General features: G+C 45.3%; 1 protein-coding gene and 1 pseudogene across 10 annotated transcripts; both read left to right on the forward strand.

Annotated features, from left to right (window-relative positions):
- Positions 1–11,535: 11,535 nt before the first annotated feature.
- Positions 11,536–12,537, forward strand: LOC118983212 (60S ribosomal protein L7-like; annotated as a pseudogene).
- Positions 12,538–29,578: 17,041 nt separating this feature from the next.
- CD44 (CD44 molecule (IN blood group)) lies at positions 29,579–115,247 on the forward strand. 10 transcript variants are annotated; one of them, XM_037040496.1, is made up of 16 exons: positions 29,579–29,824; positions 65,704–65,869; positions 69,417–69,550; positions 75,535–75,603; positions 77,871–78,098; positions 85,726–85,881; positions 88,320–88,433; positions 88,880–88,996; positions 93,540–93,665; positions 96,472–96,567; positions 98,367–98,465; positions 99,254–99,460; positions 102,665–102,730; positions 106,287–106,358; positions 108,452–108,530; positions 114,334–115,247. In XM_037040496.1, exons 1-16 carry the CDS (start codon positions 29,758–29,760, stop codon positions 114,536–114,538), a joined length of 2,001 nt encoding a protein of 666 aa, XP_036896391.1. In that variant the 5' UTR covers positions 29,579–29,757; the 3' UTR covers positions 114,539–115,247. The 10 variants fall into 10 exon arrangements, with proteins under 10 accessions (XP_036896391.1, XP_036896392.1, XP_036896395.1 ...); XM_037040497.1 differs by having other exon boundaries at positions 29,580–29,824; positions 85,756–85,881; XM_037040500.1 differs by lacking the exon at positions 99,254–99,460 and having other exon boundaries at positions 29,580–29,824.
- Positions 115,248–126,502: the final 11,255 nt, after the last annotated feature.

A 126,502-nucleotide genomic window follows, 5' to 3' on the forward strand; every position in this document is an offset into this window, starting at 1 on the left:
CACAGGAGAGAGAGGGGAGGTGTGCTGCTGACTGGGTGGGAGGGAGCTGGGAATGACTTCTGTGGGGAAGCTGCATCCTTGTCAGCCAGAGGACACAGAGCAGCAGGTTCTGGGCTGTTCCTCAGCGATTCTGCCAGGATGGGACCAAGAGCAGGGGCTGGGCCAAGACCCAGTGCCAAGGAGGGAGACAAGTCCCACCGCCCAAGCAGAAAGGTGACCTCTCTTTACCCATCAAGGGTTGACAGAGCACAGGTTTTCCTTAAACACTGCGCCCGTGTTTGGAGCAGGCCTGGCTGCTTCCCACCGACCCTGAGAGGGTGGGAGACAGAGACCAGCCAGGTGAATGCAGGTAAGGCTTGTTGTCACCCACAAAAGTCTCCCGTCCTTTCAGATGCTGCCACGTTCTCTGAAGTGCCACCATTGGTGAGAGATTTGAGACCATTATCCCTTCCTCTTCCTTTCACAATAGAAAGAGTTTATGCAGCTATGGAACTTGATGGGTCGCTAAAAGCATTCCGACTCCATAACTCCGCTGAATCCTCCGGGACAAAGCACGCAGGGCCCTGTATTGTACTTGTGTACGCACCCTAGTGGTGAGGCTGTTGGGACACGCTTCTGATCAACTAAGAAACCCTGGGCAACTCCTTGACCCTTCCACTGCCTCAGCTCCTTTGCCCATAAATGGGGAGATGACAGGACCTGCCTCATAGAACTGTCGTGATTAAATAAGTGACTGATGTGACCGGGACAATACCTGGCACACGACAGACAAGTGGTATGCAAACATTAGCAGCTACCATGCTCCCATTTTATAGGCGAGGGAAACTGAGGCCTGGAGAGGTGAGGTGACCTTCCCCAGGTCACAGCCCAGCTGGCGGTGTAATTGACTTGGAGCCAGGCGGTCTGCAGTGAGGAAGGATCGCCCTCATGTGCCCTCCTCCCAGAGCTTGCTGTTCCTTGTCTTTCAGACGAGACAGAAAGGCCCCTGGTGGAAGGGATTCAAAAAAAGATGATGAGATGGGAGAGTGACGCTTGTTAACTTTGTGCCATGTACCAGACCTGCAGGTCAGGGCTCAGCAGCCTTTTCTCTGTGAAGGGCCAGACGGTGAGCGTTTTGGGCTTTGTGGGCCATCTGGGCTCTGTGGCCCAAGGACAGCACAAGGGATATGTAAACAACACACGTATAAATATGCATTGCTGTGCCCCAACACAACTGCACTTACAGACACTGACGTTTGCACGTCACACTGTTTTCATGATTTGCGAATGGTTACTCTTCTTTTTGTTTTCTCAGACATTTAAAAATGTAAGAACCCTTCTTGGCTTGAGAGCCATAGGAAACCAACCAGCGAGCCAGGGACCCTGGGGGCGGTAGTTTGCTGACCCCAGGCGGAGAGGGCTCAGGTTCCTTAACCCTGCCAGCACCTGACACTCGGGAGGAAGCCGGAGCTCATGGGGACCCACAAACGGCCCAAGAGACAGGCGGGTGGTGAGCAGAGGTGGGGTTTAGTGCCTCTGCTCCACCCAGTCCCTCTGTGGTGCCCTCGGACTTGGGTGCTCGGCTCCCTCTGCATCTGTCACCCTGTGTGCGGACGTGAGATCCGCCCTTATGGGGCAGGAGAAGCTGTCATGGTGGAGGCGAGACAGTGCCCTGGGGAAAGAGGGGCGGGGAAAGGCTAGGGTGTGCTCCTTAGAGGAAGCTTCCTGTGACGGCATTTCTGGAACTCAGACCCTGTGGGAAGCAGCCTCAGTCAGCCAACGTTCAGACACGTGGCTCCAGGAAGCAGCGGGCCTCAGCAGGGACACGGGGCAGGTGCCACAGTCCCGGCTCCAAATGGGACAGGGGGTGATGGTTCTGTCTGAACAAACCTTCTCTGAGCTCCATGGCAGTGGCGATAAGACCCACCACCCCCGGGTTTGTACTAGGCAAGAAGAAGGCTGGGAAGCCCATACGGCAGGCAGCCCTTGTCGGATGGCCCAGAAAGGTGGCTTGGTCTCAAGGAGGTTGGCATCAAAGGACATTGGGCAAGTGGCAACAGACGTGCATGCTTGAAAGATACAACTGAGGCCTTCCTGGAGGGTGTGGCCTGGAACTGGAAGAGTTCCCAGAAGGGCCATCTGGCCTGCATGTCACTCTTCCCCACATCAGACCTCAGGCTGGCCTCTGCCTCAGACCTCCAGACACAGGGTCAGCTGAGCCAGCTATGGGGCTGGGGCCTGGCATCTGGCCCTTCCTCTCCGATGCACACTAGAGACTCGGGGTGCCCAGAGCCCAAGATGCTGCTCCCAGACTTGCAGCAAAACTGCAGCTGTGGCTGCCAGTGCTCAGGTCCAAGCTTGTTTCGGCTTCACCGGAAAGGAGAACACCCCCGCCTTGTGCAATGGGTGCAGTCTGTCTTGGGGGCTGTGGTGGAGCCAAGCCTGAGGGAGGGTGACTGGGACCCTGGCTCTTGTCTGTTTATTTTGTACCCTTTTAACATGGTGGTTACAAAAGCAAATACTCTCCAAGTACAAAGTTTAGAAAATACAGAGTAGACAAAAGAAGAGACAAAGGAAAACCTGTCTCCTAGGGTAAGTTGTTTTACTCTTCCTTCCAGTCTTTTTTCTGTGTGTGCACATGTGTGTGTGCATGTGTTCCTTACCCAAATGGGCCCACAGGATAAATTCTGCTCGGGGAATCTGTTTCTTCTTCATTTCACACAGCAGGGTGAGCTCGTCCCCATGTCAAAATGCATGTTTCTTTGCCATCATTTTTGCCCATAATCTGTTTCTGACAAGTTCTCTTTCAAAGGTATGTGGTCCTTGCATTGTGGCTGCAGCTTCCGCCTGGATCACGGGACCCAGCTCTTCTCAGGTAAGAGGCTGGGGTGGGCTCTGTGATTCTGAGTAATGGAAAAGCCCCCGGCTGGCTATCTGCAGCCAGGGTTCCTGCCCCAGCCCCTCCCTGACTCACGGGGCATCTGAAATTAATCACGTTGCCCCTCTGGGCCTCCGTATCTTTACCTACACAACAGGATGGTTGGGTTGAAGTCTTTGTCATCTCTGATGTTCTATGACTAAACAGTTGTAGACTCATGGAATTCCAGGAGCTTCCTGGAAACATTTGCTGCTGAGGGGAAGTGAGGGGAAGTTGCTCCCCCCCCACCCCTCCCTCCCTCCCTCCCCCCCCAGCTCTAGACTAACCAAGCTGGGGGTCTCAGTCTAGAAGGCTTGGAAATCCCTCTGGGGGTGGGGCAGTGCCCTGTGCTATGATTCCCAGAATTCCCCACCAGCATGGAGAGGGGATCTGCTTCATTGCCAGAACTGACCTCACAGCTCCACCACTGCTCAGTCCGAGTATTAATAGCTGGAACCCCCTGCTAACAGCTGCTGGTTACATTTTGAAAGGCAAACCACGTGGCTGGGCAGAGAGTGCAGGCTGGGCCAGGCCTGGGGCCACACAGCAGGATCTGGCGGGGCGTAGGGAAGCCTGCTTGGGTGGGCAGACTCTCTCCACCTCCTTTCTCCTATCACCACCCTCAACACCCTCCTCCTCTTCCTCCTTAGCTCCTGGAACAACAGCTGGCCTTCGTCGATATGGTTTGAAGAGATCCTGCCGTGAGGTTTGGAAGCCGAAGAGCTGCTGTATGAAGGCTTCGAAGGGGCAGGCACGTTATGCAATATGAACAGCAGAATCCCTCTCCCAGAGGCTAGACCGTTTGCCTTCCACATCTTGTAGAAATAGTTACAGCAACAGCAACTGTGGCAACATCACTATCATGTTATGTGTTCGCTACATGCCAGGCAATGGGCCAAATGTTTCCCTTGCTTCATCGTATTCAGTCTTGGTTAGACAGTTCTTCACAGTGAAGTCCAGCTATTGTTATCCTGGTTTTACAGATGAAGATGCTGAAGCTCAGAGGTTAAGCAGTTCACTCAAGGCCCCCCAGCGAATGACCTGCAGGGCTACCATTGGACGCAGGACTGTGAGACCCGAGTTTGTTCTCCTAAGCACCCGCCCCCTCGAATGCCTTGGTTGGACAAGATCCCCCCACCATAGTTTCAGCTTTGTCCTATATGCAAAGGTTCCCCGAGACTTCACAATTCTATTGGTTTCAGCATCTACATGCTAGGTCCTATCCTTGCCAAGTGTGCACCTCAGAGGTGCACGTCTTGGTCCATAAGCTAGACGTTTAGAATTTCTTCGTTGAGACAAGGGATCCAGCTCCTGTGGTCCTCGGGTGCACTCATCCTCCTCATGGCATTACGGGAGCCTATTTCATTGCTACACCTCCTGCAGGACGATCCCCCCTCTGCCTCTTAAAATGTGTGACTTTGGGCAAGTCTCTGATCCTGTCCTCATCTATAAAACAGGGGTAGTACCCTCCACTTTATCAGGTGACCTTCAAGGATTAAAGAGAAAGTACAGTCACATAGTAGATACTTAATAAGTATTAGCTATTATTGTAATGACTGAAAGAGTAGGGTCCCAAGTCAGACAGCCTGGGTTTGATTGTACCTTGTCTACCTAACCGGTAACTTGACCTTGGCTTGTTTACTTTTATCACTCTTTGCCTCAGTTTCTTCCTCTGCAAAATAAAGATAATAATAAGATTGTTGCAAGGAGTAAATGAATGCATCTTATGTATCAGAGCAACAACAAGTATCTTAGTAAATATTGACACAAAGGCTTGGTGTATGCTACTTTTATTACTAATTATAATCACTTCATTATTAGCATCACTTTAGTATTATTGTCATTGCTATTCATCATGCATCTGATTTATGGATTCAAAATCACTCACCGACTCCCTTAGATGACTATACTTCTATTTGTGGCACTGCTTACATGCTTAATCATCCAAATTTACAACGTCAGAGTTATTTTTCATGTTTTCCCCCATCTCCAGTCATCCTCTAAGTCCCGCCTAGAACATTTCTCCCATTAAAGCTCTGCTCCCCCTCCCCCTGGTGTCACCCCTCCTCATTCCCTCACTCCCAATGTGGCGAGAGTCACAGCCCTGTCCTTGGAAGCCACTTTTGATGTGAGAGGAAGAAGGTATGGTGACAGTGGGCACGTGGCCATTCCACATTCAGCCCCCTCTGCTTGGTTGTTCCTCACCAAAACATCCAAATAATTACACCCTTGACTCAGTTTTGTCTACTCTGCTGCTGAAAAGCAATCAGTGGCAGGCACCCCATGCCTTTTATTCCATGTATGGATTCTCAAAGCTGAGATTCAGAACAGTCCATAGCCTGGCCCAAGCCTACTACAGGAACCTCTGTGGCTGGCTCGACACCTTGCGTTTTGCTTAGGCAATCCCTTTGCACAGTTCATGGTAGTTCCACTGTCATTGACTGGTTCACAGCTGGGCTCTTCAAAGCCATTTAGTTTGCTCAGGGCTGCTGGGAAAGCAAAGCCATTTCCTTCCAGGCCCCGATACGGCCAGCAGCCATTCTGTAATCATGAGGCTGGCCACCACAAGGGCCGTGTGAATGCAGAGCAGAGGAAAACCGGGAGAAGACCAGGGAGACAGACAGGGAGCCTGGACCAAACTGCTCCTGGACTGCCAGTAGATGATGCATTTTTTTTATTGCCTAAGCTCGTGGTAAAGTTATTTTTATTATTTGCTGCTCAAAGAGTCCTAATGAGTACACCCACCTTTCCAGCTTTATCTCCAACTGTACAGAAACACTTGCCTGTTCTGAAATCTCCCCACGGATTTCTACCTTGGTGCTTTTGCACCTTCTCCTCTTCACCCAGACTGCTCTCCCTCAGACTCTACTTGTTTGCATCTTTTGCATGCTTCAGAGTTAGTCAGAAGGACTCCTTCCTGAATCTCCAAGATGCTCTGTGTCTATCTACCTGATAGCCTTAGAGCATTCAGCTTCCTGGGGTGCTCATTTGCACCCCCCTGGATTGCATATTCCATGGAGGCTGTTCTCCTTTGACCATCTTTGAACCCCTTCATCTTGGACCATGCATCTTGTCAGATATTTGCTGCATGAAAATATGAAATTCAATGCAAAAGGTAAGTAAATCTCAAGTAACAGTAACAAAAGTAGTCATTGTTCTGTAAGAAAGGGGCATGATCTTTGTGGGCTGAGAAGTGAGGAAAAGGTTCCTATGCCTTGTGATGCACTCCCCCCCAGCCCGTGATTGGCTAGGATTTGGGTGGGCGTGGCTGGGGATTCCTCCAAGGAGATGGCCGAGCAGGGGCAGAGGGTCCTTTCCCAGTTCCTTTGGTCTCTAAAGTACGTTCAAGAGGCTCCCTGTAACCGTGGGGAAATGCGGTCTCAGTAAGTAAATTCTGGCAGGTGGAAGAAGAGGAAAGTAGGCTTGGATGTCTTTGTTTTTCCTGTGATTAGAAAATGAATAAAACAGAAGTGGAGACCGAGCAGGAGTATCTTGGGACAGTTCTCCGTAAATCCAACTAAGTACGGCTGTGGGGGGTGGGGCCAAGGGAGAACTCTATACCACGTTCTTGGTATGGAGACACTCACTCTGCTTCAGCAGGTTTCAGGGTTCTAGGTTGCCATATGGGGGTCCATATAGGCACTGTCACAGACACATTGGTATGTATCCCCCAACTATCTCATTTTCTCCAGACACACAAGGAGACTACATTTCTTGGACCCCTTGCATCCAAGGGCTGCTGTGGGGCCAGCTCTTGTCTGTTGTAGCATGTGAGTGGCAATGACACATGGCGCTTCCAAGCCTGGTCCTTAGAATGGCCCGTGCGATTTTCCCTGATCTCTCTCTTGACTTGCTGTCTGGCTGAATGGCTGAATAAAGAGGCACAAGGGAAGAATTCGAGGGGAGCTTAGGGCATGGCAAAGCCCTGGATTCCTGAGTCCCTGGTTGGAGCAGGATTGCCCAGGAATGTTACCTGACCAAGAGCACCTGCGTTGAAACTCGCATAAGAAAGAAATAAAGGTCTACTTTGTTAGGCCACTAAAGTATGAGGTTGTTTGCTAATTAGCCAGCCCAGCCTAACATGGGTAGCAAACGGAGGGCTTGGCAGAATCTCCACACATCGGTGCAGAGGGGTTCTACCAAGCTGATCGTCAAGTGACAGGTGAGAAGCCTGTACCTGGTGGCCAGGTGAAGGACCGAGGAGAAGCCCTCAGCAGTGGAAAGCCGGTGTTCACTCAACTGGCAAGGGGCGGTTCGCTCACTCCCCTAATGTGGGCTGCAAAGGGCACTTGCTGGGCCGAGGCTGGGCAGCCCCTGCACACTGACTCCACACCTGTTCTCGGGTCCCACCTGGTCCTATTACACAATGGTTCTCCTTTCTTACGATCTGTAAACCTCCTAACTGATAATGCACACCTGCATCTCCTCCTTTCTCTGCCTTTAATTCGGATGGATGTTACCAAACCACCAACCGCAAAAAATAAGCCCATTTAAAGTCCCATTAACTGTTGATAAAAGTGGAGGTGAGTGCCGATTTTACTCTATACTGTTCAGCATTGCATATTATCAAGCTATAATTTTTAAAGATGCATGACAAAAATTTTGCCATCTTAACCTTTTCTAAGTGTATGGTTCATAGGCATTAAGGACACTCACACTGTTGAGCAACCAATCTCCAAACTGTTCCATCTTGTCAAGATTAAGTTCTTTACCCACTATACAACAGCTCCCCATTTTCTCCTCCCTCCAGCCCCTGGAGACCACCATTCTCTTTTTTGTCTCTGTGAATCTGACTATTCTGGAGACCTTACATAAATAGAATCACACAATATTTGTCTTCTTGTGACTTGTTTAGTTCATACTGCACAACGTTCTCCAGTTTCATTCATTCGTCAGCATTTCTTTTTCAGGCTGAATGACGTCCCATTGTACATATATGCCACGTTTCACGTACCCACCCATCCACCAATGGACACGGGGCTCCTTCCACCTTTTTAGCTATTGCGAACGATCCTGCCATGAACCTGGCTGTGCAAATATCTCTCCAAGATCCTGCTTTCACTCCTTTTGTTTACCTGCCTGGAAGCAGGGTTCGTAGATCGCATGGCAATTCCATGTAGAATATTTTGAGGAACCCCCATGCCCACATCGTTCACCTCCCCACCAAGAGTGGTTGCAGGTTGTGTCTCTGGCACGTTGTGTACCATCCTTGAAAACCCGTGTGATGGCAGCTGTCCTGACGGATGTGAGGTGATAGAGATCTCCCTGTGGTTTCGATTTGCATTTCCCCAACGCTTACCGACATTGAGCATCTTTTCCTAAGTTCGTTGTTCGAATCTGCTTGAATTTTTTCTTTACATTTTTTTCCCTTATACCCAGAGGCCAAAGAGGAACTCCAATGCTGACAATGAGGTGCTTCCACTGCGCAGTCTCACATGGACCGCCCCAACTGTGCATACATTTGCTCGGGCCTGGAACGAGTTTCCCCTCAGCGGCAGTGGGTGGGGAAAGTTCACGTGCTGGTACCATGCTCGTTAGATGCAAGGTTTACACGGCCCTTCCTAGTTCATGTTATTTCACTTGATCATGGCAATAGCCTTGCAAGGTACAGAAGGCGGATGAGGAAACTGAAGTTCAGAGATGAAAACACAGAACAGAAGGACAGGTTCTTTAAAATCATAACCACCAAAAAAATTGCCTAGTGATGCAGAGCAGACATGGCTGGCTGCCTACCCAACACCCACGCTCCCCCGTTTCTTCAGTCGAGCCCCAATTTTGTGAGGGTGACACCCAATCTAGCCACAAATCCGTGAAGAGGTCTAAGACAATAATGGCGCCTATGTGCGCCCCCTCCCACCCGCCGCTTAGTTATTGATTCAGGCCAATGCAGCGTGAGGTGGATTTCAGGAGCTATCTCTTCATTTTCAAAGAGGTAAAACTGGGACATCATGGCCTCCTTCTTTTTCTGAAGGAGGTGGTTCCTAGGTGGGACCCTTGGAACAGCAACATCTGTTTTAGGACCACAAGTGAGACCAGTCTTAGGGTGAAGCCAAGAGCAGTCGACAGAGCAGAAAGACAGAAGGAACCTGGGTTCAGCACCACTGAGTCTCTGATAATAACACAGTAGGGTTTTTCCTTCTTGTGATGTGAAATAATACATGTTCTTATTGCTTGGGCCATTTCAATTGGGATTTTTGTTCGTTTGGGACTTTTTTGGATTAATTTTTATTTTGCTGCTGGCATAATTTTTATATGATGGATGGGATTATAAATGGACAAGAAAGCAATTCGAAAACGTGATTCAAAAGCCATAAATGTCAGACCCCTTCCCAGGGGGGCTAGCTTTAGGCTAACACCGTCTTGGAAGAAGGACTGGCTGGGGCTACAGGGAAGGCCAAGAGAAATGGAAGGAGAGAGTGGGTCTCACCAGGGCTGGGCGATGGCACCAGGTCCAAACGGTGAGACTGGACCTGCTGCCGTCTGTCCAGCAGGTCAGTGTGGCATCGAATACTGGTCCAGAATGACACCTGTCATTCCCTGGCCTAAAAGTGTGCCTCATCTCTCTGATCGTCCTTTACCTCTTCTTTTTGGACAGTGGATTTGGAGAAAAACTGAACCCTCTTCCCCTCCCTTCCTCCCTCTCCCTCTGTTTCGGATATGCACACCTTTAGCAAGGGTCCCTTCTGGGCTGTCACCCACTCTGTGGCAAGCGGGGAAGGCCTGCGGGTTTTTTGGGAGTGGGGTGTGTACTTCAGGTTCATTTCAGGGGGTAGCATCAGAGACTTCCCTGTGGCTACGTATTTAAGCCATAGTCTTTTCTTTAGCTCTTCCTCGTCATGAAGCTGGTGTCTTAATCACCTTCTCTCTGACTTCTGAATATGTCTCTTCTTTGCCTTTGAACTCAGGAAGGAAGGTGGAAAGCATTATTCAAGGAACCCCTCAACGTTAACCCAAACCACAAATCAGAATCAGCAAGTACTTAACTGAGCACAAAACGCCACATCACACCTACGCTTCCACGGCTCCCGCGTGGCCTGCTGCTCCCGCACAATTATGTTTCCCTGCAGGAAGCGGGGCGAGTGGTTTAAATACGTCTGATGTGATCTCGAGGGTGGCTTCCACAGTTAGGAGGTCCAGGGTCCCACAAAGGCCTTTAAAGAACCTTAGAGGAGATGAAGTGAGAACGTGTCTAACGTCGGACTCAGGATGGGCAGCAGATTGGTGAAGGGAGCCAGTGAGCTGCGTGAGAGTTATGAGTGGAGTGAGAAGCTCTGAAATAATTTGACCTGTTGGATGATGGCTAACCAGCCTGTGTTTGCTTCTAGAAAATATTTGGGTTTCAGCCACATGGTGCTGACTCAGTTTAAGGAACAGAAACACTGTCACTGGTGGCGACAGTCACAGCAGCAGTGGTGCTGGTACCAGCTATGGCTAAGGTATGTGGGATATCAAATATTTCACTTTATTCAACTATTTTATTCACTTCTCACTACAACCCCATGGGTAAATAGTACCTATTAGCCTTCTTTTTCATTTGAGAAAGTGGAGACAGAGAGATTAAGTCGTTTGTCCCAGGTCACTAAGTGGGCCTCTGCCACACCTGGGTTTTCACCCTGGTCCCCAGGACTCCACCCTTAATACTAACTGTGTATTGCAATCAAATGCTTCATAGCTATTCCTGTTCCTGATAAGTTTTCTGAGGAAATACTTTAACAGATGGGAAAAGCTCCTTGACTAACATTTCTATTACAATGTGTTATATAATTATGACCAGAGATCTCAACTGAAATGTACATGAGCAGGGAAATGCTTTGATACATCTGCTACCTCCAATCAATGGGCTACTAGGTGTAATTTAAAAACAGTAACTTTTGGAGGAGCTTACATGGGAAAACGGGCACTGTAGACTACGGCACTCAGGGAACAACGCCAGAAAGAGAACGGCGTGCGCACCATAAAGGCCACTGTGTGAAAAGGAAAACTATGGCCACACGGGATCAAAACTAAAAGCAAATATGCAAAAGCAAACATAATTTTTAACAACAAGTGGGATCCAGGTAACTATTTTTTTTAGTCCAAGAGCATTTTCAACATTGCAGAGGCACTACCTTGTCAATCAAAGCACAGGGCGCAGTAGGCAGGATCACATGTTCCTGCACCAGCTAATTCATTGGTGGGCAGAGGGGACCCCACGCATAACAGGGGGAGCTCCACCCCACTCAGCCTCCACCTGGCCAGCAGCTGTTAGGCTGACCTTGAGAAACTGCAATTCTCCTCCTTGCCTGCTCCGTGGTCTCACGTAACTTAGAGGTCTTGAGTGCAAGTTCCTCAGAGCACCTCACAGGGCAGAGAAACTTTGGCTCTGACTTCAGAACACCTGAAGCCTGAACCTCCTCCACACGAGGGAGTTTTCTGGAACTTGCCCCAGGCACTGGTGACATCACTATGCTGTGGATGGAGCAGTGCCTGGTGCAGATGAAGATGACTACACAGTAACCTTTTCTAGAGGAAATGACAGACGAAAGAGTAAAGGGATGGAGAGAGAGAAACAAGTGGTGAGGTGTTGGTTGGTCTTGGATGGTTAAGACAGAAAAAGGCAGTCTAGGCCTGAGCCAGCTTTCTCTTTTCTGGCTGGAACCATGGAGGGTGCGAAAGAGAAGACGAAGTTTCCTCATGTGCCAGAAATCCTTAAGAAAAAGCTAAGGAATTTTGCAGAGCTGGAGATCAAGAGCCTGAGAAAGAAGATGTCCAAAAGATGCTTTGAAAGGCAAGGAAGAAGCTTATCTATGAAAAAGCTAAGTGCTATCACAAAGAACACAGGCGGATGTGTAGAACCAAGATCCAAATGGCTAGGATGGCATGAAAAGTTGGCAAAGTCTACGTACCTGCAGAACCCAAACTGGCGTTTGTCGTCAGGCTTAGACATGTTGATGGTGGGAGCCTGGACGTCCGAAAGGTGCTGCAGCTTCCTCGCCTTCACCGGATCTTCAATGGCACTTTTATTAAGCTTGACAAGGCTTCAGTTAACACTGGGGATTGTGGAGCCATATATTGCAAGGGGGTACTCAAACCCGAAGCCAGTAAATGGATTGATCTACAAGCGTGGTTATGGCAAAAATCAACCAAAAGCGAATTGCTCTGAGAGATAACACACTGATTGCTTGATCTTTTAGTAAATATGGTATCGGCTGCAAGAAGGATCTGATTCATTAAATCTACCCTGTTAGAAAATGCTTCAAAGAAGCAAACAGCTTGTTGTGGCAATTCAAGTGATCTTCTCCACAAGGTGGAATGAAGAAGATCACCTCTTCTGCAGAAGGTAGAGAGGCTGGTCACAGGGAAGACGAGACCAACAGGCGTGAGACCGGGTTCCAACTCTGGCTCTTCTGGTTGCAGGCTGTGTGGCTGTAGGTAAGCCACTGAACCTCTCTGATCCTCAGACACTTTATCTTGAAGTGGCCATATAACACTAAATTCAGCTACGCCCAGAGGAAGCCTTTCTCCCACGGCCCCCCAATAGCATAAATGGTTCCTTCACTATCATCCTCCCTTTCCCTCTCCATGGAGACGGGCTCCCCATAACCACCGAGACAGCAAAACATGCCCTGTGTCTTCCGCATCCACGCCATGCGCGGGATAGCTTCCTGTTAGTCTATCTTTCCAACAGGAAGCCAGAGAAGTCTGTCACTGCCTCCTGAGGGAAGCAGCTGTGACACAGGCCCAGCCCGAGGCTGCGCCCACAGCCATCCTACTGCTCAGAGATTTCCAGATTGCGCGTGAGGGCAGTGGAAACACACGAGAAGCCTGCATCTGGCTGTTAGGGGCTGATACTCTGTGGGTGGGGAAAGAGAGAGGGACAAACCCAGGCTGAGGAGGTGGCAGAGGGCAGACCCAGGTGGCGGAAGAGAGAGTAAAGTTTTTAAAAGGGGGGGCAGAGGGTGGAGGGGTTGAGCAAAAAGGAAAAAGGACTCGCGGTCATGGACAACTGTTCTAGTGTGGTGATTGCAGGGGTGGGGAGAGTGGGGTACAAGGAGACTAAATGGTAATGGAAAAAATACAGTAAAAATGAAAATAAATAAAAACCTTTTAAAGTGGGGACTAATAAAACAAGCCTGATTGTGGTGGTGGCTGCACAATCCGGTAGTTGTGCAAGTGGGTGAATATTATGAAATGTACATTACACCTCAGTAGAGCTGTTTTTAAATAATTGGAGAAAAAAGGGCATAAATGTGGCTGGTGGGACAAGAAGCCAGGCAAGAGGTAAGATTGATGGCGAGTGGGGAGAAGTTGACCAATGAGAGGGGAGGAGGGCGGGGAAAGAGGGAAACTAGTGAGGAGGAAAACAGGGGTTACAAGAAGGGAGAGAGAATGGGGGAGAGAAAGATGAGACGTTCAGAGAAACTGATGGAATTCCCATCATCCTCTGCATCCTGCAGCCCTCATCCATCTACGCCCAGCTTAGGTACACTGGGGGGGGAGGGGGGAGCCAGCACCGGTCACTGGACATGGGGCTGTTCATCCCTGAGATGAGGCGATGGAAATGTCAATGTCCGTTGTCCGTGGAGATACACAACCCACAGTCTAGAGGAGGGGTTCCCCTACCCCACAAGGTGCAGCCACGAGACAGAAGGTTTTCCACCCTTGAGCAAAGGCAAGCCTTGACTTCAACAGCGCTGATCATTATTGGCATAGCCCCACCTGGACTGCATGTTGGGGGTGGAGGGCTTGCCCCTGAGGAGGCCAGATTAGGTACACCTGGTACAAAAATGTCTTTGGTGCATCCTTGCTCTCTGGGTATTTTTCCTGGGTATTCCAAGTTCTCCTGCCCTTGCTAACCCTGGTGGTGAGACACATTCTGCTGAATTCACTGACCCAGAGGCTAAAGTCAACGATGAGGCTTGAAAAGTTCAGGTGGCAGACATTGGGGCATCACACCTGGCTGGCAGAAGAGGGACAACAGGACCTTCTCTGAAGGATGTCACATGGTGTCCCTGCCTCTTGCTCCCCAGGTTTGTCACCCTCCCCTCCCCGCCCCGCACCACTTTTTAGAGGCCACCTGAATGGGCCACTCACAGCTCTTAAGACACTTTAAGACCATCAGACCTATCTCTGTATCTATGAGATTGTTTCAATTGTGTTTGTTCATCTAAGACTGGGCCAGATCCCCGTGGGCCCCATGTCCCATAGAAGTGGGGTGAGGATGGTGGGATTTCCTCCCCATTTCTGCTGCAGGTTCCCCGGCAGGTGGTGGAGACTGCCCTCAGGACCAGGGTGTTTCCCCAGGGGTGACGTCAGAGCCGCTGAGCAGGCGTGTGTCTGTCTGCCCCTGAATATGCCAGTCACGTTCACTGTGCCTGAGTATGTTTTCAAAATAAGATTGTTGTTTGATTCAAAACAATACATATATTCATAGCACATATACAAACATCTAGTGCAGAAAACTTAAAGTTACCAATAGTGTAATAATACCATCATGTTATTTTAAAGAGCTCTCATGTTTTAAAGAGCTCTCATGTTTTAAAGGTAACATTGAAATATTTACAGATAAAAAGATATGGCATCTGGGACCTGTTTCAAAATCACCTAAGTGGCGAGGAAGGAAGTAGGAGGGGCAGGCAGGTGAGATGAGTCATGAGTCGCTCACTGCTGAAGCTGGGTGATGGGCGCACGAGAACTCACTATGCTTTTATTACTACTCGTGTGCCTGTATTTATGATTAAAACTTGTCATAACTGCAAAATCTTTTAAAAGATTTTACCTTCCTTTTTTGTGCCCTATGTCTCCTTCCATTCCCTTATTTGGAAAATGAATCACCAATAATCCCACCTCATATTCTTCCAGTACCTTGTTTTAAATTTTATTTTTCAATATCAGTTGACATATAATACCATTTTGTTTCAGTTTCAGGGGGTACAGCCTAGTGGCTAGACAATCGTATGCTTTACCGAGTGCTTCCTCCCTCTATTACAAGTACCCACCTGGTACCGTGCACAGTTATTACAACATTATTGGCTGTGTTTCCTGCGCTGTACTTTACATCCCTGTAACTGTTCTGTAGCTACCAATTTGTCCTTCTTAATCCTTTTACCTCTTATATCTAGTCCCTCCTCTGGGGGAACCATCAGACTTACGTCTGAATCCAAGAGACTGTTTCGATTTTGTTTGTTCATTTAGTTTGTTCTTTAGATTCCACATATAAGTGAAATCACATGGTGTTTGTCTTTCTCTGTCTGACATTTCACTTAACATTGTATCCTCTAAGTCTGTCCTTAGTATCACAAATGGTAAGATTTTATTCTTTTCTATGGCAGAGTTATGTTCCATTGTAAATATGTGAGGAGGGGCCAATGAACTGGAACTTACTTATAAAAAGTTGTGTATTTAATCTTACATTTCAACTTCAGTCACCTTCAAAGTACTCTCCATTTGATGCAACACACCTATCGAGACTTCTTTTTTCCACTGCTCAGAATAGATTTTGAACTCGTCAGTTTTGATGCTTTCTATGCTTCTGCTGTTTTTTGTTTCATCTTTTCCATATTGGCAAAACTTTTCCCTTTGAGGACTTTTTTGGTCCGGGGAAATGAAAACGGTCACTTGGGGTGAGATGGGGTGAATAAGGAAGGTGGGGCACCTGGGGTCATGCCATTTTTGGTCAAAAACTGCTGAACACTCAGTGCGGTATGGGCAGGTGCACTCACAAACCACCCATCATGGAATGGACAAATGCACAGAAAGAGTCTTCAAAGAAATTCCCTGAAGCCAAATGCAGCCTCTCACAACAATGCCAGCTGGGTCACTGATACAGATGGGTTCCCAGGACACTCACCTAGCTGTGGAAGCCTATACTACGAGGGGCCTGCCTTCTAGAAGATAATTCTGGTTTGGGGGGCTCCCCCCTTATATGTACCATAGCTTTCTTTTTTATCACTTTGTCTATTGATGGGCACTTGGGTTGCTTCCATATTTTGGCTTTGTAAATAATGCTGCAATAAATGTAGGGGTACATATATTCTTTCAAAGTACTGTTTTCGTTCTCTTCAGACATATACCCAGAAGTAGAATTGCTGAGTTATAAGGCAGTTTTCAGGGAAACTTCATACTGTTTCCACAGTGGCTGCACCAGTCTGCATTCCCACCAACAGTGCACTAGGGTTCCTTTTTCTCCACACCCTCACCAGCGCTTGTTGTTGGTTGATTTATTGATGATAGTCATTCTGGCAGGTGTGAGGTGACATCATAGCTTTAATTTACATCTCTCTGATGATTAGTGACATTGAGCATCTTTCCATATGTCCATTGGCCATCTGTACATCCTCTTTCTTCCAGTCCTTCTATACGTACATATGCATAGAGAGAAATTGTACTCTATTGGGATTTGTTACCATATGTAAAAAACAAAACCTTATTTATTTGGTTAATATTAAAATTTTGTCAGGAATTTTAAAATTATACTTTGCACCAATTTTTTGAAAAATTTCTTTAAGCCCTGGCTGGTGTAGCTCAGTGGATTGAGCATGAACCAGAGCCTTTAAGCCTGCGAACCAGAGGATCGTGGTTCGATTCCCAGTCAGGGCACATGCCTGGGTTGCAGGCCAGTTCCCCGCAGGCAACGCACGAGAGGCAACCATACATTGACATTTCTCTCCCTCTCTCCTTCTCTTCCCCTCTAAAGATAAATCAATAAAATCTTTTTTTTAAAGAAAAATTTCTTTAAAAAGGAGGCGGTTTCTGTAAATCAAATAACTTTGGCGAGAATGGCATGCTGTGGCCCCCTCTCTCACAACGAAGGTCAGCATCAGATCACGTGCTGTTGGAGACTAGGGTGTGTTCGTCACTGAGCCGCGGTGGCTAGGCACAGTGCCTGGCAGTAGCGAACACTCAACGAATGGCTAATGGGTAAAAAAAAAAAAAATGAAAACAAAGGAAAGCTGTACAGTAAGGAACCTTGTTAACTTGTATTTAATCCAATGTTTCCCCCAAACATTTTGCCTTGTATTGAGGAGCACTCTTATATGAACAACCTTGGACATTAGCATTTTTGATGAAAGGGTCTCAGAGCATTTTATAAGTAGTATTAAAAGTAGCCTCCCGAAGTCCCAGAAAGTTGGCAGACAAAAGCACAGGGGCATTTCTTTACACGGACCATTTTCTTGCCTATAAACTGTGTGCAAGATCCCATATGGCTGATCTCAGGACTGAACCTGTGCTGGCATCCCACTCTCTTTCTTCCCCCCAAACCTTCTTCCATTGTCTGCAGTTGGATTTACCCAGAGTCCAGATGGAGGATGAGGAAGGAAAGTGAACAGAACCCTCAGAAGGGGGCTCTCAGTGGGTGGGAGCAGAGCAGCCTCCTTTGCCATTTTCGCAGCAGGTAGGTGGAGTGAGCCTGGGAAAAAGTGAAGAAGCAGAGACGGATACCTGGGGTATCTGCTTGAGGAGCTCTGCAGCAGGAGACGCAGTTGTGGAAAGGACTTGCAGGCGGAGCCGGCGATGGGGAGAGAAGTGTGGCAAAGGCAACAGCTTAGACTTCATCTCTACTCTGAACTCCCAGCTGGACTCCATTACCCAGCTTCCTTGTAGCTCCATGTGGCTAGAGCTAGGTTCTAGTCAATGAAATGTGAGTGGAAGTGATAGTCCAATCCCAACCTTGGTTCATAAAAAAACTCAAAAAAAGTACCTCCGTGTGCTCTTTTTCCTCCCACCACCTGAATGGAAACAACCCCAGCAAATTCAGAAGTCGTGTGTTGAGAACTGCAAAGCCTCCATTGGCCTGGATTCTCCATCCCTTCCCACCATCCTATTTACCCAGAAATGCCTGTAAGTGTTAGATGACCCCCAAATAACTGTCTCTGTGTTTGCACCATTATATGTTGTTGAGTTAATTTATGAAGAGGTAAAACTGGACCACAAAATACAGAAAGAAAAATGTGTCTGAAAGACAGGATGGGCTAGGGCAGAATCTGTAAAGGCAAGAGAGGATGGAATTTAGAGGAAGAATGTATCAACAATAGTAGTAGTGACATCTGGATATAAACTAGAAGTTGAGACATGAGGAGGTTGGCTGGAGATGCTGAAAAATTTTTGAGAAAATTTTTTCTCGTTGACTAAAGAAGAAAACCATATGAGGAAAGACCCTCCTTCTTTCTGCCTACCTCCTTTCTTCAGCTTTTGACATTATCATGTATGGATTTAATGCCTGGATCTCTGGCAACTATTTTGTGACATGAGGCAAGCAGCATGAGAATGGAAGCTGGCAGGCTAAGAGTGGTCCAGAAAGATGAACAGATTTTGTGTCTGCGACATTATGATCAAGCTGCTTAACCAACTACCTTTCTCTATACTTTTTGTTAATGAAACAGTAAAGTCTTCACTTAAAAATAATAACTTTAATTTTAGGCCCTACTATATTCCAAATTCTGTTAAGCTAAATAGATATGTTGTTCCATTATCTACTTTAATTTTCACAATAGTCATATAAAGCATTAAATAAGGAACTTAAGCACCAGGAATTGAGAGTAAGTTGCCCAAGTTCTACAGCAAATAAATGCTCTTCAGCATCAGACAAAATTACATCCAAAATTATAAATAAAAAGAGCCAGATAAGTGCAGAGAGCCTATTTCAGGACGGTGAATGGGGGTGGATCTTAGAAAGAGAAGAGTTTAATGGGCTTCAGGAGAGGAGGACTGAGCAAGGGGGTGACCATCTAACAAAACTGCCCACCAAGATCTCCCTCGGGTACTCATTCTTTCTAGAGCCTTTCTGAACTACGCCAGCCCCCTCCCTACTGCTGGAACTTCATTATTTACTACTCCTCATCCAGCTGATTACAGACTGCCTCGCATGGTCACTGGACTTTCTCTAAAGTTCATTTACATCCTTCATGTTTTTGCTTGCTTGTATTAGGTTCTTCTCAACATTTAGGCACGTTCAGGTATTGGAGAATCACCCTTCCCCAGGCTCCTTGAAATTAGGTGAGATCGCATGACTAGTTCTAGCCAGTGAGTTGTGAGCAGAAATGGCATATATTCTTTCTGAGCCAAAGCATTCAGTGACTGGTGTGAAGTCTTCTACCATTCTCTTTCCCTTACATCAGTAATTGCACTAAAATGGAGATGCCGTAAAACCAAAACACACAGAATCGTTGAGCTGCTGCGTGGAAGACAGCTCCCTTGAAGAACTGTCTGGCCCTGACTGGTGTGGTTCAGTTGTTTGGGCATCAGCCCACAAAGGGAAAGGTTTGGTTCTTGGTCAGGTCACATGCCTGGGTTGTGGGTATGGTCCTGGTCAGGGCACATACAAGAGGCAACTGATTGATGTTTTTGCTCTCTCTTTCTTCCTCCCTTCTCCTCTCTTAAAAAAAAAAACCCACAAACCAAACAAATAAATAAATAAAATCTTTTTTAAAAAAGAACTGTCTGAACTCACAGCAGCCTTTGCATGGCAAGAAGTCATTTGGGTGGTTGTGTCAAGCCATTGAGATGTTGGTGATGTTGTTACTGCAGCATAACCTGGGCTATTCTGACTAATACAACTGAATATTCCATCCTGATCAGAGATGGTAAATATTGATTATTCATGTTGTGATTGCCCTTTCCTACAGTTAGGATGTATACTATTTTGATGTATACTATTATAGTATTTTTAAAATATTTTATTTCTTTTTTTTTTAATTTTTAGAGAGAGGAGAAGGGAAGGAGAAAGAGAGGGAGAGAAACATCAGTGTGTGGTTGCCTCTCACATGGCCCCACTGGGGACCTGGCCTGCAACCCAAGCATGTGCCCTGACTGGGAATAGAACCAGTGACCCTTTGCTTCACAGGCCGGTGCTCAATCCACTGAGCCACACCAGCCAGGGTCCATTATACTATTTTTCATGTATACTATTAATTAACCCATCACTGAACCCTTACCAATTGAGCTGAAAGGCCTCAGAATCTTTCTCATCACAGCGATCTAAGCAGCCACAACTAATTAACAGGAGCTAAAAAACAAACGGAAATTCACCCAGATCAGTTTACAGCAACCAGCATGAAACCCAAACATCTTACCATGGCCTGCAAGGTCACGCAAGAGCTGGACCTTACCCTCCTCTACCATTTCATTTCCTACCATTTACTTTCTTTTTCACTCTGCTCTAGCCACGCTGGCCTTTTCTGTTCCTCAAACAAACCAAGAACATTCCACCTCAAGCCTTTACATTTGCTGTGCCCTCCTTTTTGCAAGATTTTCTTTCATATTGTTTTGCAAGTTTGGCTCAAATGTCTCCCCTTCAGACGGACTTTTCTGCCCACCCTATTAAAGTTACCCTGCACCCTCCACTTGCCTCCTCAATGAAAATAAAATAAGACTCTATCATTTTCTTTTGGCTGTTGTATTCTTAGTGCTTAGAGTAGTGGCTGGTTCAGAGAGATGCTCACTAAACATTTCTGGAGCTAATGACAGCAACTGATCTGCCAACTCTGATCGGGACCATAATCTTTTGAGGAGAGAAGGCAGGCCCAGTTCATCTCTGGCTTTTCCTTGGTGTTAGTTCGTGTAGTACACAGAACAGGTGTCCATTGTCTTTTTGATTGATGGTTAGAAGACTTTTATTTCCCTTCACGTCGTAGTGGTTTCAAGCCTCTTGTGCATCTTCCTTATTCACTCTCTCAAAACGTGTCTTCTCCTTTTTCTCTCCTAACCCCCAACCACGTCCTCTCCTACTTAAGTTCAGTTCAGGTCTTTTTCTTGCTCACACAATGCCTTCTAAAGCAATGGTCTAACTGTGATTGAGGTACAGTATCCAGCACTAAAATGGGTTCTGGCCTGGCCTCACATCCAAGGTCAGCACCTAGTCCCTTTCCTGCAGGAGTTGATTCTAGGCCCTGTCAAAACTTGGCTGGAGCCTCCCACCTGTACTTTGGAGCCTAGAAGTTTTACCCTTTGGGTGTTTGGAAGGGAAACAGCAGTTGTAATTTGCCAGCTGAAATATACTAGAAGGCATGTTCAGACAAAAGGGGGCTTTCTGGAGAAGTCCTGGGAAGACAAGACTCAGAAGACCTGCCACTCGTTTGGATTTCCACGCAACTGGGGGCAAATCATCAGAGATGTCTAGATTCTATAACACGGAAGGAGAAATAATTGGATGGTATGGGGGAAGGGTTGTAGGAGAGCGAAGGGTTGGGGGAAGGTAGTGTTAAGATCCTGGAACTTGGCAACCAAAGGTCTGAGATTTAGAATCAGAATTCTGAATTCAAGACTGAAATATAGGCACATGCCCCATTCATTTGAACCTCTTGTTCACTGTCAAATAGAGTGATGCCCCCTATGCTGCAATAGAAAGCAGTTTAAGCTACCCCAAAGAGAATGAAAAGGGTTTGTTGAAAGCCACCAAGGTGCACCATAAAAATCAGGCGCAAGAATGGAGTCAGGTGTCAAGAATGGACTAGAATAAGGAAGCTGAAAAGTGTCAGAACTCAAATTTTTCTCTTTTTCTCTGAGTTTCTGCCTTATTCTTCTTCCTTCTGTTTCTCCATTCACATGAAGATATATGGTTACCCCCACAGTTTCCAAATTTGTGTCTTGCATTTGTGTCTTGCATCAGCCACATTCTAATCCCAAATTTCTAGGGTAAAGACTCTGATCGGCCCAACTTGCATCAGCTATTCATTAAGTCATGGGCACAGGAGATGGGGTCACACAGTAAAATTATGGCTGACCAGGGACTGCCTGTAAGCCTCTGGATGTGATATTTACAGAAGGATCTAATATTGTATGTGGGCTGGGCCAGCAATCCAGAAATTGTTGAGGAATGGACACTATTCTCTGTTTATAGCACCTGAAAGTTTCTAGGCAGGACATACTATCTCACAATGATACCATACAGAATGAAGGCACACTCCTATGCAAATCTAAAGTTTTCTAGTAAGTAATTAAGGTCTGAGTCTGTGCATTTAAAGTTGCCCTATTTTAGAAGTCTAATTTTTCAGTGACAAAAAACATTCTCCACCCTCTACCTTAACGGCCTTCTCTGACAAAGCTTCCAAAGGACGTCTTTTGTCTTACAATAACCGACTGGAATAAAATCCAGTAAAAACTAATTAGGACACCATTGAGTTAGCATTTCTGTTAGATCAAGAATCAGAACAGACTCAGATGCTTCTATTTCTATATCTGTCTTTTCTCCTTTTTTAAAGAATATTTTATTGATTATGCTGTTACAGTTGTTCCATTCTTTTTCTCCATTATCTTCCTCCTCCCTGAACTCCCAACTCTCCAGCATCCCATCCCCACTTAGTTCATGTCCATGGGTTGCACATATAAGTTCTGTGGCTTCTCTGTTTCCTATACTATTCTAACCTCCCCCTGTTTATTTTGTGCATACTTATTATGCTTCTTCTTCCCTGTACCTTTTCCCCCCATTCTCCCCTCCACCTCCCACTGATAACCCTCCTTGTAATCTCCATTTCTGTGTGTCCGTGTTCTAGTTGTTTGCTTAGTTTTGTTTTGTTTTTTTTTTTCAGGTTCACTTTTTGGTAGTTGTGAGTTTGTTGTCATTCTACTATTCATAGTTTTGATCTTCTATTTCTTAGTTAAGTCCCTTTAACATTTCATATAATAAGGGCTTGGTGATGATGAACTCCTTTAACTTGACCTTATCTGGCAAGCACTTTATCTGCCCTTCCATTCTAAGTGATAGCTTTGCTGGATAGAGTAATCTTGGATGTAGGTCCTTGTCTTTCATGACTTGGAATACTTCTTTCCAGCCCCTTCTTGCCTGTAAGGTCTCTTTTGAGAAATCAGCTGACAGTCTGATGGGAACTCCTTTGTAAGTGACTGTCCCCTTATCTCTTGTTGCTTTTAAGATTCTTTCCTTATCTTTAATCTTGGGTGAGTAATTATGATGTACCTGGTATGTTCCTCCTTGGGTCCAAATTCTTTGGGATTCTCTGAGCTGCCTGGACTTCCTGGACATCTATTTCCTTCACCAGATTGGGGAAGTTTCTCCTTCATTCTTTTTGCAAATAACTTTTCAATTTCTTGCTCTTCCCCCTTTCCGTGGGCACCCCTATGATTAGGATGTTGGAATGTTTAAAGTTTTCTTAGAGGTTCCTGAGCCTCTCCTCATTTTTTCGAATTCTTGTTTCTTCATACTATTCTAGTTGAATGTTTATTTCTTCCTTTTGATCCAAATTATTGATCTGCGTCCTGGTTTCCTGCCCTTCACTGTTGGTTTCCTGTATATTTTCCTTTATTTCACTTTGTATAGCTTCATTTCTTCCTTCATTTTCTGACCGAGCTCAATCATTTCTGTGAGCATCCTGATTACCAGTGTTTTGAACTCTGCATCTGATGGATTGGCTATCTCTTCATTGCTTAGTTCTTTTTGTGGGGCTTTAATCTGTTCTTTCATTTGGGCCATATTTCTTTGTCTTGGTGTACCTGTCAGGTTGTAAGGGGTGGAGCCTTAGGTACTTGCCAGGGTGGGGCAACCCCCTTCACTGCATTGTGGTGCTGTAGGTGGGGGAGGGGTCAGAGAGGGAACAATGCTGCTCGCTCAGCTCCCAGCTGGCTTTTCAGCACTTCCCTCGCTTCCCACAGCTTCCCACAAGCGGACTGTGGCCTTTCAGGTGCTCATTCCCAGGTGGGTGTGTTTGTGTATGTTCTAGGACTCTGTAGGTCTCTCCAACAGACTCTGTTATGAGACTGGGAGTTTCTCCCACCACTACAACCCCCAAAGACTTTTATAGCCAGAGATTTTGAGTCTTTAGTTTCCTGAGCTGAAACCCTGGGTTAAACAGCCTGTCTCGCTCCCCAGTTGTTCTTCCTGGCTTACCTGCGCATGAATGTGGGACCATCTGGTCAGCCAGCCCCCACCTCCCCCGTGCAGTCCACCACCTTGCTGTGCCTCCTCTCTGCCCCTGTCTCTACCCCTTCTACCAGTCTGGAGGATGAATATTTCTTTAACTCCTTGGTCGTTGGACTTCCATGCAGTTTGATTTTGCGGCAGTTCTGGTTGTTTTTCCTTTTGAAATTTGGTGTTATCCTTCTTTTGGTTGCGTAAGGAAGCAAAGCACTTCTACCTATGCACCCGTCTTGGCCAGAACTCTCTATTTCTACATCTCTTAATAGCAAGAAAGATTTCCTTTAAGTAAAATGAGGATGTGAGTCTGGATAAGTCACCTAATTCCCTGAGACTCAATTTCCTTATCTGTAAAATGGGGATAAACTTTTCATAGCGTTGTTGTGACAATTAAATGCATTTAGGTTTGACCTGTACTGAGTCCATTTGTTTGGAGAGGAGAGATGAGCAAATAAGAATTTTAGTTACTACATGTACCTAAAAGGAATCCAATTACATTTAAATAATGGTGCATACAGTTATACTCTTTCATTTGTCTTCTTCCCAATTAGCTTGCTACATAAAAGTACACATCATTCATTCAAATTGCATCTTCAACAAATTCCCATTTCTGAATTAGCTGCCATCTAATGGTGCGATTCAGTCCTACTGGCACACTATTTCAACGTCTGAAGTTCCTGAGGAAAACCCATTTGGCAACTGAGATGGACATATCTAGAATCTAGAGACACCTTGTCCCCTGGGAAATTCCAGGGTGCAGCAGTCCCACTGACTACTTTACTTGTCATAATTTGAAAGCCTTAGTAATTCTCAGGCTTCTCAGCTTCATAATCATGCTTGGTTTAGCTTGAGACTCATTTGTCATTCAACGTCATTTATTTAGTGTGAAGATTGCTTCCTAAATTACCAGATCATTTAGACCTTCCTAATAATTATTTCATGACAACTTTCTTACCACTGCTCATTTGCAAATGTAGAATTCATGCTGAGAAGGTAAACTAAGAACAGATTTTCTTTTAGTTAAAGCTTAACTGGACTTAACTTATGTGCCACATTCTCTTTACCTTGCCAGATTGCTCCTTGTCTGGGACACAGAATTGAATGCTGTCCCTTTAAAAGAGTCCGGTGGCCTGCTGTGTTTATAATCCTCAAATTCCACGGTTCAGGCTCACATCTTCCACTCTTGCTCCACACAATCCTTCTCACATTTGGTTTAGATTTGACCTTTCTTTGCTTAAGAAGAACAAGATTTATTACTAGTCAGAAGCCGGCAAGCCCCAATGTTTAGGGAAAAAAATAAACAAACACTGGTCTGCTAGAGTGAACCACGCTGTGGCTCCACTGGGTTGTCTGAAAGAGGTCACCCAGATATGACACCGGGGCTTGCATTTGCCTCGAAAGTGTCCAACTCCTGTAGCTGCTGGCTCGTGTGATTCCCGAAGTCACGCTCGCAGGGGTGTCCAACCCACGGCCCAAGGGCTGCGTGCAGCTCGGGACGGCTATGAATGGGGTCCAACAAAACTGTAAACTTACTTAGAACATTATGAGATATTTTTGTGATTGTGTGTCACGAGGTATTTAATGTGTGGCCCAAGACAACTATTCTTCTTCCAGGGTGGCCCAGAGACGCCAAAAGGCTGGACAGCCCTGCATCTAAGGTGTGTTGGGTGGGAAAAGAACACGTGTCATGTATGCATCTCTGTAATGCATGCTTACTGAGCAGACCACTCGTGCAAGAGACAGAGAATTGTCATGCGCTGAATGTGTGCTAGTGCCTGACACATGTCCTGTCCTCAGGTGGGGCGGGGGGGGGCAAGTGTCCCTTCATGAGGCAGGCACCCCTCTAAAAGCCTTGATACCTTCTTTCACTTACTACTCAGAACCAACTGTGGGAAAGGTCTTCTTAATCTTATTTTCTGGGTGGGATGACTGGAACTCTCAGAGGTTAAGTGACCTGAGTAAAGTCACTGGCTGGTAACAGGGAGAACTGGTGCTCAGATTTGAGTCTTCTCAGTCCAGGGCTGTTGCTTGCGTCCTGGATTCTTTCCAAATATGTGATCTCATGTCAACCCGGATCAATTCAAGCTCTCTTTTTCGGTTTCCCACATCCCATGGTTTGGCTTAGAAAGGTATCTGGTGTGATACACGATAGATCTTCAACATCTGAAACTAGTAACTGTAAGGATTTAATCCTTACCGAGGCTCAGAGAAGAGCAGAAGAAAGTTTTTGGGAGACCAGCAGTACCGGGTGAGATGTCTGGACTGGAAGGAAGAGGAGAGAGGAGCTCAGAGAGGTGATCCAGGAATTCCCTAAGACTGACCCTGACTCAGTAAGTCACCCGGTCAGTTTGAAATGAGTCAGCTGTGGCGTGGGGGGGAAGCAGGCAGGCTGAAGAGGGCCCCTGGGGAGGATAATCCTAATTACAATCCCTAGAATTTGCATGCCCCTCTGCAGTTTGCAAGGCATGGGCAACCCCGCTTTCTTCATTTGCAGATTGTTGACTGTGCAGACACAAAAGGGACCAGGGTTTGAGATGGCCTCGTGTAGGAGTTTTTATATATTTTAAAAAAGTAAAATTCTTTGTCAAAATGAAATCACACAGTAGTCTAGTGGATAAGATTGGTGTGAGTGGAACTTCTGTGCTTAGGGCGGGGACAGGAGTGGGGGAGGCACAGCCCATGTGTAAGGCTTTACTTTGATCTCTTTGTCTATTTCTGGGGGGCGGGGGTCTCCGAGGAACCTCCACGTTCCATGAAACGCAGTTAGACAAATACTGTTTCCAGCAAATATCCACCCCATTTCATGCCCCTCCTCCAGAAAAGGAAAGCTGAATGCCCTGGATGTAACATGTACAGGGCCTCTCGGTCTAGGATTCTTTCCATGGAATTCACCAGAACTGGTTTCTCAGGTGGTTAATGCCTGAGGATCTACCTGGGAGCCAGTTTGCCCTCCAGTTGTTTTGGGAAAGTGCCACAGACAGCAGCAAGGTCAACTCTCTGACTCCTGACAGCATTTTTCAAAGTGTCTGCTTTTCAGGTGGGGCTCAGAGGCACTGCCTTCATTTTCCAGACAGGCCACCCCTTGAATGACAGAATGCCAGCGAAGTGGTTGGAAAGCAGTTCAATGATTTTGTCTTAAGTCCCAAATGCTCTCCCTGAAAGTGTAAGAAGAGCAGCCTATTGGGATGCAGGCTCTTCCCAACTCAAAAACTTACATTAGTATTGGCCGAAGGTGTGTTACCCTCCAACATTCACATGTCAAAATCCTTACCTCCCAGTGTGATGGTTTTAGGAGGTGGGGCCTTTGGGAGGTGATGAGGATGCCGCCCTTTAAGAATGGGATTAGTGCCTTTATAAGAAGAGACTCACATAAGATCTTGCTCTCCCTTAACTGCTCCTCCCATCCTATGAGGTTAGGATAACATGGGCACCTGCAAACCAGGAAGAGAGTTCTCACCAAAACCCAATCGTGCTGACGCCCTGGTCTCAAACTCCCCAGTCTCCCACCTGTGAGAAATAATTCCTGCTGTTCAAGTCACCAGTTTATGTATTCTGTTCTTTAGCCCAAACTGATTAAGATAGTGGTGATGACTAAACAATTTGCTGACTGTACTAAATGCTACTGAATGGCTAAAATGATAAATGTTATGTTATGTGTATTGCAGTACAAACATAACAACAACAATATAATAATAACACTTACAGCCCTGGCTGGTGTAGCTCAGGGGATTGAGCGCGGGCCTGTGAACCAGACGATCGCAGTTCGATTCCCAGTCAGGGCACATGCCTGGGTTGCAGGCCAGTCCCCGGCAGGGGCCAGTTCCCAGCAGGGGATGCACAAGAAGCAACCATACATTGATGTTTCTCTTCCTCTCTCCTTCTCTTCTCCTCTAAAGGTAAATAAATAAAATATTAAAAAACAATAATAATAACACTTACATTGGCTCCCTATTTCCTAGGGATCAAGTTCACACTTCCTGGTATAGTGTACACCTTGGCCCCTGCTTTCATCTCTAGCCTGATGTCTCACTGTGTCCCTCAAACTCTTCATCTGATCAAGTGTTCAAACTCCTCTCCATTGCACGTTCATGTATCTGTGTTCACTCACAATTTTGCTCTTAGTAATAATAGCAAACACATATATAGTGCTTCTTATATGCACATATACATATCTATCTAGTGCTTAATATATGCAGAACTCTTGATTCATTTAATCCTCACCAATTCTATGGAAGAGACACTGTTACTAACCTCAGTTTAGGCTTGAGGAAATTGAGGCACAGAAAGGCTAAGTGAGTTATTCAAGGTCACACAGCTTCCAAGCAGCCACGGCGAGGTGTGAAGCCAGGCAGTGTGCATCCTGAATCCTTGCTGTTGACTGCTATGGAGTACTGCCTGTAGATGCTTTTTCCCTGTGGTTTCTCCTGAAGAATTCCTTCCCCACCTTCAGAACCTGGTTCCAGTATTACTTCCACTGTGAAGAGCGCCTTGATGTTCCCCAGGAAAAGGCACAATTCTTTTTTCTAGGATCGATAGCACTCTGTACACACATATTGTATGATAACAGCCTGCTCAGGAGTCTAGTTCCCTACCAAAATGTAAGGCTTCTGAAGACAGGGCAGATCTTGCTTCTCCTGACATCTTTGAGTACTCACTACATGGTTGAATTAAAGATGGCTGAGTGGCCCTGGCCCAGTGCCTCAGTTGGTTGGAGCATCGTCCTATATAGCAAAATGTCGTGGGTTCAATCCCTGGTCAGGGTGCATATTGGAGGCAACCAATCAGATGTTTCCCTCTAAGACCAATAAACATATCCCCAGGTGAGAATTAAAAAAAAAAAAAAAGAAATGACTGAGTACATTTTCTCTCCATTTTTCAACTTCTTTCAATAAATAACAAAATCAAAAGGGAATTACATTCCCTCAGAAATTCTGCCACAGCTCTTTCAGGGTCTGGCCGCAATCACTGGTAACTACTATCATTTTCTGTGTGTCTCACCAGGCAAGAAGTCTGTTTAGATTGACTTTCAGTGGTCCACATTAACAACAAATACTCCTGTTAATTTTCAAATATCAAATCACAGCCTATTGGAGGTAGATATGAAATGATAATGCAAATGTAATTTTTCAAATTCAAAATGCCTCTCTAAAGAATATGACAATCTCCTTTTCGAGATTTACTGGGTAGGCTAGATGGGGGGAAATGGATTAAGGTTTGCACAAATAGGTATATAAATGGGAGCAAGAAAGAATGGATGGAAGTGTGGGTGGACGAGAGGATGGATATAATGATGAGTGGATAAGTGGTGATGGATGAATGATGGATGGATACACTGATGAGCAGGTATGTAGATGGACGGATGGAGGATAGTAAGTAGATAAATGTGGGTTTATGAAGAAATGTGGGAAAATGTATGCAGAGGTGAATGGGTATAGGAAGGTGGTTGGGTAGATGAAAGGATGTGAGGTGGAATCAATGGGTGGAGGGATGTGTAGCCTTGGAGGGATGTAAGGAAAGATGGGTAAACGGATGAATGTGTGGTTGGGAGAATGTTTGGCAGGGTGGATGAGTCTGCGGGAGAATGTACTGGGTGAGGTTTCAGAACTCAGTCATCCTCTTTGTTGAGGCCGCCCTTCCAGCCGGCACCCTGCTGCCTGGCACCCCGCTGCCTTCCCGGCGCACGCCCAGGAAACGCCATTTACATTCTCCTAAGAGAACTCTGTGAAAGCACAGGGGCCGCTCAGAGGAGAGCCAGTACGTCTTTAAACCTCTGCGGCTGCTTAGTCACAGCCCCCTCGCTTGGGTGTGTCCTCGCTTGCTCGCTCCCTCCCTCCCTCTTAGTCAGCTCTTGAATAAAAACTGCAACTGACTTCCGAGGCGCTCTCATTGCCCGGGCAGGACCCCAGCCTCTGCTCCGACACGTTGTTCGGGCCGCCCTCCTCGCCCCGTCCTTCCAACCCAGTGCTCCGAGCCCCTCCAGCTCCGCTGGCTTGCTCTCTCCGTCCATTCCGACACCATGGACAAGATCGGGTGGCGCGCAGCCTGGGGACTCTGCCTGTTGCAGCTGAGCCTGGCGCAGATCGGTGAGTGCCCTCTGGGGCAGCGGGAGGGAGTGGCTGGAGGGGTCGGGACAGATCCGCAGCCACGCTGGCTGAGTCGGTCCTGTGGACTGAAACCCAGGGGACAGCGTGCTCTGAGCGGTTGGTTAAGGAAGACTAAGATTTGCGCTAAACTGTCGGAGAGTTTGTTGATGGAAATACCGTTTTATTGAAAGGAAGAGACAGAGAGAAGAAAATTTGCCGGCAGACTGCCGATGCGCCGTTTTGGGTGAGGTCACCAGAAGCCGAGGCAGAAAGTAACTGTACTCCTGGATGCTCCCGTAGCTGGTGTCTGGACCAACAGGCTCCTGTCCCAAAGGCGCTTGAAGCCTGGCTGGGCTGTGGTTGAGGCAGGGCAGGGGCAGGGCAGAGCCAGGGGCTGTTTTCAAAGTGGCCATAGAGGTGGGCGCAGTTGCCTGTATGATAGCTGGTGGCAGTGAGCTTTCCAGGAAGGGGTCCTGGCTTCCTGTGGCTGCCCACCGAGCCTGGGTTTCAAAGATCCTACAGTTGGCTCCAGTTACTGACTATCTTAGCGCTAGTGGGAACTTGAACCAGCTCTGTCGGGGAGGTTCTGGGTCTCCACGAGGTCTCAGCCGGGGTGTGTGGGGCGGGGCTGGGGGGGGGGCCGCGGGCGGGGGGTGGGGTGGAGCGGGCGGGGAGTGTGAGCCCGAAAGGCAATGACTGGGCCAGCTGCTCAGTCCTCATAAACTCCTGTTTCTGCCAATCAGTTAGGGGAAATCCAAGCAGTAACGTGGCTACTATTTCCTGCCTGGAATCCTTGAAGGAATTGCGGGAGCCCAAGCACCAGGGTTGCACCAGGGGCCTTGGAGCTGGCCATGCTGCCAAGATTCCATCCCCACAGGGTCTGTGCCCTTCCTGTCTGTGGAGGGGGTGGCTGTATGTGAGGTATTCTGTTGCGGCTGGACTCCAAGTATTCCTTTTCTTTGTCTATATATGTACAGATAATTACATGGCTGATTTGCTTATCACTAGCAAAATTAATTTTTCTTTTAAGAAGTGCCAGCTGGGTCATTAAAACAGCTCAGCCTATGGTTAGTTTTGCTCAGCAGGTATTTATTAAACCCGGCTCTGGGGGCACCGGGAAAGTCAAAGACACCGTTCTCCCTGGGTACTTTAGATGAGGATAAGTGGGGGTTGTTTGATTTAGATTCCTGAAATAGAAATAATAATAATAATAATAATAGGAACGACAGCACTAGCAAGCATTTATTGCTCACGTTTGCTGTGCTGGGCTCTGTGTGGAATTCTTTGCGTCTGTTGTGTTACTTTGCCCGCATGCTGGCCCACTGAGAAGTGTTCTGGCATTAGCCCTATTTTACTGCAGGGAAACAAACCGAGGCTCAGAGAAATTAAATGACTTACTTGTGTTCGCACAGCCAGGGGATTGGTGCCCGTGGAAACCCAGCCCCACTGGTCTCTTCTCAGTCAGAATAGGCTAGGCTGTGTGTATGGCAGGGTCAAAATTGACAAGGATTTCGGTGAAGGGGGGTGTGGTGGGCCAAAGGCCTTAGTAGAGGCTGAGACCGGAGATCCAAAGAGCCCTTGAAAGGAGGAGACACTTGGAATGGGAGAAAAGAGGGAGACTTGAGTGCAGAGGGAGCCCTGGGGGCAGCTGGCCTTGGAGACTGGAGGCCTTTAGGGAAGTTAATTTTCATGTTACCTCCTGGTAACTTCTTCTGGTTTGCCTCTGAGAATTCTGACTCACGACTCCTGCCAACCTGTCTGCCTTATTCTTCTAAAGGACGCCATCACCAAATTTGTGGCATTGTCCTGACCCGGGAGGCTCCCCCAGGGAGCAGGGGGCTCACTCCTGCCCCATGTTTCTGCGGTCCCTTTAGGCAGCGTCATTTGGAGGAGGCACAAAAAAGTGCTAGTAGCAGTAACTGCCTGACCCTGGCTTGGAAAGTTGTTTGGAAGGAATTAAGACTTGGAAAGGAGAGAGACATGATTTACCAGTGGGCTTGGGCTGGGGGTGGGGGTGGGGGGCGGGCAGATAGCAGAAGGAGAAAGAGGGGCGGAAGGAAAGGAACTGCTGTTGGCCTATTCTGGGGGTGGGGCGCGGGTGGGCTCCGGAAGAGAAGAGGAAACTTAAAAAGGGGCAAGGCTTTGGGGAAGAAGACGGTCCAATCTCCCTATCAGAAAGCAAAAAGTAGAGAAATGGCTAAAAGTGGTTAAACAATACTGGACCCAGAAACTCTGAACTGGTGAACAGATACCTCGAACTAGTTGTCGTACATGGAAGAAGGAAAGTGGCCCTGGGTGAAGGGCAGGTGAGATGAGCTTTCCCCACCACGTCTATCTCCTCCTCTTGTCCAATGTGGGCCAAAGGTCTTGCTAGGGAATTGCGCCCCTAGTGTTGAGAAAGAGGTGTACACCTGAGAGCTCTGGGGCTTAGGGCTGGCATGTGCTCTCTGCGCACTCTGAGCATTAAAGATATAGAGCTTTGGCTCTGTTTTCCCGGGTGGAGGAGCAAGGAAGCGATGCTCTATCACTGCTAGAAGTTCACATCAATTAATTGAGCTATTCCTCAGACTTACATTGGACATCTACTTCCTGCAAAGGTAGGGCGCCAGGTGGGCGTATTTGAGGCCGGCAGCCAGTAGAAAAAGGTTCCGTTTTCTTTCACATTGCACCACGGAGAAGGGAATGCTGGGCAGCATGGAATTCTTTGTTTATGACAGCTCTTTTTTATTCATTCGAGAAATATTTCTTGACTCATTGCCGCAGACTCAGAGACGGGACTCCTGAGGGTCATTCAGAAAAACCCCTTATTTTTCCCTGGAGAAGGAAACGGACCCTGGGTGAGAGGCATGACTTCCCCGCTGTCTGACAGAATGTTAGACAAGGACACTCTCCATACTCAAGTCTCTGCAATACCGCTGTCACCAATGGCCGTGATCCCCGCCTCTGCCCCTTACAATGGGTGGGCAGGGAATGGTCCACTGGGGTTTCATGCCTTTAAATACCATCTTAAACACTCATCACAGTTTTTTATTTTGCTCCACAATATACCCAGTTTGAGTGTAATCTAAAATAATGAGCTATCTATATCTTACCATAAAGTACAGATGATGCTCAATGAAGAGTTTCTGTACTGTCCTGGGGCTTCCAGGGCCTTCCAGGGCCATTGCTGGATCCCTTGGAGAGAGGAGCACCCCGGTTTTAAAAGCCTGACACTCAGCTGTTGCACCATAGGCTCCTGTGCAAAGTAGTGTCCTAGGTGCCCAGGAAATAGCATTTACGAGTACCAACTTTATGCTAGGCATTCAGTGAAAGGGTTTGCACAGGTTGTCCTACAGATGCTTCACAACAGTCTACATACATTTAGCACTCCCTTAACTCTATTTTCTAGGCAAAGAAATTGAGGTTCAGGGAGATGGCATGACTGTCCCAAGGACACACAGCTAGTAAGTGGTGGAGTTGGGGGTCCCCTGTTGTCTAACATCCATCATGTTTGACTCCAAAGCCTGTGCTGCTTTGATTCATTACTTTGCCTCTGGCGGACTTTGTAAATTGGGTGTGGTCTCCCACCCTTCCTTCTATCCCTGTGGCCAGCTAACGTGCTGCCCGGCCTGAGTGCCTTCCCAGTGGGGCTCTTCTTGCCCTGGCCTGGGCCTCTTCAGGTTTGGCCACAGCTGTCAAGAAATGCTAACCTAATTATTTATCAGTAAAATAAGTCCATAACATTATCAATCAGAGTGTGGCTGCCCTTCTAGACAAGCTCTCATTTGCAGGCTTGGAAATAAGGGAGAGGCTGTTCCTTGCCTCAGAGACAAGTTAGGACAATGCCCTCTGTGTGAAAGAGGCATAGGCCCTGCCCGCAGACCTCTCACATAGACCCGCAAGCATTTAGGTGCATTGACCCCGAGAGCCCCCTCAACATGTGCTCGTTGGAAGCCCCCAGCGTTTAGTGGGTTGTATGAGCCTTGGTAAGGGAAGGTCTTAAGGACCCAGGATGACGCAGTTCTCTACAAAAGTCAAGGGTCTGGAACTGAAAGCTAGCCTGGAGCTCCAGGCACACGTGGCTACCCAAGCGAGATGGAAGATCAGCCTGTGACATCAGGTGGTTCCAGGCTGGGGTCCCCTGACAGGGTGGAGGCGGTGGGAGGTAAGCTGGGCCTCCACAGCAGAAAGTCCTGGCTGGGGCTGGGGCTGGGGCTGGGGCTGGGGCTGGGGCTGGGGCTGAAGTTGTGTTTCCCCAGCACCGCTGGTTTAGCAGACTCCACCCAGAGCCTGAAAGGGAAGTGGCTCTGTAAAGAATGAGTGAAGCAGGTGCAGATGCTGTCAGACAAAGCGCAGTTTACAAAGGGGATCTTTTCTGCCTCAGAGAAATTCTGGGGTTTTGCACGGAAAGAAACTGATGACTCAATTTCCTTTGTGTGGCTACTTAAATGGGAAGCACACAAATGTTCTTGAGAATCAGCAGGGGAGGTTAGTGCTTCCTACCTTTCGTTTAAACCCCACTTCTCACTTAGGAAGTTGAAATTTGCCTTAAATGTGTACACCCCATAAGCTGGCCAACAAGGGTGTAGGAGGCCAGCCCAACTTCCAGGGTCAGGAAGGGCTGCTTTCTGAAGTTCGTGTCTGTGGGTCTGGCCTGGCATGGACACAGTGGCTGTGCATTCCAGACTTTCTAGGAGAGGAGGGAGTTCCAACATGCAAATACTCTACCAGGTGATACATACTGTGTACTTTGATCAAATATTTATACAGTTTTCTACAAATAAATGCATGGCTTGGTGTGATTAGAAGTCAAAAACTTTCTATGACTTTTTGCGTAAATGAATTCCCATCTCCACAACTCCTTAATCAGTCTAGTAGCTGATTAAATTGATGCTTGGTTCCAAAAACTGTCTCCTTCGGAGAGAAATAGTGTTGTTTCCTCTGTTCTCCATTTCTTGATCACCCCAATATGCGAAGTACCAGGAAATGCCACATATCCAAATTCCACCGCTTGCTAGCAGTGGACAGACACCCGGGGGTGTGGCTGTAAGTCTGTATGCATCTAACACATATAATGTGGATATGACCGGTCAACTGTTAAGCATTTATAAGGTGTCTTCTGCGGGTCCCACACTGTGTTGACTGCTCTGGTGATCTGAAGGTACGGCATGTAGGCCTTGCATTCGAGGACTTCATGATTCTATATGTATGACGTGGCGCAGTTGAGTGACAGCCTGGCCAATGTAGAGAGTAAGGAGAATAAGAATGCTAAGCAGAGGCACAACCAGGAGAACTGGAAGAATCCATGGCGGAGATGGGGGGAAATACCGACAAAATAGGATTTAACTATTTCTTTATTTTTATTAGTATTTTATATTAAAAAATGTTTATTGATGGATTTTAGAGAGAGAGGAAGAGACAGACAGAGAGAGAGAGAGACAGAGACAGAGAGAGATTGGTTGTTCCACTTATTTATGCATTTATTGATTCTTATATGTGCCCTGATCTGGGATCAAGTCTGCAACCTTGGCATATCAGGACGATGCTCTAATCAACTGAGCTACCCAGCCAGGGCTGAAGGTAGGATTTGAATATATGAAGAAGAGGGGATGAGAAAGGGGTGTGCATTATTTCTGTTACCTTGCTGGCAATCTACTCACTCTCAAATAATTAATCAACTAGACAATATACTCAACAAATGTTTATGCGCTGCCTGCTCATTGCACTGGAAGTTAGGACGCGAGAGGTCATTGTCAGGAGGAGCAGCCTTCGCCTCTGCGTAGCTCACAGTCTAGTGTAGGATTTCCTGGATAATGGCTGACTCTGCATCTCTGGCTTCCACATGCTGGATTCTGGTTGTGTGCATCCCTCCACTCCAACTGTGACATCAAAAAGTGCCTCTAGACAGTGCCAAGTTGGTAGGAGGGAGGATGTTGGTGTTAAAGTTGCCCCCAGTTGCCCCCGGTTGAGATTCCCTGGTATACCGGGGTGGCAGCCACCCCAGTAACTCATCCCTGACAGTGTGGTATCTGATTCCCCTAGGTCCCAGTTAATTAGCCTCAAACTTCACAGTGAAATTATGCAGGAAGGCCTTTTTAGCTTTGGGAGCCAAGGGGTGCTAGTGACTTTTACCCTCCTCAAAAGGGGAAACCCTCAAACCTCCCATATATTCTCTATCAGTCTTCTGCAGTATTGTGGGAGCCCCCTGACCTCAGGGGTTTTATTTCACTCATTTTCATGGTTCTAGATCTCAGTGCTGGCCCACAGTTGTTACCAGTAACTGTTGAACTGAAATGAATGTCTAAAATATAGAAGTACCTATCTGTATATACTGGCTAGTACACCTGTATACCTAAGATGCAAACACATTTATGTTATCTGATAACTGTGGTGATGGCAGTCTTGCTTAGGGCCGGCTGGAGGATGGCGCTTGGCTGGCCAGCTGTCCATCACAGGGCTCAAGTCTGGTCTGTCCAAAGAGGGAGCTCACCCTCCTGTTTGTGGCTTTGGTGGCTGCTTGCTGTGGCTGGGATGTCTGTCTAAGGACAGGGTCACTAGATTCTGGAGCTGAGAATGGAGTGGGAAACCAGGCAGGATGATGACACCAACCCCCAAATTTAAGCCTTAAAATAAAGCACTGCCCAGCATCCGCCTGCATAGAAGTCTGGTTATTTTGGTTTACCTGAGGTTTGACTCCTTGCGTGAGAGGCCTGCACCTATCCAGCCCTCTTGCCTGCTTCTGGAAGGTGGTAGCAGCTGAGAGAGAAGCAGGAGAGCTTCACGGAGGATTCTTGCATTCTCTGTGGGTCTCCTGCAGCTACTTAAGGTGCAAGTCTCCAGGGAGATGGGGAGCCATACTGGCAATGATGAAGCCTTGCCTCCTCTGCACGGAGCTTGTTGAGTCTGAAGGTGCCTACCACGGGGGCAACTCCTGCCTACCCGTGGGCCATCTGCCCAGGGAAACTTGGAAACAGGCAGTCAAACACAGAATGGGGATGGATATTGTGGGGGAACGGGACCTCATGCCCCAAGTTTGGGGTGCACTGCCTGTCTGGGTGTGTCCTCCTGAGGCAAGTGCCCCTCCCAAGTGCAAGTGTGGGCAGATAGGACCCAGGTGGGTGGAAAGGAGCTGAGTCACCAAGGAGGTAATTTACAAAATTCAAGCCTCAAAAATCTTCCTTGAGTCTTCAGCTTCTGAGAGTAAAGGTTAATTGCAAAACTCCAGTGGGGACAGAGATTATTCACATAGAACAGTAATGTGGGGCATTTTCTGGGGTGTCATTGCCGCTGACTTTTGATGGTGCCTGAAAGTTCATCTTTCTTCCCCCCAACCTTTCTTCCGAGTCAGAGCTCATATATCTTTTGCACTTGCTCCTTTGCAGCTAGTTGTATGTTTCTGAGAAACCGTCACCAATATTAGTAATATTAGTAATAATAGCAAACACTTGAAGAGTGTTCATGTGCCAGGATCACTCGATTTTTTCCCTTATACTAACTGGTTTACTGTAGCCCTATATGCTAACTTATATTCCTATATACTAGGATATGCCTGTATACTAACTTGTTTGATCCATACGTTAACCTTAGGAAGGAGTGCTATTATTATCCCTCTTTTGCTTATAAGAAAACTGAGGTATAGATAAATTAAGTTAATTGCCCAAGGGCTCAGGACTGGTAAACGATGGAGCTGGGATTCCAACCCAGGCGGCTTGGCTCCTGGGCTCACACGCTTACTGACTACATCACTGTGCATCCCTTAGTATGTCAGGATGGCATGACACCCCCGGAAACTCGAGGGATGGTGCCTGGTAGCATTCTGGCTGTTTTCATGAACCGCATTTGGGAATGGGGGGTGGGTAGAGTACCGATGTTCCCGGAGCTGGTTTTGCCCTCCTTTCTACACACGATGTCAGAGGAGGGACTTGGGACTTCAAAAATGAAAAGGAAGTTGTAATGGAAACTTCTTTCCATTCATCCTCTGAGTGGCTCATTCATTCCATTCCCCAGATAGAAGTTCTATTCTCTTCTGTGTGATGGGAAGTTGTGGAGAATGTCGGACTGAAAGGGACAGTGGGTTGAATTGTTTGCTCATTATCACATCATTGCTTGTTGCCTGCATGAAAGAAGAAGGTTGCTGATTGATATTTCTCCATCACCTAGGACTTTGGCTTTTGATTGGACAAAGTGGAAAATGAGCCGAAGAGCAGCAAAATGTGTGCCCTCAGCGTAAGGGTGCCCGGGCTTTCTTTTCCTACCACTCAGCATTGATGAGGGAGGGAGGGAAACCCAGAGAGGAGGCTGCCAGGAATCAGGCTACACTCACCTGGACACGAGGAGTTGAGCTGCTGCTGGAAGTGTGCTGTAGCTCCTTTTACCGACCTTAGCCCAACCAGACGGCCTGGCTTCTGTTTGGCCCGGCAGGTGACCACTGCTTGGGGAGGTGGTTTTGGCCTGGAGACAGAGATTCATCCTAGGTTATCCATCCATCTCAATCTCAGTGCATCTCTTTGCACTTGAGCAGGGCTGCAGTGCCTTCTAGGAGAACCCACACACCAGTCATGGATCCAGTCAGCCTCTTCCCTTCCAGGGGTGTCAAACTCATTTTCACTGGGGGCTACATCAGCCTCATGGTTGCCTTCAAAGGGCCAAATGTAATTTTAGGACTGTATAAATGTAACTGCTCCTTAACTGTTAAGTGAGAGCTTGGTGCTGAAAAAACAAGGTGCCGGGCTGGATAAAACAAGGTGGAGGGTCAGATTCAGCCTGTGGGCCTTGTATTTGCCACCTGTGTTCTAATCACTTTCTTAAAGAGAACCTGCCAAGGTATTGGAGTGATGATGATCAAACTTCTTCATACGTGGTCACTTTTCTGCAAATCGAGACACCCTAGAGAAACTACCATCCATGCAGTCAATACCTGGTGTCCTGCCTCTGGCCTAGGAGGTTGTTTCTGCTCAGGTCCCTAGCCCCAGTCTTCACACACTCTAAGTGTCTTAAGTGCATGAGCATCGACTATATGCCCATCACAGTGGTTGTCATTTCTGTGTGTGTGCAATCCAAGAAGCAGGATCCAGCAGAGCTGAGCCTCATCTCACAGCCTGCAGGAGGCCGGCTGATGTGACAGAATTAGCCCCAGAGCCACCACTTCCCTGCAAGGGCAGGCGAGGGTGACCACAAGTGTGCTAATCACGCAGATGCAGACAGAAGTTTGGAGGGGGAAGTCACGCTGCCATTGACTTCTCTTGCCCAGAAGTTTGTCTTGGCAGTAGATGCTCGGGGATGGAACTAGTGCCCTCCCAATGTCAGCCTTAGAAGTCAGGTGCATCCCTCTAGACTTCCTTGAGTGACTGGTACTTTCCCTATTGTTTCATAGTTGTTTCTCCTTGAGGTTTCATAAAAACCCTAAAAGGAAGTTCAGGGAATGCCTCTATGCTGTGTTTTGGCAATCTGTTCTCTTTCACCCATGAACGTATAAGCTTTCTATACATTTCTGTATCTCTGTAGCCTCCAGCTGTCAGCGCAGTTTCCCATGCATAGTAGGTGCTTACTAAATATTTGGGTGGATGGCTGAATGAATGAAATGTCTGCACTCGGCTAGCAAAGACTTTATCATTTATCTTGGGTGATTTGAAACGGTCTAATTCTTTTTCATCCTTTAAAAAATTCTGGTCTGTAAAACCTTTTTGTTTTAATTTTCCTACTGCCTCTTGCAGTGATCCTCAAACGTCCTTGAAATTGCTTTTCTCTGCGCAGTCTCCAATTTGAGAATATCTTTCTTGAGGTTTGACTTGTCAAGCAAGGCAGGGGAAGTTTAGGGCTTATTAGGTTTTGTCCAGTAGAGCAGAAATCTCAATTTCCTAGAGGCCTGTCTGTTTCTGTGTCCCAGCACTTACTTCCAGTCTGGCCCAAGCTTCAAAATCATGTTCTCAGTGACACTCGGGGGAAAGATGTTGGCTTTTTCATTATTGTGTTAAGTGGAAAAAAAGGGAAGTTGTTTCTCTCAATGGTTTAATAACCCTCCACACCAAAGACCACCAGATGTTGAGTGTGGAGGAATAGGAATGAGGAGGTTTAGAAGGTGGCTGTGTAGAAGGACAGTTAAACCAGACAGATCTCAGGTCAAGTCCCCTGCCACTTAGGAGCAGCTTGGGGTCAGGCAGTTGGCCGCGTGAAGTTCTAGAACAGTGTTTAGCACACAGAACTGAGTGTCTAGCACATGGAAAGTGTTTCAGGAATAGAAATGGCCATTGTATTTTAGTTCCGCTCTGTTATCGATTCCCAGTGTGATGCTGAGCAAATCCTTTCACCCCATTTGCCTCTAATTTTTCATGTGTCATATGAGAGGGTTGGATTCTCGTTGATCTGTAAAGTCCTTTCCAGGCCTCATGTTCTATAAATTTACCACTGGGTGGACCAATGAACACCTAACCCTCACGAAACTTAGCAGAAAGAATAACATGACAGTAATGCAGTGCCAAAAAAAAAAAGGCGATGCCTGGTTTGTATCAAATGTCAGAAGTGAATTATTAATCCATGTCAGAAACAAGCGTATCGACTCAGTTTCACCTTGAACTCCAGTGGGCGAGAATGACTCCCAGGGATGAGGTGCTTTCCTCAGGGGACCCCACTGAACCCTCCCGACCGCAGATGAAACAGCTAAGGCCAGAGCGGTTAGCCACAGTCTCAGCCACACAGCTGAAAGTCCGGGAAGCCAGTGCTTGGATTACCTGCAGGATCCAGAGATAATTCCTGTTGTTTTAAACTCTACTTTCCAAAATGTTGCTTAAAGTGGCCAGAGAAACCAACCCCTGAAGAAAAGACTGTGTCCTTGACTTTCAAAGCTCCAGGAGTATCTTGGATTCCTGAGCTTCCCTTAGGGGAACTCTGCAACATGTTGGTGCAAATTAACCACAATATTGAACCAAAATAGTGCTTAGAGGGTGAGCACTAGTGTCCTGTGGGTGGCCTTAGGAATCAAAATAAGCAAATGAAACAAAAGAACACACACACACACACACACACACACACACACACACACACACGGGCACTGAGCAAGGCAGACCTTTGAGATGGTAAGTTGCTGCTTCTACTGAGAACATTCCAGACTCTCACTAAGACCTGTCTTTCCTTTCCATGAAACCAGAGACACTCTCGCTCAGGAAAAAAAAAAAAGAAATAATAAGGAAGTCATAAAGACTGCATTACTTAGAAGTTTGCCCAAACCAGTCAGAGGCTAAGTCCCATGTTGGGGTTCCGTCCTGCCATCGGTCACTCAGGATCCCTGGTCAGACTGCTGTCCATCCGGGGTGTGACCATTTCATATCTGTCTGAACTCCGCTGACCAGAAGTTGAAATAAAATAGCAGAAAGGTTCAGTTCTCATGTCCCACGCAGGGCTCTCTCCGCTTGCTGGATATGGTTCAGTCGTCCGTATCTCCAGCCAGCCCCACAGACACAGCCTTCTGGGAGAAGTGAGAACTCGCACGCAGCCAGCAGAGATGTAGTGTTTCTCTGTTTCAGTCACGGGACAATTCTTCCCTTACTGGTTTGCCCCTGTTCCCTACTTGTGAAATGGTGACGAACTCACCACTTCAGTTCATTGAACAGTACTCTGGGATTGGTGCTGTGGAAAAAAGTGAGGGAAGTAGATCTGATTAATGAGTAGGAGAATTAGATGGATGAAAGAACCACCCAAGATCACATGCCATCAAGTACCAGTGGACAAAGGAAAGCAGATACTTCCATGAGCAACAATTGTATGAGACGGTGTCATGGATGGAGCAGAATTTGAGGATAAGTATAGGTAAGAAGATGGGCAGAGAGAGGAGAGAGGAACAGCTGAAAAGTTCCAAATGGAGGAATTGAGTATGGCTTGCCTGGGGTCAGGAGAGGGCTCGGCCTGTCTGAATAAGAGTCTGTATTGAAGAACAGTGAAGGAGGAGGTTGGGCAGATTCCAGGTGATCAGGTAACACTGGCTCCGTCTTACAAGATCCAATTCTTCTGTCCCAGAGAAGTTCTCATGACACCCTCTTCAGACTGCTACACAGAGTTCAGAAGCAGGCCAGCTCCAACACTGGCTGACATAGAACTTGGGCAACTTTGCCCGAGTTGGACAGTGGTAAGTTAGGAGAATCCTAAACAAGCTCTGCGGCGCCAGCAGCAAATAGATTTCAGCTCATGTCATATGGCACATTGATTACGAGAGGCTGCCTAGGGGGCTCTGCTAAGAAGCCAAACTTTGGCTCAGCCACAGAGAGATCTGTGATCCATTAGTGATGTCTGCCACCGGCACCATATAGAGGATGTGGCACCACGTGTCACATGAAGATCATCATAGAGAACAGCAGGACCTTCTCGTTTATTTTTGATGTGTACCTCGGGGAGTTTAGCTGCTCAAATCTAGTCAAGTAGCCATCCTGACTAGATTTGAGCAGACTCTGCTTCCTTCTGGAACAATATTAAATGCAGTCTCCTACCCAGAGAAGTGCAGTTGCTTGAGCCTTCTCTTATGATTGATTCCCACTGTGTTTTTCCATCACCCCAGTTGAAGTTGGGTGCTGGAAGCCAGGAATCTCCTCTGTGTGAATAAGGGCCAGACTTCTTGGCAAAAGGCCCCTTCTCCACATCAGCCTCTTCATCTGCAAACTGAGAGGACAAAAATGATGCCTCACCCAGAGCGGTGATAGGAGGAATTACGAGCTGATGTGAATGAAGCCTTTGAAGATGAAAGGGTTGTATGTGCACGTTAATTACAACTTTTATCAGCCCTGGAGCCTCTGCATTCTCAGCTGCCACTCGGGGCTCTTCTGTGCCTCCCAAAAGCAGACAGGCAGCAGCATTCCACAGACTGGCCCCACGGGTCCCTCTGGTCGCATCCAAGCCAAGAAAGCTGGATTCTGAACTCAGACTGGCCAGCCCACTGTGGGCTGCTCAAGTTTCCCACTACTCATCCCCAAGGGAAAAAGCAAGCCCACTACCTGGGCAGGTGAGATAAGACAGAACCAAGGTAGAGACAAAAGGCTCCATCAAGAATTGACGAGAAATAACCACCGGGTGAGATTAGGACACTCTGCTCTAATTCCCACCCGTCAAAGCCTAATTGTGTGACCTTGGGCTACTGGCTTTATCTGTCTAATGCTTCAATACACTGTGAACCACCTGGGAAATAATCCCTCTGCCTCCCCTAGACCTCTCCACCTTTGCCTGTTGGTGTGAAAGTGTTTTGTGCTGGTCGGGAGGAGCACGTGATGTAGAACTACAAGGTCCTATTATTACCTAAGGTAACTCTCTCCTTTATCTCTGTCTCCTGTTGCTGGTTGACCCCAATCGTTGAAATTGTATTCTTTGGAATGCTCACCAGTCTCCTCCGAGCTGCCGCCCCTCCTGGGCAGTGCTTATCGAGGAGGACCTGGTATGTGCTGGGGCTTGTTGGTTCTGCCATTTCCTGAAGCATGCAGATTCTGCCGGGCCAGCGGGGGGTCAGGGTGCCCTGCCAGGTTCAGCCACAATGCCCTTGCTGGGGTAGCTCAGTGGAAGTGCTAGAGGCAAGGGAGGGGGGGTTTCCGGATGCTTTGGTAGGGTTCAGAAGAGTGTAGGCTGAGCTGGGCCCCTACAAGAGCACCCAAGTATAGATCCAAAGAGACAGAAGAGGAAAAAGACCCTAAGTGACAAGTTATCATGGGCTGGGGACAAAAAGCCAAAGATGATGGCAGGCCGGCATGCAAAAGGGTGCTAGCAGTTTCCTAGCCTACTGGTTGTATTGAACATGTAGGGAGGGTCATCTCAAAAACTGCAAGTGACTTGCCCAAGGTCATGCAACTGGAGTCAAAACCTTAGTCTTTTGACTCTCGGTCTAGTGGCCTTTCACCCTTGGAGATGTTAGAGGAAAAGGCACTGAACAAGAGGACAATGGGAGGACCAGGGCAAGAAGACTTGGGATGACAAAGAGAGGAAGATAAAAATATACACTTTTTGTAGCACAATAGGAAACAGTACAGGTGGAGCCTGTTCAGTGTCTTGTACATCCATGTTTGGTCTTTGTTTGGATCCTTTTTGACTTAATGAGCATTTTAAAACCAGAAGGTCTGGCATAAATTGGCCTGGCTTTTCCTCACCCCTTCTCAGCAATTCTGTGAGTCAGGTCAATAATCAATGGTTTTCAAAGGATTCATTTGTTTACTCAACACATACTTACTGAATACTAAGATGTACCAGCTGTTCCGCCAGGCGCTAGGGGTAAAACTAAACAACAGCGACCTGGTTTCTGCTCTCATGGAACTTACAGTCTATCTGGGAAGACAGACAGTAAACAACTCATTATGCTCTTATTTAATTACACTTGAGGTCCATGCTGGGAAGGAGGCACACAGGATCTTGAGGGAGCATATCACAGGAGACCTGATCTAGAGCAGCGAAGGCTTCTCCAGACTTGCAGAATTAATAGCAGTAATTATGTGTGCAAGATCCCCACAGTTCCGCGGTGGGGAGGTGGAGTCAGGGGGAGGGGGAGAGACTGCTCCTTGGACTTCTCAACCCCACCAGCACTCACGACCTGGGAACAGTCTGGTGGGTGGGGTCAAAACTCCTAGCAAACCCAGCCACCTTGGGGCCTCTTCTGCCCGCCTCACACATGGGTCTTCTGAGTACGAGAGTGAGAAAGGAAAGCTCTGCTTCTCGAACTTCTGGAAGCACTTGCCTTATCGTGTCTGTCCTGCAATAGACAGTAGTCAGAAGAGAACTATGGAAACTTCCAAGCTGACTCAGACTTTTAGAAGCACATGCTGGGGCATCAAAGGAACCTAAACGCTGGGGAACAATGTGTCATGTGATGTCAGAGTTATTTTAAGCCATGGGGGAAAATTCATAATTTACTTAGGAATCTTTAGTGTTCAGTCTTTGTTTAGGGTCCTATCTCAACTCATCCATGTTATTGGAAGTTTCTTGGTCTTATGTTGAGCACGTGGATGGCTGGAGTGTGTGGGTGCAGGGGTGGTGTGCGGGGTGACTTCTAGCAGTCATGCAGCCACGTCTATTGGGTCCAGGCAGGAGGAACAGCAAGCACCCTGGGATATGGATGTCCAACCACTTGGTTACAAGGGCCTCACTCTTATCTCTCTGGTTGGGAGTAATTACTTAGAGATGACCAGAGTGGACTCTATCAGGAGAGTGGGACAGATGTGGCAGGAAAACAAAAACCATCACGTAAGATGCTTCCAGATGAAAGCATAGACAATAATAACAATATTTATCAATCAGTAGAGTGCAGGCACCAGCTAATTCAAATGACCAGTTATAAACAACTGGGTCTTATAAATGAGAGCAGATTCGAGGTTATCTCCCCGATGATGATGTCATGTCTGTTTACTCAGGTGTGCTTTCTTGGGTAGCAGAGATAGGGATGGAGTTAAAGCTGTCATGATTGAACATAAGCTATAACCCATCTATGCATCAAACTGTGATGCGTGCCTCATGTAATTATTATCTGTCGCATTTTTCTTGGTATACTCGTATTAATGCATGCCAGATGAATATCTCCATAAGTAACAGAGCAAATGACCCTCACAAAATGACATCTTTCCGCAACAAGAACTGTGGAGACAGGACAATTCCAGGAACTCGGTTTGTCAAAGGCCCCGTTTTCTTGCAGTTTTCTGCCACCCCCAGTGTCTTCCTGCAGGTTAGCCCACTACGTGGTCTCAGATTGACTTCCACACTTCCAGGCATCCTATGAAAGAAAGAAAACAACATCCAGCACCGGAAGAAGGAAAGTTTATTTCCAAACATCTTGTCTAAAAAAAGGAGGAATAGCTTTTCCAGAACCTCTTTTTCAGAATTGACTTCCCTTTATTTCCCACTGGAAGAAATGGGTCACATTCCATGGAATGCCCACACCAAACCGATTGATCATTGGCTATGGGTCCTCTGACCACAGTGCTTGACTAAGACCAGTCAGGACCCACCTACTGGAGCTGGGAGTTGGGACCTCAACCTCCCTTTAAGCATAAGTTTGGGACTCTAAAAAAATCAGGGTTCAATGAGAAGAACTTTGTTGCATTGGTAAAAATGTCTGTTACAGTCAGTAAGGTCCTAAAAGGTAGAACTGTGGTCTGAGATGCTATACAAGGTAAAGAAAAAGAGAGACAAAGCTAAGTTCCTAAGCTTGTGTTCCTAAGCCACACCCTCCAGCTTCTGAGAAGACACTCCTCGTGAGTAGGGTTCACTTGGGGGACACAGCAGCCTGAGGCTTAGGGGATCTGTGGCTTATACTCAAGCAGAATAGCTATACCTTTATCCTTTTCTCTTCCTGACAAAATCGTATCAGAAATTAACTTTAAACCAGTTAAAATTTACAGGAAATAGTCAGTCTTTTGCACACTCGAGCATTCTGTATTAGAAACTCACTGTCGAAATTCATCTCAGCACTGCTGCAGCTACACCGTGCTTAAGGACCACTAATCTGTAGTGCTTCATTAAAAAAGAATTACTGTGACCTTGGACAAGCATCTCTCCCTGTAAATTATGAGACGATGACCCCCAAGGCACATAGCTGACTTCTTTTTCCTATAACTGCTCCCAGCATGTTTTAACATGTATGAAGTGTTCTCAGCTCCATTCTCTAATCTAGCCCTCGCATTAACTCATTCGTGGTGAGAGCATTATTATCCTCCTGCACAGAAGAGAAATTTAATGGCTTTCCCAAGGCCATAGAGCTAATTAGTGCAGATTCAGGGTCTGAACTCTAGTTCTTCACCCCCAAAGCTGCTGTCCACGTCATCAAACTATGTTGGCTCCTGATGGACCTGACTTGCTTTCAGGGAGTCTAGAACAGATTGTTGAATTTTATACAAGTAATTGTTCTTCCCTAAGCATCCGTCATCCTAACAGTTTCTAATAAGCCCGGAGACAAACAGGAGGGCTTTCTGGGTCAGTCCCCTGCCAGTATGTTGTTAGCTGAGGAACCGAACAGCAGGGGGAGAAACATCAGGGTTTTAAATTTTGTTTCCATTCCTTTTCCCCCCTCATAAATACCATTAGAAGATTTATTATGCCTGCATGCAGGGACGAGGAGCCCCAGGGATGGTGAACGTAGACCTCTAGGACGGGCCTGTTTCTTCCCCAGGAAGGGGGCTGCTTCTCTTCAGAATCAAATGATGAAACAGCTAGAGGAAATGGATTCTATTAAACCAAAGTGACTTATGTTTTATTCTGAGGGTGAATTTCCTGACCATGAGGTTTGCTGATTATTAGACTGGCCTGCTAGTTCCCAATCCATCCCTTCCATGCTCAGAGCGATTGCCTTGGGGAGGCATCGCTCACGGACGGCAAAAGTCTTGGGGAGAAAAGGCACCTTGTACTTTGTCACAACATTTATGGTGCTGTGTTGTTGACTTGTTGAATGTCTGTCTACTCTCCTGGACCATACCCTCCCCTGGGACAGTGACCTTGCCTACCTTGTTCAATGCCCTGGACCAAGTGCCTAGGACAGTACCCAGTACACATGGTCGCTGAGTGAACCTTGAAGTAATGAAGTTGGAACTGCTGTTATCTTTTATGAAGGCCTGTGTTCACTTAATGTTGGGTTGGTTTTATGAGATTGTGACTTAGTGTGGTGGATTCTGGCTGTGGTCTCCAAATTCAACTTTCAAAACCAACTGTTTCAAATTCTATTCTATCCTATCCTTTCCTACCCTGCCCTATCCTATCCTATTAGATAAGTGCTTAAAAAGCAAATGAGGGTCAGCCAGCAGGCCTTACCTTCTCTCATTCTCTCCTTGCTCTTTGTGGCTGTGCTCCACCCTGTGCCCATCCCTTCTCCTTTGGCTAGCATGGTGTAGTAGACAATTTCTTCTGTGGTGTCTTGCAAGTATACTAAGAGGAGCTGAAGATGTACAATGTCTGACCTCTCTGGATGGATGGGTGAGACGAGGAGGAAAACTTCTGTGAGAGACAGGAAAGACAGGCCAAGGTCTGGGGTTGCAGGCCTTGGACTTTTGAGGCTCTGATTGCCGGGAGTAGAGGGAGGGGCTTCCTGTGACTCCCTCCTGGGACGTGTTTAGGGAAACTCTCCTTCAAACAAACCTCATCAGATAATCCCCAGCCTTCCAGAAGGACTGTTTCCCGTGGTAGAGGAAAAGTACCCCATTATCTGTTCTAGCATCCTGTTCTTTACATTGTTTGGAGGTTAACATCAATAGCCACTCTCGTATTCCGCATTGTTTGCATTGTTAAAACCTTTGGAAAACTCATTTGGTTTCTTCCCCAGATGAGATTCCCACACCCCCTGGAACACATTCAGAAACAGGCGTCACTTCCGACAGGCCATCGGGGAACAGTGTCTCTCAAAGCCAGGCTTCCTAGCTTCTTCTGAGGACTAGATTTGAGAATGTTCCCGAAGCCCACGTGGTCCGTCTCTGGGCGAAGCATAGGCTGTCAGAAATGCACAAAGTGAAGGGCGGCTGGGTCTGGTGTCTCCAGCACTCAGAACGCGTGGACCTGGAGTGAGACCTGAGTTTGAATCCTGCCACTCATCAATCACGTGGTTGAAGCCACGAACATCTCTGAGCCTCAGTTTTCTCATCTTTACAATAGAGTCATAATACCTCCCCGCAGGGTTGTGTGCGACTCCTGTGATCCTGCACGTGAAACTCTTGACAAAGTGACTGCCGTGGAGCAGATGCTCATCAGTCACCACTGCGATCGCCGTTATTGTTAAATGTGGGACCTCTCTGGTCACCGTCAGCCTTGACTTTGTTCCTGCTGCGCTTGAGACATGTTTTCAGCTGCCTTTGGGCAATTTTCATTCCATTTCTGGGCAAAATATTAGCCAGGGAAATCTCGTTTGATATGTCAGGTAAGGTGCACCAGTGTGCTGACCTCCATGTGTGCTAACTGGAACAAATGTTGCTGAGCAGATAAAGTAGCATGAGTTGCTCCGGAAACCTTGGCTATTGCATTAGCTCATGAAAGCGAATGGGGAAACGAGCCCCAGGTCCTGTCTTTACTTGCACGATGTCAGTCCATTTCCCAGGCTGCTTGTCTCAGCAGGATCAGCCTCTTTCTGCCTCTGGTCCTGGCAGTCAGCAGGGGGGGCCAAGGCGGGAGATGGTATTTTCCTCCCTCTCAGGTGAAGTGTTTCTTTACATTGCTGTTCCCTGGCTTCAGAGTATTGAAGGGCCATTAGGGGCGGTTTAATGCAGTAGCTTCCTTCTTATTCTGAAGATTGGGGGGTTTCCCAGAGCGCACTTCCTCCCCAGAAACCCAAGCCTGGAATTTCTGGCTTGGGTCTGCAGGATCACCACCAAGAGCATAAAATGTCCATCCATCCATCATTGGGGTGTTTATCCCCAAGAAAATACTGTTAATTGCCTTAAACTGCTTAGTTCTGCTCTCCTCTCAAGAAAAGAAGATCAGGCTACTCCCAGCCCCACCTCTGAAGTGACTAAGGCCTTTATACCTTTGAACAGGAGTGTTGGCATTTGTGTCAGCTTCTCATCTTGCTTTTAATTTCACGAGCGTCATTGCAGACTGCTGTTCAGGCTGCAAGGGAAGACGATCAAAGCGCAGACGATTTTTCATGGCATAAGTACATCGTAAGTCAGGACCTAGGGGTATGCATGGAGGAGCTGTGGCCAGTCCTCCAAAGTTTTGTCTTCCCCTGGGAGAAGGGGAAAAGATGGCCAGTTTTAAAGCACCTGTTACGGATCCAGCTCAATGCTGGTGCTTGATTTATATCATCTACCTCCCATAAGCTTCTCCTTGATGTACACAGCAAATATCCATTGACTAAATGAGTGACTGGGTTTCCTCAGAGCCATTTCAGAGGCTGAGAAACTAAGACCCTTAAGGGGGAAGTCACTCACCTAAGAATGGTTCAGCTCTTACGTGGTGGGGTTGCAGTTCAATTCTGAGCTCCCCTTCCCCTTTTGACGATGCACGAGAGTTACCATTCAGTGTTGCAGGGTTAGTCCTGTTCTTCCGTCCCCAGAACTGGAGGCCTTGACAATCAAGGCATCTCCTTTTCCTAACAATCCGGATTTTTCTTGCTCCTTGAAAATGAAGGGCATTGAAGCAACGGGAGACTATTGGGAATTCTCTTTCAGGAAGGGAGCTTCCCTTTCTTCTCTGCAGGGGCACTGGAGCCCCCAAGACCACCAGTGATCAGAGAGGCATCTGGTGTCCAATTGTTCAGGTCGGGGCTGCTTAGCAGTGCCTCACTTTAGGATTGTCTCACAACCAAAGAATTGTTTGAGTTGGCCCGTGATGAGGAAATTCACTGCAAGGAGCATTGGGGACTTGTAATAATTCAGGGGAAGTTTCTCTAAGGAAATCAGCAGTTCTGTTGGTTTCCTCTTAATTGAAACCATTCTCTCCCGCCAGCTTTAGTGGGACAGGTTCTAGCCCCTGCTTGTTCTGGAGGCGTTTATTTGGTGTAATCTGAGAGCTGAATACTGCTAACAGGCTCTTGTTTTGTCTATTGTTTCTTTTCATTCACCAGTCCCCCCTGCTTGAGGCATTCATCCCACCCCCACGCCTTGGTTCCCCAGTGCAATGCCACAACCCTGCAGCCAAGAGGGAGCTGCTAGGGTTTTGGGAGGGTGGAGAGAAGTCACAAAGAAACGTGGATTTCTCCTTCTAGAGGCAGAGGGCTAGATTGGCTAACGACCTGGAGATCATCAAATCCAACTTCTTCCTGGTCTGATAAAGAAACTGAAGCTTCTCCAAGTACTGACAGTTTATCAATAAGAAGTCCAGCTCTAGAGCCCAGGCCACTGGACTCAACCTAGTGCTTTTCCCACTAAACCAAAGACCCATCGGTTGGGCTCCGTACTGGACACTAGGATGGCAGTGGGGATATAAAGATGAATGAAGCATAGTCCCAATGGAACCAACTTTAATTATATGGGTTAGTACCACTTTAGACAGGCTTCTTCCTAGGATGCTGTTTCTTAGATCAGTAGTCTATCTATCATCTGTCTATCTGTCCATCTATCCATCCACCCATCTATCCAGCATGAATACATATTGTAGAGTAAGAGCTTGTGTGTCTGAATAATTAGGTTCCTGGTTCCTAACTGGCGGTCTTGAGTGGCTATTACCAATGATACAGAAAGTAGCCGACCAGTTAGTCAAGAATTAAGTCAGAATATGAGACACTTCATATTTAAGCTGCCTTAACTGTACTCTAATCTTTGAGTTAATTGGCTCATATTTATCAATACCAGACATTTTTCCAAGTGTCAGGTACTTTGCTAAGTGTTTCCTGGATGTTTCCTCTTTACATTCCCAAAGCATCTCGTGAGATGGGTAGCACCCTCACTTTACCAATGAAGACACTGAGGCTTAAAGGTTAAGAAAACATGGCGCGCCTAACATTCCACAAGAGCTCAAGCCTGGACTTGAACCCAGGTCCCTCTCATATGAGAGAGTATGAGCAGGGCCACTCCGCCACCTCACTTGGGGATAAATCGCTCCAGTCACCAGTTACCAGCAAGTGTAAAGTATGGGATGCCACAGACGCTAGGTGGCCAGGAGACTCAGAGGGCTGTGAGTGGGGGACCACAGTAGCACTCAGATGGGATGCTCTGTCGTTCTGACTTGAAAGGGCAGATGCACCCCAATTCCACCAACTCTGCACCCACCTTAAGACCCAAATGGAACTCTTATTCCAGAAACCAGATCATTCAGCTCCATAAGCTTTGCCTTCCAAGTCTCCCTATTTACCCTGTTACATCCAAATTCTGGAGACATCTTCTCACGGATCATGGAAAGCAAAAATGAATTCCAAATCCAATTTCACCTGTGTGTGTGGACGTGTGTGGAGGGCAGTATTTCCTTTCACCATGTATCTGAGATGATCTCACCAAAAGCCCCATAATAAAGAAGTGAAACATGCCCACGAGTTCCTAGAAGAGTGAGTGTCCGACCACAGAGGTTGACTGGCAAGGTAGCCCCCCCATCATTCTCTAGTAGAGCATCATCTTTTATTTTCTGTGTGGCGCTATCACTGCCCGAAACTGCCTTATTTATGTCTGAACCATTCACCTGCATTCTGTCTATCTGTCTCCCCACACTAGAATATAAATCTTTCAGGGCGGCAGGAATCTTGAATGTCTCCCCAGCACCCAGGATCCTGTCTGATGTGTCACAGCTGTATCTTCTAGAAGGGGTGTTGAAGTGATGTCTGCGCCATGGCCTAGGGGGACTAATGGCAGTTCAGGAGGCACAGATTTGCAGCAAGAGGCCCTATTGTCCTCATCTTGATGTGTCCAGAGCACCTCTCAAATGTCCGTGCTGGAAGGAGCTTGGGCCTTCCCCAGGTGTGGTCCCTTGGTCATGTTTCATGGCCATTTAGTTGAAGGAAACTCAAGACCTTATTTTCTTTGACAACTTCACAGAAGGGCCGTTTATAACTTCCTTCATCTTTAAACCTCCTGGATCTTTGCATGGGCCATGCTCCTTAAAATCAGGAAGTTATGTTTGGCCCACTTCAGAGGAACATGAAATGGTATAGATTTTCGTCCAAATCCTGTGGCTTGAGTAGGATTTAAAAGCTTGTCAGAAATGAGTTTTCTGGAGCCTGGCATTTGAGACTGGCATCTGTGGTTACCGATGAGATCTCGCAGATTGAAAGCTCAGGAAGAGGTGTGAATTACAAGCGATTAGCTCACAGGGCAGTTGGAACTGTGCTGATCCTGGAAATTTTGGGCCCAGATTTTTAAAAATGTCTCCACAATCCAGCCTCTCCCCCTGTAGGGCTTCTGCTTTGAGACATCTGTGTTGCTCTTGAAAGCATCTGAAGAATGAATAGTGGTGGGTGGGTGGACTGGGAAAGAGAGCCTGCTTCTTGCACGCACACACACACACACACACCTCTTCAGGTTAGCACCTGATAGAGAGAGGGAGAGGGAGAGAGAGAGAGAGTTATTGAAATGTGACCGGATGATTTTTGAACCCAGTGAATTCATGATCAGTGGAAATCTGTAACTTTTCCTTAGTTACTTGCAATGCTTGTTGCAAATAAATACTTTGTAGCTACATCACTTCACCATATTTGGAGAGAAAAGGGGTAATCTAAAGGCATGATTCTTGTTCTGTCTCCATCCACCTGTAGATAAGGATTGGTTGTAGGTAAATTGTAAGTATAGGGCTACTGGCAACCAAGTGTCAAGGCTTATAAATGGCGTTGCTTTCTAAACTGCATCAAACTCATGGCTATTCCTAGAAAAATTTGCATGCTCACTTGCATTCAGATAAAAATTTTTTTAGATGGCCCTGGATGGTGTAGCTCAGTGGATTGAGCGCTGGCTGTGAACTGAAGGGTTGCTGGTTCGATTCCCAGTCAGGGCACATGCCTGGGTTGTAGGCCAGGTCCCCAGTAGGGGCCACATAAGAGGCAACCACACACTGATGTTTCTCTCCCTCTCTCACTCCCTACCTCTCTCTCTCTAAATATAAATAAATGAAATTAAAAATATTTTTTTCGATGACAGAGAAAGAGGCCACTGGGGATTGCAAGGTACCTGGTGCCCATCAGAGTATCACTGGGGTTGTCACTCCTATGAATTGAAGTGATACTAGGGCAGAATGAGGTTAAAACTCTCAACCTAAGGGGCGTCTGTCCTGTACAATCAGCCCATCAGGGGAAGCGCAGAGTTATCTGTCTACGATGGCGACCAGGCAGAAATCTAATCCACTCACCAGGCTCTGCCCAAGTGCGCTCCTGAGATGGTCAGCCCAGTCCAGGGCACGGGCTTCTTAAGTCCCAGCGCAGAACTGATTTTCCTGTAAAATTCCCCTCAACTCATTTGGTCTGTTAGTTCCCCCATCAGAGCAGAGAGTACTAAGCAGCTCCCTCCCACCAGCTCTATTTGCAGGGCATTAGCAAATATTAACCCAGCGGTGCTCAAACTATCTGGCAAGAGGCACTATTTTACAATCACCTGGAATCTCCGGAAGTGAAGCCATGAAAGAGGCATTCATGTGTGGCAGCCAAGAGAAAAGAGGCCAGGCTGCCTGACTTCCTAGCGGCGCAGCCTCGGACAGGTGTCTGCACCTCTCTGAACCTCAGTTTTCTTATCTACAAAAAGTTGATGTTAATAACAGTACTCACCTCATATGGTTATTGTGGGAGTTAAGTGAGAAAATCGGTGTGAAGCCCCTAGCTCAGACCCCTGCACACAGCAGGTGCTGTGATATTGATATTGCTGGGAGCCCAGCTAGGGCCTTGGCTGCAGGATCTGTAGGAGATTGAGGGCCCAAAGCACATTCTTGACTGTACAGTGCACTTGCATTTCAACCCCCAGGGTGATCATCTGTCTGCTGTAAGCAGAGAGGCGTGTGTGGCTTTGGTAAACTGAGTCTTGGTTAGCTCATGTCACGGACCAGGTATCATCTCAGGGTTTGACTGACTCCTGGCTCTGCCACTTCCCAGTGGGACATTGGGTCTGTTGTGCTTGGAACCTCACTGATTTCATCTGCAAAATGGGGGTGATAACCTGACCCCTCGAAGCTGCTGGGGGAAATCCCATGGTGTAACATGTATTATGGTATCTAGGCTACTGTCCAACACAGAACAGAGCTTCAGAAGCCCCATGGTCTTCTCTTCCTGACTTGAGAAGATGCTAAAAGTGATAGACAGCAGGATAAAATCAAAGTTGGAGACACTCAAGACTGGGGGGAAGTTGGGCGGCGCAGGAAGTGTGGTGGCCCTCTGTGCCCCTCCATCCGGACATCTCCCTTGCAGCACAGCAGGGTCCCCTCAGCTTCTGATTCAGTGAGTTCTATCAAGCCCGCTGTCACCCAGCCCCAGTCCCTGTAGGATGAGACTGGAAATTCAGACTTTGCTATTTCCTCCTTACAGAGTGAACCAGGGATGGATGATCTTTAAGGAGAGGTGTGGATTGCAAGGCACTTTTATTCCTGAGACCAAGGGGGAAAAACACAAAATAATAATACCAGGCCTGTATCACTTGTAAAGCACTTTTACTCAGTGCATTTCATTTTGGCTGCAGAGCCCCGTGCTAATTGCAATACTTAACACTCCGACTCTGAGTTTCCACAGCTCTCACATGGATGACTAACCCTCTTAGGGCCCCACATGCTTTGGAGCTGCTGGCGTTTGGCAGGCCTGTGTAAGTGGTGGTTAGCGTTGTTATGATTGGCTCTTACTGTGGTGGTTTCCAGAGTGTTCCACTGAGTCTCCTAGACCATTGTGGAGGGTGTCAGGACTGTGGGGTGGGGGCGGGGCAAGAACGAGCAGTGGGTGGATACAGGGTCTAGAGTCTGCCCCTCCACCTCCCTCCAGCTCCTACTGGGACAGCTCTGCCTTTACTTCCTAAGTATTATGGCGCTGCTTCCGACATTACGGGGGAGGCAGAAACGGCGTGAAAACTGTAACTCTCCTCTTTGAGTGTGGCCGCCTTTCCCCTTTGCCTGTTGGCGACCCAGGATGCACAGGGCAGCTCCACAGGTAAGGGAGAAAATCCTACCTTGAAAAATCTGAGAGCAGGTCTGGATTTCACTCAATTCCGTAAGGCTTTTGAGTCTCTGAATCTCTTGATCCCTAGTCTTGTCCTCTGCAAAAGTTAATCAGTTCTTCAAAATGCTGGTTACACCCCTGAGCAAAAACTATATGTGAATTAGGTGATGTAATCCTTGTAACTACCTCAGGAAAAAAATCTAGTTATGCAACAAAGTGGGACCCTCTTCTTTTTTCCTTCTACTTGCAACAGGGAAACCCCCGTGTGGTCCCCCGAGATGCTTTTTGATTTCACGTACCACATCCTGGGTTTGTGCTAGCCAGTCTGCTGAAGGGGTACGGTCCAGAAAAGGAGAAAGTGAGGTTGCAAGGCCAGAGTGAGCATTTCCCAATCGCCAAGGCAACATGCGGGGGTGTACCCTGGGGTTTCTCTCCCCCGGCCATCTTCCTGGAGGCTTGCTCACCAGAGACCACTTGGCCTTTCAGAATTGTGCACTGAGGTGGCAATTCTAGGACCCACGCTCTCGCTTGTCAGAAAGACCGCTGGACCCAGGGTAGGGAGTAGGAGCCTAAACGGGCTCTCCCCGCTTTCCCCCCTCCCCCGGTCCCATTGTCCCACTAGAAGGCAGGGGTGAGGGCTCTTCAGACTCTGTGAAACAACCCAAATGCTCCGTTGGTTCAGTGTTGGCGGCCACGGCACTCCATGCTCCTCGGAGAGGTCAGGGGATACAGCCAGTTGCCAAGAGTTGGGGTGCATTTCCTTTCTAAGCACCAAGAGATAAATGGTTCAGTTGAAAGCCACCCAGGACACATTCTGGAAGAAATTCCCTGGGTGTGATGGTGTACGACTATTTTCTCTTGTCATTAAACTCTCTCACCCACCTCCGGGGCAATTCCGGGAGAGGCTGAGTCACTGAAGACTCACGGTCCGCACTGGGCAGCCAAAGGCGATTCGGCCACCGAGTATGATTTTGGCCTCATTCAGAAGAGGAGGCTGAACAATAGAGCCTTTTAGCAGGCACCCCATCACGTGGGCGTCAGGGGATAGAGGTGAGTGACGTGGGACCGGCAAGAAGGCCTGCCAGCTGTTTGGACGGGGCAGGCCTGAGTGCCAACAGGGGCTATAACAGTCAGAAAGACTCCCAGATGGAAACTTCTAGGGTTCAAATAAATCAATCCAAGAAATGAAGAACAGAATGTCTTCTTTATGCCTTGTTACGACAGTGGATTATGGCATAAGAACAGGCATATAGATCATTGGAACAGAATTAAAAGCCCAGAAACAAACCCACATTTTTATAGTCAGTTAATATTTGACAAAGGAGGCAAGAACAGACAATGGGGTAAAGACAGTCTATTCAATAAATGGTGTTGGGAAAATTGGAGAGATACATACATACAAAATGAAACTAGACCACTTTCTTACACCACACACAAGAATAAACTCAAAATGGATTAGAGACTTAAATGTTAGACTTGAGACCATCAAAATCCTAGAAGAAGCCTAGGCAGTAAAATCTTGAACGTTGCTTGTAGCACTATTTTTTCTGATACATCACCTCGGGCAAAAGGAAAAAAAAGAAAAAAACCACATGGGACTATATCAAATGAATAATTTTTTGTACAGCAAAGGAAACCACAAAAAAAAAGAAATTGAAAAGACAACCCAAATGGGAGAACATATTTGCCAATATGTCTTACAAGTGGTTAATATCCAAAATTTATAAAGAATTTATAAAACTCAATACTAAAAAAACAAACAATCCTGTTAAAAAAAACAGGCAAAGAACCTGAACAGACACTTCCCCAAAGAGTCATGCAGATGGCCAAAAGACTTTGAAAAAATGTTCAATGTCACTAATTAGCAGACAGATGCAAATTAAAACCACAATGAGGTATCACCTCACACCTGTCAGAATGGCTGTCACCAATAAATCAAACAAACGAGTGCTGGCGAGGATGTGGAGAAAGGGGAACCTTTCTATACTATTGTGTACTATTGGTGGGAATGCAGATTGGTGAAGCCACTGTGGAAAGCAGAATAGAGTTACCTCAAAAAATTAAAAATGGAACTGCCTTTTGACCCAGTGATTCCACTTCTGGGAATTTATCCAGAGAGACCCAAAACACTAATTTGAAAGAATATATGCAGCCCTATGTTCATTGCAGTGTTATTTACAATAGCCAAGATGTGAAAGTAGCCCAAGGGTCCATCAGTAGATAAGTGGATAAAAAAATGACATCTTACCTTTTGCAACATCATGGATGGGCCTGGAGAGTATTATGCTAAGTGAATAAGCCAGTCAGAGAGAGACGAGTATCACACGATTTCACTCATATGCGAAATCTAATGAACAATATGAATTAACAAGCCAAATAGAGACAGGCTTATAGGTAGAGAGCAGGCGCACAGCTGTTGGGAGAGATTGGGTGGGCAGGGGGGTGGTAGTGGAGGGATTGAGCCAAAAAGAGACAAAACTCATGGACACAGACAACAGAGTGGTGGTTGGTGGGGAGATGGGGATGGGGAGAGGTAGAGGAGGGTAGATGGAGGGTACATAGTCATGGAGGGAGACAAAACGCACCACACAGTGTACATTGAAGTGTTGTAGAACTGTGCACCTGAAACCTGTATAATTTTGTTAACCAGTGTCACCCCAACAAGTTCAATAAAAACGACAGTGGATTATGACTTCATTGGGAGTAGCTCGTCAGACCTCTTATAAAAGCAGTTCAGTAGTGAGAGCACTGGTCTAGGAGTCAGAAATCCAACAATTTTAAACCCCTAAGGGCCTGCTTTTCTCATAACTGGCTAGGGGACCATATTCAGTTGTCCTGGGGTTTTTTTCCTATTGTATTTCAAGGGAATTGGATTAGAAGCCATCTGTTGTTCCTCCGGGTTTTGAACACAGATGATCTAATTAGTAATAATGATGCTATTTTTTAAAAAATTGACCTTTTCTCTTCCTACTTTTAATGAGAATCAGTTCGGTTTGTGAGTGGTATAATCTTTTTCAGACGTGAGCTCAGCATATCAGGAGCCAGAAACAGAATCCTGGCTATTTCATGATTAAACCCTATACAATTTTTTTGAGAAGTGGAGAACTCACCAGTGCTTTTGGCTGCCATTGCTCACGAGGCTAGCATGTGACAGACTCCCAGGAGCTTCGTGGAGTCAGATACAATCAGCCCTAAGGGCCTGCTCCAGCTTGACTGGCCGGGCGTCTTAGCCTGGTCTGTTGAGATTTCAGGCTGAGCAGCAGAGGTCTCAGCCTGTGCTCTGGCTTGCCAGCCCTGGGTCAACCCTGAGTCTCCAGGTCTTTTACTCACTTTGTTTGACCTTGGGCAGGGCCCAAGGCTGTGAAGGGTAAAGGAGGCCCAAGCTGTAGCTTGGGCTAGAGTCTCCGTTCCCAAGGGATCATGGGAAGAGCATAGGTAGAAGCAGAGAGGTGGCCAGCCCATTGTTGGGGAGAGCCAATGACAGAGAATGTGGATCTTTTCCCCATGGAGAAGGTGGAAGTGCCATCAGTGAGGGTTTCCCCCTGAAGCCTTAACAAGTTCTTGGGCAAAGGGCCCTGCTCTTTTAAGCCTTATGGTCTGGTATCAAGAGAACTCTGATCTTAAAATGATATTTAGTAAGCTCAAATTCCTCTCACCAGAGCTCTCTTTTAATGCTCACCTTTCCACACTTTAAAAACCAGAAAAACTGGAGAAAAAGTGGATTTCCTATAGTTGTAGCACCTGCCCCATGCCCAATTTAACACTGTGGTGTGACCATCCAGCCCACCCAGTCTGAAATCCAGTCCACATCTTACTAGCCCAGGTCACTCAGGTCTCTCAACAAATCAAGTTACCTCCTGCGGAAAAATGGAGAAAATGAAAGGGTCTGTCACATACAGTTGTTGTGAGGATGAAGCGAATTCTCGCACATAAAATGTTGAAAACCCCATATGGCCCAGAGTAGGTGCTAGGTGAGTGCTCCCTGTTACATCACAGCGGTGGGAATGGCACAAGTCATTACGTCTCAGGAACTGGCTTTATTCCCATCTTCAGAATGAACAAACAAACAAAAGACAAACAAAAATCCAACTTCCCCAGACACGTGGCCTCCTCGGGGACCAAATCGGTCGGGAAAAACCTGACTGCCACATCCCTCTTGAGGAGATGACAAATAGGGTCCAGACACATCTGGGTGGCTCGTGTTGGAATATAAGTTAATTCATTTTGGACCATCCAGAGAAGTCTGGTTTGCAGAGCTGTGGGTCTCTTGGCACAGCGTGACGGCAGATCGTCTTCTGGTGGTCCTCATGTGATTCTCACGCGAGACACGTTGTGACTGGCATCCTCTCTCAGGAGATCTGGCCTCAGAAATGACTCCATGACAGGATGCATAGAGGCTGTGCCCATCGCGGAGATGATGTTTCTAAAATTTGGATGAAGCCAGTTACGAAACAGAACGTTGGTCTTGAAACATTTGTTTCTTTAAAGAAAGATTTTATTTATTTATTTTTAGGGCGATGGGAAGGGAGGGAGAAAGAGTGGGAGAGGAACATCCACACGAGGGAGGAACGTTACCTCTTGCATGCTTGCCCTTAATCAGGGACCAAACCTGCAACCCAAGCATGTGCCCTGACTGGGAATCGAACCAGTGACTTTTCACTTTACGGGATGACACCCAGCCAGCTGAGCCATAGCAGTCAGGGCTGAACCATTTGTTTCCAGGGAAAACAGCAAAGTTTCTCAGAAGCACATGCTTCTGGTTAAAGACATTTTAAGTGTCTTGTAGGGAATTTTCAACAAGGCCCAGCTGGCAATTCTTCAGACCTGATATGGGGAATGGAGCTGGGAGGGGCTCTTTTTGCCCTCCACCAGTCTGTTTGTCCTGTCAAGGCAGGGGGAGAAAGAGAATAGTCATTCATTCATTCATTCATTCACGCATTCAACACGCGCCTACTTGTGCCATACTGTGCTGGGTACTGGGGACACAGTGACGAGGGAGAGACTGTGAATGAGAGACTGTCTGTCCCTCATGAAACCCACAGGGAAGTTCCAAAACTTCAGAATCCGGGAATTTGATTGCTGAGGAGAACTTGGAGAGCATAATCTTTGTAATTCTTTATGTGTTTGTGTCACAGACTTCTTTAAGAAATTAATGAAACCCAGGGACATTGTTCCAAAACAGTTACACACACACGCACACATACAAGCATGCAAGCACACACTGTGTTCATTACACACAAAGTCTTGCGCATAATTTCACAGGTTTATAGGCCCCCTGAAGATCAGCTTGTAAATTCCAGGTCGAAAACCTCCATTGCTAGGCAGCTGTGTGACACCCCACCCCCACTCACCCCTCCAGAAGGTGTGGGGAGATGTAGATAATGGTGAGTTGGGTGAAAATTGCACAGTGCTCCCCTCCCAGCAGACCTTGGGATTTTCTACTGCTCGGGAAATGACTAGGGCAAACCAAGAAGCTGTTCACCTCAGGCCCTGCAATGCAGGCTAAGCTTTGAAACCTGTTGGAGTGATTTTACTAAAAAGATCTGTTTTCCTTGACCTGAGGCTTGGTGGAAAGTGAAGTTAGAATGAATGGCACCCTGGGTCAGCGATGGTTTATCCAAGCAAGAATGCATTTACCCAGAACCTGCCACACCCGGAAGCAGAGCACAGAGGTTAGAACCCTGAACGAGTGTCCCAGCCTTCATGTGAGTTTGGTGCCAGAGTAGGTCAAACAAGAAGATACTCTTTCAGAGAGCTCCTTTTAAAAAAATCTCCCAAACAGGTCATACTGATAGACCTCTTCCCACGTGGGTGAAGCTCTCCCCCAGTGCTGGACCCATGGCCCCTCTGTCTTCCTGGCAACCCTGATGTGCTGGGTGGCATTTCTCTCTCCAGAGAAGCTCCACCCTGAATCTAAAAGTGTCCTCAAACGGTTGATGTTGCCCTCTGGGTCTCTCAGAGGGAGGAACTTGGACAGTTTATTTATTACGTTATACAGATTTATTGAGACCAGAGGGCTCAACGGAAACAGTTCTTGATTTATTTCCAGTTGGAAAGGCTTGTTTGAAAGATGCAACAGCCAGTTGCTATTAGCCTCTTGAGTCACAGCAGATCCCTAATCACAGGGGCCTCTGTGTCTTGGGAGAGCCATACAGACATCTCACGAGTCCTGTGTGTCCGAAGGGGGTTGCTGTGTGGCTGGTACCAGGACCATAGACGCCGGTGCTCTCCAGCGGTCTGTGTTCCGTGGCTACTCACACCTCAGCCTTACTCTCACTTTGCCAATATTAGCAGCTATACATTGGGGATATTGAGAGGTCATAAAAAATGACTTAATTCAGGGTTAGGAGTAGTAGCCTAGTGGATAAGCCTCTGGGCTCTTGGTGCCAGGCTGCCTGGGTGTGAATCCTGGCTCCATCATTACTAGCTCTTGGAACATGAGCGTGCTTCTTACCTTCTGTTGTGCCTCGGTTCCTGTATCTGCAAAGTGAGGATAATAAGATTACCCATTTTGTAGGGTCGATTTTAGGGTGAAGTGAATTATTACTTATAAAGTGCTTAGAGTAGTGCCTGGCACATACATAGTAAGTGCATAATATGTGTTACTCACTATTATTGCCATTGGTATATTAATACCCTTTCAGGTAATAGTTTTGGTTTGCATTACTGTTGAGAAAGCCCATTGGAAAGTCATTATCAGGGCTTGAAGGGTACACGCCCTGAAGGCTCGGTCCCTTTTAAGGTACAAGGGACCCAGGGAGAAAGAACTGTGAACACTCATGGGACAGTTGACCTGAAATGAAGTTTTGACACCATCTCTGCAACTGCAGCTGGCTGGATGCTACGGGATTAGGAAGTGGACTTTTCCCGTGAGATGAAGATAAATACATGCTGTGGAATTTTCACATTGCACAGAATTCCTGCATTCATTTGGCAGCCCTTGCCTGGCACCTACTGTGTGTCAGGCCCCGTTTAAGCCTTGAAGTCTAGGAAGGCGGAAGGATGAGTTTACCTATTTTTTCCTCTCTTGGCTGAGCAGAACACACACAACCACACCCTTCTACTTGCACACACACATACAGACACACACACACAACGCATGCGTGTGTTTCTATAAAGTTACGTTGACTGTGGCACAAAGGCTTTTGTTCGAAAGTCTCGGCCTGAATTGGTTTCTACTGCATTTGCAAATCTGTGTGCCTGCGGAGCAAAGTAGCATTAATTTTAGTAAGACTGAAACTGCCTTTGAGCACCAAGCCACGTCCATGCCTCAGACTTTATTTTTAACCTGGGAGTGACAGAAGCCACCTGGCTGAGCACTGACAGGCAGCTGGCCTGTCCTGCTCTCTGCTGAAGGCTCTCCCCCATCAGCCTGCCTCTAAGGAGCTGACTGGGGGGAGGTTGTTTTTCTTTTGTAGGCTAGACAAGCAGAGCCCCAAATGGGCTGCCACCCCAGAAGGGCTGCCACCCAGAGTGACAGTTTCCCTTTGCTAAGATTGGCTGACAGAGGTCAAAGCTGAAAACGTCAGTAAAAACAAACAGTATTTCAAAACGGCCTCGTGCACATCCCTCCTCTGTGCTCCCCTGCGTCATCAGCCCCGGGCTGTGTGGCTGTTTGAGAAGCACAGCATTCTCCACCCCGAAAGGAATTAATCTCGCGCAAAAACCCATTTCCTCCATCTCACCTACTTCCGATGCTTTTTTAGAGCACCGACGTGCTAACGAGGCAAACAAAGGAAAAGAAGACCAGCTCATATGGGCTCGTGTCTTTTCAAAGCTCCATTTCTTGCCTTTTCTTTCACTATGTTCCATAGCGAACATAGTGAAGTTCAACAGCTCTCATAGCATCTCATTTTGCATTTGTCTGCCTCTGTTTTCTTCTGCTTGGAACCTGCTTCCTGCTCAGAAAGGAGGAAGCTGTTCGTTGCCTGTACAACTCAATCATACCGGCCTTCTCTTTGTTCTGATGTCCCAGCAGGTTAGGTGTGTCTCTCCCCTTTAGAGTGAAATCCTCCTCTACTAATACAAGAGGAACTGAGGGTGAATAGCAAACTGGTTTGGAACCCGGGTCTGGCATTAAACAAGCCTAAGATGAAATTCCACCCCCGCCACTTACTAGCTGGGCAGACTTGGAAAGTTGTTTGATTTTCTGAGCTTTGATATTTCCTTTTACCTATAAATAATATGTACATACATACATTAAATTCACCTCTTAGGGTTCTTGGAAACTGATGCAACACAGTTGGTGGAAACTGATGCTCACCAACGGTGGGCACAGTTCATCAGGAAACTGACGCCCTAAAGGTTCTGGGCACCCAGGGACAATGCCGTAGCAGGTTTCTGATTCTCGGGCTATTGGCTCAGTGCTGCAGATCCAGCATTTGAGATTCGGGGGGTCGACTACAGCCTTTGGGCAGACATCCTCACCTTCTTGGGCAGCTCAGTTCTCCGAGTCTCAGTTTTCTTGTTGATAAATGAACAGGATCTTTCTGACTACCTCCCACAGGAGTCTGTGGAACGCCAGGTCTGTCTGGATCCAGACCTGGCTCACAACGGACAGAGCGCTGCCTGGCCTGGCAAGTGGCCCACCCTGTGGTGGGCGCCTGAGAACTGTCAGTAAGCATCCTTGGGGAAGGACTGTCTTTGGGGCTCAAGGAAGTGCTCAGGAGGAATTAGACTTCACCAGGACAGTTTCAATAATGTGACCCTGTTGTGTTGGAGCGAACTCCAGTGCAAACGGGGATAATACAGTCCCAGAAAGAAAAAGAAAAGAATTTTCAATGGAGGTCTCTTAAGACGTTTGAGATTGTTACAGAGGATCCTGTAGAACCAGAGGATTTTTCAGCTCCTCATTGAGATTTCAGATTAATGTCTGCAAAACTCACAGAAGTCCTTGAATTAAATCACTCTTTCACCAGTGGGCAGCGGTTAGGCTTCATGTTAAATGCCATTAACTCTTGGGAGCAAGCAACAGGTCTTGGGTTGATCTGTCAAGAAGTTAAAGTATGTTTTTCAAGAAATTCCAATGAGTCATTTATTTACTCAACAACATTCACTGAGCATCTGTCAGGTATTGTCGTGAGCATTAAAATCAGCTGTAAACCACTAAAAGGCCTTTGCTTTATTTTTGTGTGTGTGTTTTCCTCACAGAAAGGGCAGATGGAGGATAATTAACTGTATAAACAAATAAATAAATTGCTGTTGAAGGTGCAAACGCAAGGTGAGCGGAGGGAGACTCCGCAAGTGTGATGAGGGTGCTCAGGGAAGGACTCTGAGAGGAGGTGGTGTGAAGTTGACAAGAAAGAATGTAAGGATGGAGGACAGAACATTCTAGACAGTGGGAAAGGCAGATACAAATGTTCTAAGGTGGGAAAGAGCCCAGAATGCCCAAAACAACTGAAGGGAAGCTTTGTACCTGGGGCTGAATGAGCTACTTAAAGGCTAGAGAGGGAGATAGGAGCCAGATCTTGTAGATCTTATCAGCTGTGATAAGGACATTTATTCTGGGTGCAAGCAGGAGCCACTGGAGGTTATGAGCCAGGGGGCAACACCACAGGATTGTGGGAAAATGCTCATAATATAAGATTAAGGCGGGGGTGGGGGGTGGGGGGGGAGGAAGGCTCCCAAATCTAAAACTGTATATTTAGTATCATTTTAACTAGAAACACACATACACACGTTCAGAAAACAAACCGAAAAAAGATACAGCAAAATGTTTAAAATGGTAGCTGTAGTTTCTTAGTGATGGACTTGCTTTTTTTTTCATTACTTTCTAGAATTTTGTAAGTTTTCCACAAGTTTGTATTGCTTTACTAGTCAGAAACAAATCATATACTTCTAATTTTTTTCTATTTAAAATTTATTCATTTACCTACTGAGAGATCTCTTGGTTGCTTCCAAATTTGGACAATTATGAGTAAAGCTGCTATAAGCATTTGCGTGCAGGTTTTTGAGCGGGTGGATATGAGCTCTCAGCTCCCCAGGGCAAGTAGCGAGGAGCGAGATCGCTGAGTCATATAGGGAGAGAATGCTGAGTTTTGTCGTGGCTGTACCATTTTGCAGGTGGTAAAAGACAAACTGGGACTTACTAAACATTTTAAGAGTTTATTTGAGCAAAAGTGGATTTCAACTGGACAGCGCCAAACCCAGACTGGTCAGGAGCGGTTCCCAATCCTATGCTTTTAAAAAACTTTGTTGTGCGGCAATGGATGGAGGCATAGTAAGAGTGAGGCTTCGTGACTGTGTCTCATCCCAGGTTTGAGTTTACAGTAATGGTGCTTTGGAATGTTGGAGCAATTATGGAAGGCTCTGGCCAGTAGAGAAGTTTATTTGGCTTTTAAATGAGGCTGCTCAAAAACAAACTTCCTACCCCTTCCAGATTATTCATGCAAAAGAACCTTAACATTTCTGTTCCATCCCACAGATCTGAATGTAACCTGCCGATACTCAGGTGTATTCCACGTGGAGAAAAATGGTCGCTACAGCATCTCCAGGACAGAGGCTGCTGACCTCTGCGCGGCTTTCAATTGCACCCTGCCCACGATGGCCCAGATGGAGGAAGCTCGGAGAGCTGGGTTTGAGACTTGCAGGTGAGAGACCAGCAGGGGTCCAAGGGCCTGGGGTGAGGGCGGGGAGGGGGGGCGGGGGGCGGGGCCAGGGACAGGGCTTAGTGCTGAGAAGGCTCCTCCCTGACAGCTGATTGGATGATTGCCTATCGCACTCACCTATCAACTTGGTAAGGTCCACTGGAACCTGTAGGGCAGCTGAAATTTAAAGTCTTCTAAAGACACATTGTGAATCATAGTGGGGTTGCCCAGAGGAGGCTATTAAGGGTCAGCCTCTGGAATCTTCCTGTCTGAAGTGCTTCCCCAAAGCACTCTCCTGGCTTTGAAGAAAAAGTGCAATATTATTGTCGGAACCACAAGGAAACACATGCCAAATAACAGTGTTTAAAACAACTAAGTGCTGGGAGTCTTGGCCCTGCAGACTTGGCTTAAAGCAGATTTTTCAAACAACTCTCTCTCTCTGGTTCTCACTCTCTCTGTTTTTTTGATTCTCTTCTATGTTGCTTTTGTTTGAGGGGGCTACAAAAAGGTGGATATGAAAATTATTCAGACAAATCACTGGTGATTGGGGAATGATGGGAGAGACTCAGAACGGCTTTCTGAGAGCTTCTGTGGATATGGGATATCACCAGCCCTGTGGTGCTTTCTTTGAGCCCTTCTACTGGAGGACAATCACAGCAGGCAATGGACTTTTATGGGTTTTTTTTTTTTTTTGAGTTTCCGATGGCCCCAGGGTGAATGGTGCACTTTAAGAGCAAGTAGGGGTGACAACCACAGCGAAGTGTATGGTTTGGTGTGTTTTCACTAGCAGCTCTCTGAGTCCTCTGAGCAACTGCTAAATTTCCATCCCAGCCCATGCTACCCTCTCTGTGCTTTTGTAACATGACGTCATTAGGAACAGTAAATACATCTTCCCCTCATCCTTGGTTAGAGAGTGAGGTACCCACTTTACGAACGGCAGCCCAGGCTCTTGCTGAAAGGGAAAAGGGAAACCCTGAGGTCTAGTACGGTACCCACTAGTCAAGTATGGCGAGCTACACTTCATTAAGTGAAACTGAGACCTTGATTCTTCAATAACACAGTAGCCACATATCAACTAGCCACAAATGGCTAGCGGCTCCTGTATGGGGCAACATTGATTACAGACCGTTTCCACAATAACAGAAAGTTCTGTCACACAGCAGTGCTCTAAGACAAACAGCAGCTGAGTAAGACTTCTGTATGGGTTCAGAGCTAGGTCTGCCAGAGCATAAAAGGATCAGAGAAAGGGAGGTGGCTCTGGTAGCTGCTCACCCTGAACTGTAGTCTGCAGCGAAGGGAGGCCAGTTAGCAGGTTCTTTGATTCTGTTTCCAAGGCTAGTTGTTTATGCCTTGGAAATAGGCACTCGCTGGGTCAGTAACTTGTACTTGAACAACAGGATAGATAAATAAATAAAATAAGTTTTTTAAAATCCAGCAAGAAAGTGAGTTTGGTAAGCTGAGTTTTGATTGTGAAAAAAAAAAGTGCAAAGTACAGGAATCTTCTCCTATGCTGAGAAAAGGGAAGTTTTTACTATTTCCATTGGTCAATCATCAAGTACGTAGATGCTGGGCCCTTGCTCACAACCCTTGCTTAACCCTCAAAGGGCACCATGGTCGATTAGATTACCCCACTTATGGATGAAGCAAGTGAAGTTTAGGGAAGTTCCCTAGTTCACCGTGGGCCGTATTGCTTGCAGGGGGAGGAGTCCTCATTCAGGTCCTGCTTCATCTGAGCCCAGGGCAAGATTTTAATGACCAAGCTTCTCAGAAGGACTGAGAGCAAAAGGGAGATGCAAGTGTGACATGTGGGTTTGCTGAGTATTTCTTTTCTCCCTGTGAGCAGCAACCTCTTCGTGTGGTGCACACACATATAAATTTTAATGTCCCCAACCTCTGTACAGTGCGACACCAGAAACTGGCTGGCGACCTGATGTGGCAAAACTCAGGAATAACTTAAAAAGGGAGTGCAGATTCTAAGGGAACGAAGATTCTAGAATCTAGATTGTCAGTGTTATGCAGACTGGATGCATGCGGTGAGGGTGGGATGGAGTGTAGGCCTACCAAGGAGTACTATTCTTTAAAAAAAAAAAAAAAAAAGGAGAAGAAGAACTATGCCAAAGAAACCTGCCGTTGCCTCCATAGCTGGTGTTAAGTGTTGCAAAACTCATTTCCATAATTTCACTTGTAGCTATGAATCAGCTATCTGCCATGAGACAGATGGCAGAGTCTCAGGCTGTGATGGAACCTTAACAGCTACTCTCTCTGTCTGCCTCACCCTGATTAGTAGCAATTCTCAGATATACGGTACTTAGGAACGAGTAACTGCCACCCCTCCCCTCACCAAGCTAAGGAGTCTTTGGAAGAACAGACAGTCGGTTTAGATGAGGAATTAGTCATGCAGGCTACAATTGCGACACAGACATTAATGAGTTTTAGTACATCAGAATTTCACACTCAGAGCCATTTGCAGGGACCTGGCAGGGCAACGCACTATGGTTGCCCCTGGCAGGGGAGATTAAAAGGATTGTGCATTTTAGCCAGCTTTGCATTTTTCAGAAACCTGCTGGATTTAGTTTCTCCCTTTCTGCCCTTCCCCTGCCACCACCTCATCCCTTGCAAATGGTATTTTCTCAGTCCACATCTCTCTCTTTTTTTTTTGAATCCTTTATACTCCAGAGACATTGTGCAGTAAGTGAATCTTTAGCCACTGTGCCGCTGGCAGAAGGCACTGGGTGCTGTATGTTGTACCTGGCAGGGCCTCCAGCTCCAACACACTCCCAGAAACACCTTGGTGGGGCCGAGGGGCGTAAGTGCTTCCTGGCTGTGCTGCTTCTGGAAAATCCTGGAGTGAAATTAGGCATTGCTATCGACTTATTAATCATGATTACTCCTATTTTAATGATGGTCAGTTTACGTCCACTGGCAATGAAATGATGCCTGGGATGCTCAAGCGGCAAAATGCTCTCGTATCTGGCACATGAACAAGGCTTCGTGTTTAGAGTAAGGGAATCTGGAGTGAAGGAATCGCAGAAAAAAGTGAGGCAGGGAGGGAAGTTTCGAGATGGGAAAGAGGACGGGTTTGACGTTTGAGGAATGAAATGAAGGACCACCTAGTTCTGTCTTATGGGAGCTGGTCATTTTACGTGTTTTGTGAAAACTATGAAGGTACTGGGGAACCAGAGTGACTCTCACATCATAAAGTGATCATCTTTCCTCTTCTGTGACTCGGGCTTCCTTCTTCTTGTTCAAACTGACTTGACCACAACTTTTATTTGAAACAAATATTTTCCTTTCGTGAATCTTTTTTTTTTTTTTTAAAGAAGCTCTTATAGAGCCCTCCATGGAATGATCTCTATCAGCACTGCTGATCCCTTTCACTCTTCCTCCGCTGTTATTTTTAGACTTCACATGACTCGGTGGTTGAAACTTCTAACGCCCCTCGGGGTGAGTGAAATGAGGCATTGCACGGCCTGACATGTCGTTTGATGGAATGTGACCAATACCTGTCATGACCCTCCAGGGGGATAACTGCTGGTGGTTTTTTTTGCAGGTACGGGTTCATAGAAGGGCACGTGGTGATCCCCCGGATCCACCCCAACTCCATCTGTGCTGCAAACCACACGGGGGTGTACATCCTCCCCTCCAACACCTCCCAGTATGACACGTATTGCTTCAATGCTTCAGGTTGGTTCCACAATTGTCTTTGTGTTCTGGGTGGCTTTTGGCAGGCAAGCCTGTGGCAGCGTGGCCCAGAGTGGTTCACTTTCAGCTTCAGTGAGCCTTCATGTAGCTTCCAGAGGCTCACTGACTATCTCTACAGCAGAGACAAGATTTCTGTCTCTGGACTACATACCTGCTAAGTTGGGGAGGCCAACAGGAAACCAGTGAGTATTAAATACCTTATATGAGAGTGAGACAATAACTATAAAAAGGAAAGCAGGACAAGAGGCTTCAGAGTACTAGAGATGCTTTCGTCTGGGATGGTGGTCAGAGAGAGAGAAGGGGTACTGAAGAGAGCCCTGAGCAAAAGGTGAGAGAAAGTCCTGAGCAGAGTGGGTGGCCGGTACAAAGCCAGGCATGCAGGAGCACCTTGGCCTGTGCCAGGAACAGCAGGGAGGCCCAGGTGAATAAAGCCCAGTGCTCAGAGGAAAGAATGCCAGGGAATGAAGTCAGAGAGGTAAGTAGGTACCAGATCACATAAGGGTTCAGAGGCCATGGTGGAGAGTTTGGATTTTATTCTCAGTGTGATGGGAAGTCATGGCAGGGTTTTGGAGAGGGGAGGGACATGACTCTAATGATAGCATTGGGGTTCAAGTCAAATGGCTTAACTTAGAGGTATTTATTACATGTTGAGAGACCGTTGGGAGGATATATGGTAGGCCTTTGACCTTGTCGAGAGTCCCTACTCAACAATGGAGAGCCCAGCAACTAGAGAACAAGAAAGCCAAGTTAAGATCTGCAGGCTGGCTGCCGGCCAGGCCTCCTCCCTGTCTAAGGGACTTACTTCCAACCACTGGCCTAGAAACACATGCTTACAGGTCTAATTCGGACCCCATAGAAACTAAAAAACCCTATGCATCATGAATCTTCAGGGTCTTTTGAGAAAGGTCAAACACATAAATGTCAATTTTTTGAATGCCAACAATCAAATGTTTTACTTCTCAAACTGAGCCTTCTGTTGTGCCTCAGAGTTTGAGATTGTTTGAAGGGGAAGCTAAAGCCACAAGGTAAACTTGACACTTCTACCTGGCATACCAGTTTTCCTTAAGGATGCCCTTCCTGTCTTTAAATTAGCTGGAAAGTGACTTAAGACATTTTCTGTATAAGACAAACACAGATGTTATTATATGATAGCTTAAGGCATTGTTTTTATGAGACAAACACAGGTATTATATATGGTAGTAGGATATAAAATCTGCACGGACTTTTAAGCTAAAGTAGGGACATCAAAGAAATTGTAAGATTACACCGATAGCTTTAGGATACACCACCCACCTACTGTTGCGTGAGCGGTGGGGATCACAGGGAGAATTCCGAGGGGAAGACTGGAGTGAAGAAGGAGAAGGAGAAATGATCAGGGCTGGTTAGTTGGAGTGGAGCGACCAAAAATACATACAGGTCACTAACCCTATGGAGGGACACTCAAAGGAGGGAGAAAACTGTAGAATGTTTAGTCCTCCCTGTTGTATGAATGGAGAACACGAATGGAGGGTGACCGAAAGTGGGAGAGTCCAGCTGACACTACACAGTGCGTGGCCCATACCCAGGTCCCATGCCCACACTCAGAATGTCCATTCCAATGACATGATAATGAGGAAAAAACCCTGGAAATAAATAAGAAATGGACACAGAGCTGCATGTGGTCTAGCTAGCTTATCTTAATGCCAGAGGTCCTGGAAAATTTGGCGAGACTGTGCTTTAGAGGAGGGCATTGGTCACATGGAACAGAGCTGGCACTAGATAGTAGACTCTTGAGAACTCTGGCTGCTGCCTGCAGCCTCTCCCACTGAGTTGTGTCGAGTGAATACATGCAAGTTGTTGCGCATCCACGTTGTCTTTCCTGATTTATGAGTGGCTATCACTTGCTGAAAAGAAACTTAATTTGAAAAAGGTGGAAGCTCACATTGTTTTATTGCTTGGAAATGAAGCCATCTAGGCAAGTTACTACTGGGAGTTTTCTCCCCATCCTTATTTTTGCCCATAACATTGGGCCTTTCCTCAGAGAAAGGAGTGAACAGCACTGATTAACTTTCCTTTTCATTTGGTGATGGGGGGTGGGGAGTGGGCCGGGGCGGGGGTAGTTTAGTTGAAAAGTTTGAGAAGTCCTGGGGGTGTATTGCATAGAAAAGTGGCTGTATTGAAGTAGCGAAGTTCAAAGTGATATATATTTTTTCTTTTTTCCAAAATTTACTCAGTAGGGATAGGCTGCTCTTGTATGTTTTTCAGCCATCTGTGCTCAGTACTGTGCAGGGCAGAGTGGGGGGAGAAAGAACTGGGGACCTGTTTCTTATCTGGGGAGTCAGTCTTGTTGAAGTAACAAGATAAAAAAAGCGAAGGAGCTGGAGAAGAATGTTTGCTTAAGAGTAGACGAATTCTAACTGTCTTGGTTTAAAGTCAGATGAGAGGGGGCATTAAGTAAGCTACAGATCTTTTTTTTTAAAGATTTTATTTATTTATCCTTAGAGGGGAAGGGAAGGAGAGAGGGAGAGAAACATCAATGTACGGTTACCTTTCGTGCGTCCCCTGCTGGGAGTTGGCCTGCAGGGAACTGGCCTGCAACCCAGGCATGTACCCTGACTGAGAATCGAACTGTGATTCTCTGAGTCGCAGGCCCGCGCTCAATCCACTGAGCTACACCAGCCAGGGCAGTAAGCTACAGATCTTGATAACCTTCTGCTGTGAAGGATCTCACCGGAAAGATCCTTGAATCCAACTTAGCCTGAGAACTACCAGCAGGACCCGGTGATACGATTCCCCCACAAACTGGGTCCAGGGACCACAGCCAGCTCCGTCTCAGCAGATAGCTTCTGCCTGTTTACAAGTCAGCAATGCTTGTATAAAACACAGCCTGTGGCTTGCAAATGAAAATCAGGCAGACCCTGAGAAAGCTTTGTGGTTTTTTTTCTTGCTTCAGCTGTCAGCGATAAGGCCCAGTGTGAGGCTTGTGACTCCTGTGTTAACCACATGGAGGGCTGACTTGAATTCGTTCATTTTTCAAATTGGCGTTGAATGAAATGCCTCATTCTCTTTTGAAGGAGGGATTTCGGGCAGATTCTACATTTGTTTGTCTATTCGTTTACTCATTTACTGAACAAATATTTATTGGATACCCAGAATGTCTCAGGCATTGAGGAAGGTGACCATGTGGCATCGAGAGATTGGCTAGACTGAATAATTAACATTTCTCTTAGCTTTTTAGTGCAGTGGAGGCAAGGTTTTGAGATGCAGCCCACCAGGAAGCTCACCTCAGGGTCTTTCTAACAAATCTTTAGGTTCAGGAAAAGCGCACCAGGCCTGACTCTCCCAGCAACACAGTGCTCATTAAGCAGAATGAAAGGCCGCCTAACGAGGCCCTGCTATCTGACTTGGGGGCGTGAATGTAGTAATTGCACATTTGGGTCACTGTCCGTCTTAGTAGGCTTGCCAGCTTTGACGTGCTTCACATAAGAAGGCGAACTGGAGCATGAAGGGGGTCCATGGGAGCAAAGGCTCTCATCATTCACAAAACTGTCTTCGTGTTTTTGACCCCATGCCCCCCTCTGTTATAATGCATCTCCTAGAAATTCCCAGTGCGCTCTGCGGTTACCTGCAGTCATTTCTGAATTTGGGGAACTGTCGTCCATTCCTGCTATGGAGAAGCCACGATCTGAGGCATGTTTCTGGGTCTGCGCAGTGTGACGGCGTCAGCAGCATGTCGCAGGTCAGGCTAGCTCCTGGCGGCAGCCCCCCGGCAGGCCGGGGAGAGGCTCTTCGATTGCCCAGTGTGGCTTTTTGTCCTGATTTTGAAGTGAGGGATTCGTTGGGAAAAAATATTTGGGGAACTCTAAAAATCTAAAGAAATATTCATTATTACTGTCTTCCATGACCTTGTGAATTCCTCAAAAGAATGTGTGGGTTTTTTTTTTGCTCTTTTTAAAAATTGTGTGATGTGTCATATGTGTTGAGTCATTGCTTGAAATGAATAAATGCACTGATCGGTCTGCAACTCTTTAGTTATTTCTGTGTTATTGCCATTCGGGTTTTATCGGAATGTTTTTTGACTTGTTTGTATATACAGACCATTTCGAGGATTAACATCTTAGGTGTGTTTACTAGAAGAATGGGCTTTTTTTTTTCCCTTTTTCATTCATTCAGTAACATTTACTGAGTACCTCTCTATCCCCATCACACATAAATGTGCTGGCCACAACAGATGAGGTTCCTACTCATCCTCTGGAGCTTAAATATTTCTACAGAGCTGGGTGCAGAGCAGATGGTAGGGGTTGGGAGATGTGCCATGAACAGCCGTTAAGTACAACGAACAGGATAATTTTAGATAGTGGTAAGCCTGAGGCTGAAATGAGAGCAGGTGATGCATGATGGTGACAGGTATGGGGGGTGGTGAGGGGCCGGTTTAGATGGGATGGTGAGGAATGGCTTTCCCAGGGAGGTGGCTTTCTCTGTAGAGTCTCTCTTCTGTGAAATCTTTTCATCAGCCTTTGCAAGAATAGCTTTTCCTAAAACTTGCTTTTCTCTAGTTGGAATGTAAAGCTGCCATTTAGTTTCACTCCAAGGCCAAAGGAATAGGCAAGCAAAAAACATCCTGATTATCTGTTGGAAAAGATGCTCCTAGGAACTGGGAAGCAATCAAACCCTGTTTTTGTCCAATGTTATGAGCACCCAATGGTTTATGGCAGGACACTTAGAATACTTGTGGTAATAGCCTTCCTTGTCATGGATAGCATTCTGCCTGCCTGCCTGCCTCTATCCATCCATCCATCCATCCACCCCTTCCCTACTTGCTCTTTGCCAACAAGCAACTCTGGGAGAAACCAATCTAAGCATTAAATTGCTATTTTACATTTAAGTGAGCATATTCACATGTGCACAGTATAAAAAGCTGTCATGCACGATTGGATCTATCCTTTCTATACCTGGAAAGCCAATTTCAATCTCATTGTGATTTTAGAGCTCATCACAGGTCTGGGTACCGAATAGAGCACCCGGACATGAATGGAACAGTTGGTTACGGCAATCTGCCATCTTCTTTTGGGATTCAGGGATGGCATACAAGGTAGAACTTCCAGGGCCTGTTTCCACAGGGTTTCACATAGCGTTTCTCAGAGGGCTCCTGTTAACATCTTGGGTATCCAGGCAGGCCCAAGGTCTGGTGAGAAACCTTAATTCCCAAGGGTCAGGGGAGGGAGTGGATAATAAGTGGAGGACGAAAGAAAAAGAAGCAAGAGATACCCACAGGGAGATATGCCAATACAGCAGCTTCGGGAAATGCTCTGGGCACCTGGACCAAAGGCAGGCAACCCCAGAAACTTCATGTTGAGAAGCCAAATGAATAAAAAAAATTAACACGTTAACGAAAGATTGAAGCCTAGTTTGTCTTTAAAGATTTCTATCAACTAAATTTTGTTGGTTATTTTAATCTTTACATTCTCATATTGTTCATGTTGATAAACATTTGCTTGTTTTTTTTCTGCCATGTTTTTTCATTATTTCTGTAGATTATTGAGATTACACATGATTTTTCTTATTGTAGTTATGCATGTCTTTACATTTTTTTCAGCGTTCCCAGATTACTTTTGTAATAATATATTAAAAAATAAACTTCTCACGTGTGCTTCCTCAGAGAAGGGCCACATCTATTTTACTCATCATTGTGCCCTCAGCCTTCCATGATGCCTGATATAGAACATAGGGATTTGTTAATGGATGACTTTGCTGGTGTGCCAAGAGGGACATGTGCGCGTCCAAAAAATGTGTGAAGCTAAATAAAAATGGAAACTGGGTTACAAAGACCAGAGAACTTCCTAGGAGACTTAACCAAGGTTCAGAAAAAGAAAATTATTTGGGACGAGTTATAATAAAACTTCATTCTAATTGAGGAATAGAAACGGCTATCAGTTTTGCTCCTATTTTTTAGAGGGCTCATGCCTTTTTTCTTTTCTCCCTTATAGCACCACAAGGGGAAGATTGCACATCAATCACAGACCTGCCGAATGCCTTTGAAGGACCAATTACCATAAGTATGTATCTTTGCTAACTTTGATTGAGTTTTTCTGTTCTTGGGAAAGGGATCCAGGTGCCTGGTCCATGTTTCGTTTTTGCCTAGACGAGCAGTCATTTCACGAAGGGGAGGCACATTGACTATGATCCAGTGTCCCTTCCTCTTTTCCTGCCATGGTGTAAAATGCTGCCTGGTTTGCCCCAACGCCCTGTTCCTCAAACTTCAGTCATTTGAAAACCACTCTCACTTTACGGGGCATTTCCATGTCCACGGCACTGCTATCCATACGTTACATTGAAATGACCCATTCTTTTGTAACTAAAATACATTTATTTGTTAAAAACTGCAAACAAAATGTCAACATCCCTGGACATAAATAGAAGGTAACCTTAAAAGTAAATGTAAATGTAGGGAAAACGAAATAATGTTCTTCAATTCCGGCAGCCGGAAGCTCTGATCTCTGTTCTGCCTCACAGAGGAAGACTAACAGGTGACGGGGTAGGGACCTTCTGTTGCCCAGGTTTTAGGTTCGATTTAACTGGAGTACTGAAAAACAGTTATAAAAGATATAAACTTCCCCATAGGTGATTCAACATGATTTATACCAGCCCACCGAAAATGACCCCCGGAAGTCGACATCTGGCAGTGTAGAAAACAGAATATCTCAACCCAAATTTTCAAATAAGGTCAGCTTGTTGATTCTGATCTTACTGCCTCTGAACCTCATTTCTTTGAGAAGTAGCCCAGTGTTGGGAAGGCCTGGTGTCTGCCTGCTGAGAGCCAGACCCCCCCGGAGACCCCACAGGGAACAGTGGCGACTAGAGCACAGAGACAAGAACCTCCCAGGAATGCACCAGTCCAGCCCCGCCCCCCAACACACACCGTTACCATTACCGACGGGATTGTCCCTGGCCTGTGCCTTGCAAAAGGAAGCAGAGGCCTGCAATGCGACAGGTGCCTTCACAGTCAGGCCTGGTGTGAAATCCTAGCTCCTTCCCACCTGGCTGAGCTTAGAGGAATGACTTGTTTCTCTGAGCCTCTGTTTTCAAACCTGGGTAATGGGACAACATATGAGATTTTCCCATGAGAATGAAGAAAGATACTGTATCTAATGCATGCTGGGCTCACAGTAGATGCTCAACAAGCGTCCCACTTCCTCGGTCCCCACAGATCTCTTTTGAAGTTCAGCCCTATACAGGTTTGGTCATATTTCCTTATCAGATCCTCAGCTGCAGAGGTTAGCAGGGTGATGGAGACTTCGGCATATTTTTAAATTAGTGTTTTGTGAATAGTTCCACCTGGGCAAGCTAGGCGGGCAACAGGAATCTTTAGTCCCACCAATGCAATACAGCAGACAACAATGTCAGGTAAATGCTCAATTAGGCACTGAGTGGCCCAGACCTGAAGGCAGAAAATACTTTTAGGGAGAAACAGTAGATGAATTCATCCTTGCTTTTTCTCCTCCTGTGCATTCTAGTCATTTTCTTGGTGAAATCAAAGATTTTGCTCCTAATATACATTTGTGCTTCTTAATTTTAAGGCTGAATTCCACAGAGGGCTGAGGCTCTCTCAATATCCGAGCGTGCTAATTACTAAGCCAGGAGTCAGGGTTCACTTAAACTGACAAAACTTGGCCCTTAGAAAGAAAATGCGATTCTTCATGAGTTTGCGAACATGTATTATTCCCTGCTGATGCTAATAGGGAATGGCTATTAGCATTCCCTGTTGGCTAGGGAATTGGCTAGGGAATGGCTAGGAGACATTCCTCTGTCTCCTACTTCATATCCTTTCCTGAAATGCGTAGAATTAATAACACAAAGTTTACATGTTCTTGAGAAGGGAAAGTAGGGACGAGCCAGGAGATGTCCATTTATTGAGTACCAACTCTACTTTGAATACCATGCTGAACACTTACATACAGTGTCATGTTGTCCTCATAACAGAAGGGGGTATTATCCCTATTTTACAAATGACAAAGCGGAAGCTCAAAGAGTTACCTACCTTGTCTAGAGCCACACGAGACTGGAATTCAAACATAGGGACCCCCAAGCACACCCTCTGGTGCCATCCCCATTTCCAAGGTGTGTGAGTGGGCAGGGGAGGGTATACTTTTCTCAATGCTTCCGCTATAAACGCCCCCAACTAGGTAGGTAGTTAGGAGTTGCTCTTTTTAATAAAAAGGAAAAACAGCATTATAGTCACCATCTTACACATTAATTCCGAGTCTTTTCTATACTCGGAGAACATGAGCTGTCAAGTTCTGAAAGTGCCTTCTCTCTCTCCCAGCTATCGTTAACCGTGACGGTACCCGCTACACCAAGAGAGGCGAATACAGAACTAACCCTGACGACATCAACGCCACCACTACTTATGAAGATAGCAGTGGGTCCCCCAGTGAAAGATACACTCCAACAGGTTACAGCATCTTCCACACCCAACTTCCAACTGAATACCCGACCCAAGGTGGAGACCACCCCTCGGCGCCCAGCTACCCAGAGGATACCTCTGTTACCAGTAAGGAGAATGGATCACTGTGCTTTCCGATAGCAATTCATCCGCCAAAACATCTCTGTTCTTGAGAGATAGGCACTCCCGTGTCATTTGCCTCCTCTCTCGAGGTTGGCAATATCATTTGGGGAGGTGGCTACAGCAGCTGTCAGTGCCGTGTACACAGGACTGCTATGCCAAGGGTTTGTTTTTCATCTGCAACTCTGTTTCTCTTACCTTGGCATAGGAAGTGCCACACGAGAAGTGTTTTAGAACTTCCCTTGTTCTCTGGTCCCAGGGGTGTGGTGAAAATTCATACCCCGTGCAGAAGTTGTGTCTGTCTCTGCACGTTTCCTTCTGGGGCTCATCCACCTCTGGATAACACCGTTTTCATAAGTTGGGGGTCACAGCAGCTGCGTACCATTCCATCGACTCCTTTATGTTTCACTGAACTTTGTTTTTATATTTTAACCTGACTTATACTCACATTATTGATTGTGTGATATTCAGTCTTCTTTGTCACCCATGATTGACTGAACAGTTCCTTTGTCTTTGGTCCAGGGAAACACAGCTGAAAGAGTTTTCTGATCGAATTAGATCTGCTTAAGAGTTTTCTATGCCAGCCTGTAGGGGAAAACTCTCAGCACTTGCTTGGTTTGTGTGGGTCATTCGTTACCTTGGCACTGCGAGAGTGGAATTATGTAAACATTGCCTTAGATTTCTCTGGGTACGGGCCCCTCGTGCTTTGCTTCATTGGAAAGTGTTTACATCTCCCTCCTCACTTCCCTCTTTGCTTTCCCTGCCCCGTGGTTTGTTTTAAACCATGTTTCCAGATTGGCTGTGTTCCTGCTGTGGAGGATTATTCAAACTCAAGTAGGGCATCAGCCTCGTGAGCAGCTTTCCTAGTATGGTGTGGGCTTGCTCCTTTTCTGGCTATGGCTCTGGAGGGGTGGGGCTCTGCTCCAAAGAGTGCGGCTGAAATGTACTGGTTTGTGAATGCTCAAGGTAGGAACCTTTTCTCTCCCTTATTACCCAGAAGCCAGGAAAACCTCCAGAGCATGGGCGAGTAAGGTTACTTGCTCGACCATGCCTTAGACTTTTATTAGCAGCTTGCTCGTCCTGGTACAAATAGGTTCGGGGTTCTGGCCATCCTCTGCAGATTCTTTGGAGCATTTCAAAAAGCAGATTCTTTCAAATTGCCCATGCTGTCCCGGATTATCAGTGCTCCAGAACCAACTGTTTGTCACTTTCATTGTTTGTCATCCCACGGACAACCTTTCTGGAGAGAAGCCTCTGCAAACTGGCCTGTGCTGCTAGCTCCTTGGTCCCCCTCGATTTCCCCGCCCTTTAAAAGTGGACCTGTTGAAGGTGCTAGTCATCAGGGAATTCAGTTTTGTCAGGTGCTTGCAGACAACAATTCTGGTCTCGGCAGGATGCGAGTCAGGGCTATGTTAAAATACCATTCCAACTAGAGTAGAAAATCCTGATAAATGCCTCTGCTAGCAAGTATTTCACATGTGCCTTCGGAAAGTCAGTTAGCCTATTGTCTGAACGATTCATAGCACATCTTTTACGGACTGCATTTTCCCTGCCTGTTAATTAGCCAGCAAACAAATTTTGAAGACCTACTCTGTACTAGGTCTGTTCTAATGCTAACAATCCAGTAGTGAATGTCATTAGAGAGGGGTAATGGAAGAGAGGTAAGGATTAGTAAGCTAGTCACTTGTTCAAGGTCAACCCATATATGAGGTCTCCTCAGTGCCAGGTGTTGCTCTCGTTCCTGAGGACTCAGAGTTGGACCTGCTTCCATGGAGCTTATACACTGTTCAGAAATCAAGAAAGAAGTGTTCTATGGGATTTCGCTGAAACCGAGTTCAGGATTTGGGTTGGGAAATGAATCATGCTTTCCTCTTCCCAGGGCACTTAGCTAGGATTTTTTTACAAATTAAGAAAGAGAGACACTCATTTGTCTACCAGAGAGGGTCCAAGGCTAATCCGAGAGTTGTTGGAGTGCTGTAGGACCCAGTTAGGCCAGTGGCGGCTCCAGCCAATCAGTGCATGCAGTGAGGAGTGTCCAAGAAAACAGGGGGACACTTACAAGTAGCACATGGCCCACCAGGAGACGTTAGCACTGATAAGTTCCTGAATAGACTGTATGCTCCAGGCCCACTGAGCAGAGTCTTACAACTTCATGACTGACTGAGAGCTGGAAATGAGTGAGAGGGAGTGACTGCAGGCAGGCGGGCAGAGGTCAGAGGCTGAGTACCTACAATCACTCTTTGGCTTGGCTGGCTCATTCCTTCTTTAAGGGTCCTCAGTGGGCGGCAATAAGGAAAACCAACAAGAACAACCATCTGAGTAGGTTTCGATTTCCAGTGAACTCCTTATTGTAAGTGTTATTTTTGGAAGAGCCCTCCTGGAGATAGGTCATCGGCTTCCTTTCTACTGGTGAGCTGGAATTCTTTGGAATCCAAAAACCTAAACTAATTCATGAAGCAGACTCTTGCTTGGGAGAACTCTATTTCTTTGTCTTCTGGGTGTCAAAGCAATATGTGTGTGTGCATACATATACACACATGTATGCACACCCACACAAATATATATCCTATATATATATATGGCTTACTTGGGTGGGGAAAATGGGAAACTCTGCTGCCTAGGCATTAGCTTTCTCCTTTTCCCCAAATCTCTTCAGGAAGGCAGAAATAATGCCAATTTCTATATTGTTCCTGTATATATACTTGCTGTTGGTCTCTTCCTGCTGTACTATAGGGTGAGGGTAGCATGAATTATGCATCTTTAACAAGTTTCTGAGGTAAGAGTGGGATGTCTGAGAATTTTCCTGGGAATGCTCAGGTTTATTTCAGGGCATCATTGGTGAAATTGGCTCCTATCTCTCTACTCTTTATTCTGAACAAATGTGTCCTTAGGAGTATGAATATATTGTGCAGGTGGTTGACATTTAGTGTATATAGAGTCAAAGCTTTTAACCTGGAGTTCATGAACTTCCAAGAGGGTCAATCATAGACCAGAAGGTATACAAGACCACCTGAAATAATATGCAAAATTTTGAGAATGTGTACATGTAGGATCACTTTTTTTTTTTCAGGAAAGAAGCAATAGCTCATATTACATTTTCCAACAGGGTATGTGACTCAAAATGATTTTTAAAAATCACAAGTGGTTTAGACGTTTATCCAGGTGATCTTTGCCATTTTTGTTCTATGGGAAAACGTTTTGGATTCAGTCCAAATTGAGAGTCAAATAAGAGATTTCAATGTGTGAAAATATTACCAATTATCCTTCCTCTAATTTGAACAGAGTCCAGAATTTTCTACCAAGAGAGTTGTGTTTTTTTTTCTGGAAACACTGTGCATTCTGAATTAGAATGGAGAGTTACAGGAAGTGATGGATGGCTGCTTGAAATCCGATATCACCACACTGAACACACTCCCTTTACAAAGTTCTTGCTTGACTTATACACAGTATAAAGCTTAACTTGCAGTTTATGAGTGTCAGCAGAGCTTTCAAATGTCAGGCGTCATCACAGTTACTGGATGAAATGATAGACCCAAAAGATACAGGCAAGCACCTCTAAAGACACTCCAAAAGAAGATGAATGAAAGCAATGTTATGAAATTCTGCAGGTCAATGTTAAAGATCTTCAGATCATGGCTGAGTAACCCAATCAAGTTAATAAAAAATCTCTTTCCATCACAGGATACTAGGATACTAAGTTGTTACTTGATTATTCCCTGAGCTTGTATGCAGGGCATTCTGTTTGAAGGAGCATTGCCTTGGCACCCATTTCTGGTGTTATCCTGAGATCCCAGGAGCCTTCAGGAGAGTTGAAAGATAAAATCAGGCCTCCCTCCTTTTTTTTCTAATCTTTATCCTATACTAGATCCAGACATTACCTATAGACAGATCTGAGGGTAAAGGTTTTGTAGAAAGATCTCACTAAACGAACATTTTCATAGTTGATTCAGTTACCTCAGCTGTGCGCTCGCACAGCCAGGCAGCAGCTCAGGAGCCACTTGCTGGGATATGGTCCTGGTTTGATCATCCACAGCCTAAGACTCGGGATCGAACAACAGCAATGACAGGTGTACTGTTACGTCTTCTGCCAGTTTTTGTCCTGAACACCAAGTCTGCCAGTGCTGAGGAAGAGGACATGAGAAGGCCATCTGTTACCATTTTCTGCTGATGCCCCATCACAATTGTTGGGAGCACAGGGTTTGATACCATCTCATGTATCAGTGAGCCCTGTGGATCTGGGGCATGCCTGGGTCCTCCTAAGTGTTCTACTTGTTTTCCTTTTGGTGACACACCGAATAATTGGACTTGTTTTGTTTTTCTATAGGGGTTTCTGTTAAGAGACTCTTTCAAAACAAATACTCTGGTAGAAGGTCTGTTAGAAAATGCATATCCCTACTTTCTGCTGATTATTACAGTCAGTAATAATAGAGGGAAGTAGTGATTTACAGGTGGAAAGTGCAGGCCCTGGACACTTGTTTGGGCACCTACAACCTGCAAAGTGTAGGAAGTGGCCTGTGGCTTCCCACCAGAATCCAGGCCTCTAATGAGCTCCCTGGGTGTTTGACTGTTAACCCCAAGTTCCTGCCGAGCATGTTGACTTGCGAGCTTTTGTGGGAGAAGATTCAAAATCTGTCATAATGGGAGATGACAAGCATATCTTCACTGATTAACTTTCATCGACGGAGGATATGGTCATGTTTTAAAATGAGAAGGTATAGTATTCTTTCTGTAGGAGAGCAATAAAAATGGTTCTTTACGTGTACTCAGCTTGTAAGACATTGAATAAACTATACTTTTTATTTCAACAAATGCTCAAGGAAGGAAAATAGAGCCAATGTTATGACTGCATATCACAGTGACTAAGATAATGCTGGAGGGAGGGAGGGGTATGCTAGTTTTAAATGTTTGAAATGTTTATCTTTGCAGGACAAACATTGTGAAGGGGATGGTCCTGTCGGTGTTTCTGGGCTTTCTTGATGGCTGAAAGAGGGAATCTAATTCACCTTACTTTTTTATTTAGGAATTTGACGACGGTTTCAGTGTCTCTGCTTGAACTTTTTTCAGTTTTTCATCTGTTATATGATATTTTTCTGATGCACTCCATGGTTACAGAAATGGCATATCAGGACTCCTTCTGAGGAGTCTTATTACTGAGGTCGTTGGGTCACTTCGTCTCTGTCTGTCTTTCCTGATTGATTTTCCTCTTTTCAAAGGCTGCAACTCAGAGTACCCTCAGAGTACCTTTACCCAACACTTTGTTTGCAAAGTGTTGACGTAAAGAGAGACCATGGGCAAGGTTGCTAGAGCATTTGGATTCTAAATGGAAAACAATAAAAACAGAAAGGCATTTTTTTCATTTTTCACTGCAGATGTCATCCTTCTGTGTATCTGGGATTGCTGGGGTTATGTGTCTAGGATTGCTTGCAGAAATACCATATCCTAACTTCTTGGAGGATGATATTGCTGGGCCAACATAGAATGAATGTGTAGAAGATAAAGGGCTAAGACTCTGAAGTGCAGGGTTTTAGACTCATAGACTCTCAGATTTGGAGAAGATCTTAAAAAGTCTAGTTCAATTAATACTTTCTAATCATTTAATCACTCACATGACTTTCCTGCTAAGTGATCTTTCTGACAGTGGGGTATATAATACTTTATGGAGAAGCTCATTATTGAATAGTTCAGATTATTAACTCTTTTAATTCAACATTTGAAAGAATAGCCATCTCCAAAGGTCCCAGTGCAGGTCCCAATTTAGCCTGTTGGGAGCAGAGGCAAAATTTTACTCCCTCTTTTGCTTTATAGCCTTTCAAAATGCAAAGACAGCTATCACGCTCCTCTTGAGACCCCTCTGTTGGTTAGCCTCCTGACTTCAGACAGGCCCAGACCTGTACTGTACAGCGCTGTCATCTTTGAGATGAGCAGCATGAATCCTGATATTTAAGGTCCTTCCATCTCTGACATTCTGTGAACTACCGTTTGGGCCTCTGAAAGAAATGGAACTTCTGTGTTTTCTCCTTTTCTTTCCACCATATATCAAGTATTGATAATTCTCCTGAGTAGAAAAAAGAATAAAAGCATACACCATGCTATTTGTTAGGAACTGATCATTAACAATTGATTCAATTATGCTTACAACGGCTTTGATGAGTGCTGGTGGTAGGTACACTTCCCAAAACAGTAACCAAGAGGCGAGGAGTTCACGGTTGGTTTTCATGGTTGTTTCAACCCTCAGAGTCCAAGGACCATCTCCACACAACAACAATAACGGCTGGTAATGAGTTGTTATTATCACATTTCATCTGTTTTCTTGACAGTCTTCAATAGTTCTCATTGACATAAAGTCCAGTCTGGTCTCACAAATGTTTGCAATGACTTCAGAAGGATCATGAGCTCTGCGGTCTATATGTTTCATTTTATAGTGCTGTTAAGCAGATTTCTTCTTTCTGTCTATAGAATTAATAGAGCCCAAGAGGAGCCTAATAAGGGGACTGTGAAAATGGGCCAGGTCTTTCTTGATGACAGAACAAAATTTTGACTCTGAAAGGTATTCTAAAATGGCCAAAGTCACTTGAAATTTTTGACTTCTCAAGAGAAAATACAATTGCATAGCTAAAGCTAACAAAATACAGAAAATCTCAATCACTGGAACTATTCTTGGGGTAGATAATAACAGTAGGAGAAGACGAATGGTCACCCCAAAAGATAGCGTGAATGTGACTCAAACTGTGGGAAAACCCTTTGCGGTAAAGAGACATCTTCTACGGGGACCAGGGAAAAGCGGTGGACGGTTATCTTCTTTCCTGCAATTGCTTCCAAAAGCAGAAAAGTGAGAATTGCTCCAGATCCTGGCTACAGTCCATTTTAGTCAGCCAAAAGGGTGACTAATAAGTGACAGGAATAACTTATCTGTTAATTGACGTTTTTTTTCCTTTGCCGTATGCCGAAGTATTGTTGGGAAATGCAGGGTAGGTTTCATTTGCATTTACAGTACAGTGGTCTGATGCTAGAGAAAGTAATAAATGAATTAGCAAATTATGAATACAGCTATGCTATTTTAGAGATGACTAACGTGTTTAGATTCCAAGGTTTTTTTGAAAGTAGCTTGACGAAGCAAGTAGGCACATGTGAAACTTTTCTGCACGTTGCTGGACGCCCTACCTTTAATGACGTATGCTTACTAAGTTAATGAATGTATCTAAAAGCATGAGGGAGTGTTTATTGGCCTTTTTTTCTTTTACTTCTTTGGCTGGGTTGTGTCTATAATTACTCTTTAATTTTCTTAAAGAGACTGTTCAGTTATAAAATCACAGCCAGTTGTTTTTAGATCTACAGATTAGCTTCAGAAACTAAGATATAAGAATCTGGGGTAGGCCCTGGCTGGGTAGCTCAGTTGATTAGAGCATTGTTCCCATACATGAAGGTTATGGGTTCGATCCCTAATGCAACAACAAATCTCTCTCTCTCTCTCTCTATCTATCATCAGATAAAAATAAAAAAAGAATTTGTGGTTGTACATATCAAATGTTTCACTTTTTCTTATAATTGTGTTGATTCCATTATATACTCTGAGTCTGATTTTCTTCCTTTGTCAAATGGGTTACTTGGCATCCAGCTCAGCTACTAATGCAAGTCACCACAACAGGTACGGATTCAAATACCATCTCAGCAGGCTGGGAACCAGTTGAAGAAAATGAAGATGAAAGAGACAAAAACCCCAGTCATTCTGGATCAGGCATTGATGATGATGAAGATTTTATCTCCAGTACCAGTAAGAATAATCAATTACAGTAGAACCGTTTATGCGAGGCTTATCAATCTGAGTGATGCCCGATAGTATTTCTCCTGGGAAATAGGTAATATGAAAAATGAGCATAAGCCTATGGTCATACCTTAGTTATACCTTGATTAGATTTTAAAGGGAGAAATAGATTATTTAATGGAAGCCAAAACATTTAGAGAGAAATGGGAAAAACATGCTTTATAAAATTCTTAGTGCCTCATGTTCTTCCTGTGGTCTGCTGCTACAGATTCTCTTTGGACCATTGAACTTTGTCAATGGCATAGTAGAATTAACTACAAATATTCACTGTGTAGTTACTGTGCTAGGTGCAGGGAACAGAAAGATGAAAGAAGCTAGAGCTTTTGCCTTCAAAGAGCTTATAGTCTATAATAGCAATGGACTTGAGAATGTGATTGAGAGGATATTAATTAAAAGTAGTAGATGATCCTAAATTGAAGACTTAGAAGGCCCTGGTTGAAGTTAAGGGAAGGAATTCAGAGTTTTAACAGATTGAGCACCAATATAACACAAAGATATTGGAGCAAAGGGCAAATATCAGCTGAGCTTTCACAAAACAGTGCAAATATTAAAAACACACAGTAAAGCCACTGTACAATAGTATCCAAAGTTGTGACAATTGTAAAACTTGTTGAGAACAGAAATGGAAATTTAGCTGAAAAATGTCCTTTAAAAATGCAATGATGGGTCTAATACCCCATCTGATGACTGAGTTTCCTATTCACACCCGTAATGATCTAAGATGTTGCTGAAAGGTGATGAGAATCCTGAACCCGATTCCATAACAGCTCCGCTTTTCCTTAGAGAAGGTGTCACACTGGATTGTTACATGAGCTCTCTTAGGTCACTGAAGTTCTGTCCCTCCTAACCTGAGAATGTCATCCCCAAATGGACAGCACCCAGGGAGGAAGGGGTCCAAAAAGTAGCTTAGGCCTTGAAGGCATCTAACTATATATGGTACTGATAGAATAAAAACTTGAGATGCATTAGATGCATTGTGTCTGAGCTGTTAAATGGTATGCATTTTAGCCTGGACACCTCAGAGCTTACTCTGTGGAACAAGGAAACTCTTTTTAACAACTTCAGGATGAAAAGCAAATAACCAAAAACACTGGAGCTCTATTGTTACACTGTCTCCTGGGTTTAGGATATGGCCCCATTTTCCAGGTGAGGCCACCAATAAAGATGCCTTGATACTTGAGAAACTAAACTCTCTTGGATGGCAATCCAAACAGATCAACCTGAAAGTAAATTGTATGATCCCACTCCAGGAGGAAGCTTCCCTTGGTCATTTTTATTTCCGTGGCATATTTTCCCATTTCCATTCACTTTTCTGCTTGGCGCCTATGCGCATAATGCAGCCGGGTGCCCTCTTCTGTGAGGGTATGAAAACTGCCACTTTGTCTGTGCTTATTGTGAATGTGGTCAATGATTCTACACTTGACTTTTCTTAACTTGTGAAATAGAGCTGATAGTTGCGTAGTTCTGAAAAGACTGTTGTATTATAGTTCTGAAAAGAGTCTGGTATTATTTAGGTATCAAAATGAAGTTTGAAAGAACTAGGGTGGATTTGCAAATAACCTTTCCACAAAAGGCATTGATGCTGATTTTGTCATGATCCTGCTGTTGGGTGCATCTCCTGCTCCAGCCCTATCATTCTGGGTGACAGTATGCCTCTTGTTTTTCTTGGATATCTGCTGTGATGGTGGTCGGTTCCCTATGGTGTTTCTCTACTGAATCTGTGCGTCTTGTTTTTCTCTCACCGGCTATGGATGGCTTGCTGGTGGAACGCTTTGTACTTGATGGGACTACTATAAGTATTTGCAGAAATGTCTTGGCAAATTGTGTGGCGTTTATGGAGAGATATTCTTTCTTAGAATCACTAATAGGAAAGCTCTGGATGTCCTGAGTATCTCTTTCCCCCCAAAACTATTAATGAAATGAAGGGATCGTCATGAGGTAACTTCTTTGTGTACCTCTCCATCCTGAGGATCAACATGTAACACACTTGCCAGTGACACAAATTCCCTGGACTTTCAAGTGCAAAGGGCCAATACTGGCTGCGTGGATGGGCAACGCTCTGCCGTCTTTGGTTCTCCTTGGTGGAGGGCTGGTACTTTCTAAAGCATTCTTCCTCCTGCTACAACTTCTTTGGCTCCTTCCGAAGATCTCATGTTCTAATCCCAACGTATTCTGTGACAGAATGCAAAGGACACTGGGATGCTTAACCATATGGCTGAATTGAGCTGAAGGCACTCTCTGCTTTCCTTCCATTTCCACTCAACCATCTATACAACTTGGTGTAGATGACTCACTATATAGACCAAAGAAGGGAAAAAAGTGCAAAACAGGTGGTGAAGGCTGAAGAAATACCATTTTCCTAATAACTTCAATCATCATTATCACAGCTGCAACCACACCACGGGTTTCTCACATCCCAACACAGACCCAGGATGGGAACAAGTGGAGCCCCGGCCTTTTCACTCCAGAAGTATTGCTTCAGACAACCCCAAGGATGACTGGTAATGGGATATGCCTTCTTAATGAAAGATTTTCTTTCTCAGACTATGAGGCTGCAAAGGTCAATGGTTGGGACACACAGGAAATGTGGTGAATATCTCATCAAAAATTCTTAGAGAACCTTCATGATGCTACTCAATTCGACTTAGGGATCATTTATCAATCATACCATCTGGGCACGAGATATGTTATGTTGTTCTGTTATAAAATGAATACAATAGGATGGTTTATGGCACTGCTCTTGAGAAAGTGGTTATAGTGGAATAACAGGTCATCGTTAAGAAATTCCTTGCCCATTGTTTTGTTCTTGGGAGAGATCAGTAAAGACAGTCGAAAGTGTTGATGGCAGATGCTGTGGCACTGAGCATCGCGTACTTTAATGGGAGAACAGAACCATCAAAGGTTGATTGATAAACAGTCACAGTGCATGTAACCATCATCACAACAGATGTGGACAGAAATGGCACCACTGATGATGGCGAAAAGTGGACCCAGGAGCCACAGCCCCCTCTCATTCACCGTGAACAACATGACGAAGAGGAGACCCAGCGTTCTACAAGCACAAGTAAGAAGGATGGTGGTCGGCAGTTCCGAGTTAGATGAGCTAGTGAAGCCCTTCCAAAGAATAGGAAAGACTGTAGGCATTGCCACATCTCTTTTCGCACAGTCATTTTTTTTTTAGCCCAGAGCATGAAAATCTGCCGAATCTGCACACAAGTTTTAGAAATTGGAAGAAAAATGTTAACTTCTCAGGTTTCCCAAAAGGCCAAAATATTTAAAAAGTGAAATTTAAAAAAAAAGTCCTGAGATATGGTTTTTGTGTTAGAGATTCCTAGAGGTTCCAGTCGGGTGATTTTTGTGTGTTTGTGAAAATGTATAATGAAGAGTTTGCTCTATTGATGCTTTGGGAATGGCATCTGGAAAGAAAACTTGACTGGTGCATTGTTCTTTGGAATCCTTCTTTTCTTTTTAAAGATTTTCTTCATGGAATCTTTATTTTCTGTGAAGACCTTGGATGAGTCCAGTTTCTTCTTAACCTTCTTTTCCTCACTGCATTGCACAAAGGCATCCCTTACGCTCTTTAGAGAAAAGTCAGTAGCTCAGATGGTCTACATTTGAATTCTATGGCTAATCTTTTTTTTTGTTTAAGCCTATGCCCTTATTTCTATTTATTTCTACTTATGTGCAAACATCTCGGGTTTTCTCAAACATTTCTAAGTCCACTACTAGATGATGAGGATAGGAAAAAAATGTAAGAAGTATATACTCTTCTTTCATCTATTTCTTGGAGAAATGCCTATCATGTTTGGAATAAAAGAAGCTTTAATTTAGGATAACAGCCTGTGGCATTTTTTAAAGTATGCCCCAGCCTCAAAGCTGTGGATATCTCTAAAGCAAAAATGTAAGAAGCATCCACTTAGAATCCAAAGGGAGAAGCCAAAGATGCTTGGCGATCCCCGGGTTGAGGGATGTTTTCAGAAAACAAAAAACACTTCATACATTAGCTAAGACATTAGTTAAGAAGTCGTAGACATTGTACTGAACACATCCAACATGCCTACCTCTCACTCCTTACCCTGATCGATTTTGCTGCATACATGAGAATTAGGGACTGAGTTAAGAACAGGGTCTTCTGCTAAAAGAGAGAAATAAATGAGAATGGTATTCTGTACCAGTCCTCTGTACCAGTTTGTGTTTAAAAAACTGAGAGCTACTTAAGAGGCTTAGAATTAATGAGACTGTTGTCAGAAGGTGGTAGTGGGTCAAGGGGCATCATTACTGAAAGGCAGTGGAAAAACCAGACATAGCAGAACCTACCGGAGGGGGAGCCCACCAGCCTTAGTAATTCTCTTACCAGCACTTGCAAAACATGAAGAGATTCTGGTTGGTGACCTCTGGCCTTTACCAAAGGAATATTACAGCACAATAGACATGTCAAAGAGTTATGAGACTACATGATAGGACTGAAGAAGGCCCTGGAGAAAATGGATAAAACCATTGAGTATTATACAGAAATGACCCTATTACTGATTTTAGGACAAACCTTAAATAGTAAGTAAAGATATCATAATGTTATTGGAAGAAAATGGCAAAAGTGCAAACATTTAATTTATTCTTGGCTTAAGAATTTTCATATGATTCAATAAATGTAAAAAGGCTTATTTTAAAGATTGTTACGCTTTCTAGAAGAGAGTCAGATTTTACAATGGAAATCCTACTCTTTTAACCCACGTGGTGAAAACAATAGGGGGTTACTGGATATTTAAAGGATCACGTTGTTTGTAAAAATAATGACAGAAGGTGTGTAGCGTGGTGTGCATGTGCACTCATATGTATGCATGCATTTCTTTTCCTTTTTAAAACTTCCATAGGCAGTTTATGTTTGGGTTAATGTTTTCCTGTTCTGTAATTGCACTCAATATCTTTTCTAACCTCATTACTTGTCAGAAGGCAGTGATTTAGTCAGTGGGAAGTAAAACTTAAGATTTGGGGACTTTTTTTTAACTCCCATCTGATAACAAGTTAACCCCAGGACTATTTTGGCCAATTCTAGGGTAAAATTTTATTTTTTAAATATTTATGATACTATGAAATCACACATATTTTCTAAAATAATGAGATACAACCAGTTTTACATGTTGCAAAGTCTACTTTGACTCATCAAGCTCTCGGCAAGAGCTCTCTTTATCTTGAGAACTAAACATTTGCTACAACTAGTTGCCCTAAATGAAAATGTCAGTGATTTTTCATTTTCCCATGGGTACCCTGGTACAATTTTATTCCATTCATTTTGTCCTTTTAAAAACTGAACAACTACAACACTGAGTGGTTGTGAAATGTTAAGCCTGTCGCACATTGCTATTGTTTATATAATGCCAAACACTGGCAAAAATAGTTTTCTTGCACCAAGTTAATTTTGTTAAAAGATGCATTTGGCAATTTTAGATGCCACATAAGCATAACCTAAACATATGCTGGTGAAGGAGCATCCCAGTCATTCCCAACATCCTTCATACCAGGCAAATCTACTTCTGGGGCACCTCCAGGACTTGCGACGATGGGTCATGTGACCACCATTTCAGAAGGCCTCCTACTGGGCTATCTTGTCATCTATTGTTATGTAATATATTCCTTGTAACAAAATCGCATGAGCAAAGAGGATAATTCTTTGAACAATTCTCTCAGACGGGATCTATGAAGTCATAAACTTTAGTAAAATAAGAATAACACCGGGAATTCACAGACTGTGGTACAGATCTTCTTCTGTGACTTCGAGCAAATGAAATCTTCGCATCCTAGTTTTCCCAGCTGAAAAATTAAAGCCTTGAGCCATTTGATTTCTAATATCCCTTTTAGAAAATTCATGGCCTCTCTCTCCTTCCTGTTTTCTTTTTGTACCTTTGCTCCCCCATGTATATGCCCTTAAAATAGAAAGATATGTGTGGGCGAGGAAATCGAACAGGAATGGCTGACAGTTGAAATGCCTCTCACAGCTCTGGCAACGCCTAGTAGTACCGTGGAAGACACGGCCACCCAGAGAGAGCAGCGGTTTGCAAACAGATGGCACGGAGAGTATCTCCAAACGCCAGAGGGGACTCTCTATTCAACTGCAGGGACCAATGGAAATGGATGCTTTAACAAGTCAACTTGGGTGGCAACTTCCTCGTGGGTTAAATGTTGAACATTGAGGACACCGAACAAATAAGTTATTGAAGGAAATCTCACAAGATCTTAAGGTTCCTTAGTGAATTATGATGTGGTCAACACAGAGCCGGCCCTTAAATGCTCACAACAGATCACCGGGACAGGAATGGATATCAGCACATAAAGGAGACACAGTGTGCCTGTGTGTGTGTGTGTGACTTTCAGATCCAGTTTGGGGCATCCCTGGCGAGATTGTAGCAGATATTCTGCTCTTATAAAATACTCCCTTTCGTTTTATAAAGGAATCTACTGTATGATGTGGGTCCACACTTACAGATGGTTCTATAAAATGCTGGGCATGTTGAAAGCATTTGGTCAGAACCCCAATGTTGTAAGAAATGGAGCCAGACATTTTGAGAAAAATACCTGTCTGATATCATTTGGCCCTTAGTCATGTCTGTTTGGGGATTTCTCCTTGAACGTAGAAGGTTTTTTTCTTGATTTGCAAAAAACACAACTTCTCTGTTCTTGGATCATGGGATTGTGGAAATTGGACTCAATTCTTGTCACCATGTCTAAGCTCACTTCTATCTAAGCCAGATAACTTGATTCCGCCAGCTCCTATGCATGACTCTTTTGTCTCTGAGACAGAAACATTGAAATGCAATGTGGCTTGTAAAAGAATGTGAATTCCTTTGAAGAATGATATTCTCATTTAGCATCAGTAAGAAATAGCCCCAGGTTTCCATGTGCAATATGCAGTATAATGCATAATGCCCTTCCAGTGTGTGGCAACTTCTGAATATAGTCTTGGCAGAGCGATGGGGTCAGTAACTGGCTATGTGGTGTGGCTGGTTATTGCCAAGGACTACTATTGTGACCTTTTCTACCTTGTTGTTGGCACAGAATGGAGCAAAAGCATGTGCTGCATTCTTACATATCATTTATGCCACACATTTCACTGTTAGAAGGCAATACTTCTGATGGATTCCATTCATGCCTTTGAGATGGATGGCATTTACTTTCATGTTTATCTCATGAGAAGCTATTACCTGATTCCTTCTCTAAATTACTACCATCTACTCTGCATTTCTCTGGGATGTGGTTATCTCAGAATGATGTCATGTGCTTGGACTCTTATACTTCCTTCTTTTAGGGATGGTGGCTTAATGGTCAAGAACTACTCCTTCATCTTTACTTGATGTCTATAACTCATCTTCTAGGCACTGGAGAAGTCAGTAATGCCTTTGTGTCCTCCAGTTTGCATTCTGATTGCTAAGGCAATGAGAATGAATGAACTCATACCTACTAAAACATTCTGTGTTTATGCAATTTCCTGGCTTTTAATACCAGGAAAATGTTTTCAATGTCTTGTCTAGATAAAAAAGTATTTTAGAAAATTAATGTATCCCTAACTGCTCAACTAACACTTTAACAATTGCTTGAACTGCATGGTCACACAGCCTCAGCCAATGACAGCCATCCAAATCAAGAAATGACAACGCTGAGTCAAGAGGACAGTTCCTGGACTTCTTTCTTGGACCCAATCTCACATCCAATGGGACGAGGTCATCAAACAGAAACCATGGGTAATAGCACTTGAGCTTTTTTTATATTATATGTTTTGAAAGCTACCAAATGGCTAGTTTCCTAGAAATATGTCCCAGGTTTTAGACCAGTCTACTTTCTTAAGAAGGAAATTGAAGTTTCCTTAAAAATTCCTTTTCTTTGTAGAAGTGATATGCTCATTTATCTGAATGTGAGGTCCAGAGCTGACAGTGAAGACTCTGGCAGGAAAGTTAAAGAAGAGTTAGTCCTAAAATGATGGGAGTGGAAGCCATTTCCTCTGAAGAAGGAGCAGTATCAACAGTTCTGTTTCACTTACTCCTAAGTGCAGGGTTTTTAAAAAGTCAAGTGATGGGTTCCGTGACTATCTCCATTGTAGGCCCAAAGATAAAACTTGCCTTTGGTAGAGAAATCTTAGAGGGCAAAAAATTGCTGAGTGCTTATTCTGAACAAATGACTAAAAGGCTCAGAAAACTTTACTATTGATTCTTGCCACATGTAGAGATAGATATGGTACCAAGTGATGTAAAATTTAGACCATTCTTGGCCCTCCATAAATGTTTGTGAATTTCCTAAGGGGACAACTTTTCCAGAGAATGCAATCTCTGTTTTCTTAAACTACATTCTTACCTATAAGCTATTTAAAAAAAATTGAAGAAGAGAGAATGAAAAGATTCTAGTTGTAGTTCTATAGAAATGGAGCATTGTGATTTTATCTGACTAATTCATATATTTAAAAAGAATCCTTCCTTTATCAGAGCAGATGACAACATTCCTTAGAGAAACTGCAAGAGTTGGTACCAGGTGATGCCCCTCTTTTCTCAGTCTGTGTTTGAAGTTAAAGAATCCACGTTTGCTACCATACCCATGAATAGTTACTCAAGTTTTATTTTGTTATTGAACAAGATGTCTTGGTCGCAGAAATGTAACATTCCAAAAAAGGAGATAAGCCAAAGTACCAATATGGGGATGTGGGTTATTACTCATGACATTGAGTAATCAGAATCCAAAGTGCAAAAAGATGCGTAACATGAACATTATCAAAATGAGCTCTAAGAGCACAGTGACCCCATCTCTTGGTAGTGAATTGGAAATGAATCCAAAAGGTTTTATGGTTTAGTTTCTTTAGAACCCCATAACTATGTCATTCCCAAATAGTAATGATAAGATATCACCAAATATTAGTGATTAGAAACGACATGGTATTAAATATCTGCTAGTGTGTGAAGCATGTGGAGACACAACAATGTATAAGTCATGGCCTATGTTCTTAAGGAACTTAAAATTTAACTGAGAAAAGAAAACATTTAGCATCAAAATAGGTTCATCAACAGGGGACAGCAAGTAATAGATGACAAATGAATGCGGCCAACAATAACACCCAAAAATCCAGAGGACCCTGCAGAGAGTATCAGAGAAAGGAAGTCAGGGAAAGTTTTCGTAGGAAGAAGACTCAGGTAAGGGAAGCATAAGGGAAAGAAAGCTAAGAAATGAATTCGTTAGAGTGAACAGACCCATTGGTCCGAATGGAAGACAAGTTTGAATGGCCGGGTTGTAGTCACACACAGACCCACACGCGTTTGTACACAGTGGCTGCTGGTGATAGGCATTGGAGAGAACAATGCCATTAGAATAACTTCAGAATCAGTATTGTCTTCTTGCTGATGAACAGAGAGAGATTCTGTTAAATTGGTGAGATTGTCCAGGGCAATAAAATTGTCTGACACCATAGAAGGGTGTGATATCTCTGGTGAAAGATTCTGTTTATGAGAGGGATGATAAAGGAGGAAGTCCAGAGACCACCACCAGGCACGACCTTTTCTGGGAGAGTATCCAGTTTGGGTTTTGATTTGGGCTAGCTAACCTGTTGTTGTTTTTCAATCTGGGATAATGAGTCCGCCATGTTTGTTTGTTTGTTTCTGATGAAGATTTGATTTTCTTCTCTTTTTGTGTGGGAAGACTACGGTGTAGATGTGGGTGCCCAATATTCCAGTTTTTCCCTCTGGAGTCATCTGGAACTGGTTAAGTCTCTCTGGAGGCAGCGGTGTGGGCGGACTTTGAATCGGAGAGCCAACAATAATGATGGTGTTTATGGGTCGTTTGGCCTTTACTTCACTCGGGACTTGTTATTTCAACAGAATTGATTTGTGATCATTATTTTAAAAGCATTTGTAAATATTTCAGTGAACTGTCTTACCACTCAGCATTGCACATGTTAATCTCCAAAGACGCTGCACATGTGTGCTTACAGGGTGACCGACCCACTGACACCCACTGCTGCTTATTTCTTGTCCCCAAATACTTCCCGTGGCTTCTGCCTAGGTAGTACTGGGTGATGAGTTTGTGTTGTATTTGCACACTCACTATAGGAAGTGGAAGAGGACCAAATGAGGGAAGAAGCCTATAAAAAAAGTATTTTTGCCAAGTAAGGGCTATGTCACGAGATGGTCGCTAGACCAGTGAACTTTTTCCTCCCCCCATGTGGCAGGTTCCATATGTCTATAAGAAAGGCAATATGTCCAGAATTGAATAAGTCACACATGGTTTATATGGGTCTCTGCAAGTTTGTGTTTAGAGTCTTTCCAGACTCAGCAAAAATAAAGAAAATTGTATCTTTCATACAACTCAAACCCTTAAGTGAAAGCCAGTTACTTTCTGCGATGTTCTTTTTGAAGAAACCATAACCTATTCCAAGTCTGGAGACATGACTTTGTGCTTTCTTTACTTTTATCCAGGTTTGAATGCAAGAATAATGTAGCTCTAGATCATAAGCCATCCTGAAGTAGTAGTTTAGGAAATCAAACAGTAACACTGATTTAATTCCTTCAGATGTGGACACCAGCCACAGTACAACACTCCAGCCTCCTGCAGATCCAAATGCAGGTTTGGTGGAAGACAGGACAGACTCTCTTGCAGTGACAACCCGTAAGGATAATGACACTCAGCCCTCTATAAGACCTATGTTTCTGCTTTAGTTCTTGCTCACACTGGCCCCGATTCATAGCTTGGTGGTGGAATGGTGCATTTATCGCTTTTCATTGCTTTCTGGCTCATCTCAGCCCAAAGCATAAAAGCTGCCTTCATTTCTATGGTTTTTTGGTGGAGTTCTTTAACTGTGATTTTTCCATCATTCTTGGTACTTTCTAGATTCAGTGACTTTATGTTAAAAAAAGGGTGGGGGAGTGGGGCTCCATTCACCTTAATTTTCCTTCCCTAAGTAGTAATGGCATTGTCATCCAAGCCCGTGGTTAGGACAGTGATTTCTCTATGTTTTAAATGACCATCTCCTTTTGATTCCCATGTCTTCTTCCATCAAGGCAGAAGAGGGGTAGGATTGTTTTACTACTTGTGCAAAGACAGTTTGGGGATGGATAATGATAGAAAGTAGGGAAATCACATCGGCCCACAGAAGAGGGGCAAGGCATGCTGTTGAGAGTTAACAAAGGCAGCAGGGCCTGGGTACAAAAGGAGAACGTTTGCTGATCCCTCTCCCTATCACGGAACATTTGGTGGAAGCAAGGCTAAGCTTCTGGTAGCCTTAATTTCCACTCTGTGTACAGAGCTATCCTAGACATCAGCCTAAGGTCATCCATAATCTTTTGACAGGCTGTGAAAGAAATCCAGAATTAAGAGACCTCATTTCACTGCTTGCTGCACGTAATGGACAAGGCTCTTTATGCGAACCCCTTTAGGCAAAGGGAAAAATCGGCAAGCATGTGTTGATCGTCCTAAATGTAAATAGCACAGGGTTAAACGTTAAAGGAGATGCAAATAAGCTAAAAGGGTCTCTGCCAATAGAGGGTCTTGAATCTCCGCTTTATGTCCCTTTCGTTTTAATGTTGGGTTGGGATTTGGTGAGGGTCTTCCTCCTGGCTGTCACGTTTACTTGGTGGTGGACATGGCTGTGGGTGTGCTTTATGGAGTGCTTGCACCTGTAACTCAGAGGTCAGTACTTTTCTTAGAAGAACACAAAGGAAATGAACTCAAAACAGTCAAAGCAAATTCAGAGGTGGGCAATGGCTCAACCTCTAATTGCAGATACCATAGTGAGGCCCTGTGTTTGCTCAGGCAAGCGTTCCCTGGCGTCTCAACGTGGCCATGAGAATCCCGGTCCACAGATGAGATCAAAAACCTAATAATAGAGTAAAACAGTAACTTTAATTTAATGTTCTTTAGGATGGACTAAAGCATTTCCTTTTGTAAATTGGATCTGAGTTACTCGAGCAAATTATTCTACCTGAACTTCTTCCTCTCTGGTGGTTACAGGCATACTGTGCTATCATGCTGATTATTTTCCCAACAGTCACACTTCTTGACACACACCTGGGTGCTCTTGATTGTTGATAGGTGCCTGGGGAGTCAAACGTTTCTTTTTCTCTGTCTCTATGTCCTCTGCTTTTCCTGAGTGACTGGTAGCAATGTTACAACTGGGTCCGGGTGATCCAGGATAGACCAAGTTTTGCCTCAGGCTTTACATTTGCACCGTATCTTTGTTGATGATACTGAAAAAAAAAAACCCCGAATGTGTCTCAGGAGCCAACTAGGGACAAAACAGAACTCTTTCGTACATTTTCATCCATCAGAGGAGAATGGCATGCACAAAGCTTGGGATTCTTGTGCCTCTATCTGTCTGACCCAGTAGGGCTAGATCCCACCTGCCAGCAGATAACAGGGTTTGTTTCAGGGCTCCAAACTAATGCTGGATTCATCCCTCCTTGAAACAGAGCAGAGTCATACTCAGAGCTTCTCTACATCACGTGGAGGCTTGGAAGAAGATAAAGAGCAGCCCCTGACTTCTACTGCACCATCTAGCAGTGAGGATGGTAAAGCCTGCTTGGCTCCTGCTGTGGGTGTCTGCGCGGTGCTGTTGGTGGAGGTGCATTCATGGACTGTTGTTAATGTTGTTACCTCTGATGAGGGGTGCTGGTGATGGGTTTCTGAGTCCTCTGCTTTGTAGACCTTTTAGGAGCCATGTACATTAAATGCAACTATATTTCTTCATCTTAGAGGTCAGGTTTCTTAAATTCTAGAGTTAGATTGCTTATTTATGATTTATAACTGACTTCCATTGCTCTCTATTTTCCTTTCATTAAGTAACATTATTTTGCAATTTATCCTCTGGACCATACATAAATTGATGGTGCTGATGAGAAGAGGCAGAGCCCTCTGGTAAAGCAGAAAGATGAAACCCCGGCTCTTTAAACACTTGCATTGGCTATTCCAATCCCAGACTGCGTAATTTTACCTTTTAATTCAATCATATGTTTCCTCCACTTCATCAAAGGTGGGTTTAATTGAGTAAGAGCTCAAGATTATCAGTGTCATAGTTGTAGTGGCATAAAACATACCTTAATAACCCAGGCAGATATTACAACAAATGTCTGGGTATTAGAATCACCAGCATCTCTCTCGTTGAGTGAGTCCAGGTGGTGTCAATTGCAAAATATAGATTCTGAGCAAGAGTGTAACAAACCACACTCTCTTTTGCTCTGTGTTCATGCATAACAAGCGGAAAACATTTGCAGCAATTGCACGTTTTTAAGACACGCACATGATGGGTGGTGGTCTTATTGTACAGTTGTGGGTTTACCATTCATTCCACGTCACACAGCTAGGGATGATGGCAAAGGTGGAAGAACAGTTGGGAATCTTCCCGAAGACTCGGCGACCTCAGCGGAAGGTTATCCTCCTCATGCCCCAGACACAAAGGAGTACACAACCCTCCCCCCAGTGACCCCTGCTAACACGGGGGCCCCTGCAGTTGCTGAAGTTACTACTGTTGGAGACTCCAACGGGCATGTTGACCTTTCCTTCTCAGGTAATCGGACCATTTGCTACCTGGTTTGCTTTCTTTATGTGGAAAACGACACATACTTTCATGGTGCAGGGGTCATTTTCTGTGCAGGTGGTGATTAGACTGATTGGTGACATGAGAACAACTGTTGTCATGTTATCATTCTAGTGTCGGCAAACTTACATTTAGTTTAGATGAAGAATGCTTTCATTTGCCAGTGTAATTTCCATTTATTTTTGTGGCTTGGTTGTTATGGTAGAATTTCTTTCTTTGCCTTGTTACTGATCTTGTGACGTAGGAAGCTGATCTATGTGAAATTGATATTTTGGTAGGTCAGAGAAGTTAAATATTAGCTGCCTTATTTGATCCAGCCAATAGCGTGCTGCTTATTTGTTAAGGTTTTACCCCCCATGTGAACAATTCCCACACACTAATACCTTCTCTCTGAAGTCATTACCTCCTGTTGGTGATGGATTGGTGAATTTTTCCTTTGGTGGAGGGCTTGTGGATAAACCTCTCCTAGTTATGATGCACTGTTAAAACGTTACGACATAATCTACTATTAATGAATAGGCACCATTTTTCTTGCGGTAATGGCAAAGAGGGGGCCGAAGATGACTTCGGCTGGACCTGGACCTAGAATGAGACTTTTTCTTTTCACGTAAACAGTCCTCCCTACTTTTGCTTTTCTTTGTTTCTCCATTTGCAGGAAAAAATTAACATTGTAGAAAGTGGAACTAGAAGATACCTACTCTGGCTAAGAAGCTAAAATCATTGTCTCCTTTCCTGGTGCCAGTTATTCAAGGCCCTCTCACCACTCAAGCACTGTGGCCTGTTAAAGATCAGTGATTTTAAATACAGAGTAGTCCCCTCCTTCTATCTATGGGTTTGCTCTCCACAGTTCCGTTACCCATGGTCAACTGTGGTCAAGTGAAAATATTAAATGGAAAATTCCAGAAATAAATAATTTATAAGTTTTAATTTATGTACTATTCATAGTAGCGTGATGAAATCTCATGCTGTTCTGCTCTGTCCCCACCAGGGATGTGAGTCATCTCTTGTCCAGTGTACCCACACTATTCATGCTGCCCACCCCTTGGTCGCTTAGTCGCCATCTGGGTTCTCAGTTCGACTGTCATGAGATCACAGTGCTTGTGCTCAAGTAATTCTTATTCTACTCACCAATGCCACATGCACGTAACTTTTATTATGGTGTGTTGCTATGATTGTTCTAGTTTATTGTTAGGTACTGCTGTTCATTCCTTACCATGCCTAATTTATAAATTAAACTTTATCATAGATTTGCATGTATAGGAAAAATATGATACACGTACTGCCAAAAAGTATATAGCAGCCCCTCCTTATTCACTGTGGCTATGTCCCAAGACCCCCCCAGTGGATGTGTGAAAACTGCAGATAACACCGAACCCTATATGCGCCAGGTTCCTTCCCCCGCTCCCCAAGGAAGAATAAATCGTACGAGAACTCATTACACAAAAGAGACGGCAGCTGCGGTGCTCTCGCCGACGTGGTGACGGAACCCGGAATGCCACATGCATGGCTTCCGCCCTCTGGGATGCCCGCCCCAGGCTTCGGGGAAACAGCCTTAGCAAGCTCTGACCTTGGCAATATCGGCCCGACAGAACCCGTCACAGCGTTTGGTTCTTTATTCAGAGTGGTTCTGTTTTCAGTTATTGAAAATTCCAAGTGTCGTTGTCGGTATTCTTCTGTAGGGCTGACTCGCAGAGCACTGCCTAATAATCTCTTGGCAAAAATAAGGCCTGTCGTGCACACCAATGAATTTAAAGTTTAAGTGGCAATTTTAATAGTTACAGTAGCCTAGAAGGATTACATCGATTATTTGTTAGTAAAAAAGATACTTTTTCCAAAATTGATACCCACGTACTCTCATTTCTTCTACATTCTATCCGGTACCAACCGATTTTCCATGGTTCCCCATGGATTACATGCTCAGTAAGTGATCTGACTCTCATTTTTTATTTTCTTCCAAAACATTCAGATAACTGCTCATTTCTTCCAAAACATTTCTCTTGGTCTTTTTATTTAATCTTAAAGATTTAAAACACTTGGAATTGTGGTGGTGATGGTGGTGGTGGTGGTGGTGGTGATGATGGTGGCGGGGATGGTAGTAACGGTACTGGTGGTGATGCCAGTGGTGGTATTGGGGCATCTGGCATTTCAGCAGATGCTGTTTTTCGTTATTCTAACCATCAGCCGGGGAACAAAGCAGTCTGTCTCCTCTATATAATTACATGCCGCCTACCTCCACCTGACAGGCAATGGTGGTGATCAGACTATGGTATATTCCTGATAGGTACCATTATAATGGGTGAGTATAGTCATTTTACGAAACCATTGTCCTGTTTTGGGTTGTTTTACGGTTCAAGTATAGTTTTGAAAAATGTGTGGGGAGGAGGGAGAAAACCAAGAGCTTCCATGTGCTAAATCCAAGGTCTGACATGTGGATCCAGAGTTTGGCAATTCATGAAGGTGCAACTTAAAGCCTGTCCATGATGGATGTTTGAGAAGATGGATTATGTTAACTCTTGGTGTTGAACATGCCGATTTCACTTCTGAAAAATATATTTCTATTTGAAACATATTCTAATTAGTCACGCAGTAGCTATCATTTTTCCATTTCTTTTTCACTTATTTTCAGACATTTTTCAAATCAGCTGTTGACTTTTCTCTCTGAATCTTTACATAATTCAACCCCTCGATTGCCACCAAAACCTTGTCTATTCCTTGCCTCAGAGAACTCTCTTTGAATGTCTCATGCCCTCAGCCCCAGATCCATTCCCAGGGATCACACTTGTCCTAATTCAAAGCCTATTATAGTCTCTGTTTCAAAGACACAGTATCAAATCCCAACCTCAGACCTGTGGAGGCACCAGGATATTTCTGTTTGCATGTTACAGGTATGAGGTTTCTGTCAAAGCCATACTTCCTGTGGTCATTCTTGATGGTCTGTACTGAACTAACTCCTTAATTTTAATGAAAACTCTAGTGCATTCATCAGCGGAGTAAGAAATGAAGTGATCAATACTGTGAACCCATTCAAGGCTTCTTTTTCCTCATTTTGCTTCCCTTTGAAAGACTGAGCTTTGGGATGAAAGCAAAGTGCACAAAAATGCAAATGTGAGGAAATGCAGGTGGCAGGGTAACTGGAACGCACAGCACTGAACCTCCTCTGCTTGCTCCTTACAGGAGATCAAGACTCCTCTTCCGACTCCGCCGGGAAGCACCACACCACTCACGGATCCGAAGTAGACGGTGAGTTTGAGCTGCTTCGGTCATTGACTGTCAGTATCATTGCACCTGCTGATAGTTAGTGAAGTCGGAGTCAGTGTCTCTGGAAAAGGGGTCCTCACACTTTCTTAGCGTGCATCGCAATCATGGGGAGGGCTCATTCAATCACACGGCTGCGCCCTGTCCTTAAAGTTTCTCATTCTGCATGTCTAGGGCGGAGCCTGAGCATTTGTGCTTTCAGTAAGCATCCTCCCCCCCCCCACCCGCCCAGTGATGCTGATAATGCTAAAGCAGGGACTGTACTCTCAGAACTACCGCTTTGGAGAGAATTCTTCCATTTGAAAGGACCAGGGAGAATCCAAGCAGGGTCTCAATTCAACATTGGACTACACCAGAGTGATTAGAAGCATGTGTTTTGGAATAAGAAGGGCTTGGTTGGATTCCAGCTCCTCCTCGTACAAACTGGGGATGTTGCTTAAAGAATCTGAGACTCAATTTCCTAATCAATAAAATTTGGATAGTAATTATCACAGTGTATTACAATGGACCATATTAAACAGTTGGTCAATAGTCAAATATGAAATTAAACCTATTTCATATGTTTCACCTATTATTAACTCATTTAATCATCCTTCATACCCTGCAACCTACATAAGTACTATTATTATCCCAATATTACAGAGGACACGAAGGCTCAGAGACACTAAGCAACTTAGCCAAGTTGACATGACTAGTGGCTTGAGTGGCGGAGCCCCATTTCAAGTCCCAAGGTCCCATATCACCTCTCATAAGCACAGTCTGGAGGAAGCACTCTGTAATGACCGTAATTACCACCAGGCATGCCTTATTAAATGGATTCCTATTTGCTGTGACTCACATCTCACTCCTGGAAACGTTACTCCAGGCAGCAAAAGTCATGAAGCAGGTTTACTTGTGACCATGAATGCTGGGGCTGTGCTGGTGCTGTCATACCAAGGTGTCCCCGAGCATCATCAGTCCAGGTGGCCCTATGCAAGCCAGGTCATCCTTATGAACTATTGTCCTCCCCTTCACACTTCCATTGCAAGCCAGGTTGCCTCCAGACTTACACGTTCACACACTTAAAGCAAAATGAAGGCGAATATTTATGTGGTAGTGTTGGTGATAACCATTTACGTAAGAGGACAGGGGTGTGGGGGCTCATTAGAAATGCCTCTAAAATAATAACAGAAGTCCCAGGCTCTCTGGGGACCCAGGTAGGGCACTGAGCCTTTCCCAACCTCCAGTTCTGCACTTGAAAAAAGGAATCAGCACCCTGGCCTCAGTTACCTCCTAGAACTCTTGTGAAGAACATGAGGTGTCAGGAATTTGAAAGGATTTTGGAAATGATAGGGAATTGTGACTAAAAGGCAATGCTCTCAAAAATCAAGAGGCCCCAGCTACTCCAAGGGTGGTCCTTAGACCAGCAGCAGATGCATCACCTAGGAGCTGGTTGGAAATGCGGAATCCTCAGCCATCCTAGATCTGAATCAAGATCCTCCCCACCCCACTAGGTAGCTTGTGTAGATTAAGGCTTGAGAAAGCACTATCCTAGACTGCTTTTCTCACAGTTTAAAGCCTGTCGCATTATTTCTGTGCACACATCTCAGACTGGATCTCATCTCCAAACTGCAGTATCGAGTGTTCCTCTTTGCAGAACTTGCTTTCCCCACCAGCCCTGCCCAGGCTACATTTTCAGGCCTCTGAGAGTGCAAGGCAAGACCTGCTGTATCTCTTCCATCTCCTCGGCTTTTGCTTGAAGTGAGAACCAAGTGGGTGGGAGCGGTCTCTTTTGTTGGACTCCTGTGCAGGTGTCTGTTGTTCAAACAGGAGGTTTCATCTGGCTGTACACACGCCCAGATCTTTCCTTGCTGCAAGCGCTTTTTTTGGAATATAGAAATAAAGAAATTATGATTCATTAATGGCCTCCCTTTCAAATATCAAAGGCTGCTGTGAGTCAGGAAAAGACCAGCGAGAGTGACTATAGATCTGAGGTGGTTTGGAAGGCCAAAGAGCTCCAGTTTAAATGGCCCAAACCCCACAACCAGGGCAGGTGACCCCCTGCCAATGACCAAGAACTCCGGTCGGCAGGTAGAGAAAGTGTCCTGGACTTCTTCTGAGGTCTGTAAAGGGAGAGGCTGCTGTCAAACTGGCATGGGGTATGTTGGAACGGCCAGACACATGGTAGAATTTGAGTTTAACAAAAATGTCAAATTGCTTAAACAAGAGCCACCCCGCCCAAAATAACCACCCTGATCAAGACTCCACTGGCTTCTGTGCCCAGTTGGAAGGTTGGCTGTCTTCGGAGAGTGTTTCCTGTGAGGCCCAGCCCCCTTCTTGCACTGGCTGCCCAAACAGACAGCCCTGTTTTGTTCCGTTTTCTTCCCTTGCAGACCTGCGGGATTTGGCCATGGGGTTCCTTTTAGTAGGGAAAATAGAGTTCCATTTGGTGGGATCTTTTCCATTCTTGTTGTGAAGCAGTAAGGGAAGCATGAAAAAAAACACACAAAGAAAACCCAGAGCTTTCGTTTGGGTGAGTCCCTTCAGCAGCCTCCTGTTCTGACTTGTGGATTCTTTGTGTTGCGATGCTTCCTTTCGGTCTGAATTTTTTTTGTTTGTTTCCTTATTTCGTTTTGCAACAGAGGGAAATGTTCATTCTTCAAAAACAAAGCATGGTTCAATAATATATTAGCAGATTTCAACAGCAGATCAGCCTGATTGAACTGAACTCTGAGATCTCTTTCTTACAGCACTTTATAAATGCCTGTGGCTTGAGTGGGTAAATAGCTTTGCAGTGATGTGGAGGCTGGCCCCGTGTGCCACTCTGTAAGCCTGGTTATGCATGGGTTTTTCATAGATAGAAAGGGCCATGGCCCCCCACACCATTCCTTTATAATATTTATGCTCACTTCTATGACGACGTAGGATGTGATTTTAAGATTTGCTTTCGCCATTCTGGAGCATGTGAATCCCTTGGGGATCTTGTTAAAATGAAGATTCTGGTTCGGTACGTCTGGGGTGAGGCCTGAGATTAAGTGTTCCCAGCATTCTCCCACGTGATGGCCATGCTGCTGGCCTGGGGACCACGCTTTGAGTAGCAAGGTCCAAAATTAAAAATAGAAAACCACTACACACGATTACCAGTCTTGTGTACTCCTTCAAGCCTCTGTAGAATTATGATAAAGTGGATTCTAGCATCACCCCAATGAATAGTAAGAGAACGGAGACTTGGAGAGGGTCACTTGAGTCAGCACAGGTTCCTAGCAAGTGGTAGAAGCAGAACCTGAATCCAGGGTGGTACCACCCTGGAGCCCAAGGGCTTAAACCTTCATTAACAACAGTGCTACTCTAAAGTCTCGCGTTCTTTTTGAGAAATAGCATTTTTAAACCTTAGCCTGGATCAAACTGAAGTTTCCTGGGGACATCTCTTTCTTGTGGCACCTTGTGAATGTCTGTGGCTTGGATGTGTAAGCAGCTTTGCGGGACGCGGCGGCTGGCCCCGTGAGCTGCTCTGTAAGCCTGGTTATCCCAAACTTTGTCTGAGAGATGTTTTTCTCCTCAGGACACTCCAGTGGGAGCCAAGAAGGCGGGGCCAACACAACCTCTGGGCCCATAAGGAAACCTCAAATTCCAGGTGAGTTTCGAGCTGTGGGGAGAAAAATGATGCTAAACACAGGTCTCTTTGCATGTCCCAGAAAGGAAGAAGCAACCAGTTTGAAAGCACATCTTCCTAAATGTCCGACTCTTGAAACGGATTGATCCTCTTGGCAAGCTAAAGATGAATGCGAGCAAAAGAGAAGAAAAGATGGAACTTTTCCCCCCAGGATCCATAGACTGGCTGAGTTCATATTCACACTTGTCCCTGGTCTGCCCCAGTGCATCGCCATGTTAGTTCCTAAAGCTTCCTCCTCAGAGGAGTGATCACCCAGGGGACTCCAGGTCACCGCCAGGTCCCTCCTGTCCCAATTCAGTTTCCCCTTCATGTCTGGGGTTGGGGAAGACATGCGCAAAATTCCCCTGACATGGCAGACAGTGTATTGAGTAGAGTGAAAACATTCTCCTGGTCCCCAAGCTACTTTTTCTCAAGGGACCGTCCTCACTGATCCAAACAGAGGACAGTTTCAGAATATGTTACATGCGCAGTGAGGGGACTGAGACAGCTGGCCCTCTTGAGTGTCCAGATTTCAGTCTTCGGAAGCAACTGCTTTATTTGACTTGGGTTCGAAGTTGAGCATTTGTAATGGGGATTACAAAAAAGGAAGGGTTTTCGTAGGGTTGCAAATTATCCTTTTAACTCCTGCCCTTCAGAGGTCTCCAAACGGAGCCTTCCATGGGGAAAGGGAAGGATGCGGCATGTGCCTGCCCCCTGCCTCAGCTGGCCTGGGCACCGCTATAGGCAGAGCACGTGGAGAGGGAGTGGGCCGCCCAGGGGATGGGGTGGGTGCGATGTCATTTGCTATAATCAGGCAGCAGGATTCTTTCCAACCTGGGTGAGTGGGAATGTGGGGCATCTCTGAGCTAGAGACCCAGGACAGAACAGAGATGGTTCTCTCCTCTTGGCTTCCCCAATGCTCCTGACTCATGTAATGAGGTAGAGGTTAGCCAAAGGCAGCACTGAGCAGGAAATCAGAGGAGCACCAGGACCCCCAAAGATGAATGGACAGTGAGTGACTGTCCATCTTTCCTGTTTCCCAAGCTTAGTTCATTGCACAGATAGATACAGGGCCCACTTGGCAACTGAATTTATTCAAGTTGTCAAGTCATATCTTAATGTGTTAAAGCTTGATTTAAAACCATGTATATGACATTTTTATTAGTCCATGAGTGATGCATTAATTATTGCAGACATTTTAGAAAATGCTGCTTAAGAAAGGACAAAAATATAAATCACTTATTATCTACCTCACCATCCAGAAATATTGTGGTTACCATTTTCATATATGTCCTTCCTGTCATTTTTCAATGTAATTTATATGCGGAAATGTAATTATACCATACATGCTATTTAGTAAACCACCACTTTTGACTGGCTGGCCACAGCTTTCCAATGTCATTAAATATTAGGACATATATAGTTCATAATACAAGGACTCTAATTTATTCAATCTAGTTCATTCCTTATTGCTGGATACTAGGTCGTTTTCACCTTTTTCTATAAATAGTTCAGTAATAAATATCTTCATAGCTCATTCTAAGGCCCTATAATTTCCTGGAAGTGTAACTGCTCTATCAAAAGCATGTACGTTTTGAAGACTTGTGACAAGTTTTGCCAAATGACTCCCCAGTGAACACGCACAAGTTCAAACATCTGTAGGGCTGTCCTTCCCACTCACTAGTATGTGGCCTGCATTTTTAGGTGGATGCACTTATGTAGGAAAGGAATCTTCAAGAGAAGAATACATTTCTTTTACTTAATAATTACACCAAGGGCATCTGCAAGTCTCAACAGGTCATTCGACAATTTTTTTGGAAACTTGTTTCTCCTGGAGAGCCTTGGAAATTCCGACTGATGGTGAGAGATTAAAATAAGAGGCCGGCTGGAGAAACACCTAAAGAAAAATTGCTTTTCCAGTATTATTTGCCTACTGGCTGGGCCGTTTGGTCAGACACATCTGTAGTGCCTGCTGTGGTTCTTGTTCAGACCAGGTCTGTTTTGTGAAGTGTGTGTTCCTTTTCACAAAATGTATTTCCCAGTTTCATGGGTGTCTTCTCCTTTGCTCGCACCAGAATGGCTGATCATCTTGGCTTCCCTCCTGGCCCTGGCTTTGATTCTTGCAGTCTGCATTGCTGTCAACAGTCGAAGAAGGTAAGGGGATGCCCCTCGGAGACTTTGACTCCGGAAGGGCATCACTTAAACTTAGGCTCTGTGTCCTTGCTGCTCAGAGGAACCAGCAGCCTCAGCACCCTGGGGGCTTGTTAGAAATGCAGAACTTCCGGCCCCACCCAGACCTCCTGTATCAGAATCTGTTTAATCAAGGTCCTCAGATATTCATGTACCTGGGGCACTGCTTAAGAGGCACTGCTCTGGCACACTCTTTGGAAAAAAGACACCGTAATTATCTGTACCACTGCTTTTGAATATTGGCTGAATCTCTTGGGGATCTTCATTATTTTGGGATTAAAGCCCACTGAAACTTTATCTAATTCATCATAATTCATGGTGAATTATGAACTATCTTACCAGAAAGGCATAAAAGTATATATTTATTTATTTGTTTATTAAACACATACTTATTAAGTACATTCACAATACACAAAAACAGCATATAAAGATCCAGGGATTGATTATCCCCTGTCTGAGGCCCATGGAACTTTCTAGAAGCCTTACCTAAAACAGGCATTGAGTGTGTGTGTTTGTTTCGGGTTTTGTTTATGGTTTGTTTTCTGTAAGGACACGATTTTCTGTTTGCTGGAAACAGCGGTTCAAAGGACGGCCCTCCCCCCTCCCTACCTCCCCCAAGGCCTGTTGTTCCAGAAGTTATTTAAACAACACACACACCTGGTTGAGCTGCGCCCAGGCTCCAGGAACAGTGCCATGTGAAGTGAAGAAAAGTTCTAGCAACAGAGAAAATGGACTTTGACCGGGGCACTTCACAAATGCTGGTCTAAATCTCTTGCTTAAGATGCTTTCAAGAGGCGTTATTTTTCTCTGAGCGTATGCTTAGGAACATTAAACCTTTTGTAAGTGTCTCTTGAGGTTTGTCATAAAAGGTAAAAACTCTTATTTCCAAGTGAGGTCACCTTTATGGTGTCACTAGATCATCTAAGAGGCTAGAAAATACCACTAGGCTTGGGAGAAGAGAATAGCAAAATCTTTCTCACTGGCTTTTGGAAAATAACAAATACCCAATTCCATTGCTGTGTGCGGCCCAGGCAGTATTGCTAATTATTTGAAGAAATTAAATAAGGCTGTCTTACACAGGTACGAATTAATAAAAGTGCTATATTACAGTTGAACAACTGTGCTGTTATCTGTGTGTTTGAGGGCATAATAAAAATAATTAGCCAGGGCAGCTTATTGTATAAGGAACAAAAACTAGGAAAGGAAATCTGAAAGCCCTTTTAGTCTTCTTCTATGACTAAATGGAAAGATAGTTCTTAAAGTTGAATTGAAATAATGTGACTTAAGGGACCCCTTCCAGAGAATATTTATACTTGCCCTTGGCTTCCTTATTTTCTCTTAGGTTAGTTTTGTTAACTAAATATGAATTCCCTATTGTTGGAAATCAGTCCTTTTGTCCCAGGCCCTAGAAAGTATTGCCCCTGCTCACACACACACAGTTCATGAGTTCTGCACATGTCACCATAGAAACAGTGGCCCTTGATGTTGTTGACATGGGGGGGACCTCAGAGAACCATCACAACTGTCCCTGAGAGCAGCTGGAGTCCGTGCAGTGTGACTGCTTAGCTCACACATCATTGCCCATGGAGTCAGTGGTGAAAACAGGCCCCCGTTATGGCCCTCCCCCTCCCCCGAGACCAGCAGTCACCCTAGCAACAGGCAAACTGGGACTCACGGGATCAGCACAGGGAGGATCGCACTGGGGAAGGAGCCGCTTGGCTGCTGTAAAATGTCCTGATCCGATCGCCACAAACAGACTTGCCAGGCAGCTAAAAGGTGGTTATGAGGCTTCACAGACCCCTAAGGTGCACTTGGGTTGCTGAAGTTTTTTCTAATCCTCTTAAAGGCTTGGCCTTACTGCTTTGAGCACTGTGAGTTAGAGAGATGCAGAGTCCTGTGTTCATCCAAGAAAGTTTGGTTAAAAGCAGGGACCTACAACAGGCATGTGTTTAGTTGGGAAACATCGTTTGAAGGGCAGCTATAACTGTCAGCCCTGGGCAAGAGAAAGAGAAGATTCAAAACAAAAAGAATACCATCCTTTCCCTAAAAGAGTCTTGGGGTTTCATGGCAATATTGGCCTGTTGGGTTTGAGTCACCTAATATTCACTGAGCACACACTCTGTGCCAAGCACTGTTATATGCATTATGGCTAAAAGATAAAAGTGACAAAACATTAGTCACTGAAGGTGACATTCAAGGGTTGATCACAGGTTCCCATGACAGTGTCATCTTTGAGTGGCATCACCTTAAAGGTGCTGATTTAGAAGTCCTGTTATTTCCTTAGCTTTTTCCATCCCTGTCATAAGCCATGTCACCTTTTCTTGCTGTTCTTCAGGTAACCAGAGTCCTTGAATTGCAACTTGCCAGTGAAAATTGTACTTTATTCATGGTCTTTAAGAGCAAACAGTGGTTTTAGGAGTCCGTTGGATGGGTAGATAGATATTCAGTGAGGCCCAAGAGAAGAAGTTAGGTGCCTTTGCCTATAAGAATTTATCTGATTTGCATGGAGAGGGGGAAAAATGGGAGGGCCTGACCAGAAAAGGCTTCATAAAGCGAGAGTGATTCCAGGATGTTTGCACACTGCTCGTGCAGAAAAGGCCTTCACCGGGTTTCCCTCTCAGGGAAATCAGCGTCTTTTCTGTAAGCCCCAGTGGGGAGTCATCCACTGTCTACTTGGCAGGTCCCCTTTCTGAAGTTCCAGGATTCAGAATGTCCGCCTTCTCTCCAGCTGCAGCCTTGTTCTCCATAATCTGTGCCCACCCAGCCTCTTTCCGCCCTCTAGAACGGAGCTGTCCAACAGAACTTTCTGCGATGGCAGACAGGTTCCACACCTGTCCTGTCCCACACACAGCTGGGAATCACAGGCAGCTGCCGAGCACTCCAAATGTGGCTAGTTCAACTTCAGTGAATTTGAAATATGATTTTGTTTTAATTAGTTTAAATTTAAATAGCCATGTGTGGCTAGTGGTGACCGTATTGCATGACCTGGCTCTAGCACAAAGCAAAATAAGCCTCTAAATATCTTTAAGGATCGCCAGGTAGAAGAGACATAAGATTGGCTGTTAAGTTACTCACCTTCAGCCCCCCAAGTCTTTCAAGAGAAGTTCCTTCATGCTCTAAATGTATGTTACCTGGTTTCTAAACCCCACGGAGCCTGCCCACCCTCGCCTGGCAAGGCCCCAGCCTGGGTCCATCCACATCATGCGGTCACCATGCTCGGTTAATGCCTGAGATTTAAGGGGAGAGGATATAAAGGCAAGATGCAGTTCGGTGGAGACCTCTGACCTTTGGACTCAAAATCTACGTCACACGACATCGGCCCTGCCCCCATTAGTGGTTCAGTCTTGGACAGTAGCCTGGGCTTCTGGGACTCGATCTCCAGTCAACATAAGGAAAAGGTTGGGCTAGATGATGTCTGAAGTCCCTCAGTGCTAATAATGTTCCTTTTAACATTCCTCCAACTCCGAAGGATGAAAAACACAGGACATGTCTTTTAAAAGTTACTTATAAATAAGTAACAGAGATACCTAAATCCAAAGGGAAGCGTGGGCAGGGCAAAGTCCAAGCACCAAATTCCTAAGCCCTGTAGGTCGGATGTCACCCACCTTCCCAGTCAGCTTTGTTCATGTCAATAGCATCAGGCCTCACTTCATCCCACACACAAGCTTTTTTTTTATGCTTCTAAATCCCTTTCTTGCAATATTTCATTCGACTTCTCAAGCACCCACTAGGTAGGCAATGGGGATTACTCTAAAAAGTCACCTTTCTTCCAAAGAACACCCGAAATACCACCCGAGAATCTAAAATAACATGAGCAGCATTCTGCCTTCAGCCTTTTAAGTCATCTTCACAGACATGTGACAAGGGGGGGTGGAGACAGCTGCAGAAACAAGCAAAACCCAGTTTATGTGATGCTCGTTATATTCAGAATTACAGCCAGTCACTCTTGAACATTTACTGTGTTCCAGATACTGTTCTAAGAGCTTGTCCAAGGCTTTGGTTTCCTCACTCCACAGTGTTCATAAAAACAACAAATAAAATAATAGTAGACTCATAGATGCAGTGCCAGGCTCTGTTTTGAGGGCTTGCTACAATCTCGTGAAAGTGGTACTTTAAATAGTCTGAGATTACGGATAAGTGAGCTGAAGCTCAGAGAGCATGAGTAAGTTGTCCCAGGTCACACAGCAGTAAGTCTCAAAACCAGGCCTCCCGAGCCCTTGTTCTTGTCTACGGGGACCGCATCCACACTCCCAGTCCGGATCTGCAGCGGGGTCAAGCATCCTTCCCTCTGCCCTTGTCAAGCATCCTGCCAGAGGAGACAGGATCTAACCCCTGCTAACGAGGTATAATTTCTTTTTTCCCAAACAAGAGATTAAAGTTTATGGCCTTGGCAGTTCTAGCAGGAATGGCCCATGGTCATGAATAATAGAGGCCTTGTCTGTACAACTCCAAATATCCAGCGGCAAAGTGAACAATTCCGACTTCATACTGTTTGCAGATCTCCAGATGGTTGGCAGCATGAATAGAGTTGGGCAGAGTCCAGGCTTTTGGTCATAAAGGCCTGGAGTTGAATATGGACTCTGCCTTTTCCTTGATGTATGACCTCAAGTTAGCTGTTAAAGCTCCCTGGGCCTCAGTTTCCACCAAGGGGAAAAACAGCTACTTTGTGGGGTTGTTGTGAGGATTACATGAAATTACATGTAAGGCGCCAGGCGTGCAGGAGGTGTCCTCAGCATGTGGCTGTCACTTGGGAAGCAGAGGGGTAGTTGTGAGCCTCTGCCCTTTTGCTTCAGTGAAACACAGTCTGACTTCCAGCCAGATGTGTAGCAGTGATCACGTTTCAGGAAAGAGGGAGCACTGCGTCAGGCCGCGTGGGGTGAGACGGCGCTTTGACAGTGCCCCAGGATGAGACCGAAGTCGTGCTCTTCCGCAGAAGACCTGCATTTAAATCTTAAGAAATATTACTGAGAAACCTTAAAGTAACAGTAATGTCCCTAAGAAAACTTAAAGTAACTGGAATGTCTGCCTTGTGTAGTTGATCAACCTCCTATAACCAGGGTTATATGGAAAGGTAACCGATGCTAAGGAATGGTCAGTATGGCCTTATACTTCTAGAAGAATGGCGTTGGATTCTTCTCAGTACGTGCAGTAATAACCCTGAAAAGGCCACCTGTGTCAGCTGCCAGAGGAAGTAATGGGATTTTCTTTAGTACACAAACCAGAATGACTGATTTACAATCATTGTGTGGGTGGTTTCTCCGAGTCTGCAGAAATTGCCAAAGCACTAAGAAGAAAGAAACATTTCCATTGCATAGTGCGGTGAAAGGAGAATTGGAATTTGGGAGTCAGGCACTCCAGGGGTCGAATTCTGATCTTGTATGACTTGCTGAGTAACCTGGGGCAAGGCACTGAATTCTCCGAGCCCCAGGTTTTCTCACCTGTCACAGCACTGGCTTCCTGGGTCGTGACCCCTGGTTCTCCACCTCGAGCGTCCATCAGAAACCCCAAGAAGGCTCATTAAACCGTAGATCCTGGGTCCCATTCCTAGTGTCCCCTGACTCGATATGTCTGGGGTAGGGCCGAGAATTTGCCTTTCTAACAAGTTTCCCAGCTGATGCTTTTACTGCTGGTGTAGGGGACTTCATTTTAAAGAGTCCGATAAGGTGAAACATACATTCTAGGATTGTCATAAACCATGGTGATAATGACTGTGATGATGACGATTGCATCATTGCACCCGTTTCTCACATGATCTTTAAATTATTAGGTGTGGGCAGAAGAAAAAGCTGGTGATCAACAATGGGAATGGAGCCGTGGAAGACAGAAAGCCAAGCGGACTCAACGGGGAAGCCAGCAAGTCTCAGGAGATGGTGCATCTGGTGAACAAGGAGCCGGCAGAGACCACGGACCAGTGTATGACAACCGACGAGACACAGAACTTGCAGAATGAAGACGTGAAGATCGGGGCGTAATACCTACACCATGACCTTAGAAATCATACCTAATCTTTACAGGGAGCTGGGACATTCACAGATGCAATGTGCTACTGATTATTTCATTGCGGTTCTTTTTTTTTTTAGCATAAAATTTTCTACTCTTTTTTGTTTATTGTGCTTTGTTTTTTGAAGTCAATCCAATTTATAAAAATAAGCATTGCTTTCTGAAATGAGGGCCCAATTAACAATTGGCAAGAATTTGACTGTTTCAGTTCCCACCTCAAAGCCGCTCACTCCCTGGGGCGTGCTATGGATGGCTTCTCAAAAAAGCCACACATACATCTTTCCTGTCCCCAACCTTCCCTTCACCCCACCTCCCAGGTGACAGCCACATGCTCAGGACATCCCTAGAGCTAAGAGGGATTGGTTCCTGGGAGGAAATCTGAATGGGTCCATGTTACCTTTCCAGGGGCCCAATGCCTAGGCATCACCTTCCAGTGGGGGAGGGATTGGGGTGTACTGGCTACACATCCCCTCCTACAGACCCCCAGGAAATGTCTCATATGTGCTTCTGAGAATGCCCAAAGGGTGAAGCTATTTATCTGTAGTGAGCTATTTATCTGTGTTTTTGAGATATTAAACCCTGGAGGTCCTTTGATTAGTATGATTTTTGTTGTTGTTGTTACTTTGTCAGAGGCATAAAGGGGTTTAAGCTGATTTATAATAAACGTCTGTACTTCTTTTACCCTTGGTGCTGTGATCCTTCAGTGTCTTAGCCAGCCAGGTCTGGGTCCCCACAGCTCATCGCAAACCTGTGAGAAGGACTCCCCGAAGGACTTCATCTCAGAGCTGAGACCTGCTCCGGCTCCCTCAGCCAGTCTCACAGAAAATCAGGGAAGACAGCGCTGTTTTATTTCTGAGGCTGCAGAGGCTTTCTGTCTTGTCCCGAAACCAGAGTTGGGAGAGCAAGAGCTTCAGCAGCTTTTATGTTTTAATGGCCACCTGTGCTCCCCCCAAAAGGCTATGGGAAGTCACATTACGTCTGTATAACTTTCCGTAGTGGTGACCCATTTCATAGACAATGACCCCATTAGTGATGTCCAAAAACAACAAGAAGTGCCTTTTGACCTCTTGTAATCAAGGGAGAAATAGTGGAAATGAAAGAGAGCATAGACGGTAGCCAGCTGGTTGGCACAGATTAGGGAAGTCAGGGGAGTGAACTATGTAGATACGGCTTGAGCATTTTTATGTCTGTTCCCAATGACATTGCCACTCAGAAAGTTAAGTGCCTGGGGCATCTCTCAAAAGTTTACAGGATTTGCCACCATTGAAATCCTATCACCAGATACCAGGTTTATGGCCAAATGAGAGATTAACGTCTTTCTCCCTCGTATGGCAAATCCTCTGTGGTCTTTATTCTTCAATTCAGAAGGCCCTGTTCATCCTGGAACTCTCAAATGCTACTTGTGTTAGAAGAGATTGGATCTATTAAGTCAGAGTCCCTATAAAATGGGACCTCATTCCTTAGACCCCCATAAAAAGTTATCTGGAGCCTAAACTAATATGCTTGACTGGAAATGTTTCTCAAACAAAAAGAAAAAGAAACAGAAGGAAGGAGGTGGATGAGAAAGAGGAGGAAAAGAGGGAGGAAGAGGAGGAGGAAGAAGAGGAAAAGGAGAAGGGAGAGGAGGAAGAAAAAGAAGAGGAGGAAGGAGAGGAGAAGGGGTAGGAGGAGGTGGAGGCTCTTTATAAAAGCTCCCGCATAAATTAGGGCTGGACTTACATAGAAGAGCTGATTCTGAGGGAGATATTGAAAGATGAGAAGCCCGCTTTCTGCATTCATTTCCACCCTCTTCTCTCTCCAGTGCACCTTCTCAGCCATGGTCTTTGGAAACCCCTTTTCCTTCTCCTGTCTGATTTTGTTTTTATTTTCATGTTGCAAGAAAAGAAAATAGACATGTGGTCACTCTGTTGTTTCTGCCACTAGTGTCTAAGTGCCTTCTGCTGTCCAAGACCTTCCCTGGCCTTTGAACCTGAATGCAACAAGCCACTGTGGGATAGGGTTAAGGAGGGCTGCTCCAGGCCTCCACCTGACCCCCAAATTCTCTTTAGCACCATAGATAGTCATACAAGTCTCATAGCTAGGGATGGTTTTTCACTCATTCTAGAGATTCCCAACAAATAGGTTGAGAGAGAAGACTTTTTTCCTACTTTATTTTGGAATTAAATATGATCTTTGCTTTTATTATGTTGTGGTCCCCCACTGGATATGCCTTTGTGTTCTTGACATGGGACTAGGAGAACTAGGGGGACTCTGGAACTTCCATCTCATAGGTGCGCCCTACCTACAATATTGCCCGAAGGTCATGGACCAGGATACACTGTCTCCCATTTGACATAATGATGTAACTCTGGAAGCACAGCTTGACTACACATCATTCCTACCATCATTCCTACACATCAGCCCAGGTGACCTGGGCTAAGGCATTAAACTGGGCCTTGTTTGTATTAGTGAGGGGCCAGCATCTCATTATTTTGCAAAGCTTAGGAGACCAAAGATGAAAGCTCTCCAAAGCTCAGCGCTTACAATGTAATTTGTCCTACAAGCGTAGATCTTTTGTGTCCTGAGGGCTTCTGTTAAATTAGCAGTGGGTGAAAAATCTAATTTGACAAAAGACATTTTCATATGTATATTTTGCAGATTTTAGCTTGCAGAATGGATTTTGCCAACAAAACCTCTCAAAAGGTTTTACATCAAGCCCATGACACCAGGATCAATTTCATAGCCAATGTTCATTCAATTCTGGCACAGTAGGAGTAGGAGAAAGGAAACCTGCCCATTCTCTAGAAGGGTAAAATATACTTCAGAACAAGAATAACGTAATTTATTCACCATGATGCCTTTTGTAAATCACTTTGAGTTTTCAAAGAATAGTCTGTTGTTCACACGTGTACTGTGACCGTTGTCACTTTGGTTTTTCACAGCACTCCCTTCCTCTGACTTTTGTGTATTTACTGGTGGTCCAGTAATAAGAAGGAAAGCACATTGTGTATATTGCCCAGTTAAGTGCTTACTGGAAAATATTAAAAGGTTCCTATTGAAAAGTTAAAGAAAATGGACTCAGGAGTCTCTGATTTAAGGGGCGTGGAAGCCTGGGAGGGGAAAACAGCTGGGTCATCTGCCTGTCTGGGTAATTTAGAAGCACAAGGTTACAGGTGTAAGAGGTGGCTGAAATTTCACACTCACGTTATTTTTTCTAAATGGAAAACCTCATGGATTTCTCTCCTTGAGCGTCTTCTTTTGGAGAAAGTCCAATTTTCCATAGAGGGGGTATGGTCCACACATTTCAAACTAAATGAGCTATTGTGAAGTGTTAGTTCTTTAAAGCCAAGAAGTATTCCTGGACTGGTAGGAAAAGAGAGGAAAGTGAACATATCTCCCTTTCCTTATACAAGACTCAAAAGACAGCAAGAGGTATTCCAAAAAGGCAGAACCTAATGGGGCCAAAGAGAATGGAAGAAGAAAGAACAGTAACCCAAATTTGATGTCGGAAGTGACAGTTCATGGTTGACTGGCTGAATTTGTAAATTTGGAAACGCTGACTCTTAAGCCAGAAATAGGGAAAGTTGAGAAGCCAGCAGATTTGTATAGCAGAACCCCTCAAAGTCTCAGGCATTGGCAGCATCAACCTCTGGACGGGGTAGGGAGGAGGGGTTTAAAGTCTACCAAAGACACGGAGTTCGAAATCCAGGTCTCCTCCCCCACTCTAAGTAGCTTTGTGACTGTTCTTTACCAATTCCAGGGAATGACTAGAAATTTATCTTCTGCAAAGGGCAAAATAATGAGTCTCTGGCTGAAAGGCAATAAGGCACACACAGTTGACACTAGAAATTCCATACTGAAAAGTGAGGCCATGCATGAGGAATGTTGGGACTGCCTCGCCTTCTTCCCCAGCTTGGCTCCCAGAATGGCAACACCAAGCATGAGTCCTCCAGGCAGAAGTTCAGTCTTTCTGGGCAATCTGATAAGCCTGAGAGAAAACCATGGAGTTACTCACAAAAACGGCTCCCCAAGGAAATGCTGAGTGTAGCAATCTACAGTGAAGATCACGTCTCAAACTCCACCAGGACCACACAAGACTCTTAGTTTTCTGTGGCTCCCTCTTACACATGAGAAGCGGAGATGATTCACAGAGAAGAAAACTCAAAAGTAAAAAACATCACTAATAACTTCAGTAAGATAAGAGAAGATAGTGTATCTGTGAAACAAGAACACGATGCTAGGGCGAAAAACACTCAGGGAACACCTTAAAAGAGGAGATCTTTAACATTTAAACATGAAACCACAGATTTAAAAGTAAACTCAATAGTAGGTTTAGAAACTGCAGTTAAAGACCTGTCCCAGAAAAGAGCAAAGACAAAGCAGTGGAAACAGAGAAGAAAAAGTAAGGAAAGTGGAGAATCATTCTAGAAAATCTAACATGCAAATAATAGGAGTTGCAGAAGGAGAAAAGGGAGAAAATGAAGAGGAAGAAATCATCCATGAGACAAATCAAAATGATGTCCCAGAACCGAAGAACATGAATGTCTAAGCAGAAAGAACCAAGTGAGCGCTTAGCCCACTAGATGAAAACACATCCATATGAAAGCACATTAGTTGAAGGATTCAGAACAATGGAGACAGAGAGATTATTCGATAACCTCTAGAGAGAAACGAATGATAATACAGCAGGTCAAGAATCAAAATAGAATCAGACCTTCCAAAGCCACATTGAAGACCACGAAACAGTGCCTTCGAAATTCTGAGAGAAACACTTCCAAGCCAGAAAGCCAATGCAGCTAAACCAAACTAAGGGAAAGGGTAGAATGAAGACATTTCAAATATGCATTGTCTCCAACCCTGCTCACCCGTTCTCAGGCAACTCCCAAAGAATGTACTCCGGCAAAACCAGGGAGTTACCAGGAAAGGGAAAGGCATGACGTTCAGAAAACAAAGTAAAAGGAATTTCTAAAATGATGATAAAGATGAGATCCCGAGATGACAGCTGCCCAGTCCATCTCGGGAACGATCAGCCCAGAATGGAGTACAGACTGAAAAGTGAAAGAATAAATGCCTTGGCTTTGCCGACGGCTAATTAAAAAGATTACTTTTTGGTTATATCAGTTAACTCTTGATGCACTAGAAACCACTCCAAAATGCAAGAGCCTAAAACAACACACCTTTGGGTTTTTTTTCTTGAGTCCACCCAGGGACTGGGTGCTTCCGCTGATGTGGGCGGGGCTCGGTTGAGGCGGACAGCACTCACACAGGGGCCTGTGGTTAGCAAACAGGCCCGCTAGAATCTACGAGGGCTTCATCTGGGATGGCCGGGTGACTGAAGTCTGTCTGTGTGTCCCTCGCATGCCTTCAGATGCCTGGTCCAAGCCTGGCAGGGATCCAAGTGATGGCAGATGCCCACAGGTCTTCTTGAGCTGCAGGCCAGAACTAGCACTACATCATATACTGTTGGCCAGCCAAGTCACAAGAGCAGCCCAGATTTAGAGAGTGGGAGATATATTGTACCTCTCAATGAGAGGCGCTGCACAGTCACAGTGCAGAAAGTGCGGCTACAAAGAGGCCAGTGACCAGGGCCACGAATGCCATCAGTCTATGATAGATGCGTTGAAAGACTCTCATGCTCCAGGGCACTTCTCATGTTTATGCTTAATAAATGCACACCATTTGGCCATGTTGGCAATAGCATTACTTTAGAAAACCATGAATAACTCTATAAACGCTGCGTTTATTGGAAAAGGAAGGGGCAGGATCTTGTTTAAATACATGTCCTCCAGGTTACCTGGTCTAGTAAAAAGGGCATGAGCTTTGGAATTAGACAAACCTACGTTTTAATACCTATACTACCACTGAACTGTGCAAACCTTCTCACGCACCTTAACTATTTTGAGTCTTCGTTTTCTCATCCGTAAAAGGAGAACAATAAAACCTTCATAGGGTCATGATGAGGATTAAATGAGGTAATAACTTCACAGCAGTGCCTGGCACATATTAGGTTCTCAAAAAGATTAATTCCCACAGGAATATTAATTTATCTCCCCCAAACACACAGGAGGTACTAAATCCCTCTCTTCATTATCCCCTCCAGTTTCCTGACCTCCCACCAGTTTCTAAGTGTGTGTTGCTATTAGCATAGGGTGCCAGGGACTAGAATAGTTCAGAGTCCAAGGCTCTTTATAAAGGACCCCTCTGATTGTAATAGAAATGATGTTTGCTTTCAAAGCAAGACTGAAAGTAAGGAGCCCAGGAAGCAGGTAAGTTGACAGCCCCTGATGCAATCTTGGCCATTCGAACTGTGGCTGCAGACTAACCAGGCTTGGGACTCCACCCATGCTTTGATCAGAACCTCAAAGAAGTTGCCTCACACCACCCCTCCACGATCTGAACGCCTCTGCCCCTCTCGTGCCACCTCTTTGCCTTGTCCCCGCATGTCACTGAAGCAGGTCTTACCCTGCCCTTTCATTAATTTGCCCATGGCCCTGTCTCTTCCATGAGAAAGTGAACCTCCTGAAGCAAGATTTGGCTCTGTATCTGCAGCACACAATTAAAGGTCAAGATCAATAATCACTTCATAAGTTGCCGTTTACTGAGTGCTTATGGATGCCTGCATTCACAAATCTTTGGGTCTTTCCTTCTTGTAGGGAAGAGAACTCTTATCCCATTTTTGACAGGTGAGGCACCTAGGGGCGCAAAGAAGTTAATTATGGTCCCCACGCTGCACAAATGGGGAGTGAGTGCAGCTGGATGGGAACTCAGCTCTGTCCGAAGTCTCTGAATTAATGCACGTCATTGCCTACTGCCAGAAACTTGGTGAACTGAATCTGTGGAAATTAATAGACGTTTCTGAATACTGCAAACCAGGTCAGTATGCCCTCGCTCTCTGTGCCTGCTGAGGCCAAAAGAGGCTTCCAGAAACCACAGGAAGTGTTTGGGGATGAATAAGTGAAGATACAGTCACTATATAAAGCCATATTGGTGATCGAATTAATTTAGGAAACAGTAAACAACCTCACAGGTGCTGTGTTTATTCAAGAGAGAAGGAGCAGGCCATGAACAAATATGATTTTTGCTACGATGCCCAGGGCAAAGGGTCAGGGGAGCAGGAAGTCTGGCTAAACCACACTCCTTTCCCAATAACCAGCACCCCAGCCTCCAGCCTCATCCCTTGCCCATGTTGACATTTGCCCTTCACCACCAGTGGTTTGCCTGTCAGGCCTCCTTATAACCCACCTCCTGGCCCTGCTGCCCAAGGCTAGCAAACTTCTTGCTCACCATGTAATGACTGACTCTGTTTTCCAGGAGTCTCGTCCAAACCACTTCCTCTTTCCTCACTCCCTAAAGAGGAATGGCAAGAACCTCAGGAAAGGTAGCTAAAGTGTAGTTAGGAAATGGTGGCCTTTAAAATAAGACTCCAAGTTCAAGTCCAACCCCTGCCGCTTACTCCCTGGATGACCTTACAGAAGTTACTGAATGGCTCGGCGCCTCAGCTTCGTCATCTATTAAATAGGAATAGTAATTCCTACTGGAAAGACTGCTGGGGGATTAATATGATAATGCACGTAAAATGCATGGAATATAGTAGATGTACACAGGTGTCCCTCCCTCCTTCCTCCCGTCTTCGTAGTAGGGACCCAGACAGAATATGAGCCACAATGTAGAGGAAGTCAGGGCTATTCCAAGAATTTCTGAGCCCTTCCCAAACCTTTGTAAGAATTGGGGTTCTAAAAACCTGCACCCTCCCATTCCGAGAGGTTCAGATAGCCATTGGAAAAGAAAAATGGTTTCTCTCCGTTTTCTGGGGAAGGTTGGAATATGCAGGCTTATTACTGCCAACCTTACCACACAAAGGCCCTGCCAGAGCCAAGCTTCAGGGTGGCTCCTATGTGAGGAGGAAGAGGAGGCAGGCTGGGAGTTCCATGGGCTTCACTCCACAGATCCTAGGCCCACACCTTGGGAACTCTTTTGGGTGGAAGTGGCCAGACAGGTTTTCAACACTAAAGGCTTAAGGGCAATTCAAACTCCAGGCAAGGTTACTAGAGTTCAGGAAGGGCTCTGCTTTTTATTTTCTCCTCCTCCCAGGACTCTAAATCTCATTAAGAAAAAAAAAAAAGTCAGGGAAAGCCATTAGATGGATAAAACTAAAGTTAGAGGAATACCGAGGAGAGGAAGGCTTGAACAATTGTTCTGGAAGAAACTAAGTCCCTGCTTATTTATTAACGACCTTCTGCATACAGTTAAGTAAAAAGATCAAAACAGGTTTAAAGGAATCCCCAAAGAGGCTCAGTGCGAACGGCATCTCTCTTCTGATTTTCAGGCGGGTCTACAGCTGCACTTCCAGGCCAGGGTCGGCAGCACTTGGCCTCTCCTCTCCTTCGCCCTCCTGCAGCCACTTTCACTGGGTTCTGGGGCACAGCACCTTCAGGAGCGCAAGCTCTGGCCCGGGCTACAGAGCCCTTGGTGATGCTGGGCTCTGCCTTAGGGCAGCGCCACGCTGGGACCTCTCTCCACAGACAAAGACTCCCTGACCCCCTTCTTTGGATCACTTTCTCCTTTGGCAGAGCTTTGCATAAAAGCTAACTGAAAAAAAAGTCCTACGCGTTCGTCTGGCCAGCCAAGGATGAGCTCAATGGGAATTTTTCCATCTAAGCGCTCCTTCTTTCCGAGACTGTTCTTTTCTCTGTCCCTTCAACCATCTTGTCAGCCTCTGCAGGCCTGTTGATCATGCGCTCCCTAGTGGACGATTCAGGATCTCGTCCTCTTCCCTGTGGAAATTGGGTCCTGCGGCTGGACTCAGTTCTCGAATCCTCCAAGTAAACCCGGAAAGGAGTGGGCGAAGGGGGGGTGTCCTTGCACCAAAGGCTGGGTGTGGAATGGGATTGGGGCTGGGTTGCTTGGTGGGACAAACGGTCAGGATACAACTGATGGTCCACATTTCCTTTTTAATCAATATCTTGTGTTTCAAAAAGGGACTCAAAGATTCTGAGAAGGAAATATTAGTTAAGTGCCATTTAATCAGGCTATGGAATACCTCCTGTGTGGTGGGCGCTGTGCTGGGCAGGGCGGAGGGATGCATAGGAGGGCATCTACCTCTGACGCTGACACTGGGTGTTTCCTATCTCCCAGGTGCTGTTTAAAACGTGTTGTATAATATATAATATAAAATGTATAATGTATAGTTAACTCAATTAAAGGATTTAACCTATGTGGTGCAATGGATCATAGAACCTAGCTTATAAAGTTATCAGAACTAAACAAATTAATCTGTTATTTTAAAATAATTTATTTATTTATATTTAGAGAGAGGAGAAGGCAGGGAGAAAGAGAGGGAAACATCAATGTGAGAGAGAGAGAGAGAGAGAGAGAGACATGGATTGGTTGCCTCTCATACATGCCCCAACCAGGGACTAAACACAAAACCCAGGGAATCGAACTGGGGACCTCTTGCTTTGCAGGACATCACCCAACCAACTGAGCCACACCAGATCCATAACAGTGTCCTGCACAGAGCGCTACATAAGACTGTGCTAACACAAAAAAACTGAAAGGAGATTCAGAACAACCACGTAGATAAAGTGCCATATTTTCTTCATTTGACGGATGGGGAAACTAAGCGGCAGAGCCAAGATGTCCACGTGAGCAGCTTGGACCCAGGCCCAGCTTTCATAGCTGCGGCCCCGCACTGCCCTGCCCGAACATACCGATCCTTCCAACGCGAACGATTCTCCCGACAGCTCCCGAGGAGGGCTGGCGGCAGCACAGATGAGCTACGAAGTGAGTTTCAGCATCGTCCGTGACTGTAAAACCGTTTACGTCGATTAGTCAGTTTTAAACGCAGCACACATTGCACGTCTGTTCAGTGTCTGGGGAAACATTTGATTCTATACCCAATTCTGGCTCTCAGTTCTGGTTTGGAGTTCCAGGTAGCCCCTGTTTTTTCAAAGTTCACTTCATACCACTTCCCTTTTACCAAGGGCCTACATTAGTGCTGTTTTCACTAACTGAAAGAAATCCAAAGAGGATTTTTGCTTTTAAAAGAAAAGGTGAAAGTGGAAGTAGCATTCAATGTTTGTTTTGCAGCCAACTGTTACAGGGGCCTCTCCACGGGAGCAGGTAAAGGAGCCCCGCCAAACTCCTTCCCGGGAGACCACCCAGCGTCTCAGCAGCAAGTCCCTGTAGCTTTGAACTTGTCCATGAGCAATCTGTGCTTCCAGAACCCAGGGGTTCGTTTTGTGCATCTGTTAGCAAGATGTGTCCTGAGGCCATTGCTTCTTTGCTTGATACCCTTTCGGCTTATGAAAGGTTTTGTAGAAACAATACCCTACATTTAGATAGCAAAGGTATTTTTTTTTTTTTTTTGGCTAAATGGATTTGCTTAAGAGAATCTAGGGCTACTCGAAGATATTGGCTCATTTGCTGTCACTCGTTCCTTAAGAAAGAATTTAACATTAAAAATACAAAACTAATGATCTACTGCATTTCTTCTTCCTCTCTCTCTCTCTTTTTAGATTGTATTTATTTATTTTTAGAGAGAAGGGAAGTGAGAAACAGAGGGAGAGAAACATCTATGTGCGAAAAAAACATCAATTGGTTGCCTGTTACACGCATCCTAACTGGGAGCTGTACTGCAACCCAGACATGTGCCCAGTCTGGGAACTGAACCAGCAACCTTTTGCTTTGCAAGACAGTGCCCAAGGAACTGAGCCACACCAGTCAGGATGGTCCACTCCATTTCTGTAGAAAGGTAAACAGGCAACCACACATCTGTCTTCAGGGAAATTCTTTATTCCCAGAAGTTTTAGGCTGGAAATGTTTCCTATTACAAAAAAAGTTAATGAGCTAAATTTTAAATAATATCAGTGTGACTGGATAAATTGAGATTTCCTCCTACTTCCAGGGTTTAGGGAAACGTGACTTGGATAAGATATTTGTGGTCTAATGAGAGTAAGGCATCTGATAAACTACCTCGGGGGCAGGATGGATGTGAATGTTGAAGCGTGTTAAGTCCATGACATTAATTTTGTGAGGAGGAGTGTCAAGATGAATGGGAGAGAATAGTATTTGATATTTAGGTCAGGGCAGGGGGGTTCTGAAAGAAATTAATCCTAGAGGTGATGAGACAGGTTTGATTTTAGGTAATCCAGGGGAACCCCAGCCACCACCCAGGGTGGCAACCACTCCCTAAGTCTTTCCTCCTGCTTCTCTAGTTCCCAGAGACGAGGGCCAATCCCTGGGACACAAGAGACTCAGAGACAGGGCCGCCACTTGCTGTGCAGTGATTATAACTTGTAGGAGAAGGAAAGCAATTGACCTCCAACATGGTAGGCGGGGAAAGCAGAGGGATGCTGCAGGACCTGAAATGCACAGAGATTGATTATTTCCGTGGGAAGAGCTGGGGGTTACTGAGAGAAAGGAAGGATTGTAGGGACACCAGAGGTGGACGGGGTTAATGAATGGAGAGCAAACCTTGCAAAGGCGTGTCTCACATTGCCCACTCTGGGACAAACCCCTCCCCCACTCTGTCTCTCTTACTCACACACCCGCTTCTGCTTCTGTGGTTTGGGGGTAAGGAGGTTAGATCAGGTTTACTATGTCTGGTCTCCCTCTGCCCATGCTTAGAACTGTGTAAGGCTTTCAGAGAATTCGTAGCTAGGTATACAAACCTCATATTAAGCTTCCTCCTCCCTGCAGTGTCCTCTACACCTAGAAGAACGCCTGGCACGTAGTAGGTGCTCAACCATACATGCTGAATAAATACACAGATGAATCATGGGAAGAGACACCTCTTACGTGGCAGAAAAAGGGGAATCTAATTCACTGGTTGTATTTGGGACGTGTTTCCAGAGTATTTGAATGGAGATGTGATGTCTGGTTACTTCCAATCTAAGTCATAACCTGGAATGAAGCTGGGAATATATTCCCCAGGCCAGCTGCTAAACAGCAGAATG

Source organism: Sturnira hondurensis, unplaced genomic scaffold (genome assembly GCF_014824575.4).
Source record: "Sturnira hondurensis isolate 20B ecotype Veracruz unplaced genomic scaffold, ASM1482457v3 Scaffold0002638, whole genome shotgun sequence".
NCBI lineage: Eukaryota > Metazoa > Chordata > Mammalia > Chiroptera > Phyllostomidae > Sturnira > Sturnira hondurensis.

What these genes read in the sequence shown, in the direction of transcription:
- CD44 (XM_037040496.1), top strand. Translation starts at nt 29,758, where the DNA reads ATGGACAAGATCGGGTGGCGCGCAGCCTGGGGACTCTGCCTGTTGCAG. An exon ending in ACCATCTAGCAGTGAGGATG is followed by an intron (nt 98,466 to 99,253) that starts GTAAAGCCTGCT and finishes CACGTCACACAG; the next exon opens with CTAGGGATGATGGCAAAGGT. An exon ending in TCACGGATCCGAAGTAGACG is followed by an intron (nt 102,731 to 106,286) that starts GTGAGTTTGAGC and finishes TTTTCTCCTCAG; the next exon opens with GACACTCCAGTGGGAGCCAA.